The sequence below is a fragment of the Miniopterus schreibersii genome (assembly GCF_964146895.1).
Source record: "Miniopterus schreibersii genome assembly, chromosome: 16".
In the NCBI taxonomy this organism is placed as follows: domain Eukaryota; kingdom Metazoa; phylum Chordata; class Mammalia; order Chiroptera; family Miniopteridae; genus Miniopterus; species Miniopterus schreibersii.
Genome location: NC_138116.1, coordinates 18775670 through 18895302, shown reverse-complemented (window position 1 = coordinate 18895302; position 119633 = coordinate 18775670). Strand labels below are relative to the sequence as shown.

At 44.0% G+C, this 119633-nt stretch overlaps 2 protein-coding genes across 6 annotated transcripts; one reads left to right on the top strand and one right to left on the bottom strand.

Moving 5' to 3' along the window:
• The first annotated feature begins 26400 nt into the window (after positions 1-26400).
• On the top strand, positions 26401-30672 carry NXPH3 (neurexophilin 3). Its single transcript, XM_081162491.1, has 2 exons — positions 26401-26597; positions 29017-30672. The coding sequence occupies exons 1-2, from the start codon at positions 26544-26546 to the stop codon at positions 29719-29721; spliced, it is 759 nt and encodes a 252-aa protein (XP_081018617.1). The 5' UTR covers positions 26401-26543; the 3' UTR covers positions 29722-30672.
• A 15176-nt stretch (positions 30673-45848) lies between these two features.
• SPOP (speckle type BTB/POZ protein) lies at positions 45849-107955 on the bottom strand. Of its 5 annotated transcripts, XM_081161833.1 has the most exons (13): positions 107647-107889; positions 88634-88736; positions 76688-76739; positions 68102-68188; positions 65692-65835; positions 64905-65026; positions 62906-63057; positions 62656-62783; positions 56047-56224; positions 52843-52898; positions 52222-52344; positions 48535-48677; positions 45849-47057 (listed from the first exon to the last, which is right to left on the bottom strand). In XM_081161833.1, the coding sequence occupies exons 5-13, from the start codon at positions 65767-65769 to the stop codon at positions 46913-46915; spliced, it is 1125 nt and encodes a 374-aa protein (XP_081017959.1). In that variant the 5' UTR covers positions 65770-65835; positions 68102-68188; positions 76688-76739; positions 88634-88736; positions 107647-107889; the 3' UTR covers positions 45849-46912. The 5 variants fall into 5 exon arrangements, with proteins under 5 accessions (XP_081017959.1, XP_081017955.1, XP_081017958.1 ...); XM_081161829.1 differs by lacking the exon at positions 68102-68188; XM_081161832.1 differs by lacking the exons at positions 68102-68188; positions 88634-88736 and having other exon boundaries at positions 107647-107955.
• Positions 107956-119633: the final 11678 nt, after the last annotated feature.

Genomic DNA, 119633 nt, shown 5'->3' with positions numbered 1-119633 from the left:
AACTGTAAGCTCTTTGAGAACAGGGGACTGGCTCTTACTAATTAATCCCCACACCCAGCGCTGTGCCTGATGAACAACTAATAGTATAGTCATCCCGTTGTACAATGAGGAAATTGAGGTTCAGAGAGGTTTGTGACTCTCCCAAGGTCACACCATGGATGCACAGTGGACACTGAGACCTTGGGCCCCCAAGTACCCTGGACTCTTCTCACAATCCCCTGGAGATGGGGGATCTCAAGGGCAAGATATTATCTGCAAATTCCCAAAACTCAGCAAATTCAGGAGGATGCAGGAGCAGAAAGCAGGCTTCTTGTTCCCCACCCATAAACTCCCAGGTGTCTCCCAAAGGGACCTCCTAGCTTAGAAGGCGCTGAGCAAGGTCACTTGCCACTGACCAGAGGAGCTTCTCTCCCAGTTTTGCAACAAACCCTACCTTCCACTTTCCTTTGCTGCCCTGGTTCCACCAGGGAGGCCCCCAGGCCCCCGGGTGCAGTGAGGCAGCCAGTGATGCACATGGTCAGCAGCTCAGGGGTCTGACTCCCGGGTTCTAGTCTTTCTTGAACTCTGAACCATCCCTGTATAAATAGCAAAGCTCTGCACGCTCCCTCTGCCTGCCTTAGGTCTAACCTGAGGGTCTTCTCCTATTTAGAGCAGATAAAAATTGCTTGGAGCAACCCTTAAGAAGTCGCCAGGATGACTGGAAAGGCATGATTCTTGTCTCTGGTTAGCTCCCAATCTGATGGTGGAAACAGGTCACACTTGGAGGACAGCAGAGAGACAAAGGGCAGTGGGCACCAGTGCAGGGCATTTGGGGGAGGCAAAGGGAAAGCAACGTGTCTGGACAGAGCAGGAGGGGAAGAAAGATTGGGTGGGGGGAGGAGAGCTTTTGGCCAGAGGAAAGGCCTGGGGGAGAAGGGGAGACTTGCGTGGGTAGGGGTGGAGGCTGCCTGCCAGGACCTGCAGAGGGAACTGAAGTGGCTGAACGGGTGGGGTGGGGGACAGGACCCCTGGAGGCCCCAGATCCTGGACTGGGCTCCAGCAGAGAAACCTAAGCCTGCGAGCCCTCCCCCTTCCCAATCCTCCGGTGCTAAAAAGCCCACGACATTTACGACTTCAGGAGGGTAAAGAGCCTGAGAAACAATCGCAGACCATATGGATTTGTTTCCTGGGTTTAAAAAAAAGAATCCCTCTAATTAGGCCGGGGAAAAGCCATTGGCCTCTGTCTTAAGGCCCCTGGATTCAATTACCACCCAGCCCCCCACTAGCACTGTGGCCCTTCCCACCCCCTCCAAGTGGGGCTCAGGGTGGTACCCTGCTAAGGGGTGGCCCCGGGGAAGCAGGAGCCGTGGGGACCAGGGCAAGGAGCTGGGGGTGGGGGGCGGGGCTCAGTGTTTTTACTCCTCTGATAGATTCGATATTAAACCCCCTCTGGGCTGTGGCGAGTCCTCAGTGCCCAGCCCCTCCTTTCCTCATCCCTGGGAAGACTGAGGTCTGAGGACAGGCCCTCCTTGGATTCCCTTCCTCTCTCTGCCAGGAAAAACTTCTTGACATCAGAGGAAATCAGAATCGTTGAACAAGGTGAGAGGTGGAATTATGAGTGTTTCCAAAAGAATTTTTTATTGGCATAATACTTTTTCTGCAATAAATGGAAACAATCCATGAAAAAGTCCCTCCTCCACCTGTGCTCTGGATCCTCTCTGAGGACTCTGTCCCCTTAGTCTATAAACAGTCTCCCACTTCCCTCATCCTATAAACACCTTCTCTGAACCCCGACACACTCTCAAAACCTCTATCCTCACCTTCTCTGCCAAACTCCAGATTCAGGGAAAAAGAGGGTCACCTGCCAGCCTCAAGCAACAGCACCCAGCTCCCCTCCAATTCCCCCCTTTCCCTCCCTGGCAGGCCACCTTCCTGGTGGGACCCGACTCTGCACGCCCAGAGCTCCCCCCCCAGCCCCCCTGAGCCTGCGCTCTGAGGAAACAGAAATACACCTCCCCGGATTTTTGAACTGCCTCTCCCCCAGCACCTCTGCTCTCTGCATCTGGGTCCCCTTCTAGGCCCTTTATTCTCTCTAGGCCATGCTGTCTTCCTGTGTCACATGACCCACTGCCAGTGTGGCCCCCATCCCCTCTCTAAATGGCCCAAGTCTGTTACCTCAGCACCGCCTCTCTCCAAACCCCATCTTCTGGTTGCTTGTTAAAAACTGCCTTTTGCATGTTCTGCCAACATCTCAAACTCAACCTGCTCAAAATGCAACAAGAATTCATTCTTTATCTTCACCACTCATCCCAAACCAAAACAATTACAAAAGTCCCTCCCTCAGTGGTCCGTTCATTTTTTAAAATTAATAAATGTTATTTTGTAGAGCAACTGTAGGTCCCCAGCAAAATTGAGTGGAAAGCACCGAGAGTTTCCATAGGTCCTCTGTCTCTGTTCCCCCAACACAATCCCCTCCACGATCTATACCCTGTATTCCAATGGTACATTTGTTAAAATTGATGAACCTAAATTGAAATATTATTATCACCTAAAGCCCATGCTTACATGCGTTCACTTTTAGTGTTGTACAGTCTATGGGCTTGGATAAACGTATAGACAAGCACCACCATTGTAGTATCATACAGAATAATTTCACTGCCCTAAACATCCTCTGCGCTCCCCCTACTCACCCCTCCCCCTCCCCACCCCCTGGCAACCACTGATCCTTCTACTGTCCCCATAATTTCGCCTTTTCCAGAATATCATATAGTTGGAATCATACAGTATGTAGCCTCTCCAGATTGGCTTCTTTCACCTAGTAACATGTATTTAAGACTCCTCCATGTCTTTTCAATTTGATAGCTCATCTCTTTTTAGTGCTGAATAATATTCCATTGTCTGGATATACAATGGTTTATTTATGCATTCACCTTCTGACGGACATCATGGTTGCTTCCAAGTTTTGGGCAATTATGAGTATAGCTGCTATAAATATCCTTTTGCAGGTTTTTGTGTGGATGTAAGTTTTCAGTTCTTTTGGCTAAATACCGAGGAGCACAATTGCTGGATCCTATGTTAACAGTATATCAGTTTAGTGAGAAACTGTCAAACTGTCCTCCAAAGTGGCTGTACTATTTTGTATTCCCACCAGCCACGAATGAGAGTGACTTTTGCTTCACATGCTCCCCAACATTTGGTGTATCAGTGTTTTAGATTTTGGCCTACAGGGTGTAGTTCTATCTCATTTTTGTTTTCATTTGTAATTCCCTAAGGACGTATGACTCTTAATATATTTTCATATGCCTGCTTGCCATCTGTATATCTGCTTTGGTGAGGTGTCTGTTAAGATCTTTGCTCTGTCTGACCCGAGGGCAATCTCTGAACTGCTCACAAGCCTGCCTTGCTCTGAGAGCCTGGCGAGAAAGACACAGGAGGGGGTGGGGGCTGGCATGGGGGCTGGGCCAATGGACTCTGCCTGAGGCTCAGAGCTCCCAAGAGGAGCAGACAGGGAGAGCAGAACTGGATTTTCCTGGCTCTGAGGGGCTGCTTCCCTGCAGGAGGTTACACAGAGCCCCTGAATCATGAGATGCTCAGCCCTGGAGATCCCACAGGAGCCCAGAGCTCTCACCAGTGTCCTGTATGGTGCCCAGGGCTGGGGACAGGGGGCAAGCTCATGGTAGGTACATTACTGTGCCCCTGAAGATTCTGGGGTGGGGAGTGGTATGGCCCTGTAGTGTTAACCTGGCAACTTGCTAATGTGCAGATGCTCAACCTCCCCCCCAATTCTGATTCAAGGTTGCTGGGCTGGAGTTGGGCCTGGGCCTCCAAGCCCCAGGTGATTCTGTTGTGGCAGCTAGTCTGGAATTCTGTCCTGAGAGGCGGTGTTCCATGCAATGGGCATCTTTTCCACAAAGAGTTGCTGGGAAGGTGGGGAGCTTGATAATCTCAGTGCTCCAAGAATCTCCCAGGCAGGGCCCAATGGGGAATTGAGAACACCAGCGGATGTACAGGGAGGGAGCCTAGGCGAGCAGGCAGAGGTGAGCTAGGGCAGGGGACTGTCGGCACCCCTTTAAAGTCCCTTGTGCCCTGGGCTCCCTCCCATCCCAGATCTTATCTTTGGGTGCTTGTCCCTGGATGGAGCTTTCCCTGGGGCACCTCAGGACCCCCAGGGTAGGAGGAGGGGGTGGATCAAAGGGCGAGCTCCCTGACAAGGGAACCTGAGATGCCTTCTTTGTATCCTGGAGAGGCCCAGCCTGAGACAGGATGGATGGGAGCCCTGGGCCAGCGGCTGGGCTGGGGGTGGGGGTGTCAGCGGAGAAACCAAATCCTGCTGTATTCACGGTGGACAAAAGGAAGGGCTTCAGAGGGGTCCGGTTCCTCTCACCAGCTGCTCTAGCTGAAGGCTCTGGCAAGGTCTTGGGACATCTGAGTCTGGTTCTCTTCAGGGGCAAGAAAGACTCAAAGCAGGTGGAGGCTTGTACTCCTACTGGTTGGGGACCTGGGTCCACTCACCAAGCCCCACTTTTAGTTGATTCTAAGTTACCCGCATCCAGGAGTGGGGCCTAGGAACAGAGCCCTTGGGGAGGGGGGAGTAGGAAGTATCCCCCCTCCCCTATTCTCCAATTCCAGACACCCCCTGACATTCCCACCCCTCCTGGGAAAGCGAATGGACCACTTGGGCGTAACACTATCCCCAGGCTCCGGCTCCCCCACATCTGGAGCCCCAGCTGCCAGCCTGCCATGGAGGCTGTGAACTCTTCCCCTGCAGCCTGCCTGGTCCTAACAACAGGAGAAGAGCCCAAGGGAGCGGCAGCTGTCTGTTTGGGGCTGTCTGGGCCACAGGCAGGCGCCTGGGCTCTGTAAGGGGGTGTGGAAGGGGGAGGATCCGTGTTTCACCTGCCTCTATGGTAATTTGGGCCCTTACAGTTGGTGTTAGGATATAGGGGGTGTTTGTGATAAGGTTAGCTTTATCCTAAATTTGATGTGAATTCAAGGACACTCAGAGACTAGGACTCCCAAACCATGTCCCCGTAAGTCACCCACTGAGACCAGTTGGATTCCACATAGACTCGGAGGCCAAGTCCCCAATATAGACAGGCCAGGTCCAGAGGGGGAGGTGGGTGGGGGCTGAGCAAGGTAAACCCAGGGTGGTGGGCATGTGAAGGCCTGAATTTAGCCTCCTGTTCCCAGGGTTCTCCCACACCCCATGATCTTTCCCTCAGTGTTGCTCCTTGAGGCTGGTTGTCTGAAGCCCACCGAGTTTGGATGCCCAGTAACAAATTACCACAAATTTAGTAGCTAAAAATAACACTTTTTTTTTTTAAAATCTCACAGTTCCCATGGGTCAGAGTAGAGTCTGGGTCCAGCTTAATGGAACTTCTGCTCAGGGTCTCACAAGGCTGTGGTCAAGATGTCAGCCAGGCTGCGTTCCTTCCTGAGTTCAAGGTCCTCTTCAGAACCCACACAGCTGTTGGCAGAATTCAGTTCCTGCTGCTTCAGGGTTGAGGTTCTGCTTTTCTTGCTGGCTGCCAGTGGGGGGCTTTTCTCAGGTCCTAGAGGCTGCCCACAGTTCCCTGCCATGTGGCCCTCTCCTAAGCCCTCTGGTTACAGGGCAGGTTACTTCTTCAGCCAGCAAGAGGATTCCATGACCGCAGGAAGGGTTCCCAGTACCCCTTTTAAGAGATTTCACCTGATTAAGCCAGGCCCAACAGAATCATCTCTCTTTTGATAACTCAGAATCAACTGATTTGGAATCTTAATTGCATCTGCAAACCCCCTTCACTCTGTCATAGTCTATGGGCTAGGAGCAAGTCACAGGTTCTGCCCACGCTCACGGGGAGGGATTTATATGAGGGTGTGACTCATTGGGGATCCCCTTAGTGCGCCTCTGCCACACCAGCCACTGAGGGTCTTGGTAGGGTCACTACGCCTTCTCCCACAGACTTTTGCCGTCTCTGGACTGTGGGACAGTGAACCTCCTGATAGACCAGGGAGCGGTCAGGTGTGGGCCCTTTCTTTTTCAACTTCCACTCAACAAAAGGGCTGTTGAATGTACTCGAGGCATGCTGGGAATATGCAGGTTGATTAGGCCATGACCTTGGCTGGTCACTGGGACACCCATCCTCAAGAAGGAGGCCAACCCTGCATAAAGAAGCCACTTTAGACCTTCAGGGGAGTCCAGGAAAGCTGGTCAGGGGAGGGATAACCTGAGCTGGGCCTGCTGGGATTTTGAAGACAACCAGAGTGGGGGTGGGCAGGGGGAAGGGCTGTTCCGGCTAAAGGACAGCTTAAGGGAAGTGAATTTGGGGAAACAATGTGGCTGTTGACTGCAGGCTTTTCAATTAGAAAGCCGATGAGGGAGGCTCAGGGAGCCGTGAATGTGAACTTGTGTGAGCAGGGGAAGGACATGATGATATCTTGTCATGGACACCTCTTGAGAGCCTGTCTCCCTGTCTATAGTGAGCTCCCACTACAAGCCAGACACTGAGTTTGACGCTGGGAACTCAATATTAAATCAGCAGAGAAGGGACCTCAGGGATCTTAGAGAAGAGTCAGGGACACAGACATTAACCAAATCATCAATTACATCTGGAATATGAGCTGGAAAGGAAGAACCGGGCATTGTAAGAGCAAAGAGCAGGGCCCTCACCTAGTCTGGCGAGTCCGCCGAGGCCTGGGGTGGGGCGGGGGTGGGCCTCGGGGGTGGCTGGTGTGTCACAGCCCAGCAGTGAAAAGAGAAAGAACAGGGGCGCCTCGCTGGCTCTCACACTTGCATGTTCAGCCTGAAAGCAGCCTCCCTGCCCCCAGATCCCATCCTCTCTCAAAGCAAGGACCACAGACAGGCACTCCTGTGCCCAGCTCTGACCCAGCGCTCACCTTCTGCCTCCACGCGCTGGGAAGGAAAATAGCCTTGACTTTCCCGCACAGACACAGAGACTCTCAGCCAGGGGCACAACCTCTCGTCCCCCCGCGATGAGAGCACCCTCGGACTTTCGCCCCTCTCTGCTACCAGGCAGGCCCAGGGGACCCTACCCCGCTGCCTGGCTGCTCCGCACACCCAGCCCCAGATGTTCTCACGACCCATCGACCCAGACACAGCCCCAGACAGCTGCACAGCTGGCCGACCGGCTTGTGGGACAACAGGCCTGCCAATAGCCCTGGGAAGGAGCGCAAACAGGGGATACCTCAGACAAACAGCGTACTCCCTGAGCCAAAGCATACACTGGTCAGAGGCCTGAGCAGGCAGGCTGGTGGTGGTGAGGCGTGTGCTTAACCCTTTCCCTCCCAGCACAGCTCCAGGGAGTCCCCCATGTACTCATCACTGCCCTTCCCTCGCCCTCCAGCCAGATGTCCCTGTCCCTCAATCATTCCAGCAGACTCTTCTGGCTGGACAAGGGAAGTCTTTCCCTGCTCCCTGGGGAACAGTTTCATTGGTTCATTCATTCACTCATTCATTCATTCATTCATTCATTCATTCATTCATTCATTCATTCATTGTTATAGAAACAAGACACAGGTCTGGTCCCCAAGGAGCCAGGGTCTGGAACTTCTTTCCGTTGGCTGACCTTGATCCCACTCTCTGACCTGGTCACTGCTGTCCATCTGCTATGGCAGCTGCTGACTGTCCCTCTCTGATCTCCAGTTCCCCCTCAGCTTCCAAGCAGAGAAACCAGAAATGGGTCTAGGAATGGCAGGAGTGGGAGAAATGGAGGTGGCAGGGCCTGGAAGAGCTCCAGCACCTTCATGTCCCAAGGGTGTATGCTTTGCAGCACATGAAGCCTGGGCTCCCATCTCAGCCCCCCACCCACTAACCTCACATCCCTGGATGAGTTACTATTTCTAAGATGTCTGTGAGTATAGGAGCTGCCTTAGCCGGGCTCAGAAGACAGAAGGAGGTAATACGTGCAAAGGCCCTAAGCTGGTGCCAGCAGTGCTACCAGCTACTGTCTGACAATCTCAGTGCCAGCAGCTCCAGGAAGAGACAATGCCTGGGCTATCTTGAACTCATGCTCTAGTGACCCAGGCAGACACCGAGCATGTAAATAACCAGCAAGCAATATCATCCCAGACTGTGACAGGTGACAGGAAAGAACTGAGAGGGTGAGCAGGAGTCTGGACAGATGGGTAGGAAGCAGCGTGGGAAGGGCTGGGCTGTTTAGAGAGCGGCTCTTTGCCTGTCTGTCCAGTCTGTGTCCTGCTGTGCAGACGGAGATTCAAAGGTGAGCGGCAGCCAGGCTCTGCACCCAAGACTTCGCAGTCTGACAAATGCTCAGAGACACAGGGTCACAGGAGCACAGAGCAGACATCCTTCACCCCCAGGCAGGCAGAGGGAGAAGAAAGGCTTGGGGCTATTGGAGAGAAGCTGTTTGAAGCTGGAATGAATTAGGGAAGCCCTGTGAGACCAAGTGTAAAAGGAGTTGAGATATAGAGTTGGGACATTCTCCTGGGGCACCGGGGAGACATGGAAGGTTGGAGGTCCAATAGTGCCTTTTCAGATGTGGATTTTAGAAATATCACTATGGCTGCAGTGAGGAAAAAAGAGTGGAAGGACTGACCCAGGGGATGCAGGGGGAAAATCAGTAGCTATTGGCGACTGTCTGGACCTGCAGAGGTGGAACTGGGTTCTCCCTGGGAGCTTGTCTATGACTCATCCCGCACTGTGCAATTCAACACATCTCAACAGCATCTGCTGGGGGCCAGGCCTTGAGACGACCATGAACAAACCAGATGAGGGGTCTCAGGGAGATGCCAGCCAGTGGGCGAAAGAGACATTAAACAAACCGCACTGGGAGGGGTGGCTTATGAATTATTAAGGGGAAGTGGGATGGGCTGTCTGCTTTAGACCTGAGCTCCCTGAGCAGATGCCTGAGGACAGGGCAATGTTTTTTCCACTAGGCTGGAGGCTCCCTAAGAGAGGACCTGTTTCCTGTCCAGCCTGCCTGTGCCCACGTCTCCGGGGGCCAGGAACCGAGGGGAACTGGTCGTGTCATCCTGAAATACTCACTAGCCATGAGCCATTTCCTGAACTGAGCCCACTGCCCCCTCTCCCCCCAGGGCAGGAGGGTCACCTGCACTTTCTCAAAAGCACCTCTCAGGTGTAGCCAGGCCAGGGGAGTATCAGTTCCCAAAGAGGGTCTCCACTGGGCTTTAGCCCCTGCTGCCCACTGCCCTCCCCCCAGCTCCAGCCCTAATGGCCTGCCCTCCCCTAGCTGTGAGCTCACTCAGCTGCTGAGGCCAGGAATGATTGCTGCATGGGGCTCAATGGGCACTGGGCAGAGGCCAAAGGTCCACACTAACCCACAGGAGGGGCCTGAGGGCAGGACTAAGGTTGGAAGAAGACCCAGGAGAGGTTGCTAGAACATAGAGGGTCCAGAAAAAGAGCTGGGAGAAAGGGCCCTTAGCCTCTGCTCTTAATTCTTATGGGCCTCAAGCCAGCCCCTACTGTTCTATTGTCCTGTTTGCCTATGAGGTGATGGGCCTGGGATCATCATCACTGTAGTCCCTCTGGCCCTCACTTTTTTTTTTATTCCAACAGGGACAATACATCTTGGAAAACTAAAAGGTCAGGAGTTACCTCACGTGAGTCTGATGAAGCCAAATGAGAGGAAATGCCACAGCATGAGATATTCGAGGCTGACACTAAGAAGGACTTCCCAGAAGGAAGAGATATGAGCCTCTGGACAGGCCCTGTGTGACTGCTTTCCAGGGCTCCATCTGGCTAGACAGTGGGAGGGACCTGTGGCCAAGGCAACATCAGGGAATACCTCTTGTCCTTGCAGCCAGGATGGGGACTTTTTCCTGGGCAGGTTGGATTTCCCTTACACTTAGGAGGTATGACTTTTGACCTTTGGCTTAGTCATGGAACAAGGCTATTTGTCCACTCATCCCACACATTAGGATTGTGCAGAGTTAGGTGCTGGCTTTGAGGGTGGTGGCAGTCTGTCTGATGGGGCAGACACAGCCCCTGCCTTCAGGAAGCTCCTGACAGCGGGACAGGCACCAGTCCCAGGGAGATCTAATCTTAGGGGGGCACACAGCTCTTGTCTTCAGGGGCCCCAAAGGAACAGAGGAGTCACAGGCCTCAGGGAAAGACCTGTCACATGGAGAAATGACCCAGGAGTCAGGCAAACCCCAATGCCCCCCTTTGGAGGCAGCTGGACCCCCAGCTGCATGTGAATCTGAAACTGGATCAGGGAAGCAGAGATGGCAGCATGCCCAGCAGTTTGTGGGGAGCTTATGGGGGCAAGGAAAACATGCACCCCTGCCTGTCGGAGACATGTGCATGGGTGTAAGAAAGAGCGGAGAGTCAAAGCCCAGCTGGAGGCTGTGCGCACATCTGTGGGCAGATGTCCTGATACCTGTGTTCCGGCCTGGGGGGTGGGTGTGCCCAGGTGCACGGCCCTCAGTGCTAGCGAGCTCGCTTCATGCAGAGGCTATGCAGAGTCTGCAGGCGTGTGAGGTGCAGGTGTGCGCACTGAGCATGCAGCACATGTGCATGAGTCAGGATGCCAACCCTGGCGAAGTGGGAGGCCTGGGCCTGGTCTCTGTCTGGGTCTTGGCCCCATGAAGTCATGCTGGGTGATTTGCAAGCCCTCCCTGGGCTTCGGGTGCCTTACACAGGGAGGGGTGAGGGCTGTGTGAGGCTTCCCCAGCTCCATCCCATTGGTCTGTGCTCTGAGCTCCAGAGGAAGCCCCAGGGGCCCTGCATACCCATCTCTAGGCCTTCTGTCTGCCCTTAATCCCTTGCCTTGGCGCCCAACAACTGCTTCTGACCAGCGAATGCAGGCCAGACCAGCTGTTGTTATGACATCCATTCTCCATGGCAGGTCTGGGAGCTCCCACCCAGCTCCCCCAGCTCTCTCACTTTCTCCCTTCTCTTTGCACCCACAGAAGGGAATTAGGCAGGCGGCACCTGGAAGCTTCTGTGGCATGGCATTTCTCATGGGATTTGGAGCCTTAATCCACAAACTGGGAAGGACCAAGGTGACAAGGAGCTCTGCTCCAGCACCCCTAGAGTCCCATTTTCCACTTTTGCACTCAGGGCTCCTGGAGGACTCCTGGGCTGCAGCCCGGGCCAGGAAGAAGTAAGTGTAGTTATTTGCATATCACTTACATCTGATTTGCATGTGCCTCCTGGTTGCCATTTCTAAGCAACCCTGGAATTCTGATCTCACAAGATGCTGAGCCTTTTCCCAGGGCTTGCTTCTTTCCATCCCCCTGGACCCAGATTCCTCCTGAGGGTTATTGCACAGACACACACACACACACACACACACACACACACACACACAGACATTTCTGTCCCTACAAACACCTGAACTTATGCAGAGTATACTGACCTCCACCCACATGCAAAATCTCAAGAGTCCTGGTCCTACCCCCGTGCACCCTCACCTATGCCCTATGAGGGGTGCACTGAGTACACCCTCACACGCAACTGCACAGATGCCTGCGGTTCTATCTTCACTCATACTAAAATTTACACACATTTGTCTACAGTTGTCCACACACATGCCCCCAATAGTCCCAGTACATTTTGCACACACAGATTAGTGCCCAAGCATACACGACTCATTTCACCTAGAGGCCTGGGACCTGCACATGGGCTATGAGCCAGGGCTGGCTGCCAGTCTACTCTAAACAGTAGACCCCATCCAGACCCCCAAATGGCCAAGGCTGGCAGGGGTCCTCCTGAGTGCTGATCAAGTGGCTATCTTTAGTGGCTTTACTACCAGTGGTCCCTGGGACGCCACAGTCAGAGTAGCAGTCCTTTTAGTCAGAGCGTTGTCTCCACTGAAACATGGCTTCACCCTGCATTTTCTCTTATCTCAGATGCCTCCCTCCCAGGCTCCTGTTGTTACTAATCTCCAAACACAGCTTCCTTGGGGACCCCTGCCTTCTGACTCTGTTCACCCTGCTCCCCACTAAGAGCACCTCCCTGCCTTCCTGCGCCATTAACACTCATACCTCTTTGCCTTTACATGCTGTTCCCTCTGCCTAGACGGGCTCCCTTCCCTGTCCACTGGGCACACTCCTATATATCCTTCAAGTCCCACTTCAAATGTTACCTCCTGGGTGAATCCTTCTCTAGTCTTACCAGGCAGAAGTAATTGCTCCTCACTGCACACATCCAGGGGCAGAGCAGTGTGATGGAAAGACAGGGCTGGCCCTGAATATCTGTACAGGGGGTGTATGGGGGTGGGAGCTGCAGTCCTCCCTTTGTAAAGAGGGACCAGGGAATTTTACTGAAAACTGCAATTACATGGCAAGAACTTTTGTTGAAATTGTATTTGTGTTGCTCTGGCAGGCATGGCTCAGTGGTTAGAGCGTTGGCCTGCGCCCCAGAGGTTGCATTCTGGTCAAGGGCACCGTACCTGGGTTGCAGGCTTAATCCCTGCGCCCGGTAGGGGGGTGTGCGGGAGGCAATCAATCGATGTCTTTCTCACATCATTCTTTCCCTGTCTCTCTCCCCCCTCCCCCATTCCTTTCACTCTCTCTAAAAATCAATGGGAAAAATATACTTGGTGTTTATTTTGGGGAGAAGAGCATGGGCACCAGAATCAGACAATGTTGCTTCCATCCTTTCTTCTGTGTGCTTTTGGGTGAGTGTTGCAGCCTCTCTGGGCCTGTTTCCTTGTCTGTCACATGGGCTCACCATGAGGGATTATGAGGACCCAATTAGAGCTCGAACATTTATGGCCTGGATTCTCATTTCATTGAAGAGTACAGTTAATTTGGCTCAAAGGATTTTTGCTCACTTCTCTACCCCCACTGGACTGGAACTTCCACGAAAGCAAAGGCAATGTCTCTATCTACAACGATGGGACAGACCTCATGTGCTTATAGCGAGGATTAACTGAGTTAATTCATGTAATGCGTTTAGAAGAGCTCCTGGCACTATATACTCAGTGCTCACTATTATAGTTATTAGTACATACTCTATCACTTAATTCTTACAACAACCTAGTGCTACTGGAGATATTGTTATCCAGCTTTACAGGTGGGAAAACTTAGGCTCAGGACATTTAGGGCCTTCCTTCCCAAAGACTGTGAGCAACTATCAGAACTCGGATTTGAACATGCATTTGGCAGACTCTTAAACCATGCATCAGGATGCAACAGTTCTAGGCAAACTGATCAGATGTCAGGCCCAGGGCTTCCTGATACCAATGATTTACACAGGGCCACACCCCTCACTGTGTCCCTATAGCACATAGGCCTGTGCTCCATCTGGTCTTAGAAACTGGTGCTAGTGTGGGACACCCTGGAAAGGAGCTGCCCCTTGGCCCGATCCCCACAGCCAAATGAGGTTCATGGATACTAGCCTGAAAACAGGATTCCATATGGGGAGGGGGAATCAGGGTGAGGGCCTGGGGTATGGGGTTTTTGTCCACACTGGCCTAGTATGCTGATCAATCAGACCCTCCCCGCATATCCATTCAGCATCCCAGCCCTGAGCACCTGGACACTGTCCACTCCACACTCAAGTGAAGGCTGGGACCCTCCTATTGGGAAGCTTGCCCCAGAAAGTGTTTCCTGGCAGCCACACTGTCCAAGCCTCACTCACATTGCCCACCTGCTACATACCCTGGGCCAGTAGCCTAAATAGGGCCCTAATTCCAGCTAGGACAGCCCTGGGGGCAGCAGAGGGCCAGGGAAATAGGGACACAGGGGTTCCCCCTGTGGCAGCTGGGCAACAGCCAGGCCAGAGAGTGATTTCTTCACATCACACAGCAAGTCTGGGCCTGTCCAGTGTCTGGAATCAGTGGGAGCCCCCTTTCCCAGGCCCTGCTGGAGTCTTGGCCAACAGGCAGCTGGAGTCCTCTGTGTCCTGCTGGGGGTCTGGTCCCGGTTGTATGTCCAGTCAGCTTTAGGGAGGGTGGCCTGAATGGCCAGAATCCCAGGAGGGACAAGAGACATCTAAGAGGCTGCAGGGCTTCGTCTGATTCTGGGACAAGTCACGTCCAAGAGCCTGCCAAGTCTGAGATGTCAGAGTCAAGAGGCATGAAATAGGGAGGGAGAGACTTTCTTGGGATGAGATGAGGCGAGACACGGGAGTGAGAAGCGCGCAGCTCAAGGCTGGTCCTGCTCACAGATGTTTCGGGCTGGGCCCAGCAGGGGGAGGGGGGCACAGATCAGAGGCAGGGCATGGAAGGAATGACTTCTTGAGCTCCTTAGGGCTCCAGATCCAGCCTGCCGTCTTCAGCCCAGACCCAAGGAAGCGAACACTCGAGCCCCGCGGACACTCTGGCGGGACCAGAGCTGTAGAGAGAAGGACCCAGTGGACAGAGAAGCAAGAGGTGGACGCCGGGGCACACCCAGGACCGCAGTGGCAGCGAATGGCTCCGGAAGGCACTGAGCCCGGCCCGATGCGGCGCTCCCGCAGCGCCCTCTGTTGGCCAGAGGCGGAGGCCGCCTGTGCAGAGCTTCGTGACGGGTGGAGGGGTGGGGCTGCCTGCAGGGCTGGCCGAAAGCAAGTCAGCCCCGACCGAGGTGGTCATCCGAGCTGGAGCACCTTGGAGACTGCAGAGTCAATTCCTACTTTATTGCTGAGAAAACTGAAGCCAAGAGAGGGGAGATGGGTTAAGTCCCAGCGGTGGTGCCATAGGATGGCCAGAGATTCCATAGTGACTCCACCAGCCATGCTCCCCACCAACCACCCAAAATCAACCCACATCCAGCTGACTAATCAGGTCTCGCAGCCCTCCTTTAACAATCCTAGAACCTCCCTGTCTCCCCACCAACCTCCTCCTCTGCCACCATACCCCCAATTCTCTTCAGCCCACTCCAATCTCCCAGCCTCAAGAGACTACTTGTGCTCCCCAGCACATCAAACGGTTTCCCACATAATGCCTTATGCTTTTTCCTTTATTTTTTTTCCCGCAGAAAATGAAAACTTTCATTTCTTTCTTCTTTTTTTAATTAACTTTATTGGATTTTCTTTTTAATTACAAACCATGGTACTACATGTTCTTTGTAACAGCTTAAACGAACTAGAGGTATCTTAAGAAAAAGTCAATCTACTCCTTTCTACTCTTCCAACCCCACAACCCTGAGGTCACTAATGTGGCTCAAGGAGTGTCGTCTTTCCTTATATTCCTCTAAGGCGGTTCACTCAACAAATAAGTTTTGAGACCTACCATGCGTTGGCTACTGGGGCAAATAAGACAACAGCTATGGTGCCCCTGCCCTCATGGGGCTTACATTCTAGTGGGGGAAGGTAGGCAATAGACAGTGAATTAGACTATTTCAAGTCATAATAGTAATGAATTCTCTGGGGGAGGGGGAAATGGTGGGGTGATGGGCTGGGGGTTATGGAGCCTGGGGCAGAGACGAGGCTGCTTTAGGCAGAATTGCGAGGGAAGGGCTCTCTGAGGTGGGCCATCTGAGTTGAGCCCCAGTAGAGGGCGCTGTGGGCCACAGTGAGGGGGTTGAATGTTATTCTAAGGGCACCAGAAAGCCACTGAGAGCAGGGGAAGGTTGCACAAGGACCTCTGGCTGTCCACTGGGTGGAGAACGGATTGAAGGTGGGCTAGTGTGGCTACCGGGAGACAAATGGAGATACAGATGGATAGATGATAGATGATGATAGATGATAGAGATAGATATAGATAGATGATAGATAGATAGATGATTGATAGATGATAGACAGATGATGATGATAGATAGATATTCCTTCTTTTTATATAAAAATGGGCTCAGAGAACACACATGGCTCTGACTCTGCTCTTTTTCCTTCAGTGTTTCCAGGTCAGAACACACAGCGCTGACTCCAGAGGAGCAGCAGTTCACTCTCTGGGTGGCCAGCACCACAGCTGCCTCAGCCCTGGTTGTTAATCTTTTAATTTTTCCAGTCTGAGTGGTAAAAAAATACATCACAACAATTTGAGGAACAAAAGAAATAAAGTAGTATTGGGTTATAACCCAAAGTATAAAATAAATATTCATGAGCCCATACTGATTTAAATACATAAATTATTGAATATATTAATAAATGGAGGGAGAAGAGATAAATCTCCCTTGCAAAAGAACTGCAAATAAATGATGTGGCTACTTCATCCTAAAAAAGGAGGCACATCGCCTGGCTGGGTGTGGCTCAGCAGTTGAGCATCAACCTAGGATCCAGGAGATCACAGTTCGATTCCCAGTCAGGGCACAGGCCCGGGTTGCGGGCTCGATCCCCCGTCGGGGGTGTGCAGGAGGCAGCCGATCAATGAGGTTTCTCTCTCTCCCTCTCCCTTCCTCTCTCTGAAATCAGTAAAGATATATTAAAAATAAAAATAATTATAATTAAAAAGGAGGCACATAACTTCCCACTGCTTAATCATGGGAAGAGGTGGGCTGGTAGGGGAGGGGGTAATTTTACAGTGAAAAAACCTGCCAAACACAACTTCAGCCAGGTGATCAAGGTCAACTTCAATATCATAAATCGTGTTGATGGTATGTAGCCTTGAGATGATGTGATAAAAGTGGAATTTCATCTCTGTGGTCACCTTCCCCCAAACCCACAGCCCCAGTCTATGAAAAAAAAAAATCAGATAAATTCCAGTAGAGGGGCATTCTACAAAATACCTGACCAGTACTCAAATTGTGAAAGTCATCAAAAACAAGACAAGTCAGAAAAGGTCACAGCCAAGAGGAGCCTAAAGAGACTAAATGTAATGAGGTTTCCTGGATGCAATTCTGGGACAGAAAAAGGACACGAGATAAAAACTAAGAACATCTGAATAAACTTTGCACTTCAGTTAATAATAATGTGTCAATGTTGGCTCTTTAATTGTGAAAAAAAAGTAACATTTGTAACTTGTTAATAGTTGGGGAAACTGTATGGGGGAGCCATCTATGGGAACTCTCTGTACTTTCTGTGCTATTTTTCTGTAAGCCTAAAACTGTTCAAAAAAATAAAGTCTTTTGATTAAAAAAATACACATCTCATTGTACGTTTTATTTGTATTTCCCTGACTCCTGCTGAGGCTGAGTCTCTTTTCACATGTATGTCCTGTCAACTGCTTTTTATACTTCTACACATTCTTTATTTTTGTATTTTTCTTATTTAAAAATGTCATAATGAGGATATTAACCCTTTGTTACACATGTTGCAAATATTTTCTGATGGAAACTTACATCAGTCAAAAATACTTTTTCCCCATAACCAAAACTTTCTTGTTCTTTTGTTGATGGCTTCTGGGTTTCCTGCCCCTTCAAGGTTAAAGAATTATTCTTCTACATTTTCTTCTAATGTTTTTAGATTTTATATTACTTTACATCTTTAATCCACCTGGGATGTGTTTGGCTTTATTTTCTTCCAGATGGCTCACCAAGATGGAAGCATGGTTTAGTAAATAAATTGACCTTCCCCCTCAACTGACATTTCCCCTTGACAGATCATAAGCTCCCATGTAGATCCTTGGATCTGCTTCCAGGAGACCATCTTCCCCAATGCTCCATGCTGTCCTCAACATCCAGCTCAAAAGTCCACACCCACCTTGTCCTCGAAGGCTGCGACCAGCCACCCATTCCTCCCAGCTGGACTTAGCCTTTCCACTTCCTGCCCTCCCCCATGAAATTCATTCAGCCAACACACATTTACTGGCCTCCTCCTGGGTGTCAGGTGCTGGACCAGAGAAGACTGTCCCTGTCTTCTGGGGAGGAAAGAGGGAAGAACAAAGTGCAATAATGTGATGTCAGTGTCTCTGGGGGTGCAATGGTAGGAGAGGTCCATTTTAGAAAAAAAATGATGACTGAGCTGGATGAAGTCACCAGTGGTGAACAGGTGTTTGCCAGACAGCCAAGAAGAACGGGGGGCTCAGGTGGAGGGCGCAGCATGTCCAAAGCACAGAGGCAAGGCAAAGCCTGGTGTGTTTGGGGAGCTGCAAATGTTTCAGAGGCCACAGCAAGGGAGAAGGGAGGGAAGGGAAAGTGAGAGACGCGCTGGATGGGTAAGCAGAGCCAGAGCACTCAGAAGCACAATAAAGACTTTGAACTTTCCCCTGAGAAGCTGTACGCTGCGGTGAGTATGCCAACGTTCATTCCTCCACATCCACATTCCACTTGAGTTGTCATCATTTGACTACTTTTCTTTCAATTAGCTATTTTTTCTTAAAATAAATTCAACATAAAGGGATGTGTGTCACTTCCATAAATGGAAAATCAGTATCCCTTGCTAGAAATAAGAGAGAATAGAAAAGCCTCCAAAGAAACATATTTCCATGAAAATTAAAATTGTTCATCTGTAATATTAATAAAAGGAGTCTCCCAGCCAACAGAACAAATCCTCACTTCAGGATACACTGGTGAGAGGGGTAAAAGCATGGGCTCTGGAAGCCAGGCTTCCTGGGCTCAAATCTCAGCTCTGACGAGTATCAGCTGTGCATCCTTGGGGAAGTCATCTTATTTCTAGAAGCCTCAGTTTTCTCATCTGTAAAATGTGGCAATAATAGAACCTACCTCATTGGGTGACATGATTAAGTGAGAATGTGGTTAACATTTAGTGAGTGCTGTCAATACACCTCGGCAAATTTGGGGCCATCAGAAGCCTCCCAAGGGTTTGAAACAGGAGAGGGACACCATCTAGTTTGCATCCTAGAAACTGGTCTCCCTCTGGCTGTGGGGTGGGTAGGGAAAGCTGTGAGACCAGTCCGGGGCTGCTGTGGTCCCGCTGAGCAAGGATGGAGTCCTGAGGCCTGAAATGGGATGGAGCAGATGTAACTGGGTATCAGGGAAAGAGCCCAGAGGCAAGGCTGCCACCACGATTCTAACGAGGTGGAGGGTGGGGCTCTTCCTGGAGCGGGGAACATAGGAGACCACAGGCCTATGGGTCAGAATGTGCTGAGTACAATTTTGTGCACCCGGAGCTGGTGGAGTGCGTGGAATCCCATGTCTGGAGGTGGCTGGTTTTTGCACTGAGGAATGAGCAGGTTAAGGTCAGGCCCCCACCAGCCTGCAAGATCCCAGAGCGGGTGGGCGCCGAGTTTGCCTGGCGCAGGTGTGGGCCACCATCCTTCCGTGGTGGTCCAGGCGGAACAGGGGTGAGAAAACCGTTTCCAGGTGGTGTCCTCCCCGCCGCCTCTCCAAATCTTCTGCTGGGTGACCCTCCTGGGAGCTGCCAGGACTGAGGACCCTTTCAGGCCATGGCCATTCCCAGGCCCATTGCTCCCCATGTACTGCCCTATATTGCCCCCAACGAAATGCTGGGGTGGCCGGGGCACCAACATGAAACAGTAATGACTCCAAATGGGGTGGAGGGAGAAAGCTAGGGAGGTCTTCCTCCTGAACTCGCTGGTATGTCATCTGGCTATACCCAACCCTGCCCCTTCCTCAGGGGGCCTTGACTCCCCCTGCCCCATCTCCGATCTGATTTGGATGGAAGGCCCTAGGTTCCCAACAGAAGCCCAGGTCAGAGCGGCCCTGGGAATCCCTTCTACCTCCCGGATCCCCCTGACCGTGTCGGTCCCCTCCCACCCCCACCCCACCTAGCCTCGCCCAGCCCGGCAGGGTGTGAAGAGCTTCTCAATCGGGGTTCTTTGGGGCGTGGAGGTTGCGACTGTGCTTCCCTCTACCGCCAGGCGTCACCACCGGCCTGGAAATGGAAGACGCAGCCAGGCGCGGCCAGACACCCGGGCGTCAGTCGCCAGTCGCCAGAGAGGAAAAGAAGCGCCCGGGCAGCCCCGGAGAGGTGGGCGGGAACCCTCCTGGAGAGAAGCCTTGATCTCCCAGAGGTGGCTGCTACTTGGTGCTCTAGTCCCAGTGTCCATCGGGGATCCAGAGGGGCGCTAGCCCCTGAATTCGGGCTGATGTGGCCGGGTCTCCCGAGGTAAACGCGAGGGAGGCCAGGGGTGCGAGAGTTTGCGGACTCTGGGGTGCCCCGCCTCCGCGCGCACCCCGCGCCCCTTCGGTGAGGAGGAAGCAGAACTTCTCACTACAGGTGCTATAGTGAGTGACCCACTGCACAAATAACGGCCCCGAGGCTCCGTTTGGTGCCCATTTGCAGGAACCCTCTCCCCCTCCCAGTTGAAGCTATTTGCACCACACAGCTGCCTCCCTGCAAGCTCCTGGCATTTGAGTATCTGTGGCTGAATGGGTAACTAAACGCGAGTACAATAGCCAGAGTTTATTGAGCACTTACTATGTGCCAGAGGCTGTTCTCAACGACTTTATATGGGGATACTGAGGCACAGAGAGGTGAAGTAATTTGCCCAAGACACTGCTAAATCCAGGATTATGACCCAGACTATCCGGCTCCAGAGCCACCCAGTTGTTTTTAGGAATCTCTGTTAAGCACCTCAGCGCCGACAGAGCGGAGAGACGCAGAGCAGGCCCTTGAGGCCCGAGCGCCGGGGCGGGTTCACCCTCTCCCTCCTCGCTCCGGCAAAGCGCCCCCGGGAGGCGCCCCAAGTGCTCAGTGCTCACCAGGTGGCGCACAAACCCCGCTCTCCTCCAACTCGCCACACCCGAGCGGCTCCCCATCGCCCCCTGCGGGAGTTGGCCTTGAGTTGACGTTGACCACAGTGTCCTGGGTCCAGCCGACAGGTGGCGGACAGGTGACCTGGTGCCAGGTGTGGGCTCCAGGCCAGGTGTCAGCTCCCCGCCAGGTCCTCTGCAGTCTGGCGGCCCAGCTCAGGCCCTGTTTTCTCCCCCTGGCCTCTCACCTGCGAAGCAACCTGAGATGCAGCAGGAAGGAGCATGACCAGACCCCTTTTGTTCCCTGCGTCACTGTTTACAACGCACTTCCCACCAGCACCATTCATACAAAAGACCAGGGGTAGTGTGTGCCGAGCCACCTGCTCTCACACCCAGCACATCCTCACCCTAGGAGATGGGAAGTATGATTTCCCCTTTAGGACAGGAAAGCTGAGGCCAGAAGAAGATGAGAGATTCACCCTAGATCACCCAGAAAGCAGATCTCAGAGCCAGACCCCTAATGGGGGCTGCTGGACCCCACATCCTCACCCTTCCTGCTCTACAAGAGCACAGGTGGGAACCTCTACAGGCAGAAGGTCCCTCCTGGGCTGGTGAGTCCTGTGAGAGGCAGAGGCATGGACAAAATGACCTCCCAAAGCCTGAGGTGTGCATGGTTTGGGATGGTAGTGGGCAGCTTCCCTCTGGACCTTCAGACCAGGGGTCTCCCACCTGCCTCCTTGGCTCCCTTGCCCCTCCCCCACCTTGGTGCTCCCTCTCTTCCCACACTCCTTCCTGCATGACTGGCCCCAGCAGCCCCATCGTGCACCCTGGGAAGATGAGTCCTTTGCAAGCTCTTCACACTTTCACCTCTGCTGATTCTCGAGGCTCATACACCTCCCAGTCTTGTCCCTCCAGTCGGAACCCACTCTGCCCCCAGCTATTCAGCTGTGCACCTGAACTCCGTGAACCACGGACACTCCACCTGTCCAGGTCGGGGTGCTGCATCGCCCCCTGCAAATCTGCTCTTTGTCCTGTGTTTCCAGGCCACAAAGCTGGAGGTCATCTTTGACTCCTCAATACTGTATCCTGGAGTCTAACTCCTCTCCATTCCACCCCTTAAACATCCTTCAAGGTCATTGCCTCCTCCCATCCCAATGGTTTCTGCCTTATTTCAGGCCATCATCACCTGCCAGCAGCCAGTCTCACCCGTCCTCTCAAACCCACCCTCCACATTTCAGTCAGAGTGATCTTCCTAGTGATTATTCTAAAGTGCAAGTCTGACTCGTTTAAAACTTGAAATACCCCCCCCCCCCCAAAACACCTTAATCACAGGATGAAACCCAGACCTTAACTAGATCCAAAGTCCTAGATCCATTCCCAACCCACCTCTCTGGCTCTCTGGCTCACCCCCTACCCCCTTCACTACACTCAATTCCTTCAGCTCCTCCAAAGCACTGAAGTCTTCCTAGTCTCAGGGTCTTAGCATGCACTGTTCCCTTTGCCTGGAACTCCTCCCCCAGCTCCATTGCTGGCCAAGGCCCCCTCATCCTTTAGATCTCAGCTGAGGCATCACATCTCTCAGACTTTCCCCTGACTCCTTCCAGGTAACTGGGGCCCCTCCTTGGTTTCTCTGGCTCAGAACTTGCTGTTCTTTCCTTCCCATCACTTGCCAACATCTCAGAGCTTGTGTTTTCTTCTGTTCAGCTGTTTAATCTCGGTCTCTCCCAAAATCTCCATGTGGATAAGTGCTGCAGCCTCTCCATTCACAGGTGTACCCCACACCCAGCCCAGGACGACATAAAAGTAGGCATTTGATAACTATTTGTAGAACAAATGATTCTTTCATCTTGTTCTCATCAGAACCCCTTTCTCAGGCTTGCTTTCATCTCTGGCCTTTGCATGAGTTGCTTCCTCTGCCTGGAAGGTTCTTTCCTTCCCCTCCCACCTGGGCTGATCCACATATCACAAGATAATTTCTCTGGGGTTCATCCTTGGCCCCCTCATTTGCATTAGGGTTTCCCTCTGGGCTCTGCTAATCCCCTCTACAGACAGCACTCTACCATGACACTTCAAAACTGCAGATTGCCAGATAAACATGAGTGATTACTAATAATAATGACCCACTCCCACCTCTCCCCCAGGACCTCTCTGCTCCAGCTGGCTCAAGGGCATCCACTTTCTGCCTTTCAAACCATCAGGAACCCTATTTTCCACCCATCCAATAAGCACTGATCAGGCACCTACTGTGTTGTTTTCTTTCTGTAGCACTGGAGAGGCAGGGAGGGGTGGGGGAAGGGATTAGATTCTTCCAAGGGTGAGACAGAAGCTGGTGAAGGCACCTGAAGTGCTAAGCAAATGCTCAGCCACCCCACATCCAGAGTGCAAATGGCTGGGTGTGGGCTGAGGGGTGGGACTAGTGCATTGAGTCCTGTCCAGTTCATTGAGCATCTGCTGTCTGCAGGGTGTGGCGGGGGAGGGGAGCCGGTGGACACAGAGAGCTGAGCCTGAATGGCAGACGTGCCTGGGGTTACCTTCAGCACAGCTACGCACTGTTTTCCCACCCTGGGAGCAGCTGGAGGGACCAAGGCTGGGTACAGTTGCTGGAAGAATCTCAGCCATACTGTGTTCTCTGTTCTGTTGCTACCTTTCCAGACCATTCTGATCTTTTGAGCTGCTTCTCATTTTTCCCGATGCTCCCCACACAGCAGAGTTTATCAAAGTGAGAGGCCCAGAGGCCACCTCCATCGGAATCATCTGGGATGGGACAAGGGCTTATAAAAATACATAGTTCTGGGCTCTCATCTACTGACTAAGGTTCCCTGGAGTGGGAGACTAGGATCTGTGTACAGTAACTCCCACTCTACTTGCTACACCCAAGTGGGAGAGCCCATCAGCCCACCTGCCCTCTTTGCCCCTGGCTGCCTGTTTCTGCCTGGGTACCCTTGGGAGCTATTCATCCTCTGCCCACCCCTTAAATGCCAGAGTGCCCAGGGCTCCCCCATCCACGCCCCTTGCTCCTCTTGTATATCCTGTATATCCGAACCTTCAGCACCCAAGGCGAGACTTTCTTCTACCCTGGGGTGGCCAACACCACCCAGACTTGACATGACCAAAGATGACCCTTCCACCCTCTCTCCCCAGAACCCATTCTCCTTCCCTCCCCTGTGGCACCCATCTCAGCAGGCATCCTGCCAGTTGCCCAAGCTAGAAATCTGCGTATCATACCTGACTCCCTCCCTCCCTCATCTCAGCAACAAACAGATCCTGATTGTTTTACCTCCTAAAGATGTTTTTGGCTTCCCTCCTCTCTCACCTCAGATCATTGCATTTATCTCCTAACTGGATCCCTCCCTCTAGTCTCTCCTCTTTCCAGTGAATTCTCCAAAAGCTTTCTAAAATGCAAATGTGGCTATAGTCACCAGCCTCTTTATTAAAACCCTTCAAAAGATCTTCATAAACAAAAGTCTTAACCTCTTGACCTGACATATAAGACCCCCCCATCGGCTGGTCCCAGCCTTCTGCTCTGGCTTCCTTCTCTCCCTTCTGTGCCCCAGTAACAGCAAACTGCTGCTGCTTCTGGCCTCCAGACCTTTGACCAGTCAGTGCCTTGTGCCAAGAATAGCTCTTGCCTGCCTGATTCCTCCTGACAACTACAGCATCACCTCCTCCAGGAAGCCATCCCTGACCCACTCTGCTCCTATCTCCACCATCCTCGGTGCGTCAATAATGCCTGGTATAGAAATCTGTTATTCCACTCACCTCACTGAGTTATAATCATTGATTTCCATGTCTCGGTTCGGCACTAGCCAGTGAGATCCTTGAAGGCAGGGATGGTGTCCCATTCATCTCTGTATCCCAGCCCCTGGCCTGGTGCCTGACAACGAGGACAGGCTTAATTAGTGGTTGATGGATGAATGCTGACGAGAAACTTGAAGGAAGTGAGAGCCAGGAATGGCCAAGAGGGCAGTGAGGGCAAGCCTGGCAGGAGACGCAGCCAGAGCAAATGTGTGGGAAGTAGAAAAGCGAGAACTTCCCTTTATTGCACTCCCACGACTGCCTGCCAGCCATTGTGCCTGCGCTTTGTTTGTACATTTAGTCTCAGTTAGTTCTTGCAGCAACAGATCAGGAAACTGGCATCAGAGAACTAAAGCAACCTGCCCAAGGTCACACAGCCAGACCTGGAATGGAATCCAGAGCTGTCTGGACTGCAAAGCTGTATTCTTTCTTTTGGCCCGCACTGCTCTCCTGGGGACAGGGCCTTCTGGAGATGTACAAGGAGTGGGCCCAGCTATGCCTCTGCCTAGCTGAGCGCCGGAACCAGCTGCCCACGCTCAGGCCGACAGCTTCTTCCTCCCAGCCGGACAGAGGCTCTGAGGCAGACAAGGATTTAGCTGTTCCTTCCTCCCCTGGCTTTCGGGGTCTTTGACCAGACATGTACACTCCCACCACCGCCAGGGAAGGGCCGCTGCACCTGGTGCCGCCCAGGGCGCCTAGGGGATGCAGGGGCTCTGTGATGCTGTCTGGGTTATGCAGAAGCTGTCTCCCTCGTTGCACTTGGCCCAGGCTGGTATTAAGATTCATCTGCATTCTCAGCGCACCCGCCTGGCAGATGGTGGGGGAGGAGGCTGGGTGCCTGCTGGGGGCTGCAGCTAGAGACCAAGCTGGGACTTGAGGGCCACAGAGCAGAGTCCCCACCCATCGGGCCCCCGGGGCTCTCGCCAGGCTGGGGCACTCCACATGTTGGGGTACTTCCTTACCCTCACAGCCTTCAAAGATTGGTAGGACCTGACCTTTGCTTTTTCTAAGGACTAAAGGGGCCCTAAATCCCAGGAAGGAAATGTGAAGATTAGTGCAGGGAGAAGGGGCACCTTTGGGAATCTCGTATCAGGATCCTGTTCTTCCTCCTTGCCCTGGAAGTTTGCAGAGACCAAGGATAACCAGGGAGCCCGCTGAAACAGGAGCCACGTCCCAGCCTAGAGACTGCCTGGGTTACGGGGTCCATAAGGAGTGAAGAGGAGGAAGAGCCTCCACCGAGTCCTTGCGCAGCTTCTTAGGAGGCTTCCGCTTACCCAGCCCCAGAATCTAGCCTGACCTCTAGCGGACTTTTCAGCCCAGGGCTTTAGCCAAAAGTAAGGGAGGTGGGAGCAGGGGGGTGGGGGTGGGGGTAGGGGAGAACAGTTATACCACCCCTCTGAGTAGAAAAGGAGAGGAACTGACATTATAACAAAAGAACAGACTAGACACCCAGGAGAACTTTCCTCAGCACAGAAGCAAGTCTTGCAGACAGAAAATGGACTTTCTACTGGTGGCGAGAGGTTACAATAAGGAAGATTTGGGGAGGGGGGTCAGAATAGGTTTGGAAAAAATGATCTTCCCAAATTCCAGGTCTCCTGGGGTTGCGGGAAGGGCAGCAGATGCCTAATGCCCTGCTAGAGGGGTGAGGAAGGTAGGGTCCCTAACCCCGAGCCACCACCCTCAGTGCCTCTCCAAGAATTACTCTGCTCCCGCGTCCTGCCTCCTTTGTCCTGGGTCCCCCGGGCTGCGGGCCGGCAGGGTAGGAGTTAACTCCGGAGGTTCAGAGAGGGTGGGGGGTGGGGGGGCAGCTCGCCGTACCTGCCGCCGCCGCTTGTAGGAGGGACGAGGGAGCCGGAGCCGCTCCGGCGCCAGGAGCGCTCCAGTCTGGCGGGTGCCGAGCGGGCAGCGGCGGCCGGTTCGGTGCGGCCAGGGGCATCCGCCAGGGGGCGCGCCACGCCGGGGCCGCAGGGGCTGCCAGGTCTGGGGAATTAGCACTAGGGACGGGCGCGCGCGCGGGTCCCCAGCACATCTGGGCGAGAGCGGCGCCTCTGGAACCGAAGGGGGCGCCGAGCGCAGATCTGGAGCGGCAGAGCCACCGTGCAACTGGGGACCCTCGAGGCGCTCGGGGCGCACATCTGGTACCTCGAGAGGGGGCCGCGCGGCGCTCAGCTGGGCCAGGGAAAGGGGGCGGCGGCTGCACAGCTGGACCGAAGGGGGCGGGGTCGGTCCCAGCGACTGGCAGAAGCTAGGGCCGCGAGTCGCCGGCTGCCGGAGCATGGGACGGCGCGCCTGAGAGGAGCAGGGGTGAGGCAGGGGCCTGGGACCCGGAGAGGAAAAGAGGCGAGAAAGGGGCGCGAGAGCACAGGAGGATGCAACTGACTCGCTGCTGCTTCGTGTTCCTAGTGCAGGGCAGCCTCTATCTGGTGAGCGGTCCGCGGGGAGCTGCGCGGAGGGCAGGGGCTCGGAGGACTGGGGGAGAGCGCGGGAAGCTTCCGAGCCCGGAAACTTTCTCCCTTCCCCCCAACATCCTCGGGATGGAGGGAACGCCTGGGGGCTGGGGGAGAGGGCGGGTCCGAGGCCGAAGAAGGCACAGAAAGGGTTAATAGGGGCGGGGAGCGGGCGCTTGGCTGGCCCACCCATTCGGCTGCTGGTGGCGGGAGGTGCGACCAGCCAGTGGGAAAAGGCCCGCAGCTAGGTCTCCAAGGGTTACCCGACCCCTTCCAGGCGCCCGGGCCGCTCGCGAGGGGAACGGGGGTCGGTTGTGGGGCTGGTGTCCGGCCAGGTTCGGTGGCTTGGGCTTTCTCCTGATCTCGGGGACGCAGAGGGCCTCGGGCAGTGGGTCCGCCAGCGCGCGGAGCAGGTCCAGGCGGGGTCGGCCCCGCGTCCCTGGCTCCCGCTCCCTCCCGCTCCCGCCCTCCCCGCCTGTTGTTTTCCTCTCCTCTCCCGGCTGCGCGCAGCCCGAGCCCCACAGGACCTGGGCGGGCGGCTCCCGCCCCGGGCGCTCGCGGCAGCTGAGCTGGTCGCCCAGAGCCCGCTGCCCAGGCTCTTGCTCGCGGCTGCCCGGGGGCCCAGGACACCGGGGAACCCCACCCCAGGCCCCAGACTAGGGCTTAACTCCCCTCGGACCCAGCGCCCGCCCTCCGCGCCCCATCCCCCATCCTGTCTTGGAGAAGCCTCAGCCCCACATCTGGACCTGCCCCTTTCCTCAAAACAATAATCCCCTTGGCCACTCACCGTGTGGAGGAACCCTTCCCTTCTCACATCCCACCTGCGGCCCTTTCCCGACCCTCCGCCCATTCAGCTGTGACCCCTCGGGCCAAGTGCACACGGGTCTGCAGCCCTTAGTCCAGCCCCCAGGAGCCTCCCCTCCTGCTGTCCTACCCCACCCTGGGGCCTGGCAGGCAGGGCCACTGCGCACAACCTCGGGCATGACCAGGGCCAGAATAGGGCGCATGAAGACCCCAAACTCCTTTGGAGCCCTCTAGACCCCAGCCCTCAGGCATCCCCCATTATCACCCCAGGAACAGCAAATCCAGATGCCACCCAGCTGTGAGCTAATGCCCCTAGTGCTGGTAACACGGTCGGATAGGGTGAGTGCTCTGGTCAAATGCTGAGCAGACACACATCAGGCGGCTGCCCTCAGGAAACCTGGTCTACTCCAGGATGTCCTCCAGAGCTGTCCGTGTTTGAGCTGGGTCAGGCTGCCCTGCTAGCCCTACATACAGCTCTTCCAAGAAGCCTCCTCCGGTGTCACCTGCTGCCAGAGCTGGTCCAGCAGAGCCCTGGCAGTTTGACAGGGGATTCGGGGTGGGGATGGGGCTTGGATAAAACCTCTATTAAAGGGCACATGTGGTCTGTGAGGCTGGGAGTGTGTGGTGGAGCAGGACAGGCCTGCCTGCACAGGAGGCCATAGTCTCTCCTGTGTGACTTAACCTACGTGACTAAGACCCTATGTGACTTAGCCTTATAGTGATGTAACCTTTGAGTGCTGGTGTCCTCATCTGGGAAATGGGAATAATAAGAACTACCTCATAGTGCAAGTAATGTCCTGGCATGTCACCATCAGTGGTCCCCATGGGAGTGTTAAGCTTTCCACTCCTTTGGCCATCCTCATTGTGAAATTCACTCCAGGTCTCCCCCTAGTCCTCCTGCATTTATCCTTGAAAGAGAATGTCCCTGGGCTCCATTTTCTTATTCCATTGTCTGTTGGTTCTCATTGACCTGGAGTAGGATGGTGCCTCATCCAACAGACTAGGAAATTCCAAAAAGCAGGGGCTGTACCTCTCCTGTTAAATTAGGAGCTCTCCCAGCATAGGGATGGAGCTCATCTATCTGACTTGGGGATCTCTGAGAGCAGAGACTATGCTTCCCCCATCAGCCTGGGATTTCACAGAGGTAGGGACTCTACTTCTCTTATGTCTGGGGGCTCTGTCAATACAGGGATATGCTTCTGCCATTAGGCAGCAGCTCTTCCAAGATCAGGGCCTGGGCCTCCCCCATCAGACTGGGCACTCCCTAGGGTTAGGGGCTGTGTACCTGTGGAGCTGTGGTCCACCGGAGAGAATTCTCCTCCATCCTTTTAGACTTTGAGTAATGGCCAGAGATAAGACAGTGGTGAGAGGAGGTGGGGGTGGCCTGAGTGTCAGAACATGAGATGGGACCATGACACAAGCCAGAGTGTACAACCAACCACCAGCATAAATGGACAGTGTGCAGGGACCCCTCAGCCCCAAGTCAGTGGGAGACCTGGAGAGAGATGATGCTGTGGTGGGGAACAATGGACCAGAACTTCTGGATCCTCTGGAGACCGGGCTCTCACATTCATCCCAACTCCCTTCACAGGTCATCTGTGGCCAAGATGATGGTCCCCCCGGCTCAGAGGACCCTGAACATGATGATCATGAGAACCAGCCCCGGCCCCGGATGCCTCGGAAGCGGGGCCACATCTCACCCAAGTCCCGCCCCATGACCAACTCTACTCTCCTAGGGCTGCTGGCTCCACCTGGAGAGGCATGGGGGTTCCTTGGGCAGCCCCCCAACCGCCCGAACCATAGCCCCCCACCTTCAGCCAAGGTGAAGAAAATCTTTGGCTGGGGTGACTTCTATTCCAACATCAAGACGGTCGCCCTGAACCTACTTGTCACGGGGAAGATCGTGGACCACGGGAATGGAACCTTCAGCGTCCACTTCCGACACAACGCCACGGGCCAGGGCAATATCTCCATCAGCCTCGTGCCCCCCAGTAAAGCTGTAGAGTTCCACCAGGAGCAGCAGATCTACATTGAAGCCAAGGCCTCCAAAATCTTCAACTGCCGAATGGAGTGGGAGAAGGTGGAACGGGGTCGCCGGACCTCCCTCTGCACCCATGACCCAGCCAAGACCTGCTCCCGAGACCACGCTCAGAGTTCAGCCACCTGGAGCTGCTCCCAGCCCTTCAAAGTCGTCTGTGTCTACATTGCCTTCTATAGCACGGACTATAGGCTGGTCCAGAAGGTGTGCCCAGACTATAACTACCACAGTGATACTCCCTACTACCCCTCCGGTTGACCCTGGGCAGGCCGCAGAGGCCAGGCCAGGGCTGGAAGGACAGGCCTGCCTGCACAGGAGGCCATCGGTCTGGACACTGGGAAGGGAAGGGGAGGGGCCTCAGGCAGGGAGTGGGGTGGAGAGAAGGAGATGCCAAGTGGGGCCAGGGCCGAGTCTCACGTGTTGGGGAAGGGGTCCCAAGTGCTGGCCCCATCCCGAGGTTGTGGAGCGAGAGACTAGGACACACGCACACTGGAAGAGGAGTGGGTTCTCCACGCAGCCTCACAGGGTATTCCCACTGAGTGACAGGCAGATGCTCTGTTCAGGAGGCCCCTGGGGCTGGTAGACCAGTGTGGCCTCAATAAGGTCACGGAGAGGAGCCTAAAACCTTGGCTCCCTCCTTGCCATCCCGAGACAGGACAGCAACAAGGAGAGGGTGTTTCATCAGTGCAGACACCAAGTAGGTAGTGAAGGATGGCTGAAATGGGGCCTCCGGAGAGCCAGCCCTCAGGGGCAGAGGCAGGAGGAACTCTCCAGTCCCTCTCAGTGGGCAGCCCTGAGCCCCTTGTCCTGGACTGTGGACTGAGTTCAGCTTGAGGCTGAAGTGGTGACTTTGGAGTCTGATGTCATGACAAATAGATCATCTGCCCCCAGCCAGGCCACCCCTTTCCAAAATTCCCTCTCCTGCCATTGCTCTTCCACCCTTCCACGTACTGATGGGACACCCTTCCTTCAGCTGAGATAGAGGGTGATCGTGGTTCTCCCAGCCCCAAGGTCATAGGTGGGAGCCCGCCTGTGTGCTGTGTGCCCCTCCTGCACCCCACCCCTGCTGACTCCTCTGGGAGCATCCTGGTCCAGTGAGCACCGTTCAGTAGTCAGTCTAGCCTAGCAGGTTGGGGCTGGATGGAGATGTAGCCTCCCATCTTCGCTGGGGGGCTGGGGGAGGCCAGGCTATGGAGGGCATGCTGGACCTATTCCGTTATGTCTGTCTGTGGGTGGGTGGGTGGGGGAGTCTTGTGAAATCACTTGATTGTCAACTTCTATGTGCAGAATCTTGTTCTTGGAGCAGGGAATAAAGCTTTCCTGGGGCATTGGATTCTTGTCAGGGGAAAGGGCCCCGGGCACCCTGTAGTTTGGCTGGCATTTCTCAGATGGTGGCAGGACATTTCCTGGAGACCAGAGCTGCAGGGCTCAAACAGCTGTGGGAGCTGATGGTGGCAGGATGGGGGGGTGGGGGGGTGCATCTGCAAAAACAGCTCGTGGAGGGAGAGCTGGTAGGTGGGATGGGCCATAGAAAGGTGTTCCTTGTTTCCTCCCTGGATTGCCATCTGGGTGGGCCCAGTGGGGGTCCCAGATCCATCAGTAGTTTGCTCTGTGACCTTGGGCAAGTCTTCCCTGCCCAGCAGCACTCAGTATGGACTAATCCCCCTCGCACTGCAGAGCTAGATGGGGCCTTAGAAGCCACCTTGTAGAAAGTGGCCCAGAAAAGGCACGTGACTTGAGCTTATGCTCCTATGGCAGCTTCTTTGCCCTGCACCATCCCTCCTGGGCAGAGACTTGAGACTCCCCCACTGCTCCAAGTGACTCTCCCTTCCCACTGTGGGGACAGGCAGGTAGTGTTCAAAGAGGCCCACGGCCCTTGGCTCTGCCACAGGAGACTTGGGTTTGTTGTCCCGCCTGCAGATGCCCACCCACTGGACACCAGCCAGGGCCCCATCCCACAGCCCTGTGGGTCCAGGAGGACAAGAGCAGGAGAGCAGCAAGCGGTGGTGGTCCTGGGGCCCTGCTCAGTCTGTCCTGGCTGACCTGTCAGCAGGACCGGGGGCACTCTGACCCACCCCCTCTGGCTCCTCTCCTGTGGAGAGCCAGATGCCGCCGACAGCTGGAGGGCGGCCTGCCTGGCGCAGTCCTGCCTGCGCAGGGGGTGGGTTCATTTTAATAACTTCATCGCACCCGCGCGCACACTCCGCCGCCTCGGCCTCCTCTCTGCCTCCCCGTCACCGTCACCGGGCTGCTCTTCTCAGCTAGGATGCTGCTGACAGATTTCCTCCAAAATCGTAATTCTTTTGGAATCACCCTCTGGGCCCTACTATTCTTGCCATCACGGTACTTCCTGCACCCTGTGGGTCCTCACAAGGGTAAGGGGTCCATCTGGCTACAAAGGCGACAACCTCTGCCCCCTTGGTGAGCAATGGCTACGGCGTCCCCCTGGGAGATGGACCCCAGTCACTGAAATGGACCCCTCCCCCCTTACCACTCAAACACTCACAGGAGAGCGGATTCCTCAGGAGGGAGCTTGTCTCCTCTCCCAGGGAGAAGCTCTGGGTCCTGCCCTCACCCCAACCCTTCGGCCTCCTTCACTATTGCCCTTCAGTGACCAGGCTGCTGGTCCTATGGTCCTGCTCCCCAACCGCTCAGACTAGCCGGGGGCTGCTCCAGGGCAAGTCCTTGTCTCCTCCGTCCTAGGACAAGCCTACCGGCCGGGGCTCTTTGAGGTCAAGGCGTGGGGTCTCTGAATCAGCCGGGGGAGCCCCCGGGGCCGGGGTCTGTGCTGTCCTCATCAGAATGGAGTTTCCCTGAGAGCAAGAACTGCAATACGGACATGGGGGCGGGGAGCTTGTTCGTTTCTAAGCATCGGAACACCTGGAGGACGTCTCTGCCCTTCAGACTTGGCACAGGCCGTGTTTGGGCCCCAGCGTTCCCATCTCTAATGGGTGCATCTTCCCAGCAGCCTGTGAGGCCAGTTGGAGGGAATACACTTTAGGTCAACTGGCAGCAAGTGAGTCTTCCTCCTGATGAAGCTTAAGGCAAAAGGGAATGTGTCCCTGGGTCCCTGGGTCCCTGGGTCCCTGGGTCCCTGGGTCCCTGGGTCCCTGGGTTCCTCCTCCCTCCTGCCTCCTCCCTCCCCCCTTGCTCTCCTTTCCTGGGATGAGCAACCAGGAACTGAGTCACCCCCCCTTCCCCCTCCTTGGCAGGAATGCCAGTGACCTTGCATGTGGCAGACTCCCTTGGCAGGGCCCATTGCTCAGAGATGCATGAGGCAGCGGGTGGGTAGGGAAGCTCATGAAGGGTGTGTGTGGGGGGTAGAGGAGCCGAAGGTCGTGGGGTGACCAAAGAACTGGGTTATCGAGTGAATGTGTGTAGGGGGTTGTGGGGGACACAGAACCAGTTGCTCTGTATCAGAAAGCGATCCAATGTCATGGCTGGGAGTGGGACAGAGATGTTACTTCTGAAGACTCTGAGTCTATGGTGTTGTCAGGAGAACCGGGGGCTGGGGTGATGGGTGAGGAGAAGCCCCACCAGCCCTACCAGGCAGAGGCAAGATCAGGTGGGGGCGGCACCTGCCAATTATGCCAACGTCCTAGAGCTACGCTGCCGGCCGTCACCAGGGCACAAATGCCAGAGGACCTGCCACTCAGCAGTGGGGGGCTGGCTTCTGGTCCCACAGGGAAACCTGTTTCCTGTTGGCTGGCCAAGCTCAAAGCCTGACCTGAGAACAATCCAAGCAAAGGATGACTTGTTTCAAAGTTTCCCAGTTCATCATCTCAGGGCCACCTGGCTGGATGGTCCCAAGGGACAAACTGGCACTTCCTGAACCACAGAGGCTGCCAATGAACTGGCACCATGAGTGTTGTGGGAAGATATATCTGGTCCCAACCCTGAGCCTGTAATTTATTAGCTGTGTGACTTGGACAAATGACATAATCTCCCAGAGCCTCCTTATATGAAAAATTAGGCTCTACCTCCCTTGGAGCATTGCTGGGAAAGCTGAATGAGCTGCTGAACAAATGTTGCTTCCTCCTCTTTGTTTTTGGAGATGGGTGGATATTAACTTCATCCTTGCTCCTGGGGTGCTAGGTGAAAAGGCCCACGCTAGAGGTGGGAGACCTGGGCTCCTGTCCTGGTTCTAAAGCATATGGCATAATATCCATCCCCTCTTTCTCCATAGTAATGCAATCCTCAGTTTTCAGCTGGGCACATGGCTGCCTGAAATAAATACATTTCTCTGCCTGCCTTGGGCCAAGATGTGGCCATGTGACTAAGATATGGGCAGTGACGTAGCAAAAAGGGTAATTTGGCAACTTCCAGCAATCTTAAGACAATTTGGCCCTTCTTCTTTGTTCCATCTTCTATCCTGTTGCCTGGAATATGTATGTGATTGCTGGAGCTCTAGCTGCCATCTTAGGCCATGAGGATAAGAAATGACTGGAAACACCTTGTTCCCTGAAAAAATTGTGGAATAGAAATATCACACCAGCCCTAGGCTGCCTACCTTCAGACTTTTACATGAGAGAAACCTCAAATTTCTATCATTTCTATCAAGTTTCTATCTTATTGGGTCTCCCTTTCTAGCAGTTAAATCTAGTTCCATCGGGTTCAATGGGTGCGTTTGAGCACTTGACTCCTGTGGCCCTCGGTCCCTCACCTGTGGAATGAGATAGTGCTCACATATCTTGCCACACTTCAGAGGTTTTATAGACTCACAGACAAGAAATAACATGGGAAGGAGCTGGTCCTCTGCCCTCTCTCCGGCATCGAGGCCACAGCCTCCATTTTTGGAGGTGGAACAACTTGCTGCTGCATTGCAGGGAGCCGCCGAGGGGCTCAGACAGATTCTCTCTCCGTCTGAAAGGCCCCTAGTGCCCAAATTCAGCCCCCGCATGTCCACCTCCCCATCCACATTCTGATATTGGTGACACACAATCCTCGTTAAGGGCCTCACTGATCCCAGCCAGATGGGATCCTAATTTAATTAAAACCCTTTAATTACCTGCGACAACACAGCCTTGGAAGTCCAATGCAGAAGGGGGCCTGTGGCAGGCGGGGAACGGCTGACAGGGCAGAGCACTGGCTGCCCTTTCATCACTCCGGGAACCCGGGGTGGCGAGGCATTTCTCCCACCTGTGTGGGCACAAACTGCACGGACCAGCGGCCCTGCTTCTGGCTTGGTGCACAGCCCGGCGGGGGAGGGGGGCAAACCAGGCCTCTGGGAGCAGAGTACCAGGCTCTTGAGCCTGAAGCTGCCAATGTTGGTTTTGTGCTTACACTGAGACCAGCACAGGCTGTTTAAACACAGATCTGAGCTCTCTTGAGACCCTGGCCCCGGGTAGGAGCAGACATGGTTCTGATTCCTCTCGAATTGTCCTGGCTTAAGAAAGAGGGGTACCTCTGCACCCACCAAAGGAAAGTCATGCGCCTACAAACAGGACTTTCCTTGAGATGCCTTCCACCTGAGAGTGGGGATGAAAGGCAATGACTAGGTGGGCTTTAGAGGGGCCGCGTAGTTTCTTGGGGCCTAGTAAGGACACCCTCTCCTTGGTGCTGGGCCTCAACTGGCCCCTCCCTTGGAGGGCAGAAGGAAGGAGCCCAGGCAGCCCAGAGGTTGCCATGTCTTGGCAGGGGCAGATCCTGAAACCCAGACTCTGAGTTGGGCTATTTTTAAGCCTTGTGGACATCATATATTAATACCCTTCTGTTCTCTTAGTACTTTTTCATTCAACAAATATTGTTTAATAAAGCCTCTGTAAGTTCCAGCTGGTGTCCCCGGTGCCAGGAGACCCAGGGGAAGAGGTTTCGGTTCACATTTGAGCCATTGCCTAAAAGGAAATGCTCTGTTGGGGCCAGTGTGATGTCAGTGGCTGGAGCTGAAGGAAGCCCGGAGAGGAAGGAAGAGCTCTGGCCGCAACTCCACACTCATCTTGCTTCCTCATTGATCCCCTAACATCCGTGGTCCCCTCTAAAGAGCCTGCTTCTATCTCTGACTCAGGTTGAGTCTGGAGCGCTATGTACCCGCCAACTTGGGGACAGTAGGAAATGTGGATGTCCCCCCTTGACTAGCAAGAAACTGGACACAGGAGCTATCTCCCTCTCAGATTGGAGACTCATGAGGGCAGGCTCCATGTGCCCCAGCCTAGTGGGCCTGGAGGCTCCCCAGGGGCAGGAGGTCCTTCCTCTGAGGTGTATCTAGTGGCCTACCTGGACCCAAGTGTCCTGCACACCACTCTCTCCATGGGGGATCATCCCCAGTAGGCCTCATTGGACAATGTGCGGGGTGTGAGCACAGCCTCCACTCTGCCAGCTGGGGAGAGGAGACAACAGCAAGAGGACAAGACGCTGCACCGTTTGCATCCTAACATGCTGGGTCCTCCAGCTAGCAGAGACCCAGTTTAGCTCCAGGGCACAGTGGGGGACACCGGCTCCTAACACAGGAGCTGCTCTTCCCTTTGTACCAGGCTTCTGTGCCCCATGTCCCTTTCATGGGCTGGGGGTGGCCCCACCTGGAGAAGAGTGGCCTGCTCAGGCCCAAGGAGCCTGGGCTCCCCACCTTGAGGTCAAAGCAAGACCATGCCCAGCTGTGGTGTGTTTAAAGAGAGCTGGGCTTGAATGTCAACCGATGCACCAGGAGGTCTCGGGTTCGATTCCTAGTCAGGGCACATGCCCAGGCTGTAGGCTCAATCCCCAGCAGGGGGCATGAGGAGGCAGCTGACCAACATGGATGTTTCTCTCTCATTGATGTTTCTGTCTCTCTCTCCCTCTCCCTTCCTCTCTTTCTAAAATCAATAAAAACATATTTTTAAAGGGAGCTGGGCTTGAGTCTTAGCTGTCATGTAGCCTTGATCTAGTCACCTTGCCTCCCTGGGTCTTGGATGGCAGTGCTCCCCCACCTGCTCATGGTGACTGTGAGGAGCAAACCGACTCTGTGAACATGGTACCATATCAGTGCAGGGTTATTGCCATCCCCCCGCCCCCCCACCAACCTCTCCTTCCCGGGGCTCATGGCCGACCAGAGCCTCCTGGGAAGGCAGAAGGCTGGTTTCTCTCTCTAGGCTGTGTAGTGTAGCAGTTGAGAACACAGATTCCAGAGGCAGGCTGACCTTGGGCAAGTGACTGAGCACCTTTGTGCCTCAGTTTCCCCATCTGTAAAATGAAGACGATCTTTCCTGCCAGAGGGCTGTTGCAAGTGGGACCGTGGAAAGTGGCTGGAGCTGCGTCTGGCACCGAGGCAGTGCCGGAGGCGAGCTGCTGAGTGCCATCCCACGCTGCGGCCCTCGGCTCCCAGCCTCTCCTGGGCCGGTGGGAGGGAGAATGGCCACAGGCGCTCATTCCTTGCTGCAGGAAAAATGTGCAGGGGAAACCCCATAGGGAAGGTTGGAACTCCGTCATGTCTACAAAAGATGACACTTACACAAAGGAATCTACTTTTGTCTTCCTTGATTCTGGCCAAGAAACTGGGCTCTTGGTTGCATTTCTATGGCTCCTGGGGCCCAGAATCTCACTTCTACTCTCAGGAAGCCCCTGTGGTACGTTGAGGAGGTTCATGTGTACAGTCCCCCTGGGACCTCTACCCGTAAACATAACACGAGGTTCAGAGAATGCAGGTGGCCAAAGTGTCTTTATTTAGAAGCACAGAGTTCACTGCCCAGAGCAGTCAGCCGAGTGCACTCCCCAGGCTGAGGTGGCCCGCTGCCCAGGGCCCCTCCTGCCGCAGTCCTAGCCCCATCACCCCACCCCACACACCTGATTTCTCTCCCTGCCCCATCTGCAGGTCACCTCCACCAATAGATTAGTTTCTCATCAGCCTGGACGGCCTGCGGTCCCTTGCTGGCACGCCTGGGAACTGGGTGTGTGAAGTGTCCAGCTTGGACTGCACCCGAGAGTGAGTCCCTGGGGACTGGGCCTCGCGCATCCCATTTCTTCCACACTTTGAGGAGGGCCAAGTGCATGGGATACACACGGGGCCTGGCCAGGAAATCTTGACCCTGGGTTAACTCTGAATTCAATTGCTATTGTGGGTGTCTTTCACAAGGACAGGAAGAAGGGAAGAGACGCACAGGTCAAGAAGCAGCTAAACCCTGCCGGGCGGCAACTGCAATAGATGAGAATGATGCTGGTTTGGGGAAACTGGGGTAGGTGAGGGATAGAGAATGGAAAGGTATATAAATGCCCCATTTACCAGTCTTGGCAGCTCCCCGGCCTGGGAGAGGAGGGGGCCCGCTGCTGCTCAGTCAGGCTCTGCCATCTGCCACATCTCAGCGGAGATCAGCACTGGAGGGCTCGTTGTAGGCAGAGCTTTTTTTTTTTTTTTTTCTTTTTTTTTTTTAATGCGGCAGGATCAGGCTCAAGATGTCACTCTAGTGAGCAGGACTGGAGATGGGGGAGGGAAATGTCTAGGAAAACAGGAGAGAAATAAATGGAAGCTTCCATGCTCCAGGAGGAGGGAAGATCAGGGGCAGAAAAGGAAGGAAGGAAAAAGAAGCTAAAGAAGAAAAAAAAGTGTAGAAAAGATGGGCTTGATTTAGCAGGTACACATCGCCCATCTTTTCCTGGCCTGCCAGAGGCAGCAAAAGCCCAAGAAACAGGGCTCCTGGATCCCAAAGTCACTTCCATCCTCTCCCCAAGCCTGATTTTCACACCATAAGCTCAAGAGTGTCTGGCCAGCCTCTCTCCTCCCTCTCTGGAATGGCTTGTGCCAAACACTCCTGGCCTTCGGAGATTATTACAATGACAACAGTGATCTTAAATGAAGAATGACTTATTCCGGGAGACTGAGAGATTCGGCGCAGGCCGACTCTTTCTGGAGACCTCTGTGGACGCCCCTCCTCCGCAGGTTACAGCAGAGGAGAGCCTCAGCTCCCAGGATGCTTTCTCCACAGGTAATCCTGCTTCAGGATTCCCACAATCCCAATGGCGCCCATTCAGTGTCTCATCACAGACTTAGACTCCATTCCAAGAACTCCTAAAAGGAAATGGACTCAAAAGACTACATATGGCTTAGGTTAGGACCAACGAGAGTGAAATAGCAATAACGATAACATTAGCATCAGTTTACCTTACTGGAGCCCTTTTCAATGGCAGTCACTGTGTTAAGAACTTGACATGTACTTTCTCATTAATTTCCCAGAACTCTATGAGATATGCCCATTCTGCAGAGGAGAAAGCTAAGCCTTACACAGGCAAGTAAGTACTTTGGTCAGGATCATAAGTGTGGCAGGAGGTCAGGGCCAGGTGCCTGGACTCCAGATGCTGTGCTCCGCAAACACCAACCTGGGCTGAACCCCGAGAGCAGCCTGCACTCTTACCAGCTCCTCCCCAACAACAGTTCAAATCAGTGCTCACCCTGCCACCCTCTCCAGGAATTCTCAGCCATTGACCTGATTTCCTATTTAACACTGAAAAACATACACATCACCATATACAAACTTGCTCAATTTCCCACTATTAGACAAACCCACTTGTTTCTGCCGGGGTCTCCTCATACCCAGAGAGGGTGTCCCGCCTCTTCCTGCCTAAGCCCACCCAGCCTTCTCCTCCCAGCACTCTCAGAACCTCACAGCACAGATTATCTGCTCTCTACTGGGCCTTGGAGCTCTCGCTGCTTCCTCTCTACTGGACCCTTCCTACTAGTTTTAAACATGCTCACATGGCCCAGCTAGTGTTGCCCAGTGGTTGCACGTTGACCCACGAACCTGGAGGTCACAGTTGGATTCCCAGTCAGGGCACATGCCTGGCTTGTGGGCTCGATCCCCAGTAGGGGGCATGCAGGAGGCAGCCGATCAGTGACTCTCTCTCATCATTGATGTTTCTCTCTCTCTCTCTCTGAAATCAAGAAAAAAAATATATTTTAAACATGCTCACGTGGCTTTCATTTTATAGGAAAAAATAAAACACTTCCCTCTATTCATTTCCCTCCCCCAGTTGCTGCCCCAACTTTGCCCCTCCCTTCACAGTCATACCTTGAAGACTTGCCTGTGCTCCCTGGTCCCTGTCTTCTTCCTCACCTCCCACCCCCTCCTCACCTCACCCCAACCAGGGTCTCTTTCCTGAAATGGCCATGGCTACAGTCACCAATGACTTTCATGCTGCTAGCTCCAATGGGCATTTTAAAATTCTTTTTATTCTGCTCCATTCGATACTTCCAACAGTTTTATATTGGTTCTCTCCTTTAACATATTTTCTTCCTATCTTTGGCCTCTTTTGTGGCTTATCTTCCTTAACCGGCCTTTAAATGTAAGGGTTCCTTAAGGTTTAGTCCTGGGCACCCTCACTCTGCACTACTTGGAGATCCAACACATCCCAGGACTTCAATGACACCTATAAACCAGCATCTCCCCCTGAACCTTCTCCTCTGTCTGAACCTCTCCACATGACACCTCCATTTGGATTTCTCAAGGCATCTCATAATCAACAAGTAAAATAAAACTAATGCTCTAATCTCCCTTAAGCCTGTTTATATTCCCACCAGTCTCTATTTTGGTGAATCTATCCTAGTCAGCTCTTCATCCTTACTCTCTCCAGTCCACCATTAAGTTCTGCCAAATTTGCTCCCTAAATCTCTCAAAGGTATCTATGCTTTCTAGCTCAGCCACCCCCCTCACTCAAGTTGCATTATCTCTTGCCTTCCTCTATTCCTACTCCCAACATTAACTTTTCTATACTCTAGCTAAAGATCTTATTAAAATGAAACTCGTCACCCCCCCTTGTTTAAAACTCAATGACTTTCCCACTGTTCTTAGTATAAGACCTATAAGGTCTAAATATGACCTATGCAGGTCCTGCCAGACTGGCTCCCAACTTGCTCTCAGGCCTCTCCACACTCCAGCCACACAGCCTTGTCTGGGCTCCTGCAACACACTAGGCTCCCTCCTGACTCAGAGCTTAATATATGCGATTTCTTCTGCGAGGAATATGCCTCCCCAACATCACCATGCTGACAGCTTCTCAGCCTTCAGCTCTCACGTTCAAAAGCTTTCTTTGGGAAGACTTTCCGGGTCTCCCAAACGAGATGAATCCCCACTCACAGGCTCTCGCCGTGCCCCACCAGTCTCTTTCAGAGCACTCACCATGGTTGGACATTATGTCTTTTGGGGATTACTATGGACACTATCTCCCCATTAGATGCTAAGTTCCAATGAGAGCAAGGAACAGTTTTACTCACTGGTCATCCCTAGAAACTAGCACAGTCCCTGGCACATCACATATCAAGTGTATACGTGAATTACTAGCAAAGGAAACAGAAAATATTCTAAAAATTCATTCTTCAAAGGCACAGTTATTAAAACTTTGGTGGGCATAAAAGACTCTAGGGATCACCCAATCGTATGCTGACCACTCTCAAATGCCCTTTCCTTTCTTGGTTTTCCTCTAACTTTTGTGCAGAGGTAATGGGGGCAGGAAGGATACACTACGGAGACCCCCTGGAATGACAGGATTATATTGTATAATGTGTCAAGGGAGAGGCCTATTTTTCATTAGTGTTTCAATAAAATACACACTTCCAATACTTGTAAGAGATATAAAAAATGTTTATTTAACCAGAGAGATTAAAGTGTGTAATATGACTATTGGTTCATGTATCGATGCCAATGTATCTATAGATTCTAAACAGGAAGTACTTCCCTTTACCATTAAACTAGGTGAGTGCATAGTAAAGTGCTGTGAGATGACAGGAAATAACGAGGCACACAGATGCTGGAGGAAAAACTTGACACCACACCAGTGTTGGAGCTGGTTCACATGGGCTCTCCAGAGCCAACTGTTAAATTTTCAGGAACTTTGAGAGTTCGTTGTTGAATGGCCAGTTAAAAATCAAGTTGTGCCCTAGCAGACTGAAGGGTCCTGGGTTTGATTCCGGCCAAGGGCATGTACCTCATTTGCAGGCTTGATCCCTGGCCCCAGTTGGGGCTCATGTGGGAGGCAACCAATCGATGTGTCTCTCTCACATCCATCTTTCTCTCTGTCTCCCTTCCACTCTCTCTGAAAAAGCAATGAAAAAATATCAAGTGAGGATTAAAAAAAAAAAAATCAAGTTATATTAACATACAATTAACAGCAAAGGTAATACTCAAAATTCATCTCTTCCTAATTACTTTACACTTTACTCTTATCTGTGCTCTTGAGGTTCTGTACATCTACTTATTTGCACGGTGGAAATACTAGACAATGGCGAGCTGTGCATCCCTTTCCAGCTCTACGCGAGTCTTGTCACCTTGAAAGTTTGAAATGAGCCATAGTGGGGGTATTTACACCCTAGAAGCTGACAAGTGCTACCCATTCAGGGTTTGGTACCGATTTGGGGAAGTGAATGTTATACCTTTAGCAACACACCACTGAACTGAAGGTTTATAGGAAGCGTGGAACAAACTTTTACTTGGAAGATGGATGGGTTGAAGAAGTACAGAAACATGTGCCCGTCTTCAGGAAGCCATTCTCAAAATTGTGTTAGAGTTGAAGGTACTTGTTTTCTTTCTCAATTTAAAGCTATAATTATTCTATAAACATGACTTTTATTACAAATACCAGTTATGAAAGCGTCTGTAACTTTATGGAACAACCTGTATGTCATGACTTCTAGACAAAAATAAACGTGTTGACTAAATTGAGACATAAGTTCTTGAGAGTGGGCGGGAGAGATTCCCTTCCTTTCTCCCTGCCAAACTTCTAGAAAGAGGAGCTTGTACTCAATCTGTTTGCTTACCTTCTCATCAGTCTTGGCTTCTGTCCCCATCATTGGACTGAAATTGCTCTAAGGTAACCACTGACCTCCTTACGGCTAAATTCAGTATCTTTTCAATCCTCAAGGCCATGACCTCTGCTTGGTTTGTGTGCCATTCCCCAGCCTCCTCCGCTAGACTGAATTAGTAGAGCAGAAATCCTACCCTCCACTTCAGCCCTAGCCTCGCACACTATTTGGCACCTTCTAAGTACTCGGCCATTGTTTGCTGAATCAGTGGCCCGAGTTTTTATTTCTGTAACCTTAAGTATGTCATCTCATGTTTCTGGATGTCTGTTCTCTGACATGAAAGGAAGGTGAGCTATATGGGGAGCTTCAGTTTGTCAAGAGCTCACCTTTAGGGTCCTGAGGAGACTGAAATTCTCCCCGCTTCCACTGAGCAATAGGAGCAGGTATGTCCTCTTTACTGCCAGGCAAACTCTTGGGTTTTCGCTTTCTCTTTGGTCCTTGGGCCTATGCCCCAAAACTATTCCTTTGCCTTCTGTTGTTTCTTGGCTCAGAGCCAAGGTGAGTGACTTTGAGGAACTTACATTGTCACCTTCCCAAGCTATACAGTTGGGATGAAGGGGAGCTGCACAAGACAAGCCAAGTGTTCACAACTCATGGGAGATCTGTAAACTGTGGGCCGGGTACATTCCCATACTTGGGTTATGCCTATTTTATCTTCATAATGTTTTTTCCCTAGAGTTGATCCCCTTCAACTCGTTAATCGTTTCTGTTGCTTTTATTGAATTCCCTCGAGTCTAAACTTCTTTTTTCTTAGAGTTGCCGGAATCAGAACCAAACAGTATTCCATATGCCAGTTTCCACTCCAGCATTACAGGATTTACAGAAGGGGAGGGATCATCTCGCTAATGGCTTAGTGGCACAAAGATCCCATCAGTCAACAACATTCAAGTTTCCACTGTCATCTGGGGGTCAAAGCTTTTGGTTCGCCCAGCTCATTATCCCAAATACTGATTGTCCTGCATTTGCTTTCTGGCTCACTGTCTCCATGAGGTGTCCGCCTATTGGGTCAAAGGCCCCAACGTGGTGCAGTCACCTCTGAAATTAAAAGGGGAAAAACACATCCACCTTGTGCATACACATACATAAAGAGCAGTCCAGCAATACTCACCTGAATGCTAGATTAGTCAGCAAACCATCAGAAATGAATCTAAATGAAGGAGGGCAGAGTTCAACGAAAAGTCATGATAAAGAAACACACTGGGCCCAGGCTGATTAAAGATAATTAGTTGTGGAAAATAAGATTGGGCTCCAGCCAAGTATTTGTTGTTGGTTTTTTTTTTAAGAATTTGTTTTTGACAAAGATAAACCAAAGGATCCAATAGTCATGTTGGGGGAATTTAGTGGTTCTTTTATAGGAGTTGAAGAGCCAGAACAAAGCAACAGTCAGTTTCAAAGTGCGGCTCAACTCTCCCTCTGTTTGTTGTTCTGCTCATAAACATACAAGCTGTTTTCTTTCATCTGCACAGGGCTAAGACAATATGGAGAATCTATAATAGGTTTAAACCAGATTTATAAATAAATGCACAGAGTGGTGGTCAAGCCTGAGATCTTTTGGCCTAAGAAAAGATCTTAATGTCCCTGGCTGAAATTATTTTAAAAAGAGGAATCTCTTCAAAGTCCTAAAAGCCATCTGACTTGCCAGCGATAAGGAAAAGAGGTATCTCTTACCTAAATTGTTAAAACCCATAAAGGTGTTTGAGATGCTCATAACAGAGAGGTTTAACCTCCACAGAGGGAATGGGAACAATTCTCCATGGATGTCTGCCTCCATGTCCAGATATAGGGGGGCCGACAACAGGGGAGGAGGGGAGCTGGTGAGTGACGCCAGATAACTCTATTTGGACTGAAACTGCAACGCCAAAGGGTCTGTGAAACCACCTGCCTGAAATATTGTTTTGATAAATAAGCCATATCCTCGTGGAATTGAAATCTCCAACTGTTCCACTGGCACGGACATCTCTGCAGTGACAGCACATGCCCCAGATTGTGGAGTTAACTTGAATTAAATTTCAGATGTGGGGGAGCTAAGGGAGGGGGTGGTGGCAGTAGGAGGGTTACAAACAGTATGCTGAGGCTCTGATGTTGTCACAACCAGATGGCTTCAACTGTATCATTTAAACAAAAACAAACATGTCCAGAAATAATGTAATAATGACAGGAGAAGCACAGAGTAGCTTCACCTATACCTGAAATCTTAACAGCTTTGTACCCACGGTAAAGCCCACATTAGAAATTCCATAAATATTGGAAAATCCCAGAAGAGACCTTCGTCCTGCTAGAAGCTTGGTGGCAGGATTGCTACCCCCCCTCGAGAACATATTCCCTGAACCCACCAGCCCCAAACCCACTGCTTTCGGTGAGTAAGAAAGCAAACCTGAAATCTGGTTTGTCCTCTGGAACCTCTGGAGAACAAGCCAGCAAAGGCGCCTTTCCAGTTTTGCTCCTACTGTCCCCACAGGAAGGAAGCTTCACCTCAGGTTTCACAAACATTTCAGAAAAGATAATTCCCAAAGTTACTGACAATCTTCTCAGAGTTCTACATTAGAAGAACTGTCACTCAACAGTTTTGTGATCTTAGGTGTGTCACGTAACCTCTCTGGGTTTCAACTTCTCTCATCTATAAAATGGGAAGATACTATTTATCACTTGTCTTACCAAACTCAAGTTGTTGGGAAGTTCAAATGAGATACTGTGCATGGAAGGTTCGCTGAAAACTGAGAACTGCTGAGCAAATGCAGTTACCTGAAGGACAATGCGGGTGGAGGAGACTCCTTGTATGCCCTGATCCCCGGAGCTGTGTGCTGATCTGGAAAGTGAGGACCAAGAAGGTGTGCAGGGACAGCAGCCAGAACATGGAGAACTGGGTGCTTGCTCACATAGGTGACACTTAGGAGGACACTGAAGAGTGCAATGGAGGGGTTGGTTTCTAACAAGCAAATCCTGTCTGTCATTGTACTGATAATAGATCTTATTTACTCCATTCCAGGGGTGGCAAGATAAATGAAAATTGGAATATTTGCAAAGGCTAAAGTCACTGAAGGAAATTAGAAGATGAAATATGTCGAATTTCCACCTAAGGTCAAACAAAGCACACCTTGGCCAGATGGACAATGCTTTTCCCAGTGTTACCTTCACTGTCTGTCCACACTGCTATGAGAAAGGCAGAAGAGGAGCCCCAGAGCATTCTTGTGAGCTTGCTGGGAATTCAGACATCACATCAAGTCAGTGACAGAACTAGTCAGAGATAATAATTTCCCTTTATTTAATCTCCACAGCCATGTCCCCTTGATCTTTTTATATTTCACTAGAAGGGACACTGAGAGTAGGTCTTAAACTGTGTAGGGTGCAGAAAGCCCACTTCCATTACCTGCCTTGGCAGAGGTAGGAGCCTAATCCCCAGTATAGGATGTGGACTGAGAGATACTCAAGGACAAGAGACTGGCAGACGCTGGTAGCTCACCAAGGAAACCTGAGATTAGGAAGATGTAATAAATCCCCACCACTCAGACATTTCAAACATTATCTCTGCAAGCTGCAGAATCAAACTAGGCCTTCAAAATCCCTTAAGGAACTCAGACCCAAAACACAAATCAGATGAGTGAAACAAAAGACCAGATACACCACACAGTACAAAATAGTCATTATTTATATTTTCAAAAAGAAAAAAATTAACATTTGGAAGTTCTCCCCTGTAGGAAGAGGGGTGAATTGGAAGGAACAGGACTGGCTCCTATGCAGGCGCAGGTACGAACAGCTGAGCAATCGGGGCTGGGATTTTTTCACACAGCATTAATAATAAAATTTCCTTTTCTCTTCTCTTTTGTTTTTTTTAGAAAAGGGGGGAGGGAGAAATAAAATCAGAGAAAAATGCCAAAAAACATTTTCCACAATATCTAAAAACAGAGAACTATAGTTCTTATCAAGACAGTATGAATTCTGGGTAAATTATTTTTTTCCAGTCTTCAAAACCAATAAAGATTTTTTTGCAAAAGCCACCACATCAGAACACTCATCTTCCAGATCAAATAACCTCCTTCCCCTTTCGCCTTCACTTGTAGTTTTTTCATAAAGGGATAAAAGGATGTATTCTGCTCTTGCAAACAATAAGTGCTAACAACAAGAGAGCTCTTCTGATACTTGCATGGTGGTGAGGAGTTTTCACAAATATCCAAGTTTTAGCACAGTTGTATGGACTGAAATTTCTCTCAATATAAATAGTATTAGAATCCACAAACTGATTTTTGAGAAATTCTGCAAAAATCCTTTCTTCTTTCCCCTTCTCTTAAAACTAAATGTCCTTCCTTTTTTTCCTTTTTGCTCCAGGCACCTGACGATTTGTTCTGCTCAGTCAGATGCAGACAGGTTTCTCCAAGTACCACCACTGGGATGTCCTCAGGGCCAGCGCCTAAACCGAATCCCCACAGGATCAAACTCGGTCAGGCCAAAGGGAACACAGTGACGCAGCAACAGGGTTTTCATTAGGTTGAACAGCCCCGAGTCCCCGGCCCTTCCCTCCCCCCACTTTCCCCAAGTTTATTTAGTGCTGTTTTAAAAGTCTGGGGCCACGATGCAGTCTTTTCCCCCACAGCAGAGTAAAAGCTCCACAGATTGCGCTGTCTACCTGGTGGTCAGTGGCAGCAACAGTGGCTGCTGCTTCTGGAAAATAAACGGAGTCTTACAACAGGCAGGATCTTAGGACTGCTTCAGACGTTTGCGTGGGGGTCCCAGAAAGGGGCACTGTGCTGAAGCCAGAGAGCGGTACGCCTCAGCCACCAAGTGGGGATGCGACACCACCATTGCCTTCCACCCCGAGGTCTCCAAGACATCCGAAGCATGACTAGGAGAAATGTGGAGAGATGGGTTACCAAAGGAGTTAAGGATGGATTAAACAGCCGCCTAGACAGCCTCATTTCCCAGAGTTTGCTGTAATGGGTGTGAATGCAAGAAACACTTAGTCAGAAAACTCTTAATATGCATGAGAATTCGCTTGTTAGAGGGTATGCAGACCGCTGACCAGATTGTGGCTGTTGTAACTTTGAAAACCAGGATTTTGTGCCACTAGATAATCAACTACAAGGTGAAATGTTCCTCAGGATCTTCTCTACACTGTCAAAGCTCTTCACTTTTTTTTTTTTTTTATCTTCACCCGAGGATATGTCTTACTGATTTTAGAGAGAGGGGAAGAAGGGTGGGGGGAGAAACATGGATGTACGAGAGGAACAATAATCAGTTGCCTCCCATACACTCGCACTGGGGCTTGAACCCGCAACCTTTTGGTGCATGGGATGGTGTTCCAACCAATTGAGCCACACCAGCCAGGGCTATCAACGCTCTTTATGTTGCTAATGAAGAGAGAGCTCTGAGCTTCCACCGGGCTTTGCCATTTAACAGTGCCCTAACCACAGAGCAGATCAGAGCCTGGGGTCTATCTGAATATAAAAAAGGAGGGGATACTAACCACACTGTGTTGAATGGTTCAATCTATAAAGCACCAAGCAAGTGTCCAGCATAGACTGAGCACTAACTCGGACCAACATTTCGTGGTCTCTTCCCTCTTTTGCCTCAATCGGTAACTCCTTCAAAACAATCTTACAGACTGTGAGGGCATCGTTTCCTGTTTGGGGGCATTTTCCGTGTTGAATAATGTTCACTATTTACCTGGCAAACTCTTAGACCCGCCTCACCCCAGAAATGCTGTCGTGAGGGCTTTATAAGGCCCGCTCCTCTTCCTTGGGCTTCTCCAACTGTTATTCCCCATCAGGCAAGGGAGTAGAAGATGCCCTACTGAGAATTATTTCAGAAAGTAATATGGCCAGGTCATTTATCATTTAAGGTTGAAGGAATAGATCTTCTGGAATGAACATTTCTTTCTCAAAAAAGGATTTAACAACCTCATCTACTGATGATCCCTTCTCTTTTCCCCATCCCACGATGGACCATTAGATATATTTTAGTAACTCATAAAAACACGCTTCTGTTCATCAGAGATCTACATGCCTTTTATCAAGCCAGTGAATGTGAAGTAAAGATGCTATCATTTGGGGAACACAGCTTTTTTTGGCCAGCACATTATCATTTTCATCAATCTGATCACTACGAGGAAGTAAAACACCTCACTCAGCAATCAAATTAGACCCATGAAAGCAAAACCATCTTCCACACTCTCAAGATGAAGGAAAAGATGAAAACATTATACTTACTACTAAAAGGTTAATGAAGCTTCTCGTCTATTTTATTCACTAATTCAAAGTCTTTCTCATTTCTCTAGCTATCCCAACTACCCTGAAAGAAGAACTTTGAAGATGCCAACTCACTAGTTGATGAAATCCACTGCCTGAGTTTTCAATTGATCTGCACTGTGGAGGTCAGCCAAGATGAGAATTTCTGCGGCGTTCTCCACGGAGAGGTTGCTGCAGAGGGCATCCTCACACATGACCTTTAAACGCTCCAGGGCATACTGTAAAACACAAGCACCGCTGTCAGAGCAGGAATCGCTCTGGGCTGACGCTACGGAAGCTTATTCTGCAGCTGTACCATTATGTAATGTACCTGAACAAAACTGCAGACTGTGAGAAGGCTACCACTGCAATTATAAAACATAACCATACTCCAAAGGCTGAAGTGAAGACAGCTAAATAACCTGCATACCTACCATTCAAGTTCTACAGTCTTCCTATGAGAAAAACGGCAATTATGAAGTAGACCGACATCCTCAAGTTTACCCTGTCCCAGGTACGATTAAAGTGTTTCTTAAACCATCACCACCTACCCTTACAAGGAGGCATTATTCTGCTTCATGTCACCAGGGACACTACATTTTAAACTTCTGCAATCCTTTTATTAGAGCCACACTAGGGTGAAGGACAGTCCTTTCTACTTAAGCATTGTCACCAGCCCAGCAGGGTATCCCGACTGCCCATTGGGCTGTGGAAAGGAGCCCTGTGGTGACTTTCACCAGCATCTCTGCCACCAGTTGTTCCTGAATGAGGGCCAAACACAGCGTCCTTTTAAATAGAGAAGGATAATGGAGTCCTACTTTACTAGGGTTGAGGTTAAGATTCTCAGGGTAGAAGAATAAAGCAATAAAGACCCTGGGTCCAGTTTCAGTCTAAAAACTTCCTCTTTTCCAAGTAAAGGGTATCAATGTTTTGTAAATGAAAGTCTAGGTTAATACTGGGCACATCTGACTTACTTGATTTGTTTTGAGGCAACTGTACTCCTTGCTCTCAAATATGAGATTATGAACTTACTGAGGAACTTCAAGGAGGAGGAGGAGGAAGGGATAAAAGGAGGCACAAAATAAAATGGCATTAATCAGCTCACAAGAAAGGGGTTTGGTTGAGGGTATCCAGTCTCCATACAGGCCCCATCTCAAGGGGCCTCAGAACTCAACTGACACAACACTCCTCCAAGCGGAATCATGACAATCAAACCAGGACAATTTTATTTTTATGAATTTTGGGTGAGGAGGCATATCTGCTGGCACTGTGATCTCCTGCAGCAAAAAGAGAGTTTTATTGGTTTTGGTGCAGCTTTAATTTTTTACATTTGAGTAACTGGAAAACAGTTTCCATGGAAAACAAGAATGACATTAGACAAGCAAGAAATTAGGTTTTTGTTTTAAAAGGCTAGAAAAGGTTGAGTAAATGTTCAGTTTTTACACAGTACTGCACAGAATATTTCTATTATCCTTTCTCAATACATTCTTTTAAAAGGACTTTTACTGCATAATTAGACAAAAGTAGCCACTTTTGTCCCTTGGGGGACAAAGTTTTTTCTTAATTATACTTCTGAAAAACCTGCCTAATGGCAGTACTTACCCGAGAGATTGAAATTGTGTCTCCCAGGCCTGGCCAACGTGTTTTGTTTTGTTTTTGGTCTAATTACACATGTCCCCAGGAGACTGGAAAAGCTCAGAAGAAGCTGTTCCAGCCTCTTGGGTAAATTCTAGATGTTTAGATCCTTCCATGAAAGATTTCTTATTCTGTTTTCCTGAAGCTCACAAAGAGGTATAAAGGTAAGAATAACTTTCAAATAAGTTTGGAGGAGTGTGTCTAACTGGAAATTCTGAATGGAATTTGAAAACATACCCTTTAGTTACTTCTCATTCATAAATTTAAAGCACTGCGGTGACTCAACTGCTTTAGCTTTTAAAATCATAAGCTAACATACTGTACTGAAAATACCATCCTTAGAATGTCACTTCAGGCTGATCCCCATGCCCTGTGCACTTACAGTAGGTTCCCAGCAGGTTCTCTGGCTGAGGAATAGAAATGAAAACCCAGGGACAACAGATGTCTAACCTTGGCTCTGAGAATATACAACTCTGAGCCTTAGTATTTCTGTCTAAAAAGTGGGCCTTTCAATACTACTCACCCTCATGGGAGCTAGAGGATGAGAGGAAGATAAATGCCTGGTTGTATAAACACAAGAGACCCGACTCATTGAAAATCAGAGGGCAGATGAGTCAGAATCACTATAAATTCATGTCTATAAAAAGCAGGCATTGGGCTATGTGTCTCCAACTTCCCCTGAGCTCACAATGTGTATTTTCTTACTTTCTCCACTAGAAGCAAGTTTCCTTTGGTCAGAACTGAGCTAGAATGGAGGGTATGGGATGTTCGTTCGCATTGCTTAACTGTACTGATAAAATCTTGCAAGGTAATAAGCAGGATACAGCTAGCTATTATTCAATCCTTTTCATCTGTAGCATTGATTGGCTTTACATGCCTTATCCCCTACAAACACTCCAAAGAGCTAATCAATAAAGATAAAACCTCCACTGTAAACACAGGTACTTTCCTCTGTTCTCAGGGGTGCAAAGGAAGGTAGAAGATTATTCCCATGAGCAAATCCTGAAACGGCTCTAGTGCCCTTTCGTTAGAGTCAGAGCCAGCCTTGCCTCAAATGGCTGCTGCAGCATCCTGGCAGAAAGACGAGGCACTGCCAGCAGAGAACCATCCTTCTCATAGGTCTACTACTGGCCAGGTTTAAGCCCCTTGACACCCTTGCTTCAACCCTCCTTCCCAACACAAGAAAAGCTTCTGCAGGATAAACAGTAATCACACACACACACACCCATCGTGCTTCCTTAGACCACAGGGCCTTGGATGGCAGGTCACTGAGCTCTCTTTGATGTATTTACACAATGAAAGTCAGTTTCCCAAAGTGTGTTTTGGGGAACACTAATCCTGGGGGTGATCCTTGAGGAAAACTAAATTGGAGAAATGCTATCATATTCCTTTTCAGAAAACTCACAGTGCACATGAACATACTAAAGGTTCTGAGAAATCCTGCAATAAAATAGCAATACAAAACCCCCCATTTGACTTGGTTAAACTCAGTGTTTCATTAACCTTTCCCCTCAAGTTTATTTTGGGAATCACTGGTCGACTGTTTTAGGTAATCACCATATTTCCTTGTTAAGATCCACGTTTTTATTTTCATACTGTAACATTTCTCAAATCAAAATGTATCTTACAATGAAAGTATACATTTACTCTAGTAGCATCTCTTTTTTCCCCAAAGAGCTATTAACCATCTTATAATTTAGAATATTTCAATAATTACTTAAAAATGCTAACCAGGACACTGTTAAAAGATTATTCCCTTATTGAAAAAGTTTAAATAAAAGTTAATGAATTCAAGAACATTTTATAAATTATAAAGCCAAATTATAAATCCAAATGTTAGCATTATCTGAGTCTTTAATATCACTATGGTTAAATCTGAGATTGGGAAGAGAGGTAAATGGCAAGCTTATTCTTCTTTCCCACAGGTAGAGTGGCCATATGTAATTTACCATTCAAAGAAGGATACTTTTGAAAATAAAAAGGGTGCTATCAATAATTGTGCTATAACACAAGTGTAAACCAGGACTCTCCAGCCAAACTAAGATATATGCTCATTTTACCCACAATACAGCATAGAAGCCCAGTTGTGAAACTCAAGAGGTCACAGAAACTCCTAGTCTTATGATTATTTTTCTATTCCTATCTCACCTTGTCAGCAGCTGCCAGCAAATCATCAGCCATTTTGTCCAGGTTTGGAGCCTTCCCCGTGTAAATGAAGCACATCATTTCCTTAAAAACTTCAGGCTCCACATCATTGATTTCAACCCGATTCTATGCCAGAAAAACCAGAAGTGAAAAACATTCCAACAGAACAAATTCCCTAAACAATTTTCATGATTTTAAGCTCTGGTGAGGAGAGAATCCTGTATCATTTAAAACCTAACACGAATGGAAAACTGTTCTTTGCCGTATTTGATTATAATAGCCTTTCTCTGTCATATGTACCACCTTTGTTTTCTCAAATACAACAGCAAGACAAGTATTATCTTTCATTTTTCACCTTTCTTTTCTTGAGTAGAGACACATGTCTAATACCCTCACCTCAAACGCTTTCGATAATTTGCCTGGGAGAGAGAGAGTCTGATGTACCTAGAATCCTTCTGGACCACCTCTCTCTGCTCTCAGAAAGTATCTGTTCATGGAATTTGTACTCCATTTCAGTAACACAGTAAGAAAAAATAAGTAGGAAAATAAATTCACTGCCAAATTGGAAAAATCATCTGAATCTAGTCACCTAGCTAAAAGACATATTTTTATCCTGATACATACCTTTTTGCTCTCCTCCATTTCATGTTCAAACATGGCACTAAAAACTGGAGAACGAGCTAGAAAGTGAAAGGCAACAGAGACAGATGTAGTTATCACATTATAATCGCTTGGTTCTTCTGTTATGTAGAAGAGGACATTTTCTTCTCTGATATAGGAAAGGGTCAATTATACCAGAATTATAAAATTCCTTTCTTCTTATACCAATAAGTGAATAATTATAATGCATAGGGAAAAAAGAAATTGCTACTTTCAAAGTAATTTATTAGCTCGATTCCAACCATTCATATTAAAAAAATTTTTTTTTTAAATCCTCTCCAGAGAATATTTTTTCCATTGCTTTTCAGAGAGAGTGGAAGGGAGACAGAGAGAAAGAAACACTGATGTGAGAGAGACACATTGACTGGCTTCCTCCTGAACATGCCCCAACTTGGAGCAGGGAGCAAATCTGCAACCTAGGTGCCCTTGACCGGAATCAAACCTACGACATTTTAGTGCGCAGGCCAATGCTTTAACCACTGAGCAACTGGCCAGGGCAACAACCATTCATATTTTAAGGAAATTACTCAAATTACCTATGTTGGATGACAATGATATTCTCTGGGTAGATTTGGGGTTCAAATGGGAGGTCTTTAGGGTCTAAGCAGGATATCCTGATACCTAGATTTTTTGCCTGAAACAATGACACCTACTCTCTCCACCTCCAGGGATCACACAGCAAGGAGGTCAAGAACAGGGTTCAATGGCATCCATTAACTAGATGAAAAGCATGCTTGTTTATGGCAGGTTTTCTGTTCCTTCAAGTCTTACATTCTCAACAGAGATAACAACCCAAAGAAGCAAAAAAAATCTTAGATATTGCAATCATTTGTGGCCCTTCAAAGCTCAACCCTACCCAACAAAATCTTATTCCTTAGTATTCAATGTCTCTCATTAGGGATAATTTAATTTTTTTCCTTAGGGGTGGGAATAATGAAAAAAGGTTGAGAAACAGTGTTCTAAGTCATGCCCAATTCTAGTCTAATAAACATTATAAATAATAAGTAAACTTAATTTCAACCATGAAAGTAATAAAATGGCCAAGAACTCAAATTTTATCATGTGGTCCAGTAAATCAGGGATTTTGGTGAAAGTTGAGACTACCAATCTCTACCTAAGAGAGGAAGAACAGATGGAATATACAGTAAGACTCTGAGCTAACAGGTAACTGGAACTTTGATCTACAGTTTATGTCAGAAAGGACTAATTTTATTTTATTTATTTTTATTTTAATAATTTTTATTTTTGTTTAAAGTATTACAGATGTCCCTTTTTCTCCCCAATGACCCTTTCCCCCCTGTTCCTTCCCCCTCCCCAGTCCCTCTCCCCACCATTGTCCGTGTCCTTGGGTTGTGCATATATGCATATAAATTCTTTGGTTACTCTCTCCCCCTCCATCCCCTGTCCCCCTTCCCTCTGACATTTCGTTAATTTTAGATCTGCCATATTTTAACCACATAATCTTGGGCAAATCACTTAACCCTCTGAGCCTCAACGTTTCAATCTATTCCAAAGGATATTAATTCTCATTGTTCTTATCTAAGAAGGGCTACAGACTAAAAGGTACTAAATAAACACATTACAGAAGTTGAATACTAAAGGGCTGGTGTTTTTAATAAAAAGGGGAGGTTCCAAAGCAGTGATATGCTTAGAGGGTCTACAGTGAATAGACAGAAGCTGATGAGAATAAAATCACCCTGGGAGAGTAAGTAGAGTGAAAAGAAAGCTGAGGGACCAATTTTAAAGGGATGGCTACACATTAGAAGTAGCCAGAGAACCAGAAGAAAACCAGAAGAAAGGAATCAAATAATATATGAACTAAAGAGTTCCTCAAATTTAAGAACTAGCAGGTCATATAACTTTGGAAAACTGCTTTCATTGCATGAAGGTGAACTGAGAATAAGTGGGAAGAAAGAAGTAGAGACACTGAGTGTGCTAACTTAAGAAATTTAGCTCTGAAAAAAAGAGAGAAAGACAATAACTAGATGGAGAAGCCTGAGCCTGTTTACAGGTGGAGGGTAAACAGGCAACAGGAGAAAGAGAGATGGTGAAGATACCAGATAACAAGGTAAAAGTGGCAGAGTAAGGCTTCTGAGAAGGCAGTATGGGATATGAAACAGGACAGAAGTAGAAAGTACAGTTGGCTCTGGACACAAGGAAGAACACCCCTTCCACTGAGAATGCAGGGAAAATGCAGGGAAAGTGAGGGGCAAGAGCTAAGGGGAAGAGTCTCAATTTTCTTTTGGAAGAAGTAGCAAGGTCGTCTTTTAGGAGTTGGAGATTAAAGGAGAGTGGTAAAGGTTTGAAGTACCTATTGCTGAGAAAAAGAAATGGAGCTAACTGTAGAAAGAGTTCTTGGCAGTGCTGAGGGCCTAGCTGAGTATGGAGTGCGTTAACCTAAGAGTTGATGACTTTCTTTAGCAATACATGGTAATATCTAGTTGAGAGGGGGAAGAGAAAGATGATTAGATTGAGCCAGACTGAGGTTTTGCCAGGTGTATATTGTAGTATAATACAGCAGAGGGTCTTGGTAAGAAATCTGTTGCCTGAAGGTTCATGCTATTTCCGTTTATGTCCTATGGCCTGAAAAGAAGTTTGTGGCTGACTGCTATGCTTTCACGTGAGGTGAAGTCAGCCCTGCCTTATCAGCTCCTCCTGTGTCAGTCTTTCTAGTCTTAAAGACAAGAGGTCTATTATTACAATAAGACCCGATCCTCCATGTCACCAGCAACATTCTCATTCTTCTAATATGTTTATATAAAAGACAAGGCTAAGACCCCCAGGGTTGGTGACTTAGCTAGATGGTAGTTCAGTCCTGAGTCCAGAATTCTCTCTGTTACATCCTAAGTCCCTGTCTAGGGACCAGTACCTGATCTTAACCAGTGTCTTGACATCTGTTTTCTAGGTGCAAAGGCATTCAATACATATCATCATCCATTCCTGGAAAATGGTGGCCTAAGTCCACTACAGAGGAAGAACAGAAATACCATTTTTATGGAGAGTTGCCTTTTTGGTTATGACAACTAATGTCACCACAATATTAAAATATATTTAGTTGCAATTTTTTTGCACTAGTTTAAAAGCTTGAAGTTATTCAAAAGGTGATTATGCTGCCACTGTTTTTCCTTGTTTCACCAAAACTAACACTCCCCACGAATAAATACTAACCTGCTAAGATAGCTTTGTGAGCCTGGAATTCCTGGCCAGCAACACACAAACAACAGTCTGTGAACCGGGAATTCTCCCACAGTCCTCCTAACTCATCGGCCAACCGGCACTCGGGAACCTTCACCATATTCATGGTATTCTGGCCAGAAATGTTGACGGAATCTTGCACCACACTCACCTGTGAAGACAAGCAAACACAGTCCAAAGCTTTTGTTACCAGGAATTTCCTTCCCAGCAGGGAGAGAGATGATTTTTACCTTGTTGCTATAGTACATTCAGATACTACAAAGTTAGTCATATTCTCTTGAAATCACCTCCACAAATCAAAGCTTTATCCTGTGGATCAAGTAATTTCCTATCTATCACAATCATACTTAGTCTACATCATCGCAGGAAAATGGGGAGAGAGCCCCACATATCTCCTTCTCCTCCAACTTCTAATAAGCTCCACCCCCCGTCCCTGAAAACCTGGGCAAAGCCATCAGAGGGAAAAAACTGACAGAAACAACTGTTAAACTTCAAGTACTGACCTTATCCTGCCTTAAGGGAAAGGTTAAATACAAAGAACTCCTATAGAAACTACCACTTAAACTCTTTAGAGAGAAAAATCTAGTATGCCTAAAAAGCACTTCACTTACTTTAGTTAGGTCTGGAACATGAAAATAAAATGCAGCTTCCATAGGGCCTGATAAATAATTGGTAGTTCCTCACAAATGTTACTTTAATGAACAGGGCTGGGCTTCTAGTAGTGATAACTGAGTGGGTATCTCACACCACTTATACCCTTACTCAGTCATCTGTGACAATGATATGCAAGATGGCTGGCCCCCGCTAGACATGCCCTTATAGCTTTGGAACAGAATGATGAGAACAGGTTTAAAGAGGGATCCAACTTGCCACATGGCTTCAGCAGCGGCATGTTTTAACCAGGTGAATTAACAGTTCAGTTTAGATTTAAAAAACAACAAGGTAACTTCTAGATGGGTCAGTGAAAGTCAGATAAGTTTGTTAGTATACCAAATATAAGAATTTATAAATCATATAATATTATAAGATAAACATAAGTTACCAAACTGAAGATAAGACCCAGCAGATCAGTCTTCTGCCTAACAACCACTGCTATGCTTTGCCTCCTACATCATATTAGGTTAGAAATGTTAAAATCAAAGCAAAATTCGTAAACCTCAGCATCAGCTACCCACTCTTGCTATTCCTATGAGTTAGATGAGAAAGGCAGCTTAGGAACATTCTAAATGACCCAAATTTCTTTTAACCTTCAAAACAGAAGTCATCCCTTAAATGCAGTCATAAACCCTGAGGCAAAGTTAATGCCCCATCCAAATGACCCGTAATCCCTTCTGTGCAGGAGTGAGATATTTATTATAGGGTCAAGAAATTTATTCATTTGTTTGAAATGAGCTGTTATAGTCTTGAGCAATGAAGCAGCCAAGTTAATCAATTATGAATGTGCTTAGCATTAGCAGCACATTTATCAGAGCCAGATTATAACATTATTTTAATAGCCTGAGACCCAGCATGAACTACTACACAGAGATTCTTTCTTGTCCTGTGTAAGATCTCTAATTTGGTTCAGCCATTCTCTCATATTAACATCCTTACTTCCCTGATATAATATTAATATCAAAAGTAGAAGTTGCCTGTTTCCAGTTATAGCTTCAAAATACCACTGATTTTATTTTATTTTTTATTAAAGAAAAAAACCAAGTAAATCCAACTTCCTCTTAGAAAAAGGCAGGAATCCCTTGGGATGATCAATGAAGGGAATGGAGAATGCTTTTGGCACTAAGTCCTAAGCTTGAATTAAACCAGGCTGACAGGAGCCCAAAGTCATTAACACTTGATGGCAATTTACTAGACTGGGTAAAATGAACTGGCAAGAGATAAGGTAAATTTCAGACTATGGTTACCAGTGGACCCTCTGCTGGTTAGATGCATGCTTGGTAATGAGTGGGACCCCAAAACTGTGATTCTTCTCACAGGGAAATTCCTCTCTCTAGACACAGACAGAAACGCAGCAGGAAGGAGAATGTACCTTTACTGTCTGAGCCAGACTTGTTCCGCAGATATATGGATGCCTGGAGTCTCCAGAGCTCTGAATGTCTGGCACCTCTTACTAACATTAAATATGCTTAATTAAAAATAAATTTTAAATGGCATTCACAAATGAGTCTTCAGAGCCCAAACTTTTAACTTAGAAAGGGATTGTTTTCCTCTGCAAATGATGCTGCTAAAATGAAACCATTTTGAGAAAAACTAAAGATTTTTTTTTAATGCCTATAAAGTTGACTATGGAGACTCATTCAGAATTACAGCTATGAAGATGACGTGATTGTGACATTTATGTCGTCTTACAAATGACTGCATGAAAATGTCTCAGGAAGGCTGTATAACCCTCTAAATTTCAAGTTGTAAAAGGGCCTCACTTTTAAAGGCAATTCCTTTTCTTAAAAAAGAAAATTTCATAAAAGACTAAAGATTGTGCCGATTTTTATACATTTTACCTAAACATAAAAAGTCAAAACCAATGGAAATATACTTTTAAACTTCTATATAATTAAAACATTTGAGGGGGAAAAAAGACTCTTCATATAAATTGTTTATAGCAGCAGCACTATTTCTTTTTTCTTTTTTAAATATGTTTTTATTGACTTCAGAGAGAAGGAAGAGGGAGAGAGAAACATCAATGATGAGAGAGTCATTGATCAGCTGCCTCCTGCACAACCCCTACTGGGGATCAAGCCCAAAACCCGGGTATGTGTTGTGACCAGGAATTGAACAGTGACTTCCTGATTCATGGGTTGACGCTCAACCACTGAACACACCGGCTGGGCAGCAGCACTATTTCTAATCAAAAGACTAGCAACAATTTAAATGTCCATCAACAAGAGAATAAACTATTGCATATTCACACAACTATTATACAGCAGTAAAAATGAATGAACTGTAGTTACATCCACAATATAAATTTTAGAAACATAATGTGAAAAGAGGAAGTCCTAGATGACTACATACATTCTGACACCAATTTTATAAAGCTCAAAAACCAATCAAATGTAAACAATATATTATTCAGGCATACAAATAATAAATGAGAGGATGATGACATACAAATCAAAATAGCTATTTATTATCTCCTGATGGGGGAAGACAATAGGTCAAAGGGATAAGGGAAAACCTTCAGGTGAATTACACGTTACCGGTGGGTTGGATTGTAGGTTTACTACATTATCATATTTTATAACCTATAATAATGTTACATATTAAATCACCATTTTTGTAGGACAAAAACACTCAAATTGGCATTTTCTTATAGTTTAACTAATATATGCAAATAATCCATTAATAAAATAATAAAAAGGAAAAAAATGAATAGATTCACATATTTAAAATTTGGCTAAAATCATATTCCCAGTCAATGAGGGGATATTTTATGTTTGAGAAGGACAGGAATGTTTTAAGAGTTAAGACTACTAGATACTTCATATTTCAACTTTAATTACAACGTTACAAAAAAACGCTGAAATCTTCATTGTATATTGAAGGCATATACAATGATGGTGGAATATGTGCATCTTCATTGCTAACAGCTACCTGTTTTCAATATAAAGAAATGGAGAGAAGGGTCAACAGAAGCTAAAACATTTCAAGTAGATTTTCTGCCATCCAAATTATTAAAAGTGTAAAGCTGTCTTGATTCTGTTTCATTACCAAAATAAATACTCTCTGTGAAGAAAACTTGGTAGAGCCCATGTTTCCCTGGGTAAATGGCATTCAGCTCCACTTAGCGTGGCACAGCAGACTAGAGACAGAAAATGGAGAGCTGACACTAATTTGCTGCACAATGGTAGGAAAAAAATTACCTGACCTCCCTAGGCACTTCTTCTCTCCCCAACAACAAGAAATGAAGATAATAGAACTAACCAAGCTCAAAGGATTGTGAAAAGAGACAATTCAAGGAATGCTTTGAAAATGCTTCCAAATACATTAACTAAGCAATATCAACTTGGAAGAATCGCTACATTTCCTAATAGACAAAAACATCACTGAAAATTTAAAGTGAACCCAGTGCGGCACATTATAAACAAGGCCATCCATTTGGCATTTTCAGAGTTTGCAATCTAATTTCATTTAAATATTCATTAACAGTAATATTACTAAAACGGAGCCCAAACAAACAAATGTGTGATTCTCAGTCTTGCACTTTAGGATATATTCCTTCTTGTGGCTTCTGGGAACATAACAAAAAAAAATTCACGAAACAACTATACTTATTGCATCATGACAGGACAGATGTGTCTGGGCCAGAGGCTGAATGAGGAATGGAGCAGTGGAGAATTCATAATCTAAATTTGTATGTGGACATCAACTTCATAAAAGCCTCTAAATAATAAAATACTAACTAAACCTATAATAAACTAAATTAAAATATAAATATGAACTAAAATAAACTTGTACATATATTTTCCATTGATAAAAGGGAGCAAGAGGTCAAAGGGACAGAACTTGCACCAAAGAATGATCTAGCTTTGTAAAGCACTAAGAACTCAGATGAGCTGCATACATTTTTAAAACCCACACATCCAACACTCCCCCCCTCCCCATGCAACTGTCTTGCAATGCTGAATGCTACTAAGTCCACAGAGAGCCTTGGAACAAAAACAAGTCTCACTAGGCACAAGCCCAAGTATGAGAAGCAACACTCAGCACCTGTGGCCAACAGAGAAGTGTGAGAGGAACAGATGGCATACCTGGTCCAATGGTAAGAAACCGATGGCATCAGCAGAACCCAGCAGACGTTTCCCTGTTCAACATCTCCTCACTTCCAAAGTGTCATCTCACTTCCCTTCTAAGTCAGTAAGGCAAATCTAAACTTAACCACAGAATTTCTCCTAAGAGATTTTATACAGGGAAGCGAAGGGGGAGAGAGTGCCTCAGTCTTTAACCACAGGATGAGAGACTGCCAAGTGAGGGCAGAACAATTGGTTTCCAAATCAAGAATGTCAATACAGGGGTCGGAGCGGACTGGGGAAGGGGGAAGCATGAGAAAAGGCTGGACCCACTGTGGACTTGGAAATACTGCAATAAAGGTTACGGCACTGCCTAAAACACCAGATGCAACATTTAGAGGAGAAATCTTTCTTCAGAGAACAGTTAAGATGGGCTTTGATTCCCAACAGGAATTAGAATTTCCCACTATTTTTAAATTTTTCTGAGATTTAGGTCTTTCAGATAGGTGAAAATGAAATTAATGGTCTGTTTATATAACATCTAACCTCACACAAAACCACCTAATAGTTTTCATTTCTTGCTTGGGCAACTGAGTGTGTACCTAGTTAGATTTACATGGAATTCAAATTTCAAGTTCATCAGACAAAATACAACTAAAATAAATTCTGCATTTATCTAGATGTCATCATGTTAGTATTTCCTTCTTTTATTTAGAAATTTAAAAGGAGAGAAGGTAACTATTATGCAAACTGCATTTTATGTATTCAGTGTGGTATTTTAATAAACTAGACTTCCAAAATTTCCCAACAACCAGGAACTAGTCTGGAAATAACCAATGAGCTGTGACTCAGAACAGAAGCAGGCTACTACTGGCCAGTCCTCTTCTACAAAAGGGCGAGATTCCTAAGGGACACCCTTCCAGGCTACACAGGTGGTGACATGTTTTTGGAACTGTCATTAACTCACAGTATGAGCCTATTATCTGACAGAACAATTGCAGGGAAATTGCCTGCACCCTCCCCATGGTCATTTTCATCAAATGGTGCTGCTCAGGAAGTGTTTCCTTGACCATACAATGTACAGGAAATACTGATGTCTTCAGTTTTATTCATTTATTACACGTAAGCTTAAGAATATTTCTAAATGTACTGATAACAGCATGAAATAACTTATTAGTATATATTCATTAACAAAACCACTTTCAGTTTTGGAATTTTACTTCGAGGCTTCTCTTATAAACCTAAGAAAGGCTCTTAGGTTGTTGGTGAGAGAAGGCCTCTCCGAGCTGACTACAGTTAACTCTCAGCTAATAGGAGTTAGAGAGCTTTACATAACCTTCACGCTAGAAAAGAGGGTTCTCACCTTCCTATTTCACAATTACTCTAGCAAGACAAACCAAAGACATTCAACTCCTGATAAGTCATCTGGTTCAAAGAGCAGAAAAGAAAAGCGATCTATAGTCAAACATATGTGGACTTCATGCTCAAGGAGATGCCATAATGTTTAAGGAACAAATTATGTACTTGCTGGCCAGTATGCTCAGCTTGAAGTGACAGTCTTTCCAAATGCTATCTGAAAAAACCCACAACAAAAAAGCCAAAATCCTGACCAAAGCAATTAAAAAATCATAAATACCAAGATTGTACACAATCTTTGTTTTTAAGAACAGGAACAAGTGGAAAGCTGAGATGCCCGACAACCTTGAAATCATGGCAGTTTCAGTCACATAAATAACGTTTGCTAGCACCACCCCACTCAGGGGTTCTTCTCACTCTCCATCCCTGATACAATACAATTAAATCTGCCAATACTGATCAGGCCTGGGAACTGCTAGTCTCACAGCGGGGTAGAAGCACTCACCTCACAGAAGAGGGTAAGCTTGTCATCAGGGAGAAGCCCGTTGGCTTCATCCAAGAGAAAATCTCTACGGATGAATTTTTTGAATCCCCAGTCTTTGCCTTGCACAAACCTATATGCCCGTTGACTCTCTGAGGTGAAAAAAAAGTCATATTTAGGGTTACTCAAAAAACCAGATCAAATCTACAACTTGTCAGTGTATGAAGTTGCTGGATGTGAAAATTAAGAATCGAACAAAGAAGAGAACATTTACCCATAGCTTTGGTTTCTTCTCCCTTGGCATTCAGGATGGAGAATTTGAATTTTGCCCGAACTTCACTCTTTGGACAGCTGACCAGTAACAGGTAAAGTGACAGGTAATCTTTGCTTTCTTCATCTAGCCCTTTTGGGTTTACTCTCAAACACCTGCCCAAAACAGATAGAAAAAAAAAGTGTTGAAAACATCCATGCTTATAGGCTGGAGAAGGGATAGAAGAGAACTAGAACATGAGAATCAAGAGAGGGAGATGTTTTAAAAACAAACAAACAATCTCAGGCCCCATAATCAGGAAATTCTGATTCAGTAGAATGACTACTTTGGAACCACTTTTCTAGAGCAACCTGAGTCCACTTTTTAAAAGTAAACAAAAAAATAAAGGCGCATTCTAGAATCTGACAACACATCCCTTACATCTTTGCCTCTTTCCTCATAATTTCCTAAATCATTCTTTTTCTCCCTAAAATATTTTAAAAGTCAGGCTATTCTAATCCTCAATCTCAGGAGAGGCAGCCCCTAATTTTGTTGGGACTGTGGTGAAACCATGAACAAAAAAGTGTCAATAAGCCCTTTAATATCACCTTGGGGGAGAAAAAGTATTTGAGAGAAATATGTGAATAGTACCTAATCTTTCATAGATACTTTATCAATCTGGCAATAATATTATAAGATTAAAATCAAGGAGACAGTATGGAGGAAGCACAGATAAAAGTAAACTCCCAGGGTATAGCTCCAAGCTATACAGTCAGAGATGCCAATCTGTTACCAATGAATCAAAACAAAATTCAGACAGAACAGGTTCAAATGAGTTAAGTTGTAAATGTCAGTTGAACTGCAAGTGATTCAGACACTGCTTCTACCAGATAGGCCATATGTACCCTAAGGCCTTGCCAGTGTTATGACACCTCTCGCAAACAGGTGGCCCAATCCAATGCCTCTCTAGGGAGTGCATATGCCACTTATATCTCTATACATTGTGTTAAAGATGTAGATTTAGATACAATGCCTAAGAAGAAGCATTCTCTCTCAGCACCTAGTAGTATACTGCTTAATGTACACAGCCAACAAATACTAAATGGAGAGCTATTTAACTTTTCAGTGGGTTATCAGAGGTCAAAAATGGCGGTTCACAGACATGTGTTCTGGTCTTTGCAGTAAACGCATGACTGCATCCTTAACTACCTGGTCTTCCTCAAGAGGACACATGGTTTGGGTGGGACTGACTCTCACTTATTGCCACAGGGATTAATGGAGGGAATGGAGACCTAATCCAATCAGTACATGTATAACATATTCTTGGCCACACAGTTAGTTCAGAAGTTCAAAAACTTCTGTTGGATGGTAGTGGGTTGTGTCCATTACTAATACAAGTTATCCTTCAACCACAAGGGAAATTAGACTTGAGATCTCCAACAGTGTGGAGAGCAAGGCAGAGCAGAGAGAGACGGAGGTTCTTAATCTAACCACTGGGCTGCTGGATTGAACTAAGCTTCAAAGCCATCCTGCACCCCGGGCATTCCAGTTACATAAGCAAATAAATCTCCATTATTTTTTTAAAAACAGGCAACTTAAAAGTCAAGAGATTATATGTTAAAATCTAGATTTCTTGCTTTTCTTGAACCATCAGAAAATCTGGCAATGGTTAAGCCCTTGTTCACACATAGCTGTAGTCAGCTGGATCTCAGTACCCACTGTCCCTTTTAGAAGGACACTCATTTGTTTGCTAGTAGTCAACACTTACACCAGATATGGATATGTTTTACAACACTGGCCCTCTTTCCTCATTTACATTACCCTACAGCCATTTGAGTTTGCAGATCCCTGATATACTCAGCAAGCGCCTATATGTACCAGGCACCGTTCTAGGCACTGGGGAATATATAAGGACAAAGTCCCTGTCTCTAAGGATCTTACATTTTAGTCAGTCTCCCCATAAAACCAAGCAAAAGAGGCAACTTTTAGAAAAATTTTTACAACTAGATGTATTCTTCCTCACCATTTCAGTTTATCATTGGCTCCTGATGAAAAGGTTGAACTTTTAATGACTTCACCCATTTCCTCCCGGCAAAAGCTAAAGTTATTGATGGTCCACATGTAGGAGAATTTCACTACCTTGATCTGTTGATAGAAAACCAGGAAGTAATTAAATAAGAAGTGGGCGACCTAAAAAACAGGCTAAAGATCAGATCATTGTTTCCCCTCCCTCCCTCTGCATGATCCCAGAGGAAGATAGCACTGTTTGGCCAGCATGGAGGCTCAGCCTTTTTCTCACCTTATGTCCCTCATCCACATTTTAAGAAATCTCACAATGACCAACTGCTTTCATAACTTTTCTCAGCTTCTGAGAAATACTGAATGGAAAGTGAGAAAAACATGGAAAGGGTTGGGAAAGCAGATGACAAAGCCAAACCTAACATGAGCCTTTGTACAAAGAAGTGTTTGACAATTGAGATGTTAATGCTACTACCTGGGGTTGCAAATCTCAAACCTAGTTTCCTTTTGAGTTGCCCAACAGAACAACACATTTCCATCAAGGAGGATGTAAGTGGATCTAGTTTCGAAGAGTCCCCCCTTTTCAACCTCCAGTGAAAAACACTGGCGCACGGTATTCAGATTCCACTTGGAGAACCAAGGAGTGGAAAGCTGACAAATACCTTATTTATCTGCTATTTGGCAGTTATGTCCCAGAGAAAGCAGAACCCAATGTAGAAAGAAATCTTATTCCTTTCATCCAACAAATCCCCCCAACACGCAAGATTTATAGGGTGAAAACAAGAACCTACCTGTGTGTAGCACCAGCTCTCAGCTACAGGGCCACTCGACATTTCTGCCGGAGGTGGAGGACTTGGAACCCTTGACATCGCCAGTTTGAAGGTTAGACGAGATTTCCAATGTCAGGGGACAAAGATTTCTCTTCTCTGTTCACCCTGGTTGACACAAGAAGCAAGAGGATGTTTTAGGTTAATGGCATACAATCCTATTTCTGTTTGACCTTCCAGAGATTGGAAACTTTGTCTCCTGCCTAGAATTCTCTACCCGTATCATTCAAATGGCTGCTTAGAGTTCCAAATTTAAATGTTAATCTCAGAGAAAATCACCTAATCTAATCTAGTCTCCTAGTTACAATTATATCACCCTATTTTAATTCTCTGCACAATACTTAATATTATCTTACCAAAGGAATTTACTCAATGGGCATAAAAAGTACATCTATGAAAAGGCTGCCTGAAGAAGAGACAGCATAAGTGAACATCACACACAACTATATCACTGGCTCCTTCACTTGGGACAGAAATACTCTACTCCTGAAGGAAAATGACCTGATTATCTCTCTATCTCATCTTCTCTTACACTTCAGTACAAACTAATGAAGAGTAATCTTCCATTCCTCAACCCACTGGTAGCTGCTCTTTTGAAGGGCAACATTTACCCCTTTCTTAGATGTGTTCCTTTCTCTGCAGAGAGATCACTCCCCACTTATACCCCATCACTATACAATTTTCCAGATTCTTCTCCTTGTTCTTGCCCTGTTTTCTGATCACTCTTGAGTCTCTTTCATTAAATGTTCATCCTTCACTATTGTTCCCCATGGTTTAATCCTCAGTCATTTTCTCAATCTACATTCTCTTTCATGACAATTTTATCCATCCAACAGTGTCAAATTTCTGCCTTTATAAAAAATATTTCCCAAATCTCTCTAACTTTGACCTCTCTCATAAGCCTCAGACTATTTTCAAATAACTACTCTACATCTCAGCAGGGTGTCCCAGTAGCCAATCAGATTCAACTCAAAATTCTCCCTTCCAAGGCCATTCAAAAAATTGATGAATTTGGTTACAATTTTTAAGTACCATAAACTAAACTAAACTGAAAAGAAAAGCTTACAATGCATGACAGAGGAATAATTTCATTAATATACGAATTGATATATAAATTGTTTCTAAAAAATCATTAAGAAAAAGGCCAGCTACCCTACAAAAATATCATTCACAAAGAAAGAAAAAAAATCACTCTACCACTTTTTAACACCTATCAGACCTGCTGGGGGAAAAAAAAAATCAACCAAATCATGCATGGGGATATGGAAATTCTCATATACTGTTGATGGGAAAGTATATTTTGGATGGGGATTTGGCTACATCTTGTGAAGTTGAATATATGTGTACACTAAGGCTCAGTAATTCTACTTTTAACTATAGTACTGCACTAGAATAGTGGTTCTCAAATTTTAGTGTGCATTAGAATCACCTGATAAATTGGTTGCTGAGCCCCACCCTCAGAGTTTCTGATCCAGAGGTTGGGAATGAGCTTTAGAATTTGAATTTCTAACAAAGTTCCCAGGTGATCCTGATATGCTGGTCCTGAAACCACATTTTGAGAGCCACTGCCCTATAGAAGCTACACATGAGCACAAGAAGACATAGACAAGGGTGTTCAATGTAGCACTGTTTATAACAGTGAAAAACTAGGAGCAAACTCAAAGTGCGTTCAAAGGAGAAGATAATTAAATTGGATTATTTCCATATAATGGAAAGCTATATTTTAGAATTAAAATTAATTAACTAGCTCTACAGCACCATGGAGATGACATCAAACACAATGCTAATAAAACAAACAAACAACTTTTGCAATGTTATGTGTAGTACATTATTTATACAAATTTAAGATGGTATTTACAGCTATATGCATGCAGAAGTAAGAAAAAAAAGACAAGCTATGCATCAAATTCATGATGGGAGACCAAGGGAGAACAATGAGGCTGGGAAAATAATATAAGACATTTCAAGTTGACCTCTCCTATTTCTTTTAAAATAAGGATGATCTGAGGCAAATACGACAATACAAATGTCCGTTGGGTTTGGGATGATAACTACTTGAGTGAGTACTACTCTTTGTACTGTTCTGCTTTATTTTTTAATATACTGTATTAATTGTAGGAATAAAGTAAGGATGTATTCCATTACATCACACTCTGTCTGGTTTATAACACCCAAGGGAGAAATTTCTTTCCTGAATACTGGTTTGTTTTTAGCTATGGACAGACTATATGAATCTTATCACGTTGCCCTCTTTGCCTGGCTACCAAGAAGCCCCAAGACAAATGTGTGACCTAGCTCCTGAAACTATAGATTATTCTATATGCTACATTCTATATAGATTCAGATGCTCATTCTGTGATAGTTTATTACTTACTTAATGCTGCTATTCCTTTTGCGATAATTCCTTCAACTGGTTACTGTTTTCTAATATGTTAAGTGCTTTTGGAAACTGCCTCAAAGCCTTTGGAGAAATAGGTATAAATGAGTAAGAACGACAACAAAATCACTCAGCTCATGCACAGTCACTGACAAGTATGTAGTAATCATGGAGGGGGGTAACTGAGATTTAGTTGCGCCCTCACAAAGTAATATCATTGGTATTACCAGAGTCCCCACTGGTTTTAACACTACTCTACAGGCATTTACAACTAAAGAGTCCCACGTAATTGGAGATGGAGTTAACAATCTTACACATGAGGTGCTATTTCACTTAAACTAGCAAAGTAAGCACCACATTGCATTTGAGCCTCCTTGGCTTCTGAAATTCATGATTTTATGATAACATCAAGAAAAGAGGCCAAATGCTACACTGGATCACCTATGATCACCTAGGCTTGCACTTGAGGGAAAACACATTCTCACAGAACTGTTTGTCTAATAATGAGTAAATGCACTTAAAACAGTTTTACACATCCCAGTTACCATTATTGCCAGCAGAGGCCAGAATGAAATTTCAAAATTCCTACTTGAAACTATCTTTTGGGCAGGTTGGCAATAAAGATGTGAATTTTACATGTTAGTTAAGAGCATAAAATCTGGCTCTGGAGGTGTGGAGTGCAGGCTCAGCTCTATACTGAACAACGATAAATACTAATTTGAGTTATTTTGAAGTTTAAAATATACCTCAAATTTATCTAACAATGAACAATTTAAGAATTCTTTAGGTCTAAGAAAAAGACAAATTTAAAATCCTGTTTATTTTAATGGATTAATTGTTGCTATTGAACCAAAGGTCCATCATTACAACCAGAAAAAAAAAACAACTTCTTTGGTCTTGGCCATTTTTTTTTCTTTTTTGCTTCTCACTCATTTTGTAGCCAAGTCTTTTGTTGTTTTTTAATAATATCACCTTTCTTCCAATTTTTAAAAAATGTCCAACCTAGCAGCTAGAAGAACTGCAGAATCAGCCTTAGGCTCTGAGGAGCTCTAACCACACAACCTGCTGAGAGGGAAATTGACGAGGATAGCACAAGTCTAATTAATTTCACTCATAGCAGGCACCATGGGCAAAGTGTTCACCAGCAAAGTAACCTGGTGTTACACGAACTCTCTAGCACTTTACGCCAAATGCTGCAGATACTCAGCAGAAAAACAATTTTAGAAAAGAGGAGGTCTATTTGAGGGTCATGGTTTGAGAACCTTTGTAGGAGACAACTAGCACCAAAGTATATTGTTCCTGACTTCAAACAAATTAAGACAAATTGTCCAAGCTCTCAAATGAGAAACTTATTCTCCAAAGCTTAGCAAACTTCCCAGTATGTTGACAACTCTGAGGCTGAATATATCTGTTAGATACCACCATTTATTTTCCTGTTCATTCTATTAAATCCTGACCTGTGAGGTTACACTTCTTCCGAGAAATATACTTAAAATACCTGTCGACTGTAATACTGCTAAAATTCCAATGAAGGTAATATCAGTTAACAACTAATAACAATCTCTAACAGAATTGCTTCCTAGCACAGATGCTTTCACTGAACCTATACAATGCACTTCTTTCCTGTCTTCTATTAGACTTCTGAACACTTCTGTTCCCTCTAAGTAAACTTTAAGTTGCTTAAAAGGAACTTGCAACTATTCTTTGTATCCCCTTTACCACCTAGCAGCCTGCCTGGAACAAGGCATTCAGCAAAAATACTTTGATGACTGAAACATTTATCCAATTGCATTGAAACTCATTAACTTTTCTGTTTGTTTCTTTCACATATCTCTAAAAGAGCCCTTTGAACAGTACTGAGTATATTAGATTTGCAATGTAATGAAATCATTAATTTGTTCTTTTGGACATTCATAAACAAAACAAAAAACTAGCCTGACCCTCTCAAATTTCAGCCTGGTAAAAGTGAGTTTTTCATCCAGTATTAAGTATAACTTCATTCTACATGAGGGAAAAGACTGGTTATAATTTCTTTCATTTTGAAAACACAAATTAGTAATTTGAACTAAACTCTTACATAATCAGGATTCTTTCAGGATAGAAGATAAATTCCCTGAACAGGGGGACATATTACAATAGTTTAACCTGTAGTATATGCAGAGCTGGCCAGCACACTCTCTAATTAAGTTTTACACAGAGAGTTTATGCAGTTATTTTTTACCTTTCTTTTATTCTCTACAAGCATTCCTCCATCTTCAATCTAATTCAGTCATCCAGAAAATTTTTTTTTAAATCAACAACTAAAACAGGCATATCACACACATGACATCTATGAGTTAGCCTTATTCCATGAGCCGTAAAATTACAGGAATAAGATTGTGGATATATTAGACTGAACCATGTAATTGTTCTGTAGGCCAAAAATAGCCAAATATCAGCTATTTCATGTGGTTCAACATAATACACAAACATGCACAAGTTAGATGGCTGGGAACAAAGCTTCCTGCCAAAGAATGGTTTGTTAGGGACTTTTTAAAAGACTCACTTTTTTTTCTTTTGGTGTAAAGACTTGTACAGTTTCCAAGTAAGGAAAAATCCCAATGTCATAACTATTTTAAACCTGAGAGACGTTTGCATTTTCCAAAACAGAAGAAGCCGAAAAGATTGTTGACAATTATAGGAGGGAGGAAGGGAGGGATGGCGAGAGAGAGGCGGGGTGGGGGAGAAACTATAGAAAGATTTGAGTATACTCATTTCTGCGAAACTGATGTGACTTCAAAGGAGCATTTGTGTTTCTTCTGTTACAGTGTCTTCAATCATATACAGCCCAGGAGGTAATAACTTCTTTCTCATTATCCCAAGGACAGAGTATTATAGGTCATACTGACTTTCTCTGTTGCAAGGTTTGAATGACTGTTGAACATTTGTTATAGGTAAACTTTTTGCAGTTCAATCCAGTTTAACCAAATACTAAATGCACTTTTTAAAAATTTAGAAATACTTCTTAAAATAAAACTAAGAGCAATCAAAGAGAGACCTCAATCAGCAAAGGAAAGATTGGGTTTCTCTTATATCCCCTTACCAGGTTCATGCTTTATAAAATTTATAAATTAAGCCTGGCCGGTATGTCTCAGTGGTTAGAGCATCAGCCCACGCTTAGAAGGGTCTCTCACTCAATACCCAGTCAAGAGCATGTACCTGGGTTGCAGGTTCCATTCCCGGCCCCAGTTAGGGCACATGCAGGAGGCAACCAATTGACGTGTCTCTCTCATATTGATGTTTCTCTCTTTCTCCCTCTCCCTCCCTTCCTTCCACTCTCTCTTAAAAGCAATGGGAAAAATACCCTCATGTGAGGGTTAACAAAAATAATTTTTTAAGTTAACAGCTTTTATAAAAATTGAGATATAACCTGACATATAACATTGTGTTTGTTTTTTAAATCTTTAAGTGAGATATTTAGTACTAAGTGAATCTAAAGATGAAGGAGAAAAAAGTCAATAGCCTAAAATAAAAATGGGCAAAGAACAGCCAATAGTTTACAGAAATGTAAATACCAGTGGTTCTTAAATATGTGAAAATATGTTCAACTCCCATTCATATTAAGATAAATGCAAATTAAACTGCACACTGATTCACCCAGTGAGTTGGCAAAGATCAAAATGTTTGATAATACTTGCCCAGGGTAAGAACAACATGCTCTTGACTGGGTATTGAGTGAGAGACCCTTCTAAGCATGGGCTGATGCTCTAACCACTGATTAGAGCATAAATTGTTACAATCTCCATGAAAGGAAATGTGTATCAGAATGGATAAGAAATGCATATACCCTTTGATCCAACAATTCCACTTCTAGAAATTTATCCTACTGATACATTTAATATGATAAGTATATAATGTTTTTCACTATAACACTTATTTGTAATCACAAAATAATGGAAATAACCTAAAGTCCATCAATAGGGGATGATTAAATTATGATACAGATAGACAATGTAATAAGTACTGCTTAAAAAAAGGAATGAGGAAGCTCTTTCTAAAGAGGCAAAAATATTTGTTTTAATATACATATTAAAGATAGATATATGCCTGTAAAGCTAGGGATACTGGTTACTTTCAAGGAAGAAAACTGGATACTTGGTTGGGAAGGAGAATTTCCACTGTATTCCCTTTTGTGCTTTCTGAATTTTGAACTATGTGACCATATTACCTTTTCAAATAATAAATAAACAAAATTTTAAAGGAATAAGCAGCATTTACAAATAATTTTTCTAAGTTATGAGATGGCTTATAAATCTGACCCTTATGAGAGACAAGACAGGAATTCTTCGGTGGCTTCCACTGCTATCCGAATAAAATCTACCTTTTGTCATCACAGCCAAGGCCTCAGTGAACCTCCCTGACCTCATCTAACACTTACCCTTCTCAATCACCATGCCAATCACTCACTCAGACCTTTAATTCTATTTTGTGAACACATCAGGCTTTTTCCTCCACCTGGGAAGCTCTTTCTTCCCTCAGTTCTTTTCATAGCTGGCTCCTTAGATATTCTATCAAATGTAATATCCTCAGAGAGGTATTCTCTGACCACCCGATCTAAAGCCCACTTCTAGTCCACTCCTTTCTTCATATTACCCTATTTTATTTTCTTCATTACCACCATCTGAAATTATCTTGTTTTAATTTTCTTATTTGTCTATTGTCTTTCCCACTAGAAGTTAAGTTCAATGAGAGAAGAGAATCCCCCTGTGCCTAATGGTATAAATAGGTACTCAATAAACATTTGTTCAATGAAATTGTTGAATAGACTGACTGTCTTTTGAAATCATATTTTTCCTTAATGAGCTCCAGCTAAAATGTTAAAGTTTGGGAGCTGCTGAATGAATAACAGCATAGGAAGCCCAGGCATACTTTTAAAACAATGGAACATTAAACAAAGAAAATTATCAGTTCATCTCACGTCAATTTTAAAGAATTCATTCAATACATTCCAAAACTACATTCTTTGATTAAAAAAAAAATCCAAGAAAACCTGGGAGAAAAGGGAAGCCTGCAGAGCTAAGTGAAAATTTCCTGAACTCTTAAGACAACAGTAATAAACACATTTTCCAGGATAAGTCAATCCCGGTTATAGAACATACCATTACAGCAATTGTCAGGAATTCAGGCTAGACCTCTAAGTTATTTCAAGTTAAATTCTATATAATAAAATTCCAATATATTGATAAAATGAGGCAGATCTTTAGCATTTACTTAGATTTGACCTATAATTTTCATACTGTCTGACATGGGGCTTGATTCCCTTAAAATTGACATGTAGAGAAAAGATAATTAACATTAAATACACACATACACATATCTTTAAAACATGTCTAGATACATAACTAAATTTTTTCTATATCAGGCTAAGATGTAGAACATATTTTCTGCCATAGCCAAATATTTATTAAGAGTTGAATTGTTCTTGCAACTGTTGTATATAAGGAAAACTCAGAAACAAGTATAGTATTATGTATGCATGTCAGTGCCTTTAAAGTCTTCCCGGTTTACAGATATCTCTTAGGCAAGCATAGACTCTAAAATAATTATGAGAATTAGATAAGCTTTCGTACATGAAATGGTTACTTTTCCTTCTTCTCCTCAATCTAAGTGTTATAAGATAGAGTTTTATGGACTAGCCTGGCTAGTAAGGTTCATCCAAAGTCAGGATGAACAAGAAGGTACATGAATCTCAAGTCATGGAAAGCAGTGGGATAACTAACAAAATGCTCTCACTGACTCCCATACCTCAGTGTGTGCTGGCTGTTCACAGACTTACTGCCTTTTTCTACAGGTTATAAATAACTACAAAGTGTCCTTGTCCCCAAGGAGACCTTAGCAGCCAGCTCAAAGGTTAAAATATGGAATAATTCTCACTTTGGATGCAACTTTTCCAGATAACAAAATAATCAAAGAGCAGAAAAATGTATTGCTAATTTAAGGGCTGGGGAATCATTCCCTTCCACTGAAAACTATCTGTCCATTACGTAAGAGTTGTTGACATAGACATATTAGCCTAATTCCCTACCCCAAAAATACTTCCAGGGAGAATGCAATGCTTGCTCTGCTCCAAATGCAGAGGTCTCTACTGGAAAGAGACAGGCAGATGCCACTCAATAGCCTTGTAGAATTGCATCTCCTTAGACCTTAAAAAGACTTTTTGAGTTTTGTTTTTGCTTTTAATTTAGACACAAATGGCTACTGAGCTAAATACATCTACAAAATAACACTGGGGGGGAAAAATCCTGTCTCCACTTGGATGGAGGATACGGCAGAATAAACCATGGCTACAACAACCACAAATTTCACAAGACCATCAGGTGATGTGCTGCTCTTCTTAATTACAGAACCCCTGCTAAGAAAAAGAAAAACTCCTCCAACTGCTTTGAAAAAAAAAAAAAAAAAAAGGCAGGTTCATCAAATTAAGCTTTTCCACACATCACTTTCAAAATCCATCATTTGGGAGATGTCTGAAACGACATGAATCCAAATCAGCAAACAAACAATTATAAAGGGGCCATTTCACTTCAAAGTGGATCTCAGTTCCAAAGGAAAACACCTTTAGAAATGAAGTTAGATAGGCAAAGCCAAACAATCAGCAACTTCTCTTTTTTCACAAATTACAATAATGTGTTAATTCAACTGAATGGCTGGGCAAAAACCTCTAAGGCCACAAAGAGCAAAGTTAGGAAAGATGAAGATTTTAACACATCCTACGTGTTATCAAAGATTTCTCCTCTAGGTTGAGAAAATTTATTCTAAAACAGAGCTGGAACAGAATTATTAAAAAGAAAGGAGGGGTGGGAAGGTGGAAGGAGGGAGAAGAGGGGGAGAAGGGGGAGGGGGAGAGAAAACCTTATGGCTAAGAAGATTCTATTTATATAATTATATTCCCAAAGTTGTTTTGAGATTTGAGACGTTTTTCACCCTTTCCCTTCACAACGACTATGAAGAACCTTATAAAATCCAAATAGTAAACAGATGAAAGGCTTGGCCCTAATACAATTCAAGCATGTCCAATCTGCAAGGAATTCAAAAACAAAAGTCATTTCATGAAACAAATAGGGAGAGGTTGCATAACCCCACAGGGTCCTCTGGCCTTTATAGAAGCCAAATTCAACATGCGGTTCTCTTTGGCCATCTATACTTTAGCCAAGCCATTTAAAAATATTTCTTCTAACACAATTTGGCTACAGAAAGGGCCCAAAGAATGCATATCAAAGAAGGAAGTCTAAATTGGTCCTAAGGTATATAATTTGGAATAAGTTCATTAATTTAGAAGCCAAAAAGGCCCACCTGCTCCAGAGGATTTGGTATATTTACTACATGTGCAACCAATTAATTCTCTTCAGCATTAACTACTGTAATACTATCTAGCTTTTTAAAAAAATTTTTTAAGTACAAAATTCAGTATTTTCTGGAGATTATTTATGAGAGACAACTAGACCTCCCTCTAACTATAAGAGATCGAGGTGTATGTATGCTTTCATCTTCTCCTTTAACTATGGTCTTTAACTGAAGAAATCTGATGACTGTTTACATGGACCCATGCTCCTTGCCTAGCAATATTGGCAAGAAGTAAGTTCTCTCTTCTTCTAAAGTTATCAAAATAAGCCCATTTCTGTGTAAATGTTAAGATTCTAACTAAACTAAATGGAACAAAGGATGGGCAGGAAGTTCTCAGCTTTAAATGTTCATTCCAAAATTCATGACACAAGGAAAAAGTAAAACCACACAGGCAGACAAAACAAGGGAAAGTTAGACAGAATGTCTGCCTTAACAGAATTTCCTGGCTCTCAATGATTTGTGTCAGAATTCAGAAGATTAACAAGCAATAACACCTGTTTTACCCACTAAAACACTGTAAAAACATACATAAGCATTTGAAGCAAGAATCTCATACCACAAAGTAAAAGTTTTAAGATGCTAGCCAGAATGGTAGAAATATTTTTTAAAGTCACCCACAGAGAGATGGGCTCTAAGGGCACATACACAAAGGCAATCTGCTCAAAATCAAACTCCTTTTATAGAGTAAAATGAAGCCCATGAATTGCTTTAAGGTATTCTCCTTTTCTAAACTGCAATTCTAATTTCCCTGAAGATCTTTTCTAGGGAGAAAAATAATCTTACTCTAAGGTTTCAAAACCATATACTATCAACTGTTGATTTAAAATTTAAATCCAAACACCTCTTCTTCCCTCCATCATCAGTATAAAGCCTAATCCTATCCATATACAACAGTCACCAGAAGAATAACTCTGGTTTACTCTAGGAACGAATATTTAGAATAAAACTTCTTTTGAAGGCACTTATAAAAATGTTTCTTTCACAGTTTATAATGCTCATTACTTTTTTAAAAAGACCACCTTACATGTTTACCTTATATGACTTCCAACTTCACATACCATTTGCACTGAAATGAAACAGTAGATTGCACTCAAGATGTGCATTTTTTTAAAGTCATGGTAAATATTTCTATGCATTTCATTCCACTTTCCCCCTCATCTTCTTAAACTATATTTAAAATAAAACTATGTAAAAACTCACCAAGTCAAGTCAGTAGTAGGAAGATGAATGGGTCTGGTCTAACAGGAAATCTCTGTTGGGAATAGAGATGATGAATCAAACTTAACTAGATTCTGAATCTCATACAAGTCCTTACTTTGGGTATTCTAAAATGGGAAAATCTTACAAAAGCAAGTGAAACATTTGCTAGGATTTACAAGTCAAAATTACCATTCTTATATCTATAGTCCTGAGTGTTCTATTTTTTAGTCATCTTTCAAAAAGATAATACTTAGAAAATAAAGTCAGAAAAATCCAAGCTAATTCTTCATGAACTGGCTTATGAATGTAGGAAAAATGAAATAAGTGGCTTGCTCCACATCAACAAGAGAGGAGTGATCACTTTTGTTTGCCAGCTACCTCACAAATACTGAAAGGATTACTATGAAGTTTTTATGTAAAGTAGTTTTTAAAAAGTGCTATGTGGGTCAATTACACCAAAGGAAGATGGATTTAAATGACACTGAGGTTCCTGTTGAAGATTGGTGACATAACTTGGCTAAACACCACCATTATACCACCCTAATAATCTACCGTATCCTTCAAAGTGACTCGAAACAGAAACAGGAATAAGAATGGTTGCATGGCTTCCAAGAGCCTCATGTAGGCATAAAATTCTGGTGCTATCTTCCCTTTTGCAGGAAAATGAAGTACTGCATATGTAATTCTTTAAAAACCAAATCTTTTCCTGAAAATGTAAACACTATCTTTAACTGTTACACCGGTACAAATAAGATTCTCTTATTTTGGTAAATCAAACCTGGTTACTACCAGTAATAGAATGAGCTCTCACCAAAAACTGTCTTAAGCTACTGATGTTAAAACAGCACAGTCATGATTAGAAGATTTAAGAGCAAGAGTCAGGCTGAATTCATTTCATAAATATTTACTGAACACCAACTGTGCAAGGCATTCTTTGAGGTGTAGTGGTTAAAAACAAACAAACAAAAGGACAAGGTTCCTGATCCTCTGAGGGTATAGACATGTAATAAGCCTTTAAGACTTTATAGGTAACTACTCCTCAGGCAGAAGTTATCAACAAACTTTAACAAATAAAAATGCTCTGAATACCTGTGATTCTTAAAGCTAAAACCAATGCTTTTAGTCCTTTACTCTTTCTCTTTTTTTAAGTTTAAGGTTTTGGTTTCTCAGTAAATTTGCTACAATGAACATTTTTAGGCCCAAAGAATTAGCAAAATTTAAAGAGTCTAACAATACTGGTAAGGACTAGGAGGAATAAGGACACTCTCACACTCTTGGCAGGAGACAAATTAGTAACAGCTTTGTAAAAACAGTTTATTATCTAATAAAACTAAATATCCAGCAATTTCACCCCCATATATGGCCCAAAGAAACTCCTCCTGCACTTTTCTGTGAGCACACATAAAAAAAATGTTCATAGCAGCAGTGTTCATAATAGCCAAAAACATCATCAACAGTAGAATGGCTACATAAATTGTGGTATATTCATATAATAGGATGCTATATGGCAATGAAAATAAACTACAGTTCTATAGAACAACATGGATGAAAGTTACAAACATACTGTTAGGTTCTGAAAGAAGACACAAAAGAACACTTACAGTATTATTCCATTTATATAAAGTTCAAAAGATGACAAAATTAAACTATGGTTTGCAATGAAACATAGATGATAAAATCACAAAGTAAGGATATAATTATAATGTCAGACTAGTCAGACCTCTGAACAAAAAGTATGGGTTATAAGCTAGGAGAGAGACATACACAGCAAGCTTCTTCAGGGTGCTACCAATGATATATTTCTAGTTCCTACTGATGGTTATATAAGTATTGTTTTTTATAATTAATCTTTATACAGTTATGTTTTGTGTATTTTCATTATATTTCATAATGAAAATGTTCAAAACATGTTAAAATAATCCAACAGAGTGTACATACAGTGGACCCTTGAACAACATGGTTTTGAACCACATGGGCCCACTTATATACGAATTTTTTTTCAATAAATACTGTAAATGTATTTTTTCTCCTTTTATGATTTTAACATTTTCTTTTCTCTTACTTTAGTGTAAGAATAGAGTAAATAACACACATAACATATAAAATATACATTCACCAACTGTTATTAGTAAGGCTTCCAGTCAATAGTTGGCTATGAGTAGTTCAATTTTGGTGGAGTCAAAGTTATACATGGATTTTCAAATGCATGGGGAGGGGGGATGAGTGCCCCTAAACCCTGCATTGTTTAAGGGTCAACTTTGTGTGTGTATAAATTTTATTTATATATTTATCTACTAAATATATTTATTTAATACTTATTATAAGTATATCTATTTATTTCCTCCAAAATCTAAAAGTAAATAAAATGTCTTGTACAATACACCCTTCATTTCCCCCCACAATACAATTCAGGATGAGAACTGAGTAACAGAGCAGTGCCACTCAGAAAAGAACACCTACAGACAGGCTTTCTTACTATACTTCCTTTAAGTTTATATGTAATACATACCTAAGATCAGTATTTCAGGAAAATTTTCAATACTGACAAACATTTAAATCTATGTATGTATGACTACTCACCAGGAGCCATTACTGAATGCCCAAAGTATTATAAGAAATAAAAGCTTCTGAAAAAGCAAAGCCAGGATACAAGTATTTTTTGGTATTACCATTTTAGTTTAATCATGGCCTCTGATGAAACCTCCAATGACTTCCCATTTCACTCTGAGTAAAAGCCAAAATCCTGACACGGCTGAAAGGCCCAGCACAATCTGGACGTCATTACCTCTCCAGCCTCATCTACAATTACATTCTCTTGAGCTCACTATGTTCCAGCCACACTGCCCTTCTTTGCTCTTGTTCTTCAAACAGAACAGGCTCGTTTCTACCTCAAGGCTTTGTACTTGACCTTTTCTCTACAACTCTTCCCTGATATATTCTCTTGGCACACTCCCTCACCATTGTTGGGTCTTTCCTTAACGGGCATGATCTCTGTGACACCTATCCTGACACCCTTAAAAATGTAATCCCCACCCCTATAGCCCCAATTGCATTTCTCCTTCATTATTTTTTTCTATAGCACTTAAAGTCATATACCTTACTGTAGCTGGAATGGGAGGTCAACTCTTGTCTGTTTTGTTGCTGTACCCATCAGTGTCTGGCACGTGGAAGGCCAGAACTAAATACTTATTTAATAAATGATTGAATAATTTACTTTTCTTTTGGATTTCTATCCTTGAAAAATTAAACAGTAACTCCATACATTCAAAAAAACAATGTTTCCCCTTTCTATATGTCAAATTTAATAACAAAGTTTGTTTTACTAACAAGTTTCAGGTTTATGTTCTTATTAACATTAATAAGCCACAGGTAAGACTTAAATGAAGTTGACACAAACAAAATTGTATTTTCCCCTAACAAGTGTGCAGTGCCTGTTTTAAAAACGATGCTGGGAAAGCCCAGACAGACAAGAACTCTCCTGAATTGCTGGTGCAGGCACATACTGGCACTGCCTGACATGAGATGCAGCATGAAGACTGACTGATTGCTTCCTCTACCTATACTTTTTGTTATTTTTAATTTTTAAAAAAATAAGCATGTTTTACTTTTATAGTCAGAAAAAAGGTGTGTGTTTTTTAATTTTGCAAACAAGATATAACTTCAAGAAGTTCTTTCTCTTTTGACTAACACAAACAGTAAAGGCTTTGGTGTACATCTAGATGAAACAGCCCAAGGAGACTACAGTTAGGAAAAAAAAATTATTTTTGACTTAGGAAGTAAAATTTTTATGAAGCATTTCCACAGAAGAAGGGAAAGCAAAACGCCATGGTGTTAGTAGTCCATATAAAAACATAATTTTATTCTAAAGAAAGATTTAAAATTTCACTGATGTGATGAAGTGCACGTAAGGACCTCCATTCAAACTTAGTGATTACAATGGCAGAGGGAAGATAATTCACAAAACAAAGCCTATGGGGTGACATGGCAGATACTTCTGAGCACACAGGTAGAGCTTATTCTTTTGATGGAATACTTCACCCAAGTTAAAGTCGGAGTAAGCCTAGATCCAAAGGTTACTTTCCAACCACAATACTTGTGACCTGAACTATATCCTAAGACATAATAAATCTGAGAGAAAATACGCAACCATCTCATGTTCTACTGTTATATTTATTACTAAGATTTCCATTTTGTTTTATCAATTGTCTTTAAAAATACACAGCACATAAATTCTTCTCAAATTCTTAAGATAGTTGATATATTCATGAAGTAAATACATCATGAATATATACTCATATATGAGGTGGCTGCCTACCCTAGTTAAGGAATTACTACTCAAATACTTGCAGCAGGCGGAGTGTATTATTAGAGAAGGGAAACAGTTTTCATTTGTGACATTTCAGCATTCCAACTGCTCAAAGCTCTGAATAGGATCCATGTTTGGGGGGGGGGGGGGATAAGGAATATAAAAATTAAAAATATACTCAGCCTCACCATAATGAATAAAAGTACAGTGGATTAAAGACTCCAGAAAAAAATTATAAATGAAAAACACTGGCCATTAAAACATATGGCCCCCGAATAAAATTTACCTGTAATAATTCTAATCTAGGTGAAGACTTATATTTTTGAAATGCTTCATTTCGCCCAGCCAGGTGTGGCTCAGCGGTTAACCATTGGCCTATGATCCAGGAGGTCGAGGTTCAATTCCCGGTCAGGGCATATGCCCGGGTTGCAGGTTCGATCCCCAGTCGGGGGCATGCAGGAGGCAGCCAATCAATGACTCTCATCGTTGATGTTTCTCTCTCCCTCTCCCTTCCTCTCTCTGAAATCAATAAAAATATATATATTTTTTAAAAATTATAAAATGCTTCATTTGGCTAAGAACACTCCAAGAACTCTTTCATAAATATCAGTTTTGTTTGGATCATGCTGAACTTACAAGATTACACAAGAATTGCATGAACTGGATTGGAGATAGGCCTACATTTAGCGGGCAGGGAATATTCTAACAGTTAAAAAGTAGTAAAAGAAAACTTAGAAGGGAGAAGGGAAAAAGGTGAGTAGTTACGGGCATTTATGAAAGACAGCCAATGAGATACAAAACAATAAAATCACAAAATATTAACATGCAAAGGTTGCCAAGTTTATCAGATTCCAAAATGAATCCATAGAAAAGGAACTTTTCAGAGCCTCTGGCCCTAGTGAAAGACTGCTGGGTAGTGGGCACACAGTGCAATATACAGATCTTGTAACACAGAAATCCACACCTGAAACCTATATGATCCTATTAACCAATGTCACTCTAATAAATTTAATTTTTAAAAAAAGATTGGCATTCCAAATTATGGAAGATTTTCCTCATTACTCCCTCTCCCTCAAATGATCCTTCCCTCTTCTCAAAGTGGTAGACCAAGAGGGGGAATTCAAATAAAAAAAATACTTAGAACAGAATCAAATCACCAAAGCAACAACAACAAAGAGGAGGAGGAGGAGGAAGAGGAGAAATCCACAAGGGATTATGTATGAGGTTTTTGTTCACTAACCTTTTGTCTTTAATGGCAAAAAAAAGGAAGGAAAAAAACCAGTTTATATATCTGTCAAAGAGCTTTGGAAAAACTGTGAAGCAGTCATACAATGAAATAAAAATAAAACAGCTAAAATGAGGGACCTAGATCTATACGTATCCAGGTGAACAGGTGTTGAAAAACAAGAATAAAGGGGGGGAAATGACTTCCATAGCATTTATTTATGTATCTATACACACATTTCACACATGCGCTGCACTGGAAGAATGCACACTCAGTTTATGGTAAGAGGTTGTCTCTGGGGAGGGACGGTGGGAAAAAGAACTGAGAAAGTGAATAAAGAGGGCTTCGGCAGCAGGTGTTTCTCACAATCTCTACTTCTTATTTGGCTTTTTGAAAAAACTTTTCAAAAACAATGAATTCAGGGGAAAAAGTAAATTAGAAAAGCTTTTAAAAAGTCAACAGAGCAATATTTTAAACAGACAATACTGTAATCAGAATCAAATAAAAATAGCCAATGAATTCAATCCCTATCTTCTCAATAATGAAAAGTCCAGCTTTTGTTGGTAAAATATTTTTTCTGGTTGATGGGAATTATGTAGCACTGGGGTTACTTGAAAAGTGAGAGAATAAATATACTGACTTCATATACTTCAGTAAAAAAGTACATTTTAAATAAAAATAATACTACCACAGTAGCCCAGCCCAGCATATCTTGAGAGAGACTGTAAATCCTCATAAGGAACCATGTTTCCACAGAGCACTTTCTCTTTCCTTTCTAACATCTATAGAACCTCTCTTCTATTCTACCTTCTAACCTCCTGTAGACTTGTCCTCCATCTTTCCCTAATTTTGTTCATGCCCCTCTCTAAAAACCAATCCCTCCTTTAATTACCTGAAATTTAAACACATATACTCAAAGACAGATTTTTTAAAAGAAAACTTGAGACTTCCTGAAATAATTTAAGCTTTTTCTCCTTTTTCAAATACATTTTCCTCCCTCTTCCTTTACTTTTTCCACCCCCAACCTGTTTTTTCCCTCCCATTCTCTGTGGACCAACAGTTGCCTTCAACTGCTAGCAACCCTCTGGCAAGTTTCTACATTTCACTTAAGGAAAAGATGCTCCCAAGTAAACCAAACAAAATCCCACTCCACAGCCCAAAGGTCAAGTAAAGGTGGGGAAAAACTGAAGTAAAAAATACTAACCATATTTTGCTGCCTTTCATTTGACATTATGGCTAGGGATAAAGTTCTAACCACTTAATGAGAGAGCAAAACCAAACTTGCTCATACATTTTATCATCTTTATAACGTTTAAATGTTTCTGGAGTCCTGTTTCACAGGGCACTTGGGTTAAGGTCACTTAGAATAGGCCTGTACAGTTGAGTACCATGGCCTAGTAGAAACATAACCTCAAGATTTACAGTAGAGGTTCATCCCATACACCCCCACTTCATTCCCCTGGTCATCTTTTTAAAAAAAACTTCCAAGGTCCTTTTTGTTGAATGTTTTAAGCTATATAAGCATTTTCTCAAAAGCAGTAATCAGTGCTTCAGTCTTCAAAGTACTTTGACATTCATGATCTTATTTGGGATTTAAAACAGCTCTCTCTGTGTGGCATGCAGGGCAAGTATTTTACAAATAAGGAAACAGAAGCTCAGAGGTTACAATCTGTCACGGTCACCCAGCTATTAAGGGGTTTCAGTTCAGAACTTAAGTCTTTCAACTCCTAATCCAATACTTTATAATTCATGTGACCAGGTGATTCTTAGATCAGGTACAGTCTTTCATTCAACATGTAGGAATTGGAAAAATATCTGATAGAAGACACATTCATATACCCCAGCTTCCAATTCCAATTCCATTTTCAAGTGGCAACTCTGTTGAAAAATATGCTCTTTGTTCTAATGAATTCTAAGCACGATTATTAATGGAGACCTGGGCAAATTGTTGACAGGACCATGCCTATCTACTTTCAAGACTGGACCCTGGGCACAAATCATATGTCCTAATACTTTTATAATGAATTTCCATGCTTTAGTACTAGTCATCATTAATTTTTAAAAATAAAATGTCTATTGTTCTAAAATGCCAGAATAATTTTCTAGTCTGAGTTTCTGAGAAATCAGTGTCTTTGTTTCTCTAGAGATCTCTATCTCCCTTTTGCCACAAGATTACAGAATTTAAAAATACAATTTCTATCATTACTTAACTATACTCATTTGAGATATCTAACATGACTAAAACACTAAGAGGCAGAGGCACCCAGTTGCTCAACCCAAAACCTATCTTTTTTCAAATCCTCATTTTTTTTATTGACCTTTTTAAAGAGAGAGGAAGGGGTGGGGAGAGAAACATCGATCAGCTGCCTCCCTCTCTCCCGTACACACCCTGCACCCCACCTGGGATCAAACCACAACCTAGGTATGTGCCCTGACTAGAAATCGCACCCACCACCTTCTGGTGTACTGGACGAAGCTCCAACCAACTGAGCCACACCAGCCAGGGAAAGCAAAGGTAGATTTTTATCCTAAGTCCAACAACTAAATAATCTTAATATTAATGTTTCTATTACTTGAGCCCTAAAGTCAATCAACCATAAAAAAATATTCATTCAATGAAATTTGGATGTACAGTCGCATGCTGAACTACCAGCATCACCACTACCGCTTTCTTTAGAATGACTTTCCAATAATTTGGTTTGAATAAAAAGAAAATGTTTCTGGCCTTAAAGAGCCAGGAAAAGACGCGATTTATAGTTAAAAGAAGAACTGCTTATATTTTCAAGAACTGAGAAATTCTCAATATATAAATTTGCCTCCTTTAAACAATTTTACTACCATCTTTTACAGAACACTTTGCCTTTAAGTAGCAAGCAATAACTTAGAATAATAATAATTCAAGTTAGAAGTCACAAAAAGTATTTCCCCATCTATTTACCTCTGGATATTAGATGAACAAAAACTCAGTAAAATCAATTTTATAAATCTAGAATAGTCAGGTATTCAAATCAAAAAAGATAGCTTTGGACTCTAGACACAAGTTCACTCCAAATATTAAATACTTACAGAACTCATAAATTCACTTTTAGGGGATTGAGTCTCCAAAGTCACAAAATGTGGGTAAGAGTTACCACTACCACTTTATCATTACTGTCAGAAGTAGTGACTTGAAGAAATGTTTAAAAAAAAAGAAAGAAAAGAATATCTTAGGAAGGTCAACATTTTATTGGGTCTTCCAAAATCAATTCTTTGAAACAAGAAAAGGACACCATTTAAATAGACTGTTAGAATAGAATAGAACAAGTCAATATATTCATAAGCTTTTGCAGTCCTCAGGACCTGAATTCTAGCCCAAACTTTGCAGATACTTTTCAGAATTTTCTCCCTCTTTCTCTCTTTCTTCTCTCTCTTTTTTTTTAATCCTCACCCCAGAATATGTTTTTATTGATTTTTAGAGAGAGAGAGAAAAACACTGATGTGAGAGAAACATCAATCTCCTGCCTCCTATACCCGCCTCAACTGGGGAATGGAATCTGCAACCTAGGTATGTGCCCTGAGGGAATCAAACCCGCAACATTTCGGTGCATGGGATGATGTTCCAACCAACTGAGCAACCCAGCCAGGGCTGAGTTTCCTCATCTTTAAACTGAAGGCAATTGTCTAAGAATCTCTAAGGTCTCTTCCAGAGTTAAAGTTCTAGCCCCTTTGGAAATACTGTTAAAATTATATCTGCTTCTCTTCATACATGCTTTTTTTTTTTTATACATGCTTTTTCAAAACTAAAAGCAATACATACAACATAAATAATTCAAGTTATAGACACCCAAATCCAGACACCAAATCCGTCTTCCAAAGCCTAAAGATAACCAGTTTTTTGGATCCTCAGAAACACAAAAGTCACACAAAACCAAAAAAGGGCCACGTGCCAACAAACTAACTCTATCTCATATTCTCTTGTAGGCACACATACACCTTATTCTTCCTAAAGGTTGCAAAGAATTCTAGTTTACACTGATGTGTGGTTTTCAGGATTTTCCTACTGCAAGCAATGTAGCAAAAAGGTATATCTGAACATAAGTTCAAGCAAGCCTAAGAACCTGTGCATTGTTTATTTTGATAGATATTGCCAAATTGCCCTACAAAATGTTGTTCCGGTGATACATACTCCCCACATAATAGCCTGATTCCCCACACTTTTGAGCATCTATCCTCTTCATACACTCTTCATCCAGTATGGCCAGATTCAGAGAGACATAAACAAACCTTCAAGCAGACGAGCCATTGAGACTAGACCAAAAAAAGAGAAAAAAATAGGCGAGAAATGTCTTTTATGAATTAAGTGGAAAAACTCCAGTCAAAAATATACCAGAAATATGTGGCTCTTGTCTGTTTATAAGATTTAATTGTTGTTTCCTTCAGATGTTTATAAAAGAAGATGATAGAAAATAAATTTGGGGGGTTTGGAGAAGAAACACAAGGAGAGTAGGGGATCAACTTGCATTGCAGATTCTATAAGTCCAAGGAGACCCAGTTCTATCTTAGATCAGGATATATACTAACAACATGTATGACTAAATTCCTCCACATATAATCTGGCCACTTTTATCCAGAGATGGTTATCAGCACAGTAAAAAGTCAATTTAGTTCCTTATCTGTATCGCTTGCAAAAGGTTCCTATTAATTCAGCTTTTTACCCCTAAAATTGGAATAGTGCATGATTCCAGAAGTGATAAGTGTTAATAAAAGTACATAGGAAGCAACTCTTGCTGTATTTTAAGAGTGTTTCTTTATTAAATAATTGATATAATGCCTAGCATGTAGTAGATACTCAGTAAATAACTGTTAAGTTATTCACACTATCCACTTTGAAAATTATCATCTTCGTTTAACAGTATTTGCAAAGGACCATGTGAACATCAGGCAACTCCAGAAATATATGTATCTGTGAGTATGAGTGTGTATGTATGTATGGGGGGAGTACGTAAGTTTCTAAAAACAAAATAAATATAGACAAAAGTTCTCATTTTACTGTTCTATAATTTGCTATTCCCGATTCCATGGATGTGGAGGGCCAAGTCTATGAATTGCTCTACACCATTTATATAAGGAATTTTATTTTATTTTATTACTATTATTTTTTAAAAATATCTTTATTGATTTCAGAGAGAGGAAGAGAGAGGAAGAGAGAGGGAAAGAGCTAGAAACATCAATGATGAGAAAGTCATTGATTGGCTGCCTCCTGCACACCTCCGACTGGGGCTCGAGCCTGCAACCCAGGCATGTGCGCCCTGACCGAGAATCAAACCATGATCTCTTGGATCCTAGATTGATGCTCAACCGCTGAGCTACGCCTGGCCGGGCTATGTAAGGAATTTGAGTATCCTTAGATTTTGGTTTCTGCCCACAGCGGGTCCTGGAACCAATCCCCCACAGATACTGAGGGATGACCATAGTTAAGTTTTTGGGAAGTCAAAAGTTATACATGGATTTTTGACCACACGGGGGTCAGTGCCCCTAACTCTCATGTTGTTCAATGGTCAACTGTATAAGTATTTATTATATCTTCAGTTGCAGTATGCTATCACATTTTGGGGGGAGAAAGAAAAAATTATACTTTGGTCTTACACTAAAATATGAAAAAAAAATTTAAGTTTATAATCAGGGAAATCTAATACGGTACGCTTGTTTCCAGCAGAAGCTCCCTTTAATTTTATAAGAAAAGTAGGAAAATACAATTTAGGAACACTCAATATGAGATTATTGCCAATACATTCTTTCTTCTCCTCACCCAAGTAAACTAACCATACCCAGCACTAATTCTCTCAAGAAAACTGCCCCCAGTTTCTTCTATTATCAGGGGAATCAATTTAAAAAACTCACAATTTTAAGGATCAATAGGAAGCACTCAGAATCAAGGAGATCCTTATATACACCTACACATAAAAGCCACCAAGCACAGCAAATCCTATGTTGAGGGCCAGAAGCATCTCTTTCATTTAATTTTTATTTTTATTTTTGGAAAGAGAGTAAAACATCAATTTGCTATTCTACTTATTTATGCATTCATTGGTTGATTCTTGTATGTGCCCAAACTGGAGAACTTACCCACAACCTTGGAACATTGGGATGATGTTCTAACCAACTGAGCTACTAGCCAGGGGCCAGAAGCATCTCTTTTAAAATGAAGTGGTCTTCTCAACCATTGTTCTGTCTATATCACAAATAATCAGTGGGGTCCAATGCCAGACACTGGACTCAGAGCACATAACATCAAGTGGGAAAGGAAGGGGGAAGTTGAACCAAATGGGACACAAAGTCAGATAAAAGGGTTACCTGGCAAGGGTCCTGCCTATGACATTATCAAAAAATAACATGGGAGGTCCCTAAATTCTAATACTAATAAAGAAATCCTTACCTGTAGGCATATGATTTGAATAGGCTCTTTAAGACTGATTGCAGCTGAAGAAAAAGTCTTCTAGATGCTGGCAAATTCTACTGAATGAAGTTCAATGTTCCGTCTACCAGAATGAATTCCACAGATTTGCAGATAAAAATTTTAGGTTAGGAGTTTTCAAATAAAAATTATAAATCAAAGAAAAACAAATATTCCAATCACAAAATTAAAGAGGCGGGCCTCAGACTAAAATGAAATAATTACACCCTTCAATACAATCCAGTTTCCAAGATACACAATCTGTTTCTTGGACTTGAGATTGGTATTAAGTGGCAATGGACGAAGGAAAAAATAAATGACTAGTTGAAATTAATCCAAAAATCAAATCTGAAGATATCCAATTTAACACCAAGCTAGCACATAAGTCAAAAACAAACTAAAGCAGTATTTGGTTGGGTTCCTATGTTACATGGCAAGCTACTATGACATAAGAGAAAATAATGATTCATGATTGGCTATAGTTTGGTAACCAAGGTGCATAGTTATGGATTACTGCCCATATCTGCCCCCAAAGTTTACTCAGCCAAATCATGTAATGAGTTTTTAATGAGCATGTACTTCATCCATACAAGACACAGTAGTCAAGGCACAGTCCAGTAGAGGAATGGAGGTGTCTTAGTCTACTGCTGCATAAAACTACCAAAAACTTAATGACCAATGTCCTTGAGACTTCCACACAATTTATAATTAACCCAATCACTTCTATAAATATTCCATGCCTATAAACTTTGACTTTCATAACTGATGTTAATTTAGCTAATTCAAAATATCTTTACATTATATTGGCAATAAAGATGATCGTTATCCTCATTATTCTAGAATGAAAGTATGATCTTTATTTCAATTCCTACCATAACTGAAGATGAAAACTTATTTTTTAAAAAGGTATTTTGTAAATACTGTAGATATCTATAGTGAAGTCATTCACAATTTATTGGGGGGGGGGGACTGCAGTCGACACAGTCTTCATTATCCAATTTGTAGACTCTTCGGATCCTATGCTGCCTCCCTGTCTTCAAATAGTAGAAAGAGAACAGATTAAGTAGGAAGAGAACAGATAAAGTTAAGTCCACCCATTTCCTTATTTGTAAGCTTGGTCAAAGAACTGGCAATAAAGTTGAGAGGAATTTGTTAAAATGAGGTTTTAGCATTATGAAAAGTTTTCATCAGATCCCGTTAAAAGACTACAGGAGAAAAGCATGCATAAAACTCTGAATGTATTTTTTAAACAATTTTTATATACAGTAAAATTTACCTTTTGCATAAAATTATACAAAATTTTGAAGAAATTCACATGTAACCACCACCATAATCAAAATAACAACAGTTCTTGTGTGAATTTTAGGACAACAACCATAAATAAGAGTTATCTAAAGGGCTTACATCAAAAGATTTCTACCAGTACAAGCAGATAAATAAAAACAGGACCTAAAAATTTAAACATGGATTTACTGAAAATAGAAGAATGCCCTCTCTCTACTTTTACTCCTGCCTTCTAGCCAATCCAAATCACTACAATAGCCCCCATTTCTTTAATTTCCATGGTGTCAGTTACTATGTACAAGCGTCTCTCTTCTGTACCACAAACTTCCTGCTATGAGACATCTTGTGGCTATCTCACAGGCATCTCAAACTCAGCAAGTCCAAAATGGAAGCCCATCTCCCTCCCACCCCAAAACCTGTCTTCCAGTAATCCTACCATTCATCCAAGTATTCAAACTAGAAACCTTGGAGTTAGCCTTAACTCCCCACTCTCCCTACTACCCCCACACCTCCACTTCCCACCTCCCAATTTAGTTAATCATCATGTCTTGCTAATTTTACCTCAGAAATACATCCCAAAAGGGTTTATTTCTCTTGATCCCCACAACCAACAACTAGCTTAATCAGTTCAGAATATTAGTATACTGCAGTATTACCTTATTAATGCAATACTTTCTTGTTTCATTCTGCAGAGTAAGCTGTTTTTTTACCACGGCATCTTTGCATATAGTATTTCCTCTACCAAGGATGCCTTTCCTTCATCTTTGTAAACATCTACTCCAATTTCTCCAAGTAAAATTAAATGTTTCCCCCTCATTACTCTCAATGTGTAAAACTCTTGCTTTTGTAATTATTTGTCTTTTCCACTAGACTTAAGAGTCCCAGGAGGGCACGTAACTGTTATATTCATTACCTTGTAAGCCTGGTGTCCTGGCAGTGCCCTGCAAATAATAAGATACTTAACAAATGTTTAAAAAATGGTAAGTGAATGTACCATGATCCAGTTAAAATAACTTCCTTTTGCTAAGATTCTATGCTTTCCAAGTGATCTTTTGCTTAGTCCAACACAGTAGTTGTATAATTTCAGGCAAGTTACTAAAAACCTCTCTGTGCCTCTAACTCCTCACCTATAAAATACAAGAAAGAATACTTTTCCCGTAAGCTTACTGTGAAGATTAAATGAGTAAAATACATGTAAAATGCCTTAGAGCAGTACTTGACACATAGTAAGTGCTCAGTAAACATTACCTATTGTTATTTTTTTTTTAAATATATCTTTATTGATTTCATGGAGAGGAAAGAAGAGGGATAGAGAGATAGAAACATCCATGATGAGAGAGTCATGGATCGGCCGCCTCCTACACGCCCCCAACTGGGGATCGAGCCCGCCACCTGGGCATGTGCCCTGACAGGGAATCAAACCCCGATCGCCTGGATCCTAGGTCAACACTCAATCGCTGAGCCAAGCCCGACAGGACTGTTACTAGTTTTTTAATAATACCTAATGCTAGAAGAGGAATGGACTGAGCAGAAACATGTTTTCTTGGTCATAGAAAAGACCATCCCTCAATGTACATGAATAAAGTGACATTCTGGTTTATCTGTCAGCCCCTTGCAGTTTGCTTAGCTACTTTTCCATGAGACCAACTCTGATGATGATGAAGAAATGGGGGTTTTCTTACAAAAAGGAATGGATCCTGAATCTTGAAGACCCCATCAAGTTAACAGCATCCTGAGAGGACCTGTAAGAAGAGCCAGCTGGTCACCTATGACAACCTTATCTTGGTTCTCTCTAAAAGGCAACATTTGGTCAAAGACAGTACAATTTAGTGAAAACAATGTGATACTACGAGGGAGATACTTAAAGTATGCCACTAATTAGCTCTGAATATGATTGTGTACTTCAAAGTTTCTGAGTTTAAAAAAGTACTAGTCAGCTCTCAATTATCCGGATACACAAAAGGAGGTGAAAGTGATACAAATAATTCAAATTGTATCTGGGCTGAACTAATAATAAAATGTATTTACATAGCCTGGCCATACATTAAAAACATCATGGGAGTGAATTAAACATAAAAGAAGGAAGCTACCATGAGATAAATTCCTGCAGGTAATTTACATGATAACTTAAAACTATTAATTATATAATAATCCCTCTCAACCTCACAGCATCCTCTTGAGGTTCAATCTTAGCCATAAAATTCTTTCAAATGAAAATCTCTAAATGTCACTTAGAAACAAATGATGAAACTGAGTTTTTAAAGGTGAATCAATCTAGACCTAGGAAGCCATGAGAGAATCATCCACTTGAGGATTTTTGCTTCAACAGACGTGAAGGTGCATTATTGTACCTAAAGTGCCAGAAGTGAGTATCAGCCTAACTACAGGCCAATTTATTTCTTAAAAGCAAGGTATTCTTGGAAGGTTATGTAACAGTTTTAATGCCAGAAAGTATTTCAGTGACCACTTTGCCTAAACCCTTTGATTTTATAGAAGAAACTGAGATGCACAAAAGTTGTATCATGTCTGTCAAACTACACATTAAAATAAATATTTAAGCATTGGGAAATTCATATAATTGACATATAATACTGTATGAGTTGCCCTAGCTGGTTTTGCTCAGTGGTTAGAGCGTTGGCCTGCAGACTGAAGGGTCCTGGATTTGATTCCAGCCAAGGGCATGTACCTTGGTTGCAGGCTCAGCCCTGGTCAGGGAGCATGCAGGAGGCAACCAATCAATGTGTCTCTCTCACGTAGGTGTTTCTCTCTCTCTCCCTTCCACTCTCTTAGAAAAAGCAATGGAAAAAATAACCTCAGGTGAGGATTAAAAAAAAAATACTGTATTAGTTTTAGGTGTACAACATATGATTTGATATATGTATATATTGCAAAATGATTACCACAATAAGTTTAGCTAACATCCATTACCACACATAGCTACAAAAAACATTTTTTTGTTGTGATGAGAACTTTTAAGGTCTCCAGGAAGTTTATTACTTAAATAATTCACTTATATAAATAAATAACCTTCTATATTTCTTACAGAGACTTTAATGTATTGTTTGCTTACAATGGGCCATATCTATATATATCTGCTTTATTTTAGAGATCCATACTGTACAACTTCAGACATCCTAAAAATAAAATTGGTACTCTGGGATATCACTTTAATCCCATACAAGCCTCTCCACTACACCATAACATTAACCATCATCCTCTCCCATTAGTCTATTTTTTGTGAACTTGTATGTACAACCATATGTCTTTTTTTTCCCCCCGTGTGTCTTCCTCAAATTTGTTCATACCGTTCTGAAAGCCAGGAATGCTTTCCTTCCTCCTATTTGAGTATCACCCTCTAGATCCAGGTCAGGTTCCATCTTGCTTGAAGCTTTTCCTAATCACCCTAGTTCACTCTGAATTCCTATAGGATTTATTGTTACTTTCTTGTCAGTTAACAAATATTATGTAGAATCCCTTACCTGATAATTAACATAGAATGTCCAGAATTGTAATTGTTCTGTGTATATGTCCTTGTCTATCCCACAAGTTTTCTCTTGGTAGGTCTAATGAGACCTAGGAATATGTACTTAAAAACCAAAATGAAACAGCTGGTAAAAGAATAAAAAATTTATTTTTCCCTTTATTAAAATGTCCTTTAATGCTGTTTAAAGTATTCCTTTTAACTATAAAAACACTTCAAGTTAGGAAAAAACAGAACATTGCACACCCTTTAACACAGAAATTCCTGCAGCATATAATAATTCATATGTAAGGATGTTCACCATAGCATAATTTATAAGCAAAACTGGAGAAAAACGAAGTTCATTAGTAGGGAACTGACTAAATAAAATATGATGCATCTATACAACAGAATTCTATGTAGTAAGTTTAAAAGATTATTTTTTGCCCGGCCGGGCGTGGCTCAGCGGTTGAGTGTCAACCTAGGATCCAGGTGATCAGGGTTTGATTCCCAGTCAACAGATTTTAGAACTGGGGTATACCAAGAAGCAGTATACTAAGGCACAGTGTCTTTGTGTTGGCAGGATTTCAATTTCAATGGCTCCCATAGACTTTCCACTTCAGATACTCATCCACACTCATACCTTAGGCAAGGATCTCTTGGAGTTTTCTCTACTTCCCAGATATCAACTTCTGAATTTTTCTCTCCAAATTCCTATTTCCTCTACCAAGAGGAAGAAGAGTCAAGATGAGAAAATAGCAAGTGCAAAAGCCCAGGAAGAGGAACTAGCTGGGTATACTGGAAGAACAGAAGGAAAGCCAGTGCAGCTTTAACATGGTGAACAAAGGAAAACAAGAAACAAGCAAGGGCCCGGCCGGGAGTGGCTCAGAGGTTGAGCGTCGACCTGGGATCCAGGCGATCGGGGTTCAATTCCTGGTCAGGGCACATGCCCAGGCTGCGGGCTCAATCAATGACTCTCTCATCATTGATGTTTCTGTCTCTCTTTCTCCCTCTCCTTTCCTCTCTCTGAAATCAATAAAGATATATTAAAAAAAAAAAAGAAAAAAGAAATAAGCAAGGACCATAAATATCTCAGAGGACCTAACAGGTCATGGTAAAGATTTTGGATGTTGTTATTTTCCTAAATTTTGCCACTCCCATAGTGAATCAATTTTATAAAAATGAAGCCTAAATCTATGTTTCAAACCTCATCTGCTCTTCTAAAACCCAGTGCAATAGATTCAACTGCCTGCCTGCTAGACAGCCTCTCCTAAGTGTCAATACATGCAAAGTTAAACACTATCTTTTTCCCAAACCAGCTCCTCCTGTCTATTTTATATCTGCTAACAGACCATTCATTCATCCAGACTTGATATCTCAAAGCTATCTTTCATTCCTTCCTAATGTCCACTGCCACTAGATATGGGCTCCACAGGTCCTCAAATCTCCAACCTACCCTTTCTATTGTAGTCCCAATGCCACTATCTTAGTTTATACTATCACCAATTCTTGTTCAAATTACTGGAATAGGCTAACCAGTTCTTTCCCCATCAAATTTACATTATATGATGTTATTTAGATACTTTTAAGACCACCAATAAGTAGACAATACATAAATTTATTAACTCAAGTTCTGACTTCAAGCTCCACTCATACCTGCCTACTTAACATATTTATACTTAGCTTCATTCGCATCTCAAATTTAACATGTCTAAAATTGAACTCCTGATTTCCGATCTTCCCTCCAAATCCCACACCTACTCCTATTCCTCTATCCCTCACTCCCATCTTAGTAAGTGGCACCTCTACCCATCCAATTGCTTGAGCCAGGAACCTGGGAGTCATCCTTGACACTTACTTTTCCCTCAACTCCCACATTCAATCTATAATTAAATGGATTCTTTCTTTAACATACTTCTCAAATCCATCTACTTCTCTCCATTGCCTCTGCCACTGAATCCCACCTGCAAAGATCCTTATTTAAGTGGTATGAGATGCAGCCCAAGCATCAAAAGTTTTCAAAGCTCCCCAGGTGATTTTAACATGCAGTTAAGGGTGAGAACCACTGCTCTACAGGTTCTAGTTTCCACTTACCTCTCTGACTTCATTTCTACCACTTTTTCCCTTGCTCACTTAACTCCAGCCAGGTTTCTTGGACTTGCAAGGCACATACAGACATTCCTTATGGCTTTTGCCCTTGCTATTCCCTCTGTCTGGAGTTCTGATTCACTCCTTCACCTTCTATAGATATTTACTCAGATATTACCTTTACAGTGATTTACTGAGATGGCCCCTGGCCATTCTATCAAAAACTGCAACCCCACCCCCATCCCAACATTCCCTCTCTCTTTCTCTGGCTTTATTTTTCTCCTTGGCACTTACTACTTTTTAACATACCATGTATTTTGTTTATCTTGTTTATACACTTCATGAGAGCAGAGATTTTTATTTGTTTGGTCCTTAACTATATCCCTGGCACCCAGAATAGCATCTGACATAAGGTAGATAATTAATATTTAACTCCACAGCAGGGCCTTCCCAGATTCCCCCAACTAAATTTAATTTCCCCATTATTCCCCTAATACTAATTTATTCCTTTCCTTCATAACACAGTAATTTGTAATTATATTTGTGTATATTTGTTGAAGCTCCTTTCCTAGACTGTAAATTCTATGAGAATAAGGATATTCTGTTTGGTTCACCATTTTACCTGTGCACCATTCCTCATGCTTAAGTGGTACAGAGTAACTATTTAAAAAAAAAGAGTCAATGAATGAATTAAAAAATGAATGAGGTCAAATGCATTTTCTGAAAACACATCTGATCATGTTGTTTTTTTCAAAAATCAAAAACTATCAACAGTCACTCCATCACTTACCACATTAAACCCTAACTGCCTGACCTTGGTAGAAAACCTTCCATGTTCTGGGCCAATTTACTTTCCTGTCTTACCTCCCATTATCCCATGCATCTTTTGCTTCAGCTATACTACACTGTTCATTATTTCTGGTATACACCCAATACTAACAAACACTGCATTTCCCCACCTCCACATTTTTGTTCATGACATTCCTTCTATCTGAATTCCCTTCCCGTCTCTGCCAATTAAAATTCCAGCTTTCAAAATACCTATACCCTTCAAAACCCAGCTCAAATGAACCTTCACAAAGACGGTCCTGCCTCCCACCCCAGCTTTCCCAATTAAATGATCTCTTCCTTTTCTAAATACCAAAATACATAATGCTGGTTTAAATCCCCTACTCTTTTCATAACAAACCCATCCCCCAGCTTTTATAAAATCTTTTGTTTATTGTCACTTAATAGATATTTGTTGAAATGAAGCCAGCTAACACCATTACTCCCTTCTCTTTAGAAAGACCTTTTAATGACTAAAAGCTGGAATGACCTTCCCTTCTATGCCTTTTCTGAAAAGGCAAGATCTTCCCAAATGCAATTTTTGGAGCCCAGATTTTTAAATGTATTCAACTGCTTGAAAAAAAAAGTTAAGCTGCCATGTGCTACTATGATGACATAAATTTCATAAGCTTTATTAAAATGGGTTACCCTAAGATTATCACATACTTGAAAGAATAGCTGGCTGAAAACCTGAATACCTTAAACTCTGCTGTCTGAAACGATAATTACTAGAAAAACACATCTGTTCAATAAGAAATCTGCAACATTTTATGATCTTTAAAAATATCCCATTCATTTCTACATCATGTTAAGTGACTTAAAGTAATATCCTAGCAACCCAGTAAAATTCTTCCATGAAACATTTGTTAGACCTCAAGTAACAGGTTTTTGTTTCCCTACCCACACCTTCTCATCAAGTTGTGGTTCCCAAAGTGTAGTCCATGTATCCCTGGAGGTCCCTTTCAAGGGGTCCATGAAGTCGAGACTATTTTCATAATACTAAGAAATTGTTTGCCTTTTCATCATGTTAACATTTCCACTGGTGGTGTAAAACCAATAATGGGTAAAACTGCTGATGCCTTAGCATAAATCAAGGTAATGGCATCAAACTATACTAGAGTCCTGTGTCTTTCACCACTATGTACCGATGATTTTAAAAAGTCAACTTCACTTAAGAATGTTCTTGATGAAGCAATAAAAATTATTAATTTTATAAATCTAAAACCTTGAGTACAGGTCTTTTAAATATTCTGTGTGATGAAATGAGAAGTATGCAAAAACACTTCTGCAGGATACTCAAGTACAATGGTTATCTCGAGCAAAAGCACTTGTGACTCTGAGTTGTGAATTGGACAGCTTTTTTCACAGAACACTACTTTTACTTGGAACAAAGCACAAACTGTGGCTATTCAGACATGACTATTTAGCAGACATTTTCTTGAGAATGAAGTGAGTCTGTCACTTCAAAAAAAAACCCTGACAGTATTTGTTGCCAATGATAAAATCAGAACTTTTAATCAAAAATTAGAATTTTGGAAATCTTGTAGCTGCTTGACACATTCCAATAACTTTTCTGATGGGAAGGGTGGTGATATTAACTAATGTGGTTTTTGGTATAGCACTATAAAATGTGTCATTTGGAAGATCTGCTTAACTCAATGACCAGTATTTCCCAAACAACCAATGCATGATATTATAAAATCATATATAGGTAAAAGATCCATTCAAAGTGTAAGACAGATCAATGGATTTTAATATAACAGTAACATCAACATGATTTCAGATTTCAAACTGCAACGTATAAGAAACTACCAACTGTCAAGATTTAGTGTAGTACCATAAAGAATATGCACAATTTCTGAAAATACTCCTTTTTCCAACTACCTCTTTTTTTTAATCCTCACCCAAGGATATGTTTTAATGGATAGAGAGGAAGGGGAAGGGGGGGGGGGAGAGAAACATCAATATGAGAGAGAAACATCTACTAGTAGCCTCCCTTACTTGAGCTGCCTCCCTTACTTGCCCAGACTAGGAATCAAACCCACAACCTAGGTATGTGCCCTGACTGGGAATCGAGTCTGCAACCCTCTGGTGTACAGGACGAAGCTCCAACCAACTAATCCACCTGGCCAGGGCCCAACTACATCTTATGAGGCCATATTTTCTTAATTTACTTTAACCAAAACAATCTATCATATCAGATTGAATACAGAAGAAGATATGAGAATCTAGTTGTCTTCTATTACGTGGATACTTAGATTTGTAAAAATGTTAAAAAAATGAAAGTGGCCACTCTTCTCACTAATTTTTTTAAAGTTATTTTTATAAAAATATATTATTTATGTTAACCTGATACAGATTTTTTTAAGTAATCAATATTTCTAAAAAATGTTTTCCATTCTGAACTCTAATTTGGTCAATATCAATAGGTATAAATAACATAAACAAAAGCGTTTTGGGGTCTTCAATAATTTTTAAGAGTATAAAGAGTCCTGAGACCAAAAAGTTTGAGAACCACTACTCTAAGACAATCTGCCTCTTATTCCAGCCACTCCCAAAATTTGCTGCTTGTACCAAATCTCCCTTCCCCCATCCTCAACCACAGGTGAACCTGGGGCAGATATTTGGCCCAAGGGAAATCAAGCCTTAGACTGACCAAATCAGATATCACTCAAGAATCTGAATTAAGCCTCATGGATACTGAGATCTATTTATGGCAGAACACTAGAGTCTTATTAACTCTTACTGCTGAAGTCTTTGGAACTGTTTTTGTTCCATCCCTTTCTGAAGCCTGGTTGTTCAGCTTTTCCTTGGATTCTATGACAGCTATTTCCTTTTGGTAAATCTTTTCTATGAGCTATTTTAAATAAGTTTCTTTTCCTCCATTTGAAGATCAGATTCCCGTATAAAAATAAAAATCACTCAGAAAAACCTAAAAATTTAATGGAAATTGTAGGCTCATTCATAACAAGAGACAAACTTGATCAGCTGCTAGATAAGGGAGGCTTGATTTTTTTTTTTCTTTTTTGGAGAAAGCCATTCTATATATCACGTCAATATACTTTAGACAGCAAAAGGCTTCATTAAAATATATCAATCTGACAGGGTTTTTCAGTGAGGTTGATAAACAGAAAAAGAACAAGGTGAGAGTTATCCTACCAGATATAAACAATTATTACAAACTCATGATAATTAAGATATGAAAACAGACTAATGGTACAGGGTAGAGAAAACAGATACAAACACTCATATATTTGGAAGCATAAAGTGGCAGGGGGCAGACATGACTAATAAATGATGCTGGGGTAGCGGGTTACCCTTATGGAAAGAAAATTAAATCTCTATTTCACACTAAACATCAAAATAAAATCTAGGTGGATTAGATACTTAAATGTAAAAAGCAAAACTTTAAACCTCTGAGAAGAAAACATGGGATGTAACCATTACCTCAGTATAGAGGAGGAGTCCTTCATTCAGACACAAAAAACACCACAAAGGAAAAACATAATAAATCTGACTCTGTTAAAGTTTAAAACTTAGTTTCATTAAAAGAACAAAATTAAAAAACAAATTAAAACACACCCATTAGGATGACCACTATTAAAGAAAACAACAACACAGAAAATAATGTGTTGGGGAGGACGCAGAGAAATTGAAATCCTGTACACTGGCGGTAGGAATGTAAAACAGAGCTGCCACTATGTTATACAGTATGGCAGTTCCTCAAAAAAAATTAAAAAGAGAATTACCATGTGATTCAGCAATTCCACTTCTGGGTATATATCCAAAAGAACTGAAAGCAGGGTCTCAAAGAGGTATGTTTACACCCATGTCCATAGCAGCATTACTCACAATAGCCAAAAGGTGGAAGCAACCCAAGTGTCCATTGACAGAATAAACAAAATGTGGTACACACATACAATGAAATATTATTCAGCTTTTAAAAGGAAGGAAATTCTGACATATGCTACAACATGGATGAATCTCATGACAAAAGGACAAATACTGCATGATTCCACTCATTTGACGTATGTAAAGTAGTCAAAATCACAGAAACAGAAAGTAGTACCTATTTCTAAATACCAATAAAGAATTATGTAAATCTCAAATTAAGGAGATGAATGATTACATATATATTTTTTCTTACAAATAAATAAATAGGAGGAATTAGAAGCTTTCAGAAAACTACTGCAAGCCCTTCTTTTTTGTAGCTGGTGTCACAGCAAGAAGATTTATGCCAAAAGCTTCTTAAAAAGAAACAGTCAAGAAAAAAGGTCTTCATGGTCAAATAAGGGTTATGTCTGAATGTTTAATCCCCACTGTGAGGTCTGCATCCAGCTCTCTCAAAGTGGCATGACCAGCTTTGCCACACAAAGCAGGCAGGCAACTCCTGCTCTATTAAAACCTGACCACAGCTGTAGGAATGAAGGCCCAAGCATCTCCTAAAGAGGTTATACTTTAGAAACTTTTTTCCTATAATGAGAGCATATCAAAAACAAAAGTAAAAGAAACTACTAGATCTTAGTAGCAAATGTGTCAGTGTAGCCTTCAGAGTGATTCACCATGCCTGAAAACAAACACAAGAAACAGGTGTGCTTCGCTGAATACACACCAGAATTTAATATGGGGCCAGTTTTGTTTTATGAAACCAGGTTGAGAATAACCTTATAAAGTCTGGAAGTAAATATGACAAGATAGTGAAATGAAAAATGAATTTCAGATAAATATCAGAATACTGTTACTGTCAGGCTTTGCATACTTTGAAATCAGTTTACTCAAGTGAGATTACTCAAAATACCACTACATTTTAAGAGTCTAACAAAGCATTTTCTGCTATGGCAGGAATTAGTCCAGCCCTTAAAATCAGCTTTAGAATGCAGTTCCACTGTATCTCTGATTTGTATTAACCTTCATTAGTGTGATGGAGTTTCAGAAAACACTGTGGATGCACCAACATTTCTTCTGAATCTACTGTACACAGGAGAAATCCACAGGATTCAGCACTGTTCCAGACCCTAAGTTAAGACAGCTAGATATCAGATAGAGTTCATGGCCTATTTGAAAATTTACCCTAATTAAGAACAATCTGTCTTACTCCTTTTTTATTATGAAGATCTAGTGATAATGAAAAAAAATATGCTATTACAGCATAATATTACATAACACTCCAACTGTGGAAAAATGCATGTAAATGAGGAAAAAAAGAGGAAAAACAAATACATACTTGTGCACACACACATGCGCACACACACACACACAATGTTTTTATATAACAATCAAAACCCCACATCTCTCAGAAAGCTGATAAACATAATTTCAGTCTCTAAATTTCATTTTGTGTACCTTTCATCTCAGAAAAAAGCAACGCTGCTCATGAGAGAAGAAATTCCCCAGTCTCTTCTACAGCCAACCTTATATTAAGGGGGGAGGGTGTAAGGAAGCAATACTCTCTTCAGAGATACTACCTGTCTTTCACAAAGAGTATTCAAGACAAAGAATCTGTGAGGTCTAAGGTCCAGAATCCAGCAATGCCAGTGGCACAGAAATGAGTCAAACACTAGGTGCATTGTGTTAAAATAAAGGCACCTTTATTTTTTAGAATTTGGTTCCAGAAGCTTCATAGGGAGATGAACATATTTATTAAAAGGGAAGAAAATGTGATACACACACGCACATGCACATGCACAGAGAAATGAGGGTTCCACATATGGGACAGGAACTTCTTGTATTGGAAGGCAAGGAAGTGCTCACACACCAAGCTTAAAAGGGCCCCAAAGGCCAAATATGGGGCATCTTGAATATCAAAGAACAGTAATTTTTGGTAAAGCATGGAATAAATTAAAATCCCTAAGTTTAAAATGATACTAAAACAAAAAGCAAGAAAAAGAAACAATCTGCCACCATTAGAGGTGATTATTATATCATTTCCTTACTCAGAAAATTGTTAAAGGAAAAAATTAAGAATTTACCTGAACTTTTTGACAGAAATTATAATCTATTCCTAATTGATAAGGGCAACTTTTATAGAATACTGGGGTAATGAGAATTAGAAAATTACCATTTTGCAACAACCAAAGAAATAACTGTCAAGGATCATCATAATTAGATGAAAGGTTGCTGGAGAAGTGTAACAATATGGTGCCAAAGTGTCACCACTCTGCAGATTATTTGCTAATTACAAAGAAAGAAAAGTCTTTACAATGGAGACACATGGTATTTATCATCTTAAAAAATGATCAAACAAACTCAGCAGCATTACTAGTGGGCCATTTCGACATTATGTTCCTCTTATTGTGACGCAATATGAGGTACAAAAGCAATACCTGTGAAGTATTCTTATCAAAAATGTTTAACCTGAATCTAATCAAACCTTTATAATTCATTGCCTGTTTATAGGAAATACAGGGATAAAAGAACAAATTAAATGAAACTGTGAGAAAACAATCAGAAAATTCTAGAAGTGACATATTCTATAAGACAAATGGCCTGGTCTCTTCAAAAAGTCAATATCATGTGGCATCTATATAAACTGTCCTAGATTTAAAGAGAGACTAAAGAGACATGTTTGGAGAAAAAAATACCAACAGCTAAAAGGTGTCATCTTTGAGACAACTGGGAAAATCTGAACATGAACTGAGTATTAGATGGTATTAGGAAATTACTGTTAATTGCCTTAAGTGTGGCAATGTATTGTAAGGACAATTAAGTAAAACAATGTATTTTAAGAAGCATCTAACATATTTAAAGTATTTAAGTGTTATGATGTCTGCAATATAAAAACTTACATGTATAAACACACAAGCACATACATATAGCAAATATAACAAAATGTGAACAACTGTTGAATCTAGGGGACAACCAGTATAAAGATGATAATTGTACTATTCTTTCCACTTTTCTGTATGTTTAAATTTTTCATTTAAACAGTTATAAAAAGGTGGGGGGGGGGGTTCGAAATACACTTCTTCCAGGAAGGCATCCCAAATAAACTCTCCTTCAGCCCTTAATCCTTTGTTTATAAAGTCCTCTCAGCATAGAACACAGTGTATTAATGTTCCCTTATTATTTCATACAGTCAATAGATTTGGTTTTCCAACAAGACTGTAAGCTCCCAGACATCTTTTCATTCTTTTCTGTTTCCTCACAGCTCACAGTGAAGTATTCCATAATCAGCAGACTTTTAAAAAGTACTAGTACCAATATTCTGTGTAAGTGAGCAGTAAAGCACTTTAACTGAGTTAGCTATTTTTAAAATATAGATATATTTTATTGATTTCAGAGAGAGAGAAACATCAATGATGAAAGCCACTGATCGGCCCAGCTGGGCGTGGCTCAGCCATTGAGCGTCAACCTAGGATCCAGGCAATCAGGGTTCGATTCCCGGTCAGGGCACATGCCCAGGTTGCGGGCTCGATCAATGACTCTCTCATCATTGATGTTTCTATCTCTCCCTCTCTCCCTCTCCTTTCCTCTCTTTGAAATCAATAAAGATATATTAAAAAAAAAAAAAAGTCATTGATCAGCTGCCTCCTGCATGCTCCCTGCTGGGGATTGAGCCCAAAACCTGGGAATGTGCCCTGACCAGGAATCGAACCAGGATCTCCTGGATCATAGGTCGACGCTCAACCGCTGAGTCACGCGGGGCCTGAGTTAGCTTTTCAATTCCTCAACAGAATGGCAGTTCACTTGTATAAACCATTTTTGAGTCACAGCTATCAAAAGATTATAAAACCTCACTTACAGGCTTATAGAACTTCACATAGAAAAACTGGTATCTAAAGGTTAAAGAAATTAGAATATAGGGTTTACATGTCTTCCTAGCAATGTCATGGGCTTGCTGTGTTATACAGACATATGACTTTATTCCCATCGCATTATTCTTCAGTTGAATAATATCTTCCACTCCCACCCCCACCTGCAAAACAGCAACAGTATCTATCCACAACTCCTGGATGTAATGAAGCTTAACAAGCTACATAATGAGCTTTAAAATCTTAAATAAAAGACTGCACATAGATAAAAACAATTTTTAATCCTCACCCAAGGACATGCTTATTGATTTTAAAAATTTATTTTTTATTGTTTTAAAAAATATATTTATTGATTTTTTTAGTATATATATATATTTTAATATATCTTTATTGATTCCAGAGAGAGGAAAGGAGAGGGAGAAAGGGAGAGATAGAAACATCAATGATGAGCGAGTCATTGATCGAGCCCACAACCCGGGCATGTGCCCTGACCGGGAATCGAACCCTGATCGCCTGGATCCCAGGTCGACGCTCAACCGCTGAGCCATGCCTGGCAGGGCTTAATATGGTTTTTTAAATTGATTTCAGAGAGAGGAAGGGAGAGGGAGAGAGAAATATCGATGTTTTTTGTTTGTTTGTTTTAGAGAGAGGAAGGGAGACTGGGAGAAAGAAAAAAACATCGATAAGAGAGAAACATCAATTGGCTGCCTCCTGCACACCCCCTACTGGGGATGGAGCTCAAATCCTGGGCATGTGCCCTGACCAGGGAATCAAACTGGCGTCCTACCTCTCAGTGCGTGGGACTAGACTCAACCAACGGAGCCACAACGGCCACGGCTAGATAAAAAAATTTTGACAATACAGTGTTGGTGAGGAAAGAGGCAGACTCATACCCTGCTGGCAGAAATAAAATTCATACAGCTCTTATGAAAAGCAATTTAACAATATCTAACAACATTAAAAATGCATATATCCTCTGATCCAGCACTTCCACTATGAATTTACCCAACAGACACCCATGTACATAAAAAGTACATATAAGAAATTAATTGCAGCTCTGCAAACTAGTCTCCATAGTAAAAAATGGAATGAATTATGGTACATCTATACAATGGAATACCTGCCAGCTTTCAAAAAGAGGTACTCTATGTACTGAATTAACTGATGGCCAAGATATATTAAATGAGGAAAGCAAAGTGCAGAATAATGGGTATAATTTCTTACCATTTGCATAAAACAATTAAAAACAAAAGCACCAAAGAATATATACAAGTAGTTGTATAGGCTTGTAAAAGCATCGATTATCTCTAGAAGGGTAAATAAGATACAGGTCAGAACAACTTCCTTTGGGGAGGGTAACTAGATGGATGAAAAAAGGACAGTAGAATAAAGATTTTTCACTCTCTCTTTGTACCTTTTGAGTTTTGTTTCATATGTATGTACATGTGTTACCCATTTTAAAGAGTTATTTCTTTAAACATGGCTCTGCACCAATAAGAATTATTTAATGATACCCATCTTAATCCTAAAAGCATATCATGCCTTGGTATCATAACAATTTTAAATGAGGTTTTGGTAAATTCAACCAGATGAAATGTTTCCAGATAAAAACAAAGCATCCTAGAAGACAATAGCCTATAGAGAAAAGAAATGGACATTTATTACCTCAATAGTTTTACTTCAATATTTTACCAGAACCTGATGAAAGTATGGGCATAGGCAACATTAATCATCTCCAAGTACCAAACTAACCACTGTGAAGAGCTTTAAAAGGAGAAGTCACTAAAGTACCAAATGGACACCAACCACTCCCACCCTAAATGTGGTGTTGTCACAATAACTTAACACTCCTCATGTTCACACAAGGGGGGAAAAAGATGAGTCTCCAGCTCTTTCCCAGGGCAAGGATGATATATGCCCCCCAAATTCGTATGCTTCCTGTGTCATCTCTTGTCTCCACTGTAACCACATGGCAACAGAAAACAGCACAAAAGAGAGTGGAACTATTATGCAAAGGCCAGAGTTAAGTGAGGAAGTGAAAAAATATATGCTTTAAAGCCCAAGAATGTAAGGTGCTAAAGTTAAAAATGGCAGCCAAAAAAGCCTTGAGCAAAGAATACCAAAGAAAGAACACAAAAGAAAGAGAACAGAAAATAAGGCTTACTAATATGCCCCATTCCCAGTTATCCAGGTAGGAGACATGGTTGGCAAAGATAACTGAAAAACACAGAAAATACCCCCTCCCCTGTGCCCAACAAATTAGCTATTCATTTCAGTGATTTCAGCAAACCTGTTTGTAAGAGTTCATCACTTCCTCACCCTATTCTGATGGCAGAGGTAAGAAACAGCCAAGTATGCAAAAGAGTGGCAACACAGGAGCAAAGTAAAAGGATCAGGGATAATCTGCCAACTAAAAACCCAGGGCCTAGATCACTGAATTATTACTGTACTTTAAAGTTCCTAGTTTTAAACTGCTGTTTGTTTCTTGCACTCTCCTTATTTAAGAGTTAAAACCTCCACTGGGTAAGATACCGTCCACCAGTAGTTTCAGATTGCTTTTGTTTTCATGTGACGTTCACTGAGCATCAATAATGTATAGCTAAAACGAAAGCGCTAAGGGAGATCTTTTACAAAGAGGCAAATGGGTCACACAAATAAGAGGGCTGGAGATGAGAGAATCTTGATATCTTGATTTACAGCTACTACTCTAAGCCTTAATTGTGTGCTCTTTTTATCTTATCTAGTTATGTGCCGATAATTAAGAATTTTGCTAAAAGGAAACCCCCTCTTACTTTCTTTTTTATGACCCTTAGTCCTCAGGAAGCCTTCCAAAATCCCCTGCCATAGTAATTGAATGGGTTTGGGCACCTACTCCAAAATTTAGGGGATGTCTGCATTAAAGGTACAGCATAACTATGAGAGTAAAGAAAAGTAACGACAGAACTAGAAGTTGTAGTGACAGTTTAAAAAGCAGGGTCAGCGTGGGGCATATTGGCTCTAGGAAGCGTTTGTAGCCTAGGAGTCTCTCAGGCAACACAGGATGCAAACAGTGCTTTGTCCGTAAGTCCCTCAAATAACTTAAATTCTCCCTTTTGGACAGAAGCAACAGGCTCACTATCTGGCAGCCAGTCTAGCCCACTAGCCTGGGAAGAAGGCGGGCGCGTGGTCCAGGGGCTCTTTATCCCGCAGGTCCCTGCAACACAGAGATGCGCATGCGCCCCGAGGGCAGCGAACAAGCACCCCGAACTCGTTCACACTCGCGCATGCGCAGTTACCCATCTCGCCGCAGGCGACAGCTCACTATTTGGCAAGGGGGATGGGGCTGGGGAAATTATGTGGGGGGGTGAAGGCAGGGGGCGCATTTGTGTCTCCTGAATGCTTCGGATTGGGAGAAGGAACGGTTTATTAGGCTCTGGCAATCACAAGCCACGTAACCCGGAATGTGGGAAATGGGGCAGAGAAGAGTATATGTGTGCCCGGGGGGGAGGGGGGCGGAGGGGAGTGGGGGGTCAGTCACCTCTTAAGGGAGGCGCCCCCACTCCGACAGGACAACCCTCTCCCTCGACTCTCCTCCCCCCACTCACCTCAGAGCGGCGGCGACAGCTGCTGGTCCCGGTTCCCCTGCGCTCGCCTCATACTGTCCGCAACATCCGGGACCTGCGGGACCGCCGATACACAAATACACACACACTCGGAACGCGCACACTCACACACACACACACACCCCGACACACACCGGCCGAGGCGTCATGGCGTCAGCACGTCAACGCAGCGAGCGCGCACCCGCCGGGCCCCACCCCTCTCGGCCTCCGCCCACTCTACTCCCCTCCCCGGGTTCTCCTGCCCCTCCTCCCTTTTCCTCAAGACTCCGCCTACTTTCCCCTAGCGCGCATGCGTCCCGGGGGTCTCCCTGAGGCCAGGAGATTTGAAGGGAAGGAGGGGCCTCAGAAGAAAGAGGCGGGAACTCTCAGGGGGTCGCGTGCGGGGCCCCTCAGGCTACTCCGAGGTGCGACGACCAAATAGGAGGCACCCTGAGGGGAGGGAGGGGTGAGCAGCGTAACAATAAAGGTATTTGCAAGCAATTTATGAATTACCAATGACTTTTACATGCCATACCTAATTTTTCCTGTCAGTAAAATGATTTTCGAACTTTATGATAATACTAGAGACTCTGTTAAGTAACTTCTAAAATTTAGCATGTGGAAACAAAAATAAGGACCACTTTGGGGGAGCAGGCATATAAGTAAACAACTGAAAGGAAGCTGATTCAGTGACAATTTGTTGCCTTGGACACTTGGGTCCCCAGTTGGCCTCATGCCCTAGCTCCCAAGGGCCATCAATGATTCCTGAGTTTAGTAAAAGAAAATAGCCTCAGAGCATCTTGGCCCTGTGAGGAAAAAAAGTCATCTCCCAGATTCAGTAATAACATCAGTGATGGGAATATTTATTATTGCTATGATTCTTTTCTTTAGCTTAAACTTTAAAAATTATTCTTACCGAATCAAGCCAAATAATCCAGAGCAGGCATTGTCTCTTTTACATAATATTGAGAAAGGATCATTATGTACGCACACACACAAAAGAACAACCAAATGAACCTGTGGGTCGTGGGGTGACGGAGTGTGGGCCCTTCCTTGGGAACAACTTCCGGAAGCCCTGCTGCTGTGGGACTGTCTCCTGGAGACCGTGAGCACTGTCTCCTGCCACATGGGTGCTGGTGCCAGGTGGCTGGTGAATCTGTTCTGCAAGGAAGGCTGGGATCCCCTGAGCAACGCCATAGTGGTTAGGAAAGAAACTCCTGACAGTACCAGGCTGCCTCCTACTTTCAAATACACAAGCAGACCCTACAGTCCCACAGCTTCAAATGTCCTAGGAATCATGGACAAAACACTCCAAACTCCTAGAGCTTGCCCAAATCAAATTTCAGTCAAACTGATCAAGAAATGGAGATCCTAAATTCGACAGCGGTGTGATAATTACTGTGCCTGCTCCTCCTGAAACAAAAAGAGCTTTTGTCACCTATTAGGCAGATGCTTGAAACTTTCCAGTTAGATTTCACTCAACACCATCATCAACAAACATTCATTCCTTTAGCTGAAGCCAGCAAGGTTTTTAGTCCTTGTGAAAATTTAAAGTGCCCCACAGGCTACCCAGTAACCAGTTACTAGTAACTGACTCCTGGTGGCATGAGGTTGTTCAGTTCTTAACTAGATTTCACAGGATGGCAGAAAAGAAAAGGAGTACTCACTCCTTGGAGGGAGGAGCATGGAGATGGGGAAGGGGTGCTAGAAAGAGGAAACTAGAGGCTCGGACAACATACTTTCGCTACCTCACAACTGATCATTACAGTTTAGTTAGATTCTGCCTGGGACCTGGGAGGAGACTCCTCGGGGCTAGAGTCTGCCAGCAACTTGTCCAGGTTGGTCCTGACTCCCCAGAGATCTAGAAGGACATAAGAGTCCCCATCTGTAGCCTGGTGCAACGAGAATCCCATTCTACTGTGGGGACCATACTGCCCACCTGAGGTGTAATACCACGAGCCTCTGTACAAAGGACTTTGATTTGGTGTGGATCTGATTAAATGACTGTAGATGCCCTTGGAAACACTGTGTGGAAGAATTTTAAACAGCTTCTCCTTTTTAATATGCACTTCCTCTTCGGTTTTAATTATTTTGTTCCTACATTTTCCCTTTCAATTTACTAAAATCTAGAAATGTAATTAGAGCAGAGGCTGGGCTCAGAGAAAGCTGCCAGGATTTCTACAGCATGATTAAATATACTAGGCATCCCTTTAGTGTGGGACTGAAAAATAGGATTCTCATTATTATCTTTCCTTATCCAGGGAAAAATCGGCACTGCGTACAGATACGGATTTATTGAAAATGCAGCACTAATTAAAAACTCACCCAGCCTCTTGACGAGGTTTGGGAGGGGGAAAAGTGCAGTTATTTAATTATTTCCTCCATTTACTGTTTTGTTGTTGTAACCACCACAAGCAAGGAACCCCCCTCACAACTCTGTCCTCAGAATAAGATTCTTCTCTCCTCAGGAGGGATTTAATGAGGCTTTTATCTATGCAACAACAATCAGGCTTACAATGGCACCAATTCACTGCTCCTTGTGATGGTAGAAAACATGCAGAACTCGTTTTCTTAATTCCAAAACACAAATGACAAAATGTTCATGGGCTATCAGGAGCCAGGTCTGGGCAAGGGCTGTGTCCCAAATGACCCTGAGACGTCTGATATTTATTCTGCCAATGAGGACCTTTGGCTCCATTTTACAGTCCAGTAAGCAAAGGCATGGTTTCCCTTGAAGGCATAGGGGAGATGGAGATAGACAGGATGGAACAGATGTGTACAGACTCCCATTTTAGTTGTAGGTACTATGGGAAGATGAAGTCCTCTCCTCTCTATACAGTTTTTCAGTTGGCCAGTCAATGAAAGCCTGGCCCAGTGGCCTGCCATGGTAGAGCCTTGTGTGGACATCAGAGATGGATATGCAGAAAGATCCTTAGTGATCCTTAATAGGAGCATGGTCCTGTGCTCTGGGAGTCTTTGTCTAAAGAAACAGAGACAGATGACACACCCTGGGACACAGATGTAAGACCACACACAAGGAAGCATGCTAATATTGATGAGGTTGTGCTGGGGCCACGATGGGGTTCACAGAAATTGGCAGTGGAAAAATATTTATTGTTTGATTAAATTTCATAATGAGGCAGATATGGCTTAATGAATGAGATCCAGACTCCTTATCTGGGGACTTAAGTTCAAACCCAGCACTGACACTGTATTATAAACTTGGACAAAAGTCTGTGAGCCTTAGTTTTTCCTCAAAACAATGGAGAAAATAATACCCAATATATTATCTTGTTGTGAGGATTAACAGAGGTCATATTTGAACATAGCACAGTCCCTGGTAAGGAGTAGACCCCACTAATTTATGGATATGTTACTGAATGCTTTTTTCTAGGGTAAGTGTTGATAAAGTTCCTACTGGTCTTCAAATCCCACTCTAATCTGTGTACCATGCTCATTTGTTTTCTCTATGACCTTTTCAGGGAAACATGAAATCAAAGAAACAGCATAGACTTCTCAGCCAGAGTATTGCCACTTGCTAGCTGGCATCCCTGAACAAGCTCCTTGATGGAGGAGTCTGTTTCCTTATAGATGGGTCATGGTTTCTGGTTGCAAGAAATGCACCAACTCTGGCTATACCAACCAAAACTGAAATTTACTGAAGAAATATCTCTGGCTCCCCAAATTGACAGGAGTGAAGAATCAGACTTAGAAATTCAGCTGAAAACCAAAGGCTAGAGGAGGAAGAACAATCTTCTTTATAGAACATTCTGGCCAGGAGGTTCAACTGCTGGGTGCTGCCCCAAAGTGCCACCACCAGACACATGGCCACCCTTCCTTCCACCTTTGTGTCCCATGCTGCAAACCCAGCACCCTGTTGGCCAATCCTAGACCACATCCTGATACCTGACCACCATGGTGGGCAACAAGGAAAGGTCTCACTGCCACAGGGTCCATGGTGTAATATTCGGTACTCCTTCTCACTGATACTATCTACAGCAGTGAACTCATCCCAAAGAGGAAGTGGGTCAGATGCTGGACTGACAACCCTCCCCTCTCATCTGTGAAATGGGGCATTCATTATAGGGTCATAAGCAGCAGGGAATGACATGACATTTGTTAAAAAGTGCTTGGCATATAGAAGGCATTAGTTACTTTACTTCCCTCTTTAATAAAACAAAAGGTTTGGAATGGTGTAGTTATCTGAGGATTTCATCAATATGCTTATAGATATTGACATTCTGAGTTTTCAACCTGGAAAGATGGCTAGGAAACATGATATCTGAAGAGTGGAGTGCCTGGCAAACAAACAGCAGTGGGAAAGAGAAAAGTGGAAACGGTAAGCTTGAGTCTAGCTTTTCTTTGATTTTTGGTCTTGGACTGACAACACAGCTCCATCTCTGTCTCATTCATCTTTAAAACAGGTCTAAAAATTGCCTGAAGTCATCGCTTCAAAATAAGTCTTTAGTGGATTAATATTTGTTTTTAACAAAGAATATATTACCAAACATAGATTATATTCACTGTTATGAATTATTTTCAGTGGGGTTTTTTGGGGTCCTTTTTTGAGTGTGTTTGATCCACCACCTGTTGGCATTTGCCCTAAAATAATATTTACCTAAATGTAGATAATTAGTTTAGCACAAACACATTTTTTTTTCTCTGCCTCAACCAAATAGAAATTACTTTGGCTTTTACAATTTTGGATTATCCTTGCCATGGCTCCACTTTATCAAAGTGAATTGATTTCAACTGAAAGTTTACTCTACATTAGAATCCTATTTTAAAAAGGGAATTTAATCTAAAATTCAATTATAGAAGGTCTGTGCCAAAGTGAACAGTCAACTAGCACTTACTGAATGCTCCCTGGGTGCAGAGCTAGCTCTACCTAGGTAACTACAGAAGTCAAAGGAAATAGGAATACTGTCCCTATTCACAGAGAGTTTTCAGTTTCAAATAAAAAATAAAATTCAAAACTGGAAGGAACCATAAAGATTCTCCACCCCAGTGGTTTTCAAATGGTATTTGCTTCTCAAGCTCTGGGCTTCTGAAGATTTGTCCCAAGGGCTCCGGGGGGTTGGCGTGGGGGTTCTCTTTCCATCATTCAGGCCAGAAATTAGGTATCATCCTTGCCTCCTCTTTTCCCCTGATACCTCACATCTAATCCATCAGGAATTCCTGTAAATGCTAGTTTCAAATCCACCCACTTTCCCCATCACCCCAGTCCTATCCAAGCTCTAGCCATGATCTTCTTTCGCCTGCGAGGGTCCTAATTAGCCTTCCTAATACTTCACTTGGCCCTCAATTCCTTCTTCACTCAGCACCCAGGCCAATATAATGAAAACTTAAGTTACATCATGCTGTCCACCTGCTTAAGGCCTTTGAATGGCTTCTCACTGTACCAAGAATAAAACCCAGACTTTGTGCTACTGCCCACAAGAGTCTCATATGCAACTATGTCTCATGTCACCTTCTTCTGTCTTCACTTTATCCGCGCTATGCATCTAGCAATTTCTAAAACTGATAAAACCCATCAAGCTCTTTCCCTCCACAGGCCTTTGTATTTGCTATTCCCTGTTCCTGGAACACGTTCCCCCTAGCTCTTCATATGGCTGGGTCTACCCTTCCTTTCAGATCTCAGTTTAATTTTCACATCCGCAGAGAGCCTTCTCTGACCACCCACCCCATTCAAAATAAGGAGCTTCTGTTATTTTCTATCAAGGTACTCTGTTTACTTCCTTTGCAACACTAACAACGATTTGTAACTGTTTTGAGTATTTACTTGTTTATTATTGGTCTCCCTGACGCATTTGTCAGCTTCATAGGGACCTGTATGTTTTGCTCTCCATAATGTCCCAGCACAGTACTAACACATGGTCAGAAGGTACTGAGTACAGAAGAATGAATGAATGAATGAATGAATGAATGAATGAATGAATGAGTGAATGTCCTGGTCTTATCTGGAGTGTCAGGAAAGGCTTGAGCAGAGATCTGAACCCTGAAGGGAGGGTTAATAGACAAAGGGTGTGGAGAAGGGGAATGAGGAAGGAAAACAGTCCAGAGATATAAAGATCCTAAGGTCAGAGAGCCTGGTTTTTGAGAAACTCAAGGAAAATTAGTGTGGCTGGAATACAGGGAACAAGTGGGAGGCTGTGGGAGGTGAGTCAGGAGGGTCAGGCGGAACCAGCCAGCATCTCTCCCCTAGGATCCAAACCACAGGATTAAGAACATGGGAGGAATGAATTCCCCAAAGGAAGGTCAGAGCGCTCTTGGCAGGAAAAGGGGGAAATGAATGCTGGAGGCCAACAACAGAGGACTGTTGCTCCTGGTTTTCCTTCTACCTCTTTGGCTGCTTCCGTTGGCCATCCTTTGAATATCGACTTTCCTTGGACTCTGTTCATTTCCTCTCCTCTTCACACTGTCCTCACTTGCCTTGAGATCACTCATTCACTCTCACAGCTCCACTGCCATCCATCTGCTGAAGAAAATTCCAAATCTACCTTGAGCCAGGTCTTTCTCTTGAGCTCTAGACTTACACATCCAACTACCAACCTGATATCTTCAGTTGGATGCCCCGTAAGCACTAACAGCAGATCTAAAACTGTTTTTTCTTCCAGTGTTCTCTGTTTCACCAAGTAGCTCCAGCCTGGAAACTGGGAATTATTCCTGACTTCTCAAGCCCACTTCTAATTCAACACCAAGTTCAGACCATTTTATTCTTTAGTTACCTCCCAGTTCTGCCTACTCCCTTCCATCTTCCTGACCCTTCTTCAGTTTTCCTTGGATCACAGCAGCCTCCTCATCTGCCTCCCAGCCTCTGGTCTTCCCCCCTTCCAGCTCATTCTCTGCTCTGCAGCTAGAGTGAGCTTTCTAAAATGCCAATCAGCGTGTCATTTCTTTGCATACAACCCTTCAGTGGCTCCCCATTGCCCTCTAGATCAAGTCCACAATCCTTAACAGGAGTGAAAGGCTCTTTACCAGTGGCCATGCCTTTGTCTCTAGGGGCTCTCTTACCCTACCAAAGCCATTCAGCAATATGGTTTCCAGTCATACACACAGAACTGCTTTCAATTCCCTGAGTAAACCAAGTTCTCTCTTTTTGCACATGCTATTACCTCTTCCCAGAACAGTCATCTCCACACCTTCCCCTGCCCCAACTCCACCTTCCCCAGGTTAATTCTCTGTTGATTCTCCAGGCTTTGATTCACCCATCTGTTCCTCCAGGAAGCTGTGCATGTCCCCTAACCCCATATTTCTACTCCCACTGCAATATCCCCTGATTCTTGGTTGCCTGATACCCTCTCTGTGTCCTTCACTAAATGGTAAACTCCTTGGGGCAGGAATTCCTTTTTATTTTTGTCTATGGTATTTCTAGCACCAAACAGCATTCCTAGCACATAATAAAATATTCAGAGAAATGCTTGTGTGATGAATAAATGGATGAATGAGTGAAATAAACATTCCTTTCAGGAACTTGGTTGCTGTAGTTTCGGGCACAGAAGCCTCTAGCAGCTTCCTCTTCCTGAATCCACGGTTTAGCCACAGGCTGGTCACCAGCTTGTGAGAACACTTAACACTGGCTCAAGAGGCTCCTTGACTCACACCCAGTGCTGGGAGCCCAGTCTTCCCTTAAAAGGCCACCTTATCAAAAAGTGCCTATGATGGCATTTATGAGCTCTATTTTTATCTATGTTGGAAAAGTTTCAAAGTTAATTCCCAAGCCAAAGACATTAAACTCAGGAACGTGGATGAGCAAGGAAACATCTATGTGATGCCTTTGAGTCACAGCTTTGTCTTCCTTGGCAAGGGCCTTCATTCCTTCCTGTCACTGGGCCCTTGTTTTCAAGGACTGGCTGACTCTAAAAAGCTTTTGATCCCATGTCCATTAAAACTAGATCCTACAGCCCTTAATGGTCTATAAAATGGTGTTGTCTTCCCCAAGCTTCTCTTAACTCTGCTGGGGCCCTCAGAGCACAACACAGAATGGATTGCCAAACATCTCCCAGTTTATTCAAACCAGCTTTCTACCCCCAACCCCAAATGGATATGAATACTGAGTGATAGTACTACTAGCAGCAGGAAGGAAGGAGGCAGGGTGGCCAGAAGAGAGGGCTCCCTATGAGCCTGGCCAAAGAAATAATTGGACAGAAGCTACAGAAATGAGGAGAGCAACCCAGCAGGGTTGGCGGGCAAGCAAGTGGAGGACTGTGCCAGGGAAAGGATTCGCCATCAGAAGGGGCGGGGGGGGGGGGGAGAAAGTGTGGAGAGAGGAAAATGTCAGTGAAGGTTAGAAGGAAGGAAGGGCAGGCAGGGAGAGGGAAGCAGGGAGCAGCAGTACAGATGGAAGGAATCAGGGAGTTTATGGAGAAAGTGCAGAGAGGGAGCACGAATTCCCTTTCATCTAAGCGGAGGCATTTGGGGAAAGAGAATGTTGGAGATTCAGGTGGAGGCCCCAGAGATATAGTCAACCCTTCCCCCACAGCAGGTTAGAAATGAGAGCTGTGGAATAGATCAGAGAATGTTCTCATTCCCAGATTCAAGGTTACTGAATTTGCCATCATCCCTGCTTCTAGAATTCAGGAAAGATCGATTTTGTCCAAGGGTGCTGGATTCAAGCCACTACTGAGTCTCCCCCTCCTTTCCCTTAGCAAAAGCCTAAACAATTCAGGGCCCAGGCCCCACGCTCTCCGCCCCACCCCACCCCTCTCTTCCCTGCAGCACACGCACAGCCCGGGGTCACAGCTCCCTCTGTGCTGCCGCCTCTGCTGGCTACTCTGGGACAGGGCCCAGGCTTAGAGCTCGGAGTCTGGGCTGAGTCAGCGCTGCCTGTGGGAGAGGTTGCTTCCTGGAAAGTCTTGCATCAAAGCTTTGCGCTGGCCAATGCTGGTAGGAAGCGAGAGGCACCCTGGAGGCTGCAGGTAGCTTTGACTCTCAAAACACCTCTCACCCTGGAGAGCATCGTAGAATAGAAATTTCCATAGTCTAGCTTAACGAGTGCTTCCAATGTACTTCACACTGTCCAATACCCTCCACCCTTCCCGATTCAGAAAATCGCATTTTCCAGGCCTCACAAGAGATTTTGGAGTTACTTCTCCTGAAAATTAGACAACATATATTTTCTAAGCCTCAGATGTCTATTTTTGCAAAGATATGTCCTTATTCACTGGGGTAGCAAGAATACATATAGGATGCTCTGTGTGGGCTCAAGGCAATATCCTCTCTTGATAAAAAGGACAACATAGCCCTAGCCGGTGTGGCTCAATGGTTAGAGCGTCATCGGGTGCACTGAAGGGTCACAGGTTCCATTCCAGGTCAGGGCACATACCCAGATTGTGGGTTCCATCCCCAGTCGGGGTTGGGGCCTGTGAGGCAATGGATCAATGTTTCTCACATCGATGTTTCTCTCCCTCTCCCTTCCCCTCTCTCTGGAATCAATGAAAACAATGTTCTTGGGTGAAGATTTAAAAAAAGGACAGCATACCATTAGCAGAAATCAGCAGACTGCTCCAGTGGTCAAGCTCAGGCTCTGTCTGTGGGGAGCTGTGTGATGGGCAGTCTAAGCCACCCCTACCCTTCTCTTTAACTTGGGAGTTTTGATCCCCAAAGCAGGGTGAAGGGTCATTTTGATGATCTCACTTTGGACAAGTGAGAAGAGAAAGCATTTCACTTTGATCCCCACAACTGCTTGCTATGCAGTGGGCACTCTAGCGGGTAGGCAGTGGGTGGCAACAGCTGCCAGACACCTTCCCCGGAGGATGTATCAGTTGGTGCCAAAAGCCCATATAAGCTCTTTCTGATCTCTGTGCCAGTGACTACAGGTCCTGGAAGGAAGCCAGGAGGCCACCAAGAGCCTTGCATTCTTCCCCTCCCTCTCATCCGCCAAGAATGGGGAGGGATGGCTTGGGAGCCCACCAAGAAAGGAGCTAGTGGTTCTTAGACACATTTTTCAGCTGTCACACCTGCTCACATGGAAACTCACACTCACGCAGACATGCACACTTAGAAATAAATAGTTTCAGGCTTTCTTGTTCCATATGCCCCACACCCAAAGCAATTGTAAAAAAAACTCCCATCAATAAACTATTGTTCTCAGTTTGTCTCCTTCCTCTCTCCCTTCTTTCGGCCCTTCCACCAACATTTTTTGATGTTTGACTGGCACCTACCATGTGTCAGCCACTGTATTAGGGGCTAAAGACACAAGGACACAGTCTCGGGGAGAAAGTATATATGAATACTAATCAGATGCAAGACAATGACATAGTGTTACATGATGGTGGGTGGCAAACTGGTGGCCATAGGCCAAATCTGACCTGTAGGCACATCTAGTGTAGCGGGCCAAGAATTTTTAAAAAGTGGGAAAGTTCACATGAAAATCAATATTTCCATCTTTTTTGAAATAACAGATCTGACAACAATCAGAAGGAGGTGAAAAGCCTCTGTCCCCTTTAGATGGGAAAGACATTCTCAGTTTGTCATAGGCCAAACACCCCCTCCTCTCCACCCCACCCCCTTCACCATTAATTCAACTGGCTTTTCATTCATTCATGTTCCCTGTAATGATTGTACAGGTGTTAGAATATGGGACTCTTAAAATGAAAAGCCATTAGAGGATCCAAAGCAGAGAACCATTAACTCTGCTCTAGGAAGTCAGATGGGTTAACCCTTAAACTAAGTCCAAGTCCTTCATTGATTTAATTATTTGTTTCTCCCCTCTCCCATTGTGAGATGCATAAGGGAAGGTCTCTAGTAGGCCACCCTCTCCGAAGTATCTCCAGCGAGTAGCACAGGACCCGGTACACTGTTTGTCTTGATAAATACTTGTGAGATGCGTTGAATGGCGTCATTTAGAAGCACCAGGTGGGAAAGGAAATTCCAAGCAGAGGGAACTGTGGGCACAAAGGCGTGATAGTAAATAGTGTACAGAGAAAATGCAAATAGTTCATGGTGAATGGGAGTGCTGGAAGTGTGAGGTGGGTGGGATCATGTAGGGTGGAAGCAGCATCGATTGAGCAGGGAAAATAAACTCTGGTGGAATCCTAAAATGCTTTTGATGTTGCATTAAGAAGGTACCCAGAGAATCTTGGAAGTGATTTAAGGAGTGAAGTGACAGGATCAGATTCTTGTTTCACAGAGATAACTGTGGCAGAGTGGTGGGTGGAGAGAAGTGAGCTCCAGAGAGAGACAGCAGCAGCAAATAGAATTCAATTCAATGTTCCCCATCACCTTTCTGAGGGCCCTGAAACTCCACTGGGATCTATTTTAAGAAAATGGTGCCCCCTGCTGACTAAGTCTGGGCTTGCAAGTCCCCTGGGCCAAGAGGGAAATTATGCTCGGTCCTGAAGAAAAGTACCTGGAAGCCCTGTGCACAGGGTTGCAAGTGGTGATGTATCTGAGGGCCTTCCTTTCCCTAGGAAAAGAGGGTGATAATGGCTAATGTCACAAAGTGTTGCCAGATCAATACAGAATACTGGCTAAATTTGCATTTCAGATAAACACCACCTAATAGTTTGGTGTAAGTATATCTCAAATAGTGCATGAATAATTTGTAGCATAAGTATGTCTAAAAAATCGTGTTTATCTAAAATTCAAATTTAGTTGGGCATCCTTTATTTTTATTCACTAACTCTGACAATCCTAGATAAGGTATGTGGAGGAGCTGCGAGACAAGCGGAAATGAAATTGGATGGGTTACTTTCCTTAGGTATCTCTGCAACCTCCACTCCACCCCTCCATATAAGCAGAGCTGGAGATGATGCTTTCTTATATTTTGCAGTGGTGCCATTATACAACTCTATTTGGGAAATTACTTTTAATGAAGTGAGTCCCATTAGTACGAGACCCTGTATATGGATGCCTTTGAGAATCTGAAGAGAGCCATGGACTCTTTTTTACAGAAAAATGAACCTATCAGCTTGACATGTGTGAGCACTTGTGCCATTGCTCATACACACACACACACACACACACACACACACACACACACACACACT

Coding starts and splice junctions, on each gene's coding strand:
- NXPH3 (XM_081162491.1), top strand. CDS start 26,544: ATGCAACTGACTCGCTGCTGCTTCGTGTTCCTAGTGCAGGGCAGCCTC. Junction 26,598..29,016: donor TGCAGGGCAGCCTCTATCTG/GTGAGCGGTCCG, acceptor CTCCCTTCACAG/GTCATCTGTGGCCAAGATGA.
- SPOP (XM_081161832.1), bottom strand. CDS start 65,769: ATGTCAAGGGTTCCAAGTCCTCCACCTCCGGCAGAAATGTCGAGTGGC. Junction 52,899..56,046: donor TCACAAAGCTATCTTAGCAG/GTTAGTATTTAT, acceptor TTCACTTTCTAG/CTCGTTCTCCAGTTTTTAGT. Junction 48,678..52,221: donor TGCTGGCAGCTGCTGACAAG/GTGAGATAGGAA, acceptor TGTGTTTTACAG/TATGCCCTGGAGCGTTTAAA.